The 142,534-nt window shown below is 47.4% G+C and overlaps 7 protein-coding genes and 1 long non-coding RNA gene across 16 annotated transcripts in view; 2 read left to right on the forward strand and 6 right to left on the reverse strand.

The window, feature by feature from the left end:
- The first annotated feature begins 19,278 nt into the window (after positions 1–19,278).
- Positions 19,279–37,581, forward strand: SHE (Src homology 2 domain containing E). Its single transcript, XM_040332109.1, has 6 exons — positions 19,279–20,524; positions 23,330–23,456; positions 31,809–32,108; positions 34,787–34,937; positions 36,183–36,302; positions 36,647–37,581. Exons 1-6 carry the CDS (start codon positions 20,111–20,113, stop codon positions 36,828–36,830), a joined length of 1,296 nt encoding a protein of 431 aa, XP_040188043.1. The 5' UTR covers positions 19,279–20,110; the 3' UTR covers positions 36,831–37,581.
- LOC120920179 lies at positions 37,470–40,152 on the forward strand. Of its 3 annotated transcripts, none has more exons than XM_040332111.1 (2): positions 37,470–37,950; positions 38,822–40,152. In XM_040332111.1, exons 1-2 carry the CDS (start codon positions 37,493–37,495, stop codon positions 39,042–39,044), a joined length of 681 nt encoding a protein of 226 aa, XP_040188045.1. In that variant the 5' UTR covers positions 37,470–37,492; the 3' UTR covers positions 39,045–40,152. The 3 variants fall into 3 exon arrangements, with proteins under 3 accessions (XP_040188045.1, XP_040188044.1, XP_040188046.1); XM_040332110.1 differs by having other exon boundaries at positions 37,470–37,663; positions 38,024–40,152; XM_040332112.1 differs by having other exon boundaries at positions 37,688–38,023; positions 38,149–40,152.
- An 8,507-nt stretch (positions 40,153–48,659) lies between these two features.
- Positions 48,660–51,421, reverse strand: LOC120921189. Its single transcript, XR_005744839.1, has 4 exons — positions 50,870–51,421; positions 49,643–49,661; positions 49,149–49,604; positions 48,660–48,825 (listed from the first exon to the last, which is right to left on the reverse strand). It is a non-coding gene; the product is annotated as an uncharacterized LOC120921189 (long non-coding RNA).
- Positions 51,422–51,992: 571 nt separating this feature from the next.
- IL6R (interleukin 6 receptor) lies at positions 51,993–71,768 on the reverse strand. Its single transcript, XM_040331943.1, has 10 exons — positions 71,522–71,768; positions 63,879–64,097; positions 63,638–63,758; positions 63,361–63,536; positions 63,006–63,166; positions 57,308–57,446; positions 57,057–57,088; positions 56,929–56,977; positions 56,401–56,506; positions 51,993–53,198 (listed from the first exon to the last, which is right to left on the reverse strand). Exons 1-10 carry the CDS (start codon positions 71,601–71,603, stop codon positions 53,030–53,032), a joined length of 1,254 nt encoding a protein of 417 aa, XP_040187877.1. The 5' UTR covers positions 71,604–71,768; the 3' UTR covers positions 51,993–53,029.
- LOC120920141 (splicing factor U2af large subunit A-like) lies at positions 71,712–77,410 on the reverse strand. The gene is made up of 2 exons (XM_040332055.1): positions 77,158–77,410; positions 71,712–72,262 (listed from the first exon to the last, which is right to left on the reverse strand). Exons 1-2 carry the CDS (start codon positions 77,408–77,410, stop codon positions 71,712–71,714), a joined length of 804 nt encoding a protein of 267 aa, XP_040187989.1.
- On the reverse strand, positions 76,086–94,563 carry AQP10 (aquaporin 10). 3 transcript variants are annotated; one of them, XR_005744718.1, is made up of 7 exons: positions 87,630–87,939; positions 82,734–82,860; positions 80,850–80,987; positions 80,651–80,769; positions 80,179–80,396; positions 76,932–77,967; positions 76,086–76,469 (listed from the first exon to the last, which is right to left on the reverse strand). XR_005744718.1 is itself a non-coding variant. In XM_040332567.1 (7 exons), exons 2-7 carry the CDS (start codon positions 87,732–87,734, stop codon positions 77,754–77,756), a joined length of 921 nt encoding a protein of 306 aa, XP_040188501.1. In that variant the 5' UTR covers positions 87,735–87,801; positions 92,628–94,563; the 3' UTR covers positions 76,801–77,753. The 3 variants fall into 3 exon arrangements, 2 of the variants coding, with proteins under 2 accessions (XP_040188501.1, XP_040188500.1); XM_040332567.1 differs by lacking the exon at positions 76,086–76,469 and adding an exon at positions 92,628–94,563 and having other exon boundaries at positions 76,801–77,967; positions 87,630–87,801; XM_040332566.1 differs by lacking the exon at positions 76,086–76,469 and having other exon boundaries at positions 76,801–77,967.
- Positions 94,564–102,447: 7,884 nt separating this feature from the next.
- Positions 102,448–111,114, reverse strand: HAX1 (HCLS1 associated protein X-1). 2 transcript variants are annotated; one of them, XM_040332559.1, is made up of 7 exons: positions 110,963–111,114; positions 107,647–107,855; positions 107,303–107,487; positions 106,363–106,402; positions 105,119–105,234; positions 104,912–105,035; positions 102,448–102,789 (listed from the first exon to the last, which is right to left on the reverse strand). In XM_040332559.1, exons 1-7 carry the CDS (start codon positions 111,010–111,012, stop codon positions 102,683–102,685), a joined length of 831 nt encoding a protein of 276 aa, XP_040188493.1. In that variant the 5' UTR covers positions 111,013–111,114; the 3' UTR covers positions 102,448–102,682. The 2 variants fall into 2 exon arrangements, with proteins under 2 accessions (XP_040188493.1, XP_040188494.1); XM_040332560.1 differs by lacking the exon at positions 110,963–111,114 and adding an exon at positions 110,894–110,961.
- Positions 111,115–117,335: 6,221 nt separating this feature from the next.
- The window catches only part of UBAP2L (ubiquitin associated protein 2 like), a gene marked incomplete at its 5' end in the record, with an annotated part of 31,784 nt that continues 6,585 nt past the window's right edge, over positions 117,336–142,534 (reverse strand). Inside the window, 10 exon segments of one of the 4 annotated variants that reach the window (XM_040332898.1) lie at positions 117,336–117,947; positions 120,579–120,626; positions 123,275–123,478; positions 123,698–123,765; positions 127,953–128,048; positions 128,508–128,613; positions 135,425–135,639; positions 138,013–138,094; positions 138,188–138,241; positions 138,330–138,418. In XM_040332898.1, coding sequence (XP_040188832.1) covers positions 117,852–117,947; positions 120,579–120,626; positions 123,275–123,478; positions 123,698–123,765; positions 127,953–128,048; positions 128,508–128,613; positions 135,425–135,639; positions 138,013–138,094; positions 138,188–138,241; positions 138,330–138,418 — 1,058 coding nt within the window. 4 annotated transcript variants of the gene reach the window in all.

Below are 142,534 nucleotides of genomic sequence, written 5' to 3' on the forward strand. Positions count from 1 at the left end.
GTCGGGTGTAATTCTCGGTATCTCCTCTTATTCTGTATGTACGCACTCTGCACAGTACTACTTCTCCTGTCCTGTATGTCGGGTGTAATTCTCGGTATCTGTCCTTATTCTGTATGTATGGACTCTGCACAGTACTACTTCTCTTGTCCTGTATGTCGGGTGTAATTCTCGGTATCTGTCCTTGCTCTGTATGTATGGACTCTGCACAGTACTACTTCTCCTGTCCTGTATGTCGGGTGTAATTCTCGGTATCTGTCCTTGCTCTGTATGTATGGACTCTGCACAGTACTACTTCTCCTGTCCTGTATGTCGGGTGTAATTCTCGGTATCTCTTATTCTGTATGTATGGACTCTGCACAGTACTACTTCCCCTGTCCTGTATGTCGGGTGTAATTCTCGGTATCTCCTCTTATTCTGTATGTATGGACTCTGCACAGTACTACTTCTCCTGTCCTGTATGTCGGGTGTAATTCTCGGTATCTCCTCTTATTCTGTATGTATGGACTCTGCACAGTACTACTTCTCTTGTCCTGTATGTCGGGTTTAATTCTCGGTATCTGTCCTTATTCTGTATGTATGGACTCTGCACAGTACTACTTCTCCTGTCCTGTATGTCGGGTGTAATTCTCGGTATCTCCTCTTATTCTGTATGTATGGACTCTGCACAGTACCACTTCTCCTGTCCTGTATGTCGGGTGTAATTCTCGGTATCTCCTCTTATTCTGTATGTATGGACTCTGCTCAGTACTACTTCTCCTGTCCTGTATGTCGGGTGTAATTCTCGGTATCTGTCCTTATTCTGTATGTATGGACTCTGCACAGTACTACTTCTCCTGTCCTGTATGTCGGGTGTAATTCTCGGTATCTGTCCTTATTCTGTATTTATGGACTCTGCACAGTACTACTTCTCCTGTCCTGTATGTCGGGTGTAATTCTCGGTATCTCCTCTTATTCTGTATGTATGGACTCTGCACAGTACTACTTCTCTTGTCCTGTATGTCGGGTGTAATTCTCGGTATCTCCTCTTATTCTGTATGTACGGACTCTGCACAGTACTACTTCTCCTGTCCTGTATGTCGGGTGTAATTCTCGGTATCTCCTCTTATTCTGTATGTATGGACTCTGCTCAGTACTACTTCTCCTGTCCTGTATGTCGGGTGTAATTCTCGGTATCTGTCCTTATTCTGTATGTATGGACTCTGCACAGTACTACTTCTCCTGTCCTGTATGTCGGGTGTAATTCTCGGTATCTGTCCTTATTCTGTATTTATGGACTCTGCACAGTACTACTTCTCCTGTCCTGTATGTCGGGTGTAATTCTCGGTATCTCCTCTTATTCTGTATGTATGGACTCTGCACAGTACTACTTCTCCTGTCCTGTATGTCGGGTGTAATTCTCGGTATCTCTCCTTATTCTGTATGTATGGACTCTGCTCAGTACTACTTCTCCTGTCCTGTATGTCGGGTGTAATTCTCGGTATCTCCTCTTATTCTGTATGTATGGACTCTGCACAGTACTACTTCTCCTGTCCTGTATGTCGGGTGTAATTCTCGGTATCTGTCCTTATTCTGTATTTATGGACTCTGCACAGTACTACTTCTCCTGTATATCGGGTGTAATTCTCGGTATCTGTCCTTATTCTGTATGTATGGACTCTGCACAGTACTACTTCTCCTGTCCTGTATGTCGGGTGTAATTCTCGGTATCTCCTCTTATTCTGTATGTATGGACTCTGCACAGTACTACTTCTCCTGTCCTGTATGTCGGGTGTAATTCTCGGTATCTCCTCTTATTCTGTATGTATGGACTCTGCACAGTACTACTTCTCCTGTCCTGTATGTCGGGTGTAATTCTCGGTATCTCCTCTTATTCTGTATGTATGGACTCTGCACAGTACTACTTCTCCTGTATGTCGGGTGTAATTCTCGGTATCTGTCCTTATTCTGTATGTATGGACTCTGCACAGTACCACTTCTCTTGTGTAATTCTCGGTATCTCCTCTTATTCTTGCTCTTTCACCTTCACTGACATGTTTCAGGTCCCGGGGGACGCCTCTGATTGGCGGCTCCTTTGATTGTGTCAGACTGACCTGATTCCTCGCTGCGTCGTCGCCACTCAGAAGCCCCGCCCCCTCTCTAGTCACCTTGATGGAGGCTGGAGGTCAGGGAACGGCTCGCTGCGGATTCGCTGACCCTGGCTGCCGTCTCTCTCGGGGAATGTTCCTCCATCGATGGTGTGAATAATACATGGGGGGGGGGGGGGCATTCACTGAACTGCGAGGGATCCGAATTCCCCAACACCCACCCCCCCCCCTCCTCCATAAAAAAAAATTCTCCTTATTCTGATTGGTTGAGAATCGGACAAATATAAAGTGCGCCGCGACTTCTGAAGAGCAACTGAGAGGAAACCAACCGATAGAGAAATAGAAGACGATACATTTTATTATTACAGATTGAAGTCCTGGTGGGAACCCCTCATAATGGGGCACAGCGGGTGTACAGACCCGGGAACTCAGCACAGGGATGGTGGGAACCCCTCATAATGGGGCACAGCGGGTGTACAGACCCGGGAACTCAGCACAGGGATGGTGGGAACCCCTCATAATGGGGCACAGCGGGTGTACAGACCCGGGAACTCAGCACAGAGATGGTGGGAACCCCTCATAATGGGGCACAGCGGGTGTACAGACCCGGGAACTCAGCACAGAGATGGTGGGAACCCCTCATAATGGGGCACAGCGGGTGTACAGACCCAGGAACTCAGCACAGGGATGGTGGGAACCCCTCATAATGGGCACAGCGGGTGTACAGACCCGAGACCTCAGCACAGGGATGGTGGGAACCCCTCATAATGGGCACAGCGGGTGTACAGACCCGGGAACTCAGCACAGGGATGGTGGGAACTCCTCATAATGGGCACAGCGGGTGTACAGACCCGGGAACTCAGCACAGGGATGGTGGGAACCCCTCATAATGGGCACAGCGGGTGTACAGACCTGGGAACTCAGCACAGGGATGGTGGGAACCCCTCATAATGGGCACAGCGGGGTGTACAGACCCGGGAACTCCGCACAGGGATGGTGGGAACCCCTCATAATGGGCACAGCGGGTGTACAGACCCGGGAACTCAGCACAGGGATGGTGGGAACCCCTCATAATGGGGCACAGCGGGTGTACAGACCCGGGAACTCGGCACAGGGATGGTGGGAACCCCTCATAATGGGCACAGCGGGTGTACAGACCCGGGAACTCAGCACAGGGATGGTGGGAACCCCTCATAATGGGCACAGCGGGTGTACAGACCCGGGAACTCAGTACAGGGATGGTGGGAACCCCTCATAATGGGCACAGCGGGTGTACAGACCCGGGAACTCAGCACAGGGATGGTGGGAGTTGAAAGTCATGGGACAGAGGATGGAGATGATGAGGACAGAGGATGGAGATGATGGGGACAGAGGATGGAGATGATGGGGACAGAGGATGGAGATGATGAGGACAGAGGATGGAGATGATGAGGACAGAGGATGGAGATGATGAGGACAGAGGATGGAGATGATGAGGACAGAGGATGGAGATGATGGGGACAGAGGATGGAGATGATGAGGACAGAGGATGGAGATGATGGGGACAGAGGATGGAGATGATGGAATACAGAGGATGGAGATGATGATGGAATACAGAGGATGGAGATGATGAGGACAGAGGATGGAGATGATGGGGACAGAGGATGGAGATGATGAGGACTGAGGATGGAGGTGATGGGGACAGAGGATGGAGATGATGAGGACAGAGGATGGAGATGATGAGGACAGAGGATGGAGATGATGGGGACAGAGGATGGAGATGATGAGGACAGAGGATGGAGATGATGGGGACAGAGGATGGAGATGATGGGGACAGAGGATGGAGATGATGATGGAATACAGAGGATGGAGATGATGAGGACAGAGGATGGAGATGATGAGGACAGAGGATGGAGATGATGGGGACAGAGGATGGAGATGATGGGGACAGAGGATGGAGATGATGAGGACAGAGGATGGAGATGATGAGGACAGAGGATGGAGATGATGAGGACAGAGGATGGAGATGATGGGGACAGAGGATGGAGATGATGGGGACAGAGGATGGAGATGATGGGGACAGAGGTGACGTCACATCTGGTGTGTTTGTGGAAGTATTTCTTGTCTCGTGACCTTCATTAATAAGTGAATTCTCTGTAATGATCTCTGGGTAGAGCTCCTCTGGGGAGGATCCTCCATCCTGACACCTCCGAGGACTGAAATCCAGAAGTTCTATATTCCCGATCGATTGGACGTGTGACTTAGAGATCCTCAACCGATCAATCATTAATATGGATCAATAAACAACAGGAAACACACAACCAATTGATGTTTTCCAATCAATACTGAAAACAATCATTGCAACATTCATTCTGTCCGTCTATCCTTCCTTCATTCCTTCCATCTTTTCTGCTTTCCTTCCTCCCATCCATAATTTATCTATCTATCCATCATTTCATCCTTCCTTCTATCCAAAATGTAGCCTTCCTTCCTTCATTTCATCCATCCATCCATCTATATATCCATTCTTTCTTTTTTTCTTTCCCTCCTTCCTTCCATTTATTTATCCTTCTATCCTTCTTTTCTTCCACCCATCTTTCCCTCTTTCCTTTTTCCATCATTACATCCATCCTTCATTTCATCCTTCCTTCTATCCACCACTCCATCCAAAATGTATCCATCCATCCATCCTTCATTATTATCTTCCATTCATCCATCCCTCATCATTTTCTTCCATCCATTCATCCATCCTTCATCATTTTCTTCCATCCATTCATCCATCCTTCATCATTTTCTTCCATCCATTCATCCATCCTTCATCATTTTCTTCCATCCATTTATCCATCCCTCATCATTTTCTTCCATCCATTCATCCATCCTTCATCATTTTCTTCCATCCATTTATCCATCCTTCATCATTTTCTTCCTTCCATCCATTCATCCATCCTTCATCATTTTCTTCCTTCCATCCATTCATCCATCCTTCATCATTTTCTTCCTTCCATCCATTCATCCATCCTTCATCATTTTCTTCCTTCCATCCATTCATCCATCCTTCATCATTTTCTTCCTTCCATCCATTCATCCATCCTTCATTATTTTCTTCTATCCTTCATTATTATCTTCCATTCATCCATCCTTCATCATTTTCTTCCTTCCATCCATTCATCCATCCTTCATCATTTTCTTCCTTCCATCCATTCATCTATCCTTCATCATTTTCTTCCTTCCATCCATTCATCCATCCTTCATTATTTTCTTCCATCCATTCATCCATCCTTCATTATTTTCTTCCATCCATTCATCCATCCTTCATTATTTTCTTCCATCCATTCATCTATCCTTCATTATTTTCTTCCATCCATTCATCTATCCTTCATTATTTTCTTCCATCCATTCATCCATCCTTCATTATTTTCTTCCATCCATTCATCTATCCTTCATTATTTTCTTCCATCCATTCATCTATCCTTCATTATTTTCTTCCATCCATTCATCCATCCTTCATTATTTTCTTCCATCCATTCATCCATCCTTCATTATTATCTTCCATTTATCTATCCTTCATTATTATCTTCCATTTATCCATCCCTCATCATTTTCTTCCATCCATTCATCCATCCCTCATTATTTTCTTCCATCCATTCATCCATCCTTCATTATTTTCTTCCATCCATCCATCCATCCTTCATTATTATCTTCCATTTATCTATCCTTCATTATTTTCTTCCATCCATTCATCCATCCTTCATTATTATCTTCCATTTATCCATCCCTCATCATTTTCTTCCATCCATTCATCCATCCTTCATCATTTTCTTCCTTCCATCCATTCATCCATCCTTCATCATTTTCTTCCTTCCATCCATTCATCCATCCTTCATCATTTTCTTCCTTCCATCCATTCATCCATCCTTCATTATTTTCTTCCATTTATCCATCCCTCATCATTTTCTTCCATCCATTCATCCATCCTTCATCATTTTCTTCCTTCCATCCATTCATCCATCCTTCATCATTTTCTTCCTTCCATCCATTCATCCATCCTTCATCATTTTCTTCCTTCCATCCATTCATCCATCCTTCATTATTTTCTTCCTTCCATCCATTCATCCATCCCTCATCATTTTCTTCCATCCATCCATCCTTCATTATTTTCTTCCATCCATTCATCTATCCTTCATTATTTTCTTCCATCCATTCATCTATCCTTCATTATTTTCTTCCATCCATTTATCTATCCTTCATTATTTTCTTCCATCCATTCATCTATCCTTCATTATTTTCTTCCATCCTTCATTATTTTCTTCCATCCTTCATTATTTTCTTCCATCCTTCATTATTTTCTTCCATCCATTCATCCATCCTTCATTATTTTCTTCCATCCTTCATTATTTTCCTCCATTCATCTATCCTTCATTATTTTCTTCCATCCATCCTTCCTTATTTTCTCTAGCTTATCCATCCACCCCTATATGGAAGTCACAGAGTACCTGTGTATTGCGGCTGCCCACATGCGCCCCCTTGTGGTTGCTAGGGAGACTTGCCTAATAAAGTGCACCATGAAGGTGCAGAGAATCCTGACCTCACCCCCACACATTACAATCTGATTGTCCAATCTCCTTTAAATCTCTCAACAAGTATGCAGTGGGAGGGCCGGCCTGAGCGATGGTCACTGTAAAGCGCAGCCCAGTCCTCACATCTAACGTTGGTTGTACAGAGATTGTATGGTCAGATTGCATCGTGTATGGTGACTCTGAAACCAACAAGACATCCAGACCAGTCACGCACTCTAAATAGTTCAGGAAGATTTCTGCCCATCGTTACCTGCTTCTGTTGTGTAGATACTGGCCAATCCCTCTGGCAGAACTTCAGGGGATGGGGGGGGGGGGGGGGTATACCTTTCCTCTGATCCCATGTCCAGCCTCAGTACTGTGATAAGGAACTCTGCCTTCTCAGCACCTCTAGTGGTAGATTTGGGTCATAGCAATGAACCCAGCAATATTACCAGGGACGCCGTTTCCCGTTCACTGCTGTGGGAGGGGCTCTCCCTCACTTCCTGTCTCAGTGACCCCACCCCCCCTTGGTCACGCCCAGAAATGGAAGGTGTCACCAGGACAGGAAGCTCTAAAATTTTAGAATTTAAACATCTCTGTAAGATTATTAAAAAAAATAGAATAAAATGACAACAAATTCCCCTTTTCTCCGCGTTTCGTAGCTGGAAGCCCCTCTATGGAGACGGATCACATCTCCCCTCCTCCGATCACTTGAACCCAAACACCTAGAGATACAAAAAGTTCTGGAGTTGTTTTTTTTTTTGTAGCTCGATTCGGGCGGATTGGTGCGTTTTTGAAGCGTCTTTTATTCCCATAGAAATGAATGGAAAAGCTTGATTGGTGCGTTTTTGAGCATTTTTCTGCTAAACGCAATATTTAAAAAAAAAAACCTGATATTAACCCGAAGCCCTAATATTGACCTCTAACCCTAATCCCTAATCCTAATATTGACCCCTAACATTAACCCCTATCCCTAATCCTAACCCTAATATTGACCTCTAACCCTAATCCTAATAGTAACGCCTAATTCTAACCCCTAACAATAACCCCTATCCCTAATCCTAACCCTAATATTGACCTCTAATCCTAACCCCTACCCCTAATAATAGCCCATAATCCTAACCCTAATATTGGTCCCTAACCCTAACATTAACCCCTATCACTAATCCTAAACCCTAAACCAAATATTGACCCCCTAGCCCTAATATTAGCCCCTAATCCTAACCCTAATATTGACCCCCTCACCCTAACCCCTAATTCCAACCCCTAACATTAAACCCTATCCCTAACCCTAATATTGACCTCTAACCCTAATCCTAACCCTTAACCCCAATAATAACCCCTAATTTTAACCCCTAACATTAACCCCTATCCCTAATCCTAACCCCTAACCCAAATATTGAACCCAACCCTATCCTTAATCCTAACCCTAATATTGACCTCTAACCCTAACATTAACCCCTATCCCTAATCAAAACCCCTAACCCTAATATTGACCCCTAACATTAACCCCTATCCCTAACTCCAACCCTAATATTGACCTCTAATCCTAATCCTAACCCCTAACCCTAATAAAAAAAAAACAATCCTGTGACGATATTGGTATGATATCCCCGTCAAACAGTCCCTTCTTCCCATAAAAGAAATCACAGCAGCATCCATACATGAGCCAAGGCTTAATGCTGGTATAACACAGAGTTTTAATGGTAAGAAACCAGAGCTTATATGTGGTTACAACTGTTACAATGACAAATCTCCGCCCCCCTCACACAGTGGGGGGTCTTCAATACAGCTCCTTTGAAATAAAGATATTTCTTTGAACTAGTCAGTATCTAGCCGGTTCGGCACCGCATATAGAGAGATAATTATCACAAGGAAGCAATCAGCATAATTAACATGACCCACTTATCTAATCACAGTAACCAGTAAACACAGGGCTAGAACAATTAACATTTGAAACAGGGCTAGCTGCAGAAGAGTAAATACAATTAACAGCCTTAAACAAGCAGGGAGGATTAAACTGAAGCATATAGGTAAAAAGTCCATCACAATGGCCCCCCTTCTTCTCCCTGCTCCGGAAAAGCCGGTTGGACCTTTCCTGGTCCAGTAGGGTTGACGGGTTCAGAGCTTTTAGTCCGAGGTTAACTCCGTTTGGCGTGACAATCCATCAGCATTCCCGTTTTGCTTGCCTGGGCGGTAATGAATCGTAAAGTCATAGGGCTGTAAGGTCAAGCTCCAGCGTAGCAAACGTGTGTTGTCCCCTGAAACCCGGTTAAGCCACACCAAGGGGTTGTGATCGGTGATGAGAGTGAAAGCCCGGCCATAAAGGTAAGGTGTGAGCTTTTTGAGTGCCCATACCAAGGCCAAACACTCTTTTTCAATGGTGGCGTAACTGACCTCCCTTGGCAACAGCTTCCGACTCAGGTATGCCACCGGGTGCTCTCCTCCATCCTCCCCGATCTGGCTTAGTACTGCCCCCAGTCCAAACATTGAAGCATCTGTGTGGACAATAAATCTTTTGTTAGGATCTGGGGTAACCAACACCGGAGCATTAACCAGAGCAGTCTTTAGGGTTTGGAAAGCCACCTCGCATTCCGGGGACCACAGGACTTGTCGGGGTAGCTTCTTTTTGGTCAAGTCGGTCAGGGGTTTGGCCAGGGCGCTATAGTCGGGTACAAAGCGTCTGTAATAGCCGGCTGTGCCCAAGAAAGCCATGACTTGTGTCTTGGTGTGGGGAGTGGGCCAATTGGCAACGGCCTCGATCTTGGCCGGCTCCGGCCGTTGCTTACCACATCCTACTCGGTGGCCCAAATATTGTACCTCTGCCATACCCAAATGACATTTGTCGGGTTTCAGGGTCAGCCCGGCCCCCTTGATCCTATCCAATACTACCCCTACCTGCTCTAGGTGCGCTTCCCATGTATCGCTGTAGATGGCGATGTCATCCAGATAAGCGCATGCAAAGCTCTGGAGACCCCCAAGTAACTGATCCACCATCCGTTGGAAGGTGGCCGGGGCGTTCTTCATCCCGAACGGCATAACCCGGAATTGGTATAGGCCGAACGGGGTGATGAATGCCGACTTGAGTCTGGCATCTTCTGCTAGAGGAATCTGCCAATATCCCTTGCATAGGTCTATTGTGGTCAGATACTTCCCTGCAGAGATACGGTCAAGCAGCTCGTCCATCCGTGGCATCGGATAGGCGTCCGTAACTGTCTTGTCGTTGAGGCGCCGGTAATCTACACAGAAGCGGGTTGTCCCATCCTTCTTTGGCACTAAGACTACCGGCGAGGCCCAAGGACTTTCTGAGGGTTCGATTACGCCTAGCCGAAGCATCTCATCTATCTCCTTCCGCATTCCTTCCCGGACTGCTTCGGGGATACGGTAAGGAGGCTGTCTCAGGGGTGTCTGTCCTGGAGTCTCCACCTTGTGTACGGCTAGGCGTGTGTATCCAGGCTCCTGAGAGAATGTGGCCTGTTTTTCTTCTAGTAAGCGGCCAGCTTGAGGCCGCTCTTGCGGCTCCAGCTGTTCACCTAGCTGGACTTTCTCTATCTGGGTCATCCCTTTGCTACTGCCCAATAGGTCGGGAAGGGGTAGGGTCTCTGTGTCTTCTCCTGCTGGTGCACAGATAGCGGCTACCTCCTCTGCCCGTTCCTGATAGGCCTTGAGCATGTTGATGTGAAAGGTTCGTTTCACATCTTCATCCTCGCAACTGGCTATCGTGTAGGTAGTGTCGCATATCTGTCCTATAACTTTATAGGGGCCCTGCCAGGCAGCCTGGAGCTTGTCTGTTCGGACTGGCCTTAATACCATGACCTTTTGGCCTATCTGAAAGCTCCGGTGCCTAGCCCGTCGGTCATACCATACCTTCTGGCGCTGTTGGGCCGCCTGGAGGTTCTCTCGCACTGTCTGGGCTAATTCCTCCATGCGATCCCTCAGCTCCAGGACATAAGGTACAACCGGGGTCCCCTCAATTTCTGTTTGCCCCTCCCAGTGATCCTTGATGAGATCTAAGGGCCCCCTCACCCGCCTCCCATAGAGAAGTTCGAAGGGTGAGAATCTGGTCGATTCCTGCGGTACCTCTCGGTAGGCAAAGAGAAGGTGCGGCAGGAATCGCTCCCAATCCTTGTACGCCCCTGTGAACGATTTTAACATTTGCTTTAGCGTTCCATTGAAGCGCTCGCACAGGCCGTTAGTCTGGGGGTGGTATGGGGAGCTAGTCAGGGATTTAACTCCACAGGTTTTCCATATCTGCTCAGTTACCTCGGCCGTGAATTGGGTACCTTGGTCGGACAGAACCTCCTTGGGAAAGCCTACTCGGGAAAATACTTTAACTAGGGCCTCTGCTACAGTCTCAGCCTGTATGTTAGAGAGAGCTACCGCTTCGGGGTAACGGGTGGCGTAGTCTACTACGGTGAGTATATACCGCTTGCCGGAACGGCTAGGTTGGGCCAGGGGCCCTATAATGTCCACGGCTACCCTTATGAACGGTTCTTCAATAATGGGCATGGAAACTAGTTTAGCCTTTGGGTGGTCTCCCTTTTTACCTATACGTTGGCATACCTCGCACGTTTGACAATACGCCCTGACGTCGTCGGATACCCCAGGCCAGAAAAAGTTCTGGGTTATCCGATACCCTGTCTTGCGTATTCCCAAATGGCCTGCCAAGGGTACGTCGTGCCCAATCCTCAATAACTCCTGCCGGTACTTCCGGGGAACTACCAGCTGGCGTTTTTGCTTAGGCCCTGGGGCATTACCCCGGGTCTCGGTGAGCCTGTACAAGCGGCCTTCCTCCCAGATAAATTGCTCCTTCTCTAACCCCCCTTGGCCCCTCCTGGCTTTCTCTCGATACTTTCTGAGGGAAGGGTCTCCGGTCACCTCCCGCCCAAAGTCCTCTGGGGTGTCCCAGGGTAGGGGTTCCACAGTCAAGGGTAGGTTGGGTTGGCTTACCTGGGTCTCAGTAGGAAGCGGATGGCTCTCGGCAGCGCGACTTTGTGCTCTGGTGGTTACTGCGTGGGCCTCCTGAGCGGTGGTAGAGGCGAACGCCGAAGTCAGGGGCCCAATGTCGTTGCCCAAGATGACTTCAGAAGGTAAGTCTTTCATGACGCCAACATGAACATCGCCAGCTCCCGCACCCCAGTCCAGGTGTACCTGTGCAGTAGGAATACGGTATACTGCCCCCCCTGCCACTTTCACAGCAATTGATTTCCCCGGTTTCTCTGATGCAGTAATAAGGTGTCTTTGTACCAACGTGATGGTCGCCCCACTGTCTCTTAATCCTCGGGCGGTTTTTCCGTTAACCATGACCAGCTGACAATGGTGTTTCCGGTTGTCCGTAATAACAGATTGTACCGTGAGGGCTTCGTAAAGGGGGCCCAATGGTTCTTCCTGACCCAGCTCCTGGGGATCCCAAGCCGAGTCTACACAATGGGCTGCTGCTGGTGGGCGGTACCCAGGTTGAGACCAATTTGACCTGGTGTTGTCGTTCATGGGGCAATTTTGCTTGAAGTGACCGAGCTGTTTGCACCGGAAGCAGCGTTGTTCGTTGTCCTCCTGGCGTGGATAGCGAGGGCTAGATGTCATCGGTCTGTTAGGAGGTTGGTATCTAGCGGCTGGTGGGTGTGAGGGCTCAGTTGGTCGTGGAGGTTGTACCCGTAGTGTGACCTGGTTTGTCTTGCGAGTATCCGCATATTCATCCGCCAACTTCGCGGCCTCTGGTAGAGTCATGGGCCTGCGATCTCTCACCCAATCTTTGACATCCGTCTGGATGTGATTGTAAAATTGCTCCAGGAGCATTAGTTGCAAAATGTCCTCTGCGGTGGTGGCCTGGCTGCTGTTAACCCAGTTAGAGGCCGACAGGGACAGCTGGCATGCCCATTCTGCGTAAGAGTCTTTCGTGGTTTTGCGTGAGTCCATGAACTTCTGTCGGTGGGACTCTGGGGTTACTGCATAACGGGCCAGGAGCGCTTCTTTAACCCTGGCGTAGCTATGGATATCCTGATCTGGCACGGTCCGGAAAGCATCAGAAGCTTTGCCTGACAGTTTGCCTGACAATATTGAAACCCACTCTCCTCTAGCTATTTGGTGCAGGTTACATTGTCGCTCAAAATCCGCCAGGTAGTTATCAATCTCACAGTCCTTTTCATCAAAAGCTTTAAAAGCGCTAAACGGAATCTTCCTTGCGTCTGCTGTGCTGTACTCATTGTTCGTAGAAGGTGCGGCTGCTTGTTGGACTGCTGCCAGTTTTAACTGTAGCTCTGCGTCTCTTATTTGTTTATCCTTCTGTAGTTCTGCGTCTCTTATTTGTTTATCCTTCTGTAGTTCTGCGTCTCTTATTTCTTTAGCCTTCTGTAGCTCTGCGTCTCGTATTTGTTTATCCTTCTGTAGTTCTGCGTCTCTTATTTCTTTAGCCTTCTGTAGTTCTGCGTTTACTAACATGTCCATCACTTTCAGCACCACATCCGGCGTTGGGTTCGGGCCGAACCACGCTAGCTTCTCTCTCATTAGCTTGTTGGTTGGTGACTCCTCCTGAATCACTGGTGTCTCCATCTCTTGTACTGCTGGCGTTGCTGCAATCACGTTCTCCTGGTCTAGCTCCATTAATTCTGCTATGATGACCCGCTTGGTTTTGTTGCTAGCAATCCTTCCACGAACTTCCAGTAGTTCTTTCAGTGTATTTCTTTTAAGCAGGGTGTAGCAGCCTTCCATTCACTGTTCCCAGTGTCTGCTTGGAATCCGGGTGTAAAGGAGAGTAGAAGGGAAGATCCCGCCGCTGCCAACCAATTTGTGACGATATTGGTATGATATCCCCGTCAAACAGTCCCTTCTTCCCATAAAAGAAATCACAGCAGCATCCATACATGAGCCAAGGCTTAATGCTGGTATAACACAGAGTTTTAATGGTAAGAAACCAGAGCTTATATGTGGTTACAACTGTTACAATGACAAATCTCCGCCCCCCCTCACACAGTGGGGGGTCTTCAATACAGCTCCTTTGAAATAAAGATATTTCTTTGAACTAGTCAGTATCTAGCCGGTTCGGCACCGCATATAGAGAGATAATTATCACAAGGAAGCAATCAGCATAATTAACATGAGCCACTTATCTAATCACAGTAACCAGTAAACACAGGGCTAGAACAATTAACATTTGAAACAGGGCTAGCTGCAGAAGAGTAAATACAATTAACAGCCTTAAACAAGCAGGGAGGATTAAACTGAAGCATATAGGTAAAAAGTCCATCACAAATCCTAACCCTAATATTGACCCCTAACCCTAACATTAAAACCTATCACTAATCCTAACCCTTAAACCTAATATTGACAACTACCCCTAATATTAGTCCCTAATCCTAACCCTAATATTGACCCCCTCACCCTATCCCCTAATTCTAACCCCTAACATTAATCCCTATCCCTAACCCTAATATTGACCTCTAACCCTAATTCCAACCCCTAACCCCAATAATAACCAGTAATTCTAACCCCTAACATTAACCCCTATCCCTAATCCTAATATTGACCTCTAACCTTTATCATAACTCATGACCCTAATATTGACCCCTAACATTAACCCCTAATGCTAATCCTAACCCCTAACCCTAATATTGACACCTAACCCTAATATTAGCTCCTAATCCTAACCCCTAACCTTGAAATTGATCCCTACCCCTAATATTAGCCTCTAATCCTAACCTTAATATTGACCTTTAACTTTAACCCCTATCCCTAACTCCAACCCTAATATTGACCTCTAACCCTAATCCTAACCGCTACCCCTAATATTAACTCCTAATTCTAACCCCTAACAATAACCCCTATCCCTAATCCTAACCCTAATATTGACCTCTAATCCTAACCCCTACCCCTAATAATAACCCCTAACCCTAACCTAATATTGGTCCCTAACCCTAACATTAACCCCTATCACTAATCCTAAACCCTAAACCTAATATTGACCCCCTACCCCTAATATTAGCCCCTAATCCTAACCCTAATATTGACCCCCTCACCCTAACCCCTAATTTCAATCCCTAACAATAACCTCTATCCCTAACCCTAATATTGACCTCTAACCCTAGTCCTAACCCCTAATCCCAATAGTAAACCCTAATTCTAACCCCTAACATTAACCCCTATCCCTAATCCTAACCCTAATATTGACCCCTAACCCTAATCCTAACCCCTAACCCCAATAATAACCCCTAATTCTAACCCCTAACATTAACCCCTATCCCTAATCCTAACCCTAATATTGACCGCTAACCCTAATCATAACCCATAACCCTAATATTGACCCCCCTACCCTTAATCCTAACCCCTGAACCCTAACATTAACCCCTAACCCTAATCCTAACCCCTAACCTTGAAATTGACCCCTACCCCTAATATTAAGCTCTAATCCTAACCTTAATATTGACCTTTAACTTTAACCCCTATCCCTAACTCCAGCCCTAATATTGACCTCTAACCCTAACCCTGATATTGACCACTGGCTCTAATATTGACTCCTAATGCCGCGTACAGACGGTCGTTTTATGCGATGTTAAAAAACGGCGTTTTTAAAAACGTCAATTTAATTGACCGTGTGTGGGAGAAAACGTCGTTTTATGTCTTCTGAAAAACGACCAAAAAAAATTGAAGCATGCTTCAATTTTATGTGTCGTTTTTCAAAACGTCGTTTTTTACTTCACAGAAATTGACCGTGTGTAGCAAAAAACGTCGTTTTAAACGACGTTTTTACACCCGCGCATGCCCAGAAGCTAGTTATGAAGCGAGCTTCAATGGAAAAAAGTGGTGAACGTAACCTCGCTTTGCTAGAGCACTGTGAAAAAAACGATGGTGTGTAGGCAACTTCGTTTTTGAAAATTGAAGTTTCAAAAACGTCGTTTTTTACTTCACAGAAAATGTCGTTTTTTTACATCGCAGAAAACGACCGTCTGTACGCGGCATCACACTAATAATAACCCTAAATATTTACCATATATAACAGCTAACACTAATATTAACCCCTACATCTAATACTGGCCCTTAATCCTAACCCCAACCCCTAATATTAACCCCTAACCATAACCCTTAACCCCCTAACCCTTAGCCCCTTAAAAAAAGTAAAATAATAAATAAATAATAAATAAAAGTGGATGAAAAAGCTGAAATTCTGAGCAATAACAACACAGGCAAGCGCACCAAAAAGCGCGATTAAAAAAAAAAAAAAAAGCGCCACGCCAAGAGCTTCTTTGGGGGCGTTGGGGCCGCCCTTTGCGCGTTGCGTGCTAACGTGTGAAAAATGCACAAAGGAGCCACGTGTGAATGGGGCACAAAAGCCACCCTGGGCGCTCCGTCTCACCGCTCGCTCGCTAGCGCCCGCGCTCGATCACCCCACCCGCGACAGCCCTTTGACCACCAATCAGCCTCTAACTGGCAGCTGACACGCCGTCCTCCTCCCGGGGGGGATGAAGTACCGCCAGCCATCAAGATTAATAACCCGCCGATTGCCCCCCCCCCCCCCCGTTACCCCGCAGCTGACAATCCAATCTAAAGAGCGCCACGGCCTGATTGATGCCGCGGACAGCGGCGCTCGTCTCTCATGTCAACTTAACGAGGTCCCCGCTGCCTTAACGCTTTCCATCCGGGTCGGATCCGGGAGAGCGGCCCGACTCCAATGACAAATGTGCACTTTCAGAGCTCGCAGTTAATTAGGCTAATTGTGTCTCCTGCCTAATGAGGGCAGCGGCTGCCCAGGCGTGACGGCGGCAAAAGTTTTTTTTTCCATCAAAGTGATCGCTTTATCTGACGCCTCCGTCTGAATGGGCCAAAAACCGGATACAGCAAGCGGGGAAAAGGATCAGTTGATGAGAATCGGGTGAATCTGTCTGCTGAATGTTTTTCAGTTTTGGGGGTAAAGGGTTAAAACTGAACTCCGGGCAGAGATAAAAGATCCGTAATCATTAATCGATTTCATATACAAACCCTCCTGCAGTCTCTGTACAGCAGAGCTCAGACTGGGGGAGGGAGAAGCAGCACAAAGGAACCAATCGGTTTGTGTGCTCACACAAAGCATGATGATAGGAGGAGAGAGCAAAGAGGTGAGTTCTTCAGTCTGCCACTTCTCCTTTCACTGCTCACATCAGACTGAGGACACCTAGTGGCAGAGAATAAGTACTGCGGAGGGGATCTCTAGATTGAAGAAGAGGGAGGGAGAGAAAGAAGAGAGGAAAGAAGAGAATAGAGGGAGGGAGAGAAAGAAGAGAATAGAGGGAGGGAGAGAAAGAAGAGAGAATAAAGAAGAGAGAAGAAAGAAGAGAATAGAGGGAGGGAGAGAAAGAAGAGAGAAGGAAGAAAGAAGAGAATAGAGGGAGGGTGAGAAAGAAGAGAGCAGCAAGAAGAGAATAGAGGGAGGGAGAGAAAGAAGAGAGAAGAAACAAGAGAATAGAGGGAGGGAGAGAAAGAAGAAAGAAGAGAAAAGAAAAAAGAGAATAGAGGGAGGGAGAGAAAGAAGAGAGAAGAAAGAAGAGAATAGAGGGAGGGTGAGAAAGAAGAGAGAAGAAAATAGAGAATAGAGGGAGGGAGAGAAAGAAGAGAGAAGAAAGAAGAAAGAAGAGAATAGAGGGAGGGAGAGAAAGAAGAGAGAAGAAAGAAGAAAGAAGAGAATAGAGGGAGGGAGAGAAAGAAGAGAGAAGAAAGAAGAAAGAAGAGAATAGAGGGAGGGAGAGAAAGAAGAGAATAGAGGGAGGGAGAGAAAGAAGAAAATAGAGGGAGGGAGAGAAAGAAGAGAATAGAGGGAGGGAGAGAAAGAAGAGAATAGAGGGAGGGAGAGAAAGAAGAAAATAGAGGGAGGGAGAGAAAGAAGAGAGAAGAAAGAAAAGAATAGAGTGAGGGAGAGAAAGAAGAGAGGAGAGAAGGAAGAAAGAAGAAAGAAGAGAGAAGAAAGAAGAGAGAAGAAAGAAGAGAATAGAGGGAGGGAGAAAAAGAAGAGAGAAGGAAGGAAGAAGAAAGAAGAGAGAAGAAAGAAGAAAGAAGAGAGAAGAAAGAAGAGAGAAGAAAGAAGAGAATAGAGGGAGGGAGAGAAAGAAGAGAGAAGGAAGAAAGAAGAAAGAAGAGAGAAGAAAGAAGAAAGAAGAGAGAAGAAAGAAGAGAAGCTCGACCTGTGGCTCTCCAGCTGTTGCAGAACTACAATTCCCATGAGGCATTGCAAGCTACTGACTGTTACAAGCATGACTCCCAAAGGCAGAGGCATGATGGGACTTGAAGTTCTGCAACAGCTGGAGAGCCACAGGTTGAGCACCCATGGAATAGAGGGAGGGTGAGAAAGAAGAGAGAAGAAAGAAGAGAATAGAGGGAGGGAGAGAAAGAAGAGAGAAGAAAGGAGAAAGGAGAATGAAAGGAGAAGAAAGGAGAAAGGAGAATGAAAGGAGAAGAAAGGAGAGAAAGAGAAAGAAAGAAAGAAAGAGAAAGAAAGAAGTAGAGAGACAAATAATAGAGAGGGAAAAAAAGAAATAGAGAATTAGAAAGAAAGAAAGAGAAAGAAGGAAAGACACGGAGGGGGGGGGAATAAGGGGTCTATTGCTGCTAGCTGTTCCGAGTCTATTGTTGCTGGGGGTGCTCCATTGTTGCTGGGGGTGCTCCATTGTTGCTGGGGGTGCTCCATTGTTGCTGGCTACAGGGGATCTATTTTACTTCCTATCATTAACAAATTACTTAACACCATACATTGATAATTGGTTCTGTATTCATTACTGAGAGGTGGGTAGGGAGTGGAACCAAAGAATGGTGCTCGGAGGTAGGTATGGAGTGGAACCAAAGAATGGTGCTCGGAGGTAGGTATGGAGTGGAACCAAAGAATGGTGCTCGGAGGTGGGTAGGGGGTGGAGTCAAGGAATGGTGCTCAGAGGTGGGAAGAGAGTAGAACCAAAGAATGGTGCTCAGAGGTGAGTAGGGAGTGGAACCAAAGAATGGTGCTCAGAGGTGGGTATGGAGTGGAACCAAAGAATGGTGCTCGGAGGTAGGTATGGAGTGGAACCAAAGAATGGTGCTCGGAGGTGGGTATGGAGTGGAACCAAAGAATGGTGCTCGGAGGTGGGTAGGGGGTGGAGTCAAGGAATGGTGCTCAGAGGTGGGAAGAGAGTAGAACCAAAGAATGGTGCTCAGAGGTGGGTAGGGAGTGGAACCAAAGAATGGTGCTCAGAGGTGGGTTTGGAGTGGAACCAAGGAATGGTGCTCTGAGGTGGGTATGGAGTGGAACCAAAGAATGGTGCTCAGAGGTGGGTAGGGAGTGGAACCAAAGAATGGTGCTCGGAGGTGGGTAGGGAGTGGAACCAAAGAATGGTGCTCAGAGGGGGTGGAACCAAAGAATGGTGCTCGGAGGTGGGTAGGGAGTGGAACCAAAGAATGGTGCTCAGAGGGGGTGGAACCAAAGAATGGTGCTCGGAGGTGGGTAGGGAGTGGAACCAAAGAATGGTGCTCAGAGGGGGTGGAACCAAAGAATGGTGCTCGGAGGTGGGTAGAGGGTTGACACAAGAGGTGACTCGGAAGGAGGTAGTTCCTGCACCTATTCTCTGAGAAAAAAGCCCTGTATATATATTGTATATATATTGTATATATATTTATCACACACACTTTGGGACGCACACCTATGATTAGGACCTTTTCCCTCCTGAAGACAATAGAGAGACCTCTCTTTCTGGTAATGAGAGGGTCCAGCACTCTTCCAGAAGATACAGTCCCTGTCCTCTCGCAGACGTGACACCCCCCTCATAGGGCAGAGCTCCCGTGGAATTCTCAGAAATGGAGACGGGGCAGTCTAAACAGATTTCATGAGATGCACTTTTTTCCAGAGAGAGACAAACAAGCGTCCGCCTTCCATTGAACGATGAAGGAAATGGACTTCCTTCCCCTGGGAGAGCCTGTTTTGTACTGAGCCCTGGCTGAGTGTGAATTGTAATCACACAAATATCTGTTTTTCTGAGCTGCCAGTCCGGCTATTGTTCGCCTCTCTCAAAGCTGACAGCCTGGAGACCCGTTCCTCACTCTCCAATCTTCGGAGACTGCCGGAGTACGGCTTACCAAGGGAGTCCTCTGACCTCCAGGCAGGAGCACCTCATGAGCGGCTGAAGACCATCACCAGGAAAAGCCATTGACACTGGGTCACCGTTGGCTGGGTCTCCTTGGTCAAGAGCCAACGGAGAGCCCGCAAGTCTTGCCACACCCTTCCAAACCCTCCAAAGACCCACAAAGAACTCAAAATACGCCCCGTGTGGGAAATCCTGGGTTTACCCCTCGTTTGGACGACCAGGCTGGGACAGCCGCCTTCTTCGAGAGCTCCTGACCCCACCTCAAAAATAAACCAAGAGACGCTGGCAGCGGTGGGGCCCTCCGAGGCGGAGATCGGTCACTGGATCCTGGGGACCCCCGGATAGTGCCGACCAGTGACTTGGGGGCCCTGGCGGCCCTTGGCCTTGTGGAACATTCATTTTTCGTCTGGCAGCCGCGGTCATGGCCAAGTGGTTTAAGGAGCTCCCATTGTCACTGAAGAATGTCTCAGACAGAGCCAAGCCTGGGCTCCCAGGGGCCAAAACCCTCCCTAAACTCGGAGGCTCTCATAAGAACTCCAGCCCCGATTCCTCTGGTTCCTCGGTGAAGAACCGCAAGAACTCGTCATCGGATGGACAGGGCAAAAGCGTCAAGGAGAGCCGCCTGTCCAGGGAAAGTCTCCAGAGCCTTCTGGCGGGCAAGAGCCGGAAAAACTCCAGGGACGAGACCGGGGCTTTTCGGCCCGCCAAGGGCCACAACACCTATATCAACCGCCTTATCAAGGTGGACCCCAGCCTGCAGGAGAAGAATGGGGGGAATTTCCAAGAGGTCAACGAGCAGGGCCAAGAGCCGGAGAAGGGGATCAAAGAGGAAAAAGTAAGTATATGCTTTGAGGAGCAAGAGGACCTGTTGAGGTCGTCTTCACGGTCTGCCTTTAATGGGAGGGGTTTTCCCAGCTTAGAAATACAGTTTACTTCTTTGTGTTGTATATAGCGTTGGGGCAGCAGCCATGTATAGAACCACGCCCCTAGTGGTCAGATTGAGGGAGGGGCCTAATATTTATATTTTTCTAGCTTTAAAGGGGTTGTAAAGGTTCGTTTTTTATTTTCTAAATAGGTTACTTTAAGCTTGTGCATTGTTGGTTCACTTTCCTTTTCCATCCATTTCCCTTCTAATTTTTTATTTTTTTTGTCTGAATTTCTCACTTCCTGTTCCTCCTCAGTAAGCTGTTCTGGCTGACTAACCACCATGGATGATGAGGGGCAAGCTTACTGAGGAGGAACAGGAAGTGAGAAATTCAGACAAAGAAAAAAAAAACATTTAGAAGGGAAATGGAAGGAAAAGGTAAGGGAACCAACAATGCACGAGCTTAGAGGAACCTATTTAGAAAATAAAAAACAAACCTTTACAACCCCTTTAATTGTGGGGGGAGAGAGAGGAGAGAGAAGAGAGAGAGGGGGGAGAGAGAGGAGAGAGAGGGGATGGGAAAAGAGAGAAGAGAGGGAGGAGAGAGAGAAGAGAGGGAGGAGAGAGATAAGAGAGAGATGGAGGAGAGAGAAGAGAGGGGGAGAGAGATAAGAGAGGGAGGAGAGAGATAAGAGAGAGATGGAGGAGAGAGGGAGAGAGAGAATAGAGAGGGAGGAGAGAGAAGAGAGAGAGGGGGGAGAGAGAGGAGAGAGAGGGGATGGGAAAAGAGAGAAGAGAGGGAGGAGAGAGAGAAGAGAGGGAGGAGAGAGATAAGAGAGAGAGGGGGGAGAGAGAGGAGAGAGAGGGGATGGGAAAAGAGAGAAGAGAGGGAGGAGAGAGGGAGGAGAGAGAAGAGAGGGGGCAGAGAGAAGAGAGAGGGGAGATGGAGGAGAGAGGGGGAGAGAGAAGAGAGGGGGAGGAGAGAGAGGAGAGGGAGAGAGAGAATAGAGAGGGAGGAGAGAGAGAATAGAATGGGAGGGAAGAGAGAGGGAGGAGAGAGAGGAGAGGGAGAGAGAGAATAGAGAGGGAGGAGAGAGAAGAGAGGGGGAGAGAGAAGAAGAGAAATCGGAGAGAGAGGGGTGGGAGAGAGAGAACAGAGGGAGGAGAGAGAAGTGAGAGAAGAGAGGGAGGGGAGAAGAGAGAAGGAGGATAGAGGGGGATTTAGAGAAGAGAGAGGGGGGAGATAGAGAAGAAAGAGGGAGGATAGAGGGAGGAGAGAGGTGGGATAGAGAGAAGAGAGAGGGAAGAGATAGAGAAGAGAGAAAGAGGAAAGAGGGGGATAGGGAGAAAAGAGAGAGGGGGATAGAGAGAAGAGAGTGGAGAGATAGAGAAGAGAGAGGGAGGAGAGAGGGGGATAGAGCAAAGAGAGAGAGGGGGAGAGATAGAGAAGAAAGGGAGGAGAGGGGGGGGATAGAGAGAAGAAACGGGGGAGAGATAGAGAAGAGAGAGGGGGATAGAGAGAAGAGAGAGGGGGGAGATAGAGAAGAGAGAGGGAGGAGAGAGGGGGATAGAGAGAAGAGAAAGAGGGGGGCGAGAGAGGGGAAGGAGAGAGAGGAGGAGAGAGAGGGGGAGGAGAGAGAGAAGAGAGAGAGAGAAGAGAGAGAGAGAGGGGGATGAGAGAGAGAAGAGAGAGAGAGAAGAGAGAGAGAGAGAGGGGACAGAGGGAGGAGAGAGGGGGAGAAATAGAGAAGAGGGAGGGAGGGGAGGAGAGAGAGAAGAGAGAGAGGGGGGAGAGAGAGAGGGGACAGAGGGAGGATAGAGGGGGAGAGAAAGAGAAGAGGGAGGAGAGAGAGGAGGGAGGAGAGAGAGAGAGAGGGGACAGAGGGAGGAGAGAGGGGGAGAGATAGAGAAGAGAAAGAGAGGAGAGAGGGGGGATAGAGAGGAGGAGAGAGAGGGGGGAGAAGAGGAGAGAGAGGGGGAGGAGAGAGAGAAGAGAGAGAGGGGGGGATGAGAGAGAAGAGGACAGAGGGAGGAGAGAGGGGAGAGATAGAGAAGAGGGAGGGGAGGAGTAAGAGAAGAGAGAGAGAGAGGGGGGAGAGAGAGGGGACAGAGGGAGGAGAGAGGGGGAGAGATAGAGAAGAGAGAGGAGGGAGGAGAGAGAGAGAGGACAGAGGGAGGAGGGAGAGGGAGGAGAGAGGGGGAGAGATAGAGAAGAGAGAGTGAGGAGAGAGGGGTATGGAGAGAAGAGAAAGAGGGGGGAGAGAGAGGGGAAGGAGAGAGAGAGGAGAGAGAGAAGAGAGAGAGAGAGAGGGGGATGAGAGAGAGAAGAGAGAGAGGGGACAGAGGGAGGAGAGAGGGGGAGAGATAGAGAAGAGGGAGGGGAGGAGAAAGAGAAGAGAGAGAGGGGGGAGAGAGAGAGAGGGGGGATGAGAGAGGGGGAGAGATAGAGAAGAGGGAGAAGAGAAAGGAGGGAGGAGAGAGAGAAGAGAGAAGGAATAGAAAGAGAGAAAGAATTGATAGAGAATAAAAAGAAAGAAAAAGAGACAGAGAAAGAAAGAGAGCATAGAGGGAGAAAGGACAGAAAGAGATTTCAAATTCTGGTCCAGAGGCCCCCCAGAATTAAAGGGGACCCATCATGTACCCTTTGAACCGCCATCTTGTGTTTTTAGTCGGTTCACGGGACAATAGACAACGCATTTCCCCATTTTGCGTCGCTGCACCATTTCCGCGACCGTATCATTTGCCTCTTGTGACCTCTTTTCTGTTCCCCACCAGATCATCATCATAGAGGACTATGTCGACCCTTACGACGCCAAGCGCACCAAAGTCCAGCGTGACGCGGAGAGGGTCGGAGAAAACGACGGCTACATGGAACCGTACGACGCACAGCAGATGATAACTGGTGAGTGTGGACCACCTGCGTTCCCGTTCCTCCATTTTTGTGTCTCTCTCTTCTTTTGCGTTGCTGCCTATGTGGCGGCCGCCAACCGATCGTCTCCCCCCTTTCCCGGGACGCCAAGTTCCATCAGCAGAGGAAAATAATCAGGATTTCAGGAAGGAAACCGTATTAACCCCTTGGTGGACGGGCCCCCAGGACTATTGTCAATGGGCTGTACCAATACAATGCTGATTCCCGTGTCGTACTGGGGGTGGGGGTGGGGGGGGGGGGCAAGGTTGAGGTTGAAGTTCGTGACCTTCCAGTTGGAGCTGTGACTATGTGCGCTGTTCCCAAACCGCGTTCCTTATCTCACGCTGCAGCAGGAAACGCGAGTTCCTGTCTCCCCCCCCCCCTCCATTTTGTCCCTGGGAGTGGGCTGACAAGGCTTAGGGACATTTAGTTGAGGTTTCATTTCTCAGCGCCGCAGTCCCTGACGCAGGACGACATAAAGGCAGCCAAGTCCTTTCAGATTTTTTGGGCTATGGCGCCATGCTGGGTCTTCCAGTCGCCTTGAAAATTGGTTTAGCGTTGTTAGGGATAGACTGAGGTCCATCAAGTCCTACCTGTCCCTCCATCGAGTCCTACCTGCCCGTCCATCGAGTCCTACCTGTCCGTCCATCGAGTCCTACCTGTGCCTCCATCGAGTCCTACCTGTCCGTCCATCGAGTCCTACCTGTCCCTCCATCGAGTCCTACCTGTCCGTCCATCGAGTCCTACCTGTCCCTCCATCGAGTCCTACCTGTCCGTCCATCGAGTCCTACCTTTCCCTCCATCGAGTCCTACCTGTCCTTCCATCGAGTCCTACCTGTCCGTCCATCGAGTCCTACCTGTCCCTCCATCGAGTCCTACCTGCCCGTCCATCGAGTCCTACCTGTCCGTCCATCGAGTCCTACCTGTCCCTCCATCGAGTCCTACCTGTCCCTCCATCGAGTCCTACCTGTCCATCCATCGAGTCCTACCTGTCCCTCCATCGAGTCCTACCTGTCCGTCCATCGAGTCCTACCTGTCCGTCCATCAAATCCTACCTGTCCGTCCATCGAGTCCTTCCTGTCCCTCCATCGAGTCCTACCTGTCCGTCCATCGAGTCCTACCTGTCCCTCCATCGAGTCCTACGCGTCCATCCATCGAGTCCTACCTGTCCCTCCATCGAGTCCTACCTGTCCCTCCATCGAGTCCTACCTGTCCGTCCATCGAGTCCTACCTGTCCGTCCATCGAGTCCTACCTGTCCGTCCATCGAGTCCTACCTGTCCGTCCATCGAGTCCTACCTGTCCCTCCATCGAGTCCTACCTGTCCGTCCATCAAATCCTACCTGTCCGTCCATCGAGTCCTACCTGTCCCTCCATCGAGTCCTACCTGTCCGTCCATCGAGTCCTACCTGTCCGTCCATCGAGTCCTACCTGTCCGTCCATCGAGTCCTACCTGTCCGTCCATCGAGTCCTACCTGTCCCTCCATCGAGTCCTACCTGTCCGTCCATCGAGTCCTACCTGTCCGTCCATCGAGTCCTACCTGTCCGTCCATCGAGTCCTACCTGTCCGTCCATCGAGTCCTACCTGTCCCTCCATCGAGTCCTACCTGTCCATCCATCGAGTCCTACCTGTCCCTCCATCGAGTCCTACCTGTCCCTCCATCGAGTCCTTCCTGTCTGTCCATCGAGTTCTACCTGTCCCTCCATCGAGTCCTACCTGTCCCTCCATCGAGTCCTTCCTGTCTGTCCATCGAGTCCTACCTGTCCGTCCATCGAGTTCTACCTGTCCCTCCATCGAGTCCTTCCTGTCTGTCCATCGAGTCCTACCTGTCCGTCCATCGAGTCCTTCCTGTCCCTCCTTTGAGTCCTTCCTGTCCGTCCATCGAGTCCTACCTGTCCGTCCATCGAGTCCTACCTGTCCGTCCATCGAGTCCTACCTGTCCGTCCATCGAGTCCTTCCTGTCCGTTCATCGAGTCCTACCTGTCCGTCCATCGAGTCCTTCCTGTCCCTCCATCGAATCCTACCTGTCCCTCCATCGAGTCCTACCTGTCCCTCCATCGAGTCCTACCTGTCCCTCCATCGAGTCCTACCTGTCCATCCATCGAGTTTTACCTGTCCCTCCATCGAGACCTACCTGTCCCTCCATCGAGACCTACCTGTCCGTCCATCGAGTCCTACCTGTCCCTCCATCGAGTCCTACCTGTCCGTCCATCGAGTCCTACCTGTCCGTCCATCGAGTCCTACCTGTCCCTCCATCGAGTCCTACCTGTCCGTCCATCGAGTCCTACCTGTCCCTCCATCGAGTCCTACCTGTCCCTCCATCGAGTCCTACCTGTCCATCCATCGAGTCCTACCTGTCCCTCCATCGAGACCTACCTGTCCCTCCATCGAGTTCTACCTGTCCCTCCATCGAGTCCTACCTGTCCCTCCATCGAGTCCTACCTGTCCATCCATCGAGTCCTACCTGTCCCTCCATCGAGACCTACCTGTCCCTCCATCGAGACCTACCTGTCCGTCCATCGAGTCCTACCTGTCCGTCTTGGCTCATTAAGGCCTATGGGGACCAAAAAAATGGGCACTTCTGCCCCCTGCTGGTGCACTTTTCCAGCTCCAAACGACCAATGCTCGGGTGTGCGTGAGCCTATTGAGTGGCTGTCATGCTGATCCCTTGGCTTCCTTTTTGGCTCATGAAAGCCTATGGGGACCAAAAAATGGGCACTTCTACCCCCTGCTGGTGCACTTTTCCAGCTCCAAGCGACCAACGCTCGGGTGTGCGTGGGCCTATTGAGTGGCTGTCATGCTGATCCCTTGGCTTCCTTTTTGGCTCATTCAAGCCTATGGGGACCAAAAAATTTGCACTTCTGCCCCCTGCTGGTGTCATTTTTCCAGCTCCAAGTGACCAATGCTTGGGTGAGCGCGAGCTTATTGAGGGGCTGTCATGCTGATCCCTTGGCTTCCTTCCGAAAAATGACAGTTTTATGACTCTGATGATGATCTCTGGACTTCCTTCTGACAATTACCATTTTATGGCTTTCATGCCGATCCCTTGGCTTCCTTCTTGGCTATAGGGACCAAAAAATGGGCACTTCTGCCCCCTGCTGGTGCACTTTTTCCAGCTCCAAGCCACCAACGCTTGGGTGTGCCTATTGAGTACAATAGAATTCCTCATTTTCGGGTGTTGACGTTCTTCGGGGATTGATCGACCAAACGCTCGTTTGTGAATGGAGATGATAAAATGGGGGTCCGGAGCTACGTTGGTGCTTTTTTTGTCATGCGTAGGGCAGCCTATTCAAGTTATTGGGCATCTCCAAAGCACGACTCGCATTAAAAACGCACATCGTTTCTACTACGCTCAGGCGTGAATGGGGCCTAGATAGTCCGGGACGCTCTGCGGTCCGAAGGAAACGATTGTATGAATAATTTGTAGCGGGAGAATCCGTTGGATGAAGATCTGATAACCGGGAGATACATTGTGGCAATTGTTGGATATTCATTATTCGTTCTTTTCCAACTGCTACACAGTGGCCTAGATTCAGGTAGATTTGCGCCCTCTTACGGAGGCGCAGCGTACCGTTTTTACGCTACGCCTCCGTAAATCACGTGCGCTACGCTTTATTCACGAAGCAGTAGCTCCGTACTTTGCGGGGGCGCTCCGTAAAAATGGCTGGCGTAAGCGCGCGTAATTTAAATGATCCCGTAGGGGGGCGTGGATCATTTAAATTAGGCGCGTTCCCGCGCCGAACGTAGTGCGCATGCTCCGTCGGGAAACTTTCCCGACGTGCATTGCGGTAAATGACGTCGCAAGGACGTCATTTGCTTCAACGTGAACGTAAATGGCGTCCAGCGCCATTCACGATTCACTTACGCAAACGACGTAATTTTTTAAAATCGCGACGCGGGAACGACGGGTATACTTAGCATTGGCTGCCCCTGCTAATAGCAGGAGCAGCCTTACGCAGAAACAGACGAACGCAAACGGCGTAAAATGCGTACGCAGGGCGCGCGTAGGGTTGTGAATCGGCGTGAGTATGCAATTTGCGTACTCTACGCTGACCGCTACGGGAACGCCACCTAGCGGCCATCGTAAGAATGCAGCCTACGATACGACGGCATAAGAGCCTTATGCCACGCATATCTTAGGCTGCAGTCGGCGTAACGAGCTTTCTGAATACAGAAAAGTCGTTACGCCGGTGCAACTAAGCAATTGCGCTGCGTAACTATGGATACGCAGACGCAATTGCTTACTGAATCCGCCCCACTGATACAATCCAATCTTCTACGATCGGTAATGGAGTTCTATAGGGACTCGCCAATCGTTCTTTTCCAACTGCTACACATTGATACAATCCGATCTTCTACGATCGGTGATGGAGTTCTATAGGGACTCGCCAATCGTTCTTTTCCAACTGCTACACATTGATACAATCCGATCTTCTACGATCGGTGATGGAGTTCTATAGGGACTCGCCAATCGTTCTTTTCCAACTGCTACACATTGATACAATCCAATCTTCTACGATCGGTGATGGAGTTCTATAGGGACTCGTAAATCGTTCTTTTCCAACTGCTACACATTGATACAATCCGATCTTCTACGATCGGTGATGGAGTTCTATCGGGACTCGGAGCTGTTCGGCGGTGGTCACATCCCCCCCCCTCCTCCTCCCATATGGGGTCCTGTCCAGGCCCCCCCGTCCCCCTTCTTTCTCCAGCTCCTGGGTGTGACTTCCCGTGGCGGCTTCCTGGCTCTCAGCGCGGCTTCCTCTGCTGGACGGCTCGTTCCACCAACAGGAAGGACGCCTTGGCAGCCAGCAGGATAGGCCCAGTTGCCATGGCGCCCGGGGAGAATGGGACAGCCAGGTGTCTGAGCAATGGGCCAGGGGTAGAGGAGGAGGGGGGGGGACATCCCCGTCCTCTGATGATCCATCTCCGTTATGTACCCCCTTTCCCACCAGACTCCCCACAAATGAGGAACGGGATGAGGAACTCTATGGAAGGTCACATCTTCAGGAGGTCTCCAATGGCGCCCTTCATACTTCCACCAGCAGGTGGCATCACACTGAAGGATGAACCCGACTGTGGGAGGGGGGGCATTACTAGCTACCTTCTTGTGGCTGTCATGATCATCCCTTGGCTTCCTTCTGAAGATGACCATTTTGTGGCTTTCATGATCATCCCTTGGCTTCCTTCTATAGAGGTTTGTTTTGTGGCTTTCATGCTGATCCCTACTGAATCTGCCCGTTTTATCTCTGAAATTGTTTATTTTTATGGCTTTCGTGCTGATCCCTTGGCTTCCCTCTGAAAATGCCTGTTGTGTGGTTGTCATGCTGATCCCCTGGCTTCCCTCTGAAAATGCCTGTTTTGTGGCTGTCGTGCTAATCTCTTGGATTCCTTCTGAATATGACAGTTTTGTAGCTGTGGTGCTGATCCCTTGGCTTCTTTCTAAAAATACATTTTTATGGCTGTCATGTTGATCCCTTGGCTTCCTTCTGAACATTTCCATTTTATTGCTTTCATGCCGATCCCTTGGCTTCCTTCTGTAAAGGTTTGTTTTGCGGCTGTCATGCTGATTCCTTGGCTTTCCTCAGAAAATGCCTATTTTGTGGCTGTGGTGCTGAACCCCTGGCTTCCTACTGAAGATTAAAATGTTATGGCTTTCATGCCAATCCCTTGGCTTCCTTCTGAAGATAACTATTTTATGGCTTTCATGCTGATCCCTTGGCTTCCTTCTGAAGATAACTATTTTATGGCTTTCATGCTGATCCCTTGGCTTCCTTCTGAAAATGCCTGTTTTGTGGTTGTCATGCTGATCCCTTGGCTTCCCTCTGAAAATGCCGGTTTTGTGGTTGTCATGCGGATCCCTTGGCTTCCTTCTTAAAATTACCATTATATGGCTGTCATGCTGATCCACTGGCTTCTTTCTGACAATAACCATTTCATGGCTTTCATGCCGATCCCTTGGCTTCCTTCTGTAAAGGTTTGTTTTGCGGCTGTCATGCTGATTCCTTGGCTTTCCTCAGAAAATGTCTGTTTTGTGGCTGTCATGCTGATTCCTTGAATTCCTTCTGAAAATACATTTTATGGCTGTCATGTTGATCCCTTGGCTTCCTTCTGAAGATGACCATTTTATGGCTTTCATGCCGATCCCTTCCCTTCCTTCTGTAAAGGTTTGTTTTGTGGCTTTCATGCCGATCCCTACTGGATCTGCCTGTTTTATCTCTGGAGATTACTGTTTTGTGGTTGTCATGCTGATCCCTTGGCTGCCTTCTGAAGATTACCATGTTATGGCTGTCATGCCGATCCCTTGGCTTCTTTCTGTAGAGGTTTCTTTTGAGACTGTCATGCTGATCCCTTGGCTTTGCTTCTGAAAATGCCTGTTTTGTGGTTGTCATGCTGATCCCTTGGCTTTCCTTTTGTAAATTACAGTTTCATAGCTGTCATGCTGATCCCCTGACTTCCTTCTGAAGATTACCATTTTATGGCTGTGGTGCTGATCCCTTGGCTTCCTTCTGTTAAGGTTTGTTTTGCGGCTGTCATGCTGATCCCTTGGCTTTCCTCAGAAAATGTCTGTGTTATGGCTTTCATGCTGATCCCTTGGCTTCCTTCTGAAAATTACCATTATATGGCTGTCCTGCTGATCCACTGGCTTATTTCTGACAATAACCATTTTATGGCTGTCATGCTGATCCCTTGGCTCCTTTCTGTAGACGTTTGTTTTGTGACTGTCCTGCTGATTCCTTGGCTTTCTTTAGAAAATGTCTGTTTTATGGCCTTCATGCTGATCCCCTGACTTCCCTCCTGAAAATTACCATTTTACCACGGTGATGGTGATCCCTTTGCTTCCTTCTGAACAATACCCTTTATTAGCTATCATGCCAAACCCTTGTCTTCCTTCTGAAAATACAAGTTTTCATTGTCATGTTAATCCATTGGCTTCCTTTTGAAAATGCCTGTTTTATGGCTGCCACGCCAGTCCCTTGGCTTCCTTCTGAAAATGATGCCCTTCATACTTCCACCAGCAGGTGGGTCAAACTGAAGGGTGAACCTGACTGTGGGACAAATATGGGAGGGGGGGGCATTTCTAGCTACCTTCTTGTGGCTGTCATGATGATCCCTTGGCTTCCTTCTGAAGATGACCATTTTATGGCTTTCATGCCGATCCCTTGGCTTCCTTCTATAGAGGTTTGTTTTGTGGCTTTCATGCCGATCCCTACTGAAACTGCCCGTTTTATCTCTGAAATGTTTTATTTGTATGGCTGTCATGCTGATCCCTTGGCTTCCCTCTGAAAATGCCAGTTTTGTGGTTGTCATGCTGATCCCTTGGCTTCCTTCTGAAAATGCCTGTTTTACGGCTGTCATGCCAATCCCTTGGCTTCCTTCTGAAAACGCTCATTTTATGGCAGGTATGACAACCCCTTGGCTTCCTTCTGAAAATGGCTGTTTTACGGCTGTCATGCCAACTCCTTGGCTTCCTTCTGAAAATGACCATTTTTTGGCTGTCAAGTCAACCCCTTAGCTTCCTTCTGAAAATGACTGTCTTATGGCTGTCACGTCAGTCCCTTGGCTTCCTTCTGAAAATGACTGTCTTATGGCTGTCATATCGATCCTTTGACTCAGTAGGGAAAGTAGCCAGGAAGATGAAAGAAAAATCAGAAGTCCTTACCTGCATCCTTATCCTTATCGTATTCGTTGTAGACGGAGTGTGGAAGGGCACAAACATTCATCAGGTTATTTTTTATTTATTTTTTGGTTAGTGTGTCCCCATTCTGGAGATTTTCCCCTCACTTCCTGTGTGGTCACTGGAACAGGAAGTGAAAACGTATTTCTCTAAGGACAATAAAATAGTCACAGGGGATGGTAGAACCCCTTTTTTTTGTGTTATTAACCTATTATAAACGTATTATCAACCTGGTACTTTTATGTAGCTACATGGTAGTGTTGGTTTTTTTATTCTTTACGAGGACCAGAGCTAGGCCCGCCCAGGAGGAACCCCATCCAGCCCCCCCCCCCCTGGAGATTTTCCCCTCACTTCCTGTGTGGTCACTGGAACAGGAAGTGAAAACGTATTTCTCTAAGGACAATAAAATAGTCACAGCGGATGGTAGAACCCCTTTTTTTTGTGTTAATAACCTATTATAAACGTATTATTAACCTGGCACTTTTATGTAGCTACATGGTAGTGTTGGTTTTTTTATTCTTTACGAGGACCAGAGCTAGGCCCGCCCAGGAGGAACTCCATCCAGGCCCCTCCCCCCTGATGTGCGCCTAGGTTCCTTTCTGCATTGGGGGCACCATGGATCGTATGCGGCCCGTGACGACCTGTCATCTCATCCACGCTGTCTTTCAGAGATTCGGCGTAGAGGGTCCAAAGACCAGCTGATCACCGAGCTGCTCCTCATGGAACTGACGTCCCCGAACGAGAGCAAGGCGGAGGCCAAGCGGCAGGGGTCCCAGGAGCTCCTCGTCAAACCCCCTCAGCTGTACGACACCCCCTATGAGCCCCCCGACAACGAGCAAGATCACGGAGAGGAGAAGAAGGCCCAGCGGGTGGCCGATGGGACACGACCGGAGAACGACGAGAGGCCGGCCGGGGAGTACGAGCAGCCCTGGGAGTGGAAGAAGGAGCACATAGTGAGGGCGCTTTCAGGTAAGCAAAGAGGTGTAAAATGCATAAGGGCAGTGGTGGCTGGTGCTCAATTTTTTTTTGGGGGGGGGGGGCAAAAAAGACTGAAAAAAAACCCATCAATTGACACCATTGCCCATCAAATGCAGCTACTGTACCCATCAATTGCTGCCAGTGTGCCCATCAATTGCTGCCACTGTGCCCATCAATTGCTGCCAGTGTGCCCATCAATTGCTGCCACTGTGTCCATCAATTGCAGCCACTGTGCCCATCAATTGCAGCCACTGTGCCCATCAATTGCTGCCAGAGTACCCATCAATTGCTGCCAGTGTGCCCATCAATTGCTGCCACTGTGCCCATCAATTGCTGCCAGTGTGCCCATCAATTGCTGCCACTGTGCCCATCAATTGCTGCCAGTGTGCCCATCAATTGCTGCCAGTGTGCCCATCAATTGCTGCCAGTGTACCCATCAATTGCTGCCACTGTGCCCATCAATTGCTGCCAGTGTGCCCATCAATTGCTGCCACTGTGTCTATCAATTGCTGCATCTGTGCCCACTTACTGCTGCCAGTGTGCCCATCAATTGCTGCCCCTGTGCCCATCAATTGCTGCCAGTGTGCCCATCAATTGCTGCCACTGTGCCCATCAATTGCTGCCACGGTGCCCACTTACTGCTGCCACTGTGCATCCCCAACCCGGCACTTACCTGTCTCGCGGGGGCTCCCGGTCACGGTCCTCCACGCTCCTCGCGGTCTTCTTTTATCCTCTCTTCCCGTCTCTGCTATGATTGGATGCCTGATAGGCGGCGTCCAATCACAGCGCCTGTCATTTAAGCCAATCATGTGGCTGGTAACAGACCCAGCAACCTGATTGGCTGAGAGGCGGGTAAGTGTTATGGAAGTTTCGTTGCGCCCGCTGCTTACCCTTTTGGAAGCCTTTTAGAGCCCACGGCTCTAATCAGGAAGCCTAAAAGCCACCGCTGTAATTCATATGCCCGGCGCCCGACAAAGGGTCGGGCACATGAATAGGGGGCGGCAGCTGCAACCATAGACAGATTCATGCAATGCAATGCATGAATCTATCTATGTGAGATAGCAGGAGAGGGGGGGGGCGGCGCCCTTTATTTATTGTATCACAACACTACAATCTGTACAGTGAGCCTTTGTGCACCTACGCGTTTCGCCGTTAGGCTTCTTCAGGACCCGATCGAGGTTCAAAGAGGTAACAAGAAAAAAAGAGAACGAGTCTCACGGTCTGAAATGAGATATATTCGAATTATTATTATTACTACATATATTAGATTATTAATAATTCGAATATATCTCATTTCAGACAGTGAGACTTGTTACCTCTTTGAACCTTGATCGGGTCCTGAAGAAGCCTAACGGCGAAACGCGTACAAATTGTATCATTTTACATGATTTTTAACCTTTGAACACTGTTATTATACTGTGTACTTTTTTCAATATATATTGGGGTGGATTCAAGAAGCAAATTGCGCCTGTGTAACCATAGTTACACAGCGCAATTGCTTACCTGCCCCGGCGTAACGAATGCTCCTGATTCAGGAACCTCGTTACGCCGACTGCAGCCTAAGATATGCGCGGCATAAGGCTCTTATGCCCGCATATCTTAGGCTGCATTCTTGCGATGGCCGCTAGGTGGCGTTCCCGTTGTGCTCAGCGTATAGTATGCAAATTGCATACTAACGCCGATTCACAACGTTACCCAAGCCCTGCGTATGCAGTTTACGTCGTTTCCGTACGGCGGTTTTCGCGTAAGGCTGCCCCTGCTATAAGCAGGGGCAGCCAATGTTACGTATACCCGTCGTTCCCGCGTCGCGAAATTTCAAATTTACGTAGTTTGCGTAAGTGATTCGTGAATGGCGCTGGACGCCATTCACGTTCACTTAGAAGCAAATGACGTCCTTGCGACGTCATTTGCCGCAATGCACGTCGGGAAAGTTTCCCGACGGAGCATGCGCTGTACGCTCGGCGCGGGAGCGCGCCTAATTTAAATGATTCCCGCCCCCGGCGGGATCATTTAACTTGCGCGCGCTTACGCCGGGCAAATTTGCCGGCACGCCCTCGCAATTCACGGAGCTACTGCTCCGTGAATCGAGGGCATCGCAAAATATTTGCGGGGGCGCAGGGCAAAATCGTTGCCCTGCTCCCCCGCAAATATCGCGCAATTCTACTTGAATCTGGGCCACTGTTATTATACTGTGTACTTTTTTCAATAAATATTGTTTATTTTTGATACTTCTCCATTGTTTCCATGCCTCTAAAGCAGAGCTCTCCAAACTGCGGCCCGAGGGCCAGATGTGGCCCTTTGCTAGCCTATGGCTACTATTTAGTACCATTTTTGTGACAACATAGTTAACAACTGAAAAGTAGATAAAATATACAATGTAACAACTGTATAATGATGTATAGAATGTATCATCTTCATATCTCCAAGGAGGCCCTCAGTAGAGAAGTCCCGGGGCGTGCGCCCCCTGGTGGCCCTTGGTATAGTTGTATAAATACGCCCCAATGCTGGTAATTCCCGCGGATTAGAGTCGCGTCAAATTTCCATCAGTTCTCGGGGCCAAATGTAGGGAAGGTTTCTTCACTGGTCGGTGACGGGACCTTTGTGGCCTCGGGTCTTCCAGTAAGATCTTTGTATCTCACCATCTTCTTTCCCTTTTCTTGTCTCCGCAGTGCAATTTGAGAACAGCGAGCGCTCGCAGGCCAAGGAGGAAGGAGGCCGCCTGCACCAGCGGCAGAAAAGTTGGACGGCCAAGGTCTTGAAGCAGCCTCAGGCGGAGCCGATGGACAAGGTGGACCCGAGCGTCCCGCTGGAGAAGCAGAGGTGTGCTTGCGTCATCTCAGTGCACCTGTTGCAGCATATGTCAGACTAGATCACAGGGTTTTAGTCATAGGCAAATTAGGCGGTTGCCTAAGGCCTCGCACTCACAGGGGCCTCACGGCCGCCTTTACTTGCCCAATGCATTACCCCAATTTTGAGGGACAGGGGAACCTTAACTGTGTTCAGGCAGCGGTAAGAGCCCTGACTCTGGAGAGGGGCCCTTAGCGTCCCTAACAACCAGTGAATATCAGTGACACCACCCCTTATGACGTCAGTGACCCAGCATGCCCTCAGTCAATGACTTCACAAGGGGGCGGGTTCACCAGGTGACGTCACCCCGCCCCTTAGTTATTAAAAAGCAGGATCTGGGGGGCCGCCTTGGGGATTCCAGATTCGAATAAGCCCCCCCTGCCCGCAGACCCCCACAACCACCGGCCAGGGTTGTGGGGAAGAGGCTCTTGTCCTTAAATTATTTTTCCCATCATGGGTGTGAGTGGGGTCCCATGTCAAGTTTTGCCTAAGGCCTCACAAAGCCTAGAGCCGCCTCTGGCAAGGGGTGTGCCTGGACCCACCCTAATCCTGGGGTTGGCAAGGTGTACGTGACAGGTAGGTGGGTCAGTGTATGTGACAGGTAGGTGGGTGATCGGCAAGGTGTTAATGGGCCACTTGACTGGACTTGCCCCCCAGGCCTAAGGCTGCCAGCCCTCCCCTCAGACACCTATATGCTCCTCCCCTGAGGAAGGGTCATTGTACCTCGGCTTGGTCACATGGTTTCAGTATTAGGAGTTACACCTTAGACATCTTCCAGCATCTACTATACATGGAATAATACTGCTGGGCATAGCATTAAAAATAAAAAATAAAGCATTGTAACAAAAATATGAATAAAAAGAATAATTAAAAATAATAATAATAATAATACATTAAAAATAAAAAAGCATCGTAACGAAAATATGAAAATAAATAAATAATTAATGACCTAATTAAATAAATATTATGATAATGAAGGGGATTTCCTTTGTGTTGAAACGCGTTGGCCAACAAATTCTGCTACCAGATCTTTGATTGAGAACCATCAGTCTACCTTATCGCCCCGTTGGTGGTTGGCTCCTCTTGGGCGGAGTGGAGCGTGAGCGCCACCTGCTGTTATATCAGGTTTCTCCACCCACAGCTTGGTGGACATTGGTTGACACTTCGGTGTTGCATTTCACAGCCTGTGTAACTCTTGCATCTGTTTCCTGATCACAGCTGGTATCACGGTTCGGTGACCCGCGCGGAGGCGGAGACCAGGCTGCAGGCCTGTCGCGAGGCCAGCTACCTACTGCGGAACAGCGAATCAGGGAACAGCAAGTACTCCATCGCTCTGAAGTAAGTAGCAATACAAATTGGTGTTCTCCAAGTAAAAGCTAAGTTGTTTATGGACTGATTTAAAGGGTGAAAGGTTGATTTGTAAATTAATGCACTTGGGGGCCCCTGGGCAGTGCCCAGGGGTAACCATGCATTAAATTGGCCCTGCTCCTGCCCGTAGAATACTACTGAAGACCGCTGATGCCTCCCTAACCTCTCTTCATCCTATAGGCCCACCTAAGTCTCTTCCACCCCTATAAGCCCCGCCTAAGTCCCTCCCACTTAGCGTTTGACCCACCAACAGCATCCCTCTACTCTTCTGACAGGTCCTCTTATTTCCTAACTGTAAACCTTTCTCCTTGCAGGACCAGCCAGGGCTGCGTTCACATCATCGTGGCGCAAACCAAGGACAACAAGTTCACCCTGAACCAGACCAGCGGCGTTTTCTGCAGCATCCCAGAGGTTGTCCACTACTACTCCAGCCAAAAGTTACCCTTCAAGGGGGCCGAGCATATGAGCTTGTTATACCCGGTTCCCAGAGTACACTAAGCTCTTCAGGTCCCAACGACCTAAAGGCGCTGCCCCCCCCCCCCTCTGCTGTCACCCCTTACGCCAACTCCTGCCAACTCTTTGCCAATCATTGGCACTCCTCTTTCAAGTTTGATTTACGCATCTTGGAGACCTGCACGGCAAATTTCAACCCCCTACTGTCAGCTAAGCTAAGGCTCACCAATAGACCTACCCTGCTCTTTAGGCCTTGGTTGTCTACCGGCAATGGTGGACCGAAGGAAGTCAAAGACCTGACGTTAATAAGAACCCCAACTTTTCCTGCAAAGAACAATATGGTGGCCCTCTGGACAAGGCCTACTTCGCTCTTCAGGCCTTGGTTGTCTACCGGCAATGGTGGACCGAAGGAAGTCAAAGACCTGACATAATAAGAACCCCAACTTTTCCTGCAAAGACCAATATGGTGGCCCTCTGGACAAGACCTACCCCGCTCTTTAGGCCTTGGTTGTCTACCGGCAATGGTGGAACAAAGACCTGACGTTAATAAGGACCCCAACTTTTCCTGTAAAAGAACAATATGGTGGCCCTCTGGACAAGGCCTACCCCGCTCTTCAGGCCTTGGTTGTCTACTGGCAATGGTGGACCAAAGGAAGTCAAAGACCCAACGTTAATTAGGACCCCAACTTTTCCTGTAAAATAACAATATGGTGGCCCTCTGGACAAGGCCTACCTTGCTCTTCAGGCCTTGGTTGTCTACTGGCAATGGTGGACCGAAGGAAGTCAAAGACCTGACGTTAATTAGGACCCCAACTTTTCCTGTAAAGGAACAATATGGTGGCCCTCTGGACAAGACCTACCCCGCTCTTCAGGCCTTGGTTGTCTACCGGCAATGGTGGAACAAAGACCTGACGTTAATAAGGACCCCAACTTTTCCTGTAAAAGAACAATATGGTGGCCCTCTGGACAAGACCTACCCCGCTCTTCAAGCCTTGGTTGTCTTCCGGCAATGGTGGAACAAAGGCCTGACGTTAATTAGGACCCCAACTTTTCCTGCAAAGAACAATATGGTGGCCCTCTGGACAAGGCCTACTTCGCTCTTCAGGCCTTGGTTGTCTACCGGCAATGGTGGACCGAAGGAAGTCAAAGACCCGACGTTAATTAGGACCCCAACTTTTCCTGTAAAATAACAATATGGTGGCCCTCTGGACAAGACCTACCCCGCTCTTTAGGCCTTGGTTGTCTACTGGCAATGGTGGACCGAAGGAAGTCAAAGACCTGACATAATAATAACCCCAACTTTTCCTGCAAAGAACCATATGGTGGCCCTCTGGACAAGGCCTACTTCGTTCTTCAGGCCTTGGTTGTCTACTGGCAATGGTGGACCGAAGGAAGTCAAAGACCCGACGTTAATTAGGACCCCAACTTTTCCTGTAAAAGAACAATATGGTGGCCCTCTGGACAAGACCTACCCCGCTCTTCAGGCCTTGGTTGTCTACCGGCAATGGTGGACCAAAGGAAGTCAAAGACCTGATGTTAATAAGGACCCCAACTTTTCCTGCAAAGAACAATATGGTGGCCCTCTGGACAAGGCCTACCTCGCTCTTCAGGCCTTGGTTGTCTACTGGCAATGGTGGACCGAAGGAAGTCAAAGACCTGACATAATAATAATCCCAACTTTTCCTGCAAAGAACCATATGGTGGCCCTCTGGACAAGACCTAACCCGCTCTTCAGGCCTTGGTTGTCTACCGGCAATGGTGGACCAAAGGAAGTCAAAGACCTAACGTTAATAAGAACCCCAACTTTTCCTGCAAAGAACAATATGGTGGCCCTCTGGACAAGGCCTACCTCGCTCTTCAGGCCTTGGTTGTCTACTGGCAATGGTGCACCAAAGGAAGTCAAAGACCTGACATAATAAGAACCCCAACTTTTCCTGCAAAGAACAATATGGTGGCCCTCTGGACAAGGCCTACCTCGCTCTTCAGGCCTTGGTTGTCTACCGGCAATGGTGGAACAAAGACCTGACGTTAATAAGGACCCCAACTTTTCCTGTAAAAGAACAATATGGTGGCCCTCTGGACAAGACCTACCCCGCTCTTCAGGCCTTGGTTGTCTTCCGGCAATGGTGGAACAAAGGCCTGACATTAATTAGGACCCCAACTTTTCCTGCAAAGAACAATATGGTGGCCCTCTGGACAAGGCCTACCTCGCTCTTCAGGCCTTGGTTGTCTACCGGCAATGGTGAAACAAAGGCCTGACGTTAATAAGGACCCAGAAATGTTACGAAAGGTTCAGGAGGTGGAGATGGCTCGGAATTGTGTTACGATGTATCGGCATGTTCTCATCGAGGAACCTCGGTCTGTGTTAGTATGTGATGTAGAAGACTTGGAAGACTTGGAAGATTTGGAAGATTTGGAAAGAAATTCAAATTTTTGTTTGGGAAATTGAAGAGATTGTTACTGTAGCTGGAAAAAGAAATGGGTACAAGGACTGAATAATTCTTGTACGGAAGAAACAGAGACGAAGGTTTTTGTTTCATACATTTGCAAATAGATGTGTAGCCACCCAGCTCTGAGCACTTTCCTGAGACAAGTGGCGACAAGTGAAATGCTGAGGGATGGGATGCTGACACGCCCCTTTCTCTCTTTGCATTCCTCTTGCCACTGCTTCTCTTGGGAAATTTCTGTTATGAAGCACCATCTGCTACGAAGGAGATGGCCACTTCGTAACGGCACTTGCCTGAGACAACTCATGGCAAAAGAAATGCAAGGAGAGGGGATGTACGTTGGCCCCCCTTCCCTCTGCATTACTCTTGCCACTGCTTGTCTCAGGAAAGTGCCATAGGTGCCATTATGAAGGGCCTTCTGCTAGGAAGGAGATGGCCACTTCATTACAGCACTTATAGCACTTTCCGGAGACAAGCCGAGGCTAGAGGAATACAGGGGGGAAGAAAGTGTGTTGGTCTTCCTTTCCTCTGCATTCCTCTTGCCACTGCTTGGCTCCAGTAAGTGCCATAGGTGCAGTTATAAAGCACCTTCCTATAGGAAGGAGATGGTCACTTCATAACAGCACTTATGGCACCTTCCATAGACAAGCCGTGGCAAGAGCAATGTAGGGGGAGTGGAAGTGTGTTGGTCTCCCTTCACTCTGCATTCCTCTTGCCACGGCTTGTCTCGGGAAAGTGCCATAGGTGCTATTATGAAACACCTTCCGGTAGGAAGGAGATGGCCACTTTATAAAAGCACTTATGGCACCTTCTGTAGACAAGCCGTGGCAAGAGGAATGTAGAGGGAGTGGAATATTGCCCCATCATTGGAGTCAGTGGGAGGAATAGTGTCCCATCATTGGTGTCAGTGGAAGGAATAGTGTCCCATCATTGGTGTCAGTGGGAGGAATAGTGCCCCATCATTGGTGTCAGTGGAAGGAATAGTGTCCCATCATTGGTGTCAGTGGGAGGAATAGTGTCCCATCATTGGTGTCAGTGGAAGGAATAGTGTCCCATCATTGGTGTCAGCGGGAGGAATAGTGCCCCATCATTGGAGTCAGTGGGAGGAATAGTGTCCCATCATTGGTGTCAGTGGAAGGAATAGTGTCCCATCATTGGTGTCAGTGGGAGGAATAGTGTCCCATCATTGGTGTCAGTGGGAGGAATAGTGCCCCGTCATTGGTGTCAGTGGGAGGAATAGTGCCCCATCATTAGTGTATGTGGGAGGAATAGTGCCCCATCATTGGTGCCAGTGGGAGGAATAGTGTCCCATCATTGGTGTCAGTGGGAGGAATAGTGTCCTATCATTGGTGTCAGTGGGATGAATAGTGCCCCATCATTGGTGTCACTGGGAGGAATAGTGTCCCATCATTGGTGTCAGTGGGAGAAATAGTACCCCATCATTGGTATCAGTGGGAGAAATAGTGTCCCATCATTGGTGTCAGTGGGAGGAATAGTGACCCATCATTGGTGTCAGTGGGAGGAATAGTGTCCCATCATTGGTGTCAGTGGGAGGAATAGTGTCCCGTCATTGGTGTCAGTGGGAGGAATAGTGTCCCATGGTTGGTGTCAGTGGGAGGAATAGTGCCCTTCAGTTCCACATAAAGCCAGCCCACGGGGTGGCAGTTTGGAGAACACTGCTCCTTTGTCTGTTGGCTACAGTGGGGGAAGATGCCAAGCTTACGTTTACCTAAAATACTCAAAATAATGATATAAAAAAAGTCAAAATTCTATAATTAAAGTTGCCCAAACAGTTGCTTTGGCTTGAATAAAATGTTCCACCAAGAAGGTTGTAATTCACCCAAATGGCCACAAGGTAGCGCAAGCACACAAAGTCTTTCTCCCTGATCCACAATTCCAGTGCAGGTCTTCCCAAAGAATATATTTGCTTGTATTATACATTGTACACTAGCTAATAAATGATTGTACTTTTAACTGATTTGCCTCCCTCTGATTATTACTCTACATACAGAGTAGGGCTGTCATGTAGCCACCAAAGGACTACAAGTCCCAGCATGCCTTGCCGACCAGAAGCATCCGGGAAGCAAGTCGGCTAGGAGTTCTTTTGCGCACCTACCTTGAAGTGTGAAAATGAAACAATAAAGTTGCAATAAAAAAAAAAAAACACGCCCGGTGACAGGTCCACTTTAGACCGACTGTCTAGGTTGCTCCATAGACTTGCCACCAGCATTTTAGGAAGGAGGGGTCAGCAATGCCGCACTATTCCCTCACTGCTGGTTTAGGGGTCAGCAATGCCGCACTATTCCCTCACTGCTGGTTTAGGGGTCAGCAATGCCTCACTATTCTCTCGCTGCTGGTTTAGGGGTCAGCAATGCCGCACTATTCCCTCACTGCTGGTTTAGGGGTCAGCAATGCCGCACTATTCCCTCACTGCTGGTTTAGGGGTCAGCAATGCCGCACTATTCCCTCACTGCTGGTTTAGGGGTCAGCAATGCCTCACTATTCTCTCGCTGCTGGTTTAGGGGTCAGCAATGCCGCACTATTCTCTCGCCGCTGGTTTAGGGGTCAGCAATGCCTCACTATTCTCTCGCTGCTGGTTTAGGGGTCAGCAATGCCACACTATTCTCTCGCTGCTGGTTTAGGGGTCAGCAATGCCGCACTATTCTCTCGCTGCTGGTTTAGGGGGTCAGCAATGCCGCACTATTCTCTCGCTGCTGGTTTAGGGGTCAGCAATGCCGCACTATTCTCTCACTGCTGGTTTAGGGGTCAGCAATGCCGCACTGATCCCTCTCTGCTGGTTTAGGGGTCAGCAATGCCGCACTATTCTCTCGCTGCTGGTTTAGGGGTCAGCAATGCCGCACTATTCTCTCACTGCTGGTTTAGGGGTCAGCAATGCCGCACTATTCCCTCACTGCTGGTTTAGGGGTCAGCAATGCCGCACTATTCCCTCACTGCTGGTTTAGGGGTCAGCAATGCCTCACTATTCTCTCGCTGCTGGTTTAGGGGTCAGCAATGCCGCACTATTCCCTCACTGCTGGTTTAGGGGTCAGCAATGCCGCACTATTCCCTCACTGCTGGTTTAGGGGTCAGCAATGCCGCACTATTCCCTCACTGCTGGTTTAGGGGTCAGCAATGCCTCACTATTCTCTCGCTGCTGGTTTAGGGGTCAGCAATGCCTCACTATTCTCTCGCCGCTGGTTTAGGGGTCAGCAATGCCTCACTATTCTCTCGCTGCTGGTTTAGGGGTCAGCAATGCCACACTATTCTCTCGCTGCTGGTTTAGGGGTCAGCAATGCCGCACTATTCTCTCGCTGCTGGTTTAGGGGGTCAGCAATGCCGCACTATTCTCTCGCTGCTGGTTTAGGGGTCAGCAATGCCGCACTATTCTCTCACTGCTGGTTTAGGGGTCAGCAATGCCGCACTGATCCCTCTCTGCTGGTTTAGGGGTCAGCAATGCCGCACTATTCTCTCGCTGCTGGTTTAGGGGTCAGCAATGCCGCACTATTCTCTCACTGCTGGTTTAGGGGTCAGCAATGCCGCACTGATCCCTCGCTGCTGGTTTAGGGGTCAGCAATGCAGCACTATTCTCTCGCTGCTGGTTTAGGGGTCAGCAATGCCGCACTATTCCCTCACTGCTGGTTTAGGGGTCAGCAATGCCTCACTATTCTCTCGCTGCTGGTTTAGGGGTCAGCAATGCCGCACTATTCCCTCCCTGCTGGTTTAGGGGTCAGCAATGCCGCACTATTCTCTCACTGCTGGTTTAGGGGTCAGCAATGCCGCACTGATCCCTCGCTGCTGGATTAGGGGTCAGCAATGCCGCACTATTCTCTCACTGCTGGTTTAGGGGTCAGCAATGCCTCACTATTCTCTCGCTGCTGGTTTAGGGGTCAGCAATGCCGCACTGATCCCTCGCTGCTGGATTAGGGGTCAGCAATGCCGCACTATTCTCTCACTGCTGGTTTAGGGGTCAGCAATGCCTCACTATTCTCTCGCTGCTGGTTTAGGGGTCAGCAATGCCGCACTATTCTCTCACTGCTGGTTTAGGGGGTCAGCAATGCCGCACTGATCCCTCACTGCTGGTTTAGGGGTCAGCAATGCCGCACTATTCTCTCACTGCTGGTTTAGGGGGTCAGCAATGCCGCACTGATCCCTCACTGCTGGTTTAGGGGGTCAGCAATGCCGCACTGATCCCTCGCTGCTGGTTTAGGGGTCAGCAATGCCGCACTGATCCCTCGCTGCTGGATTAGGGGTCAGCAATGCCGCACTATTCTCTCACTGCTGGTTTAGGGGTCAGCAATGCCTCACTATTCTCTCGCTGCTGGTTTAGGGGTCAGCAATGCCGCACTATTCTCTCGCTGCTGGTTTAGGGGTCAGCAATGCCGCACTGATCCCTCACTGCTGGTTTAGGGGTCAGCAATGCCGCACTATTCTCTCACTGCTGGTTTAGGGGGTCAGCAATGCCGCACTGATCCCTCTCTGCTGGTTTAGGGGTCAGCAATGCCGCACTATTCTCTCGCTGCTGGTTTAGGGGTCAGCAATGCCACACTATTCTCTCGCTGCTGGTTTAGGGGGTCAGCAATGCCGCACTGATCCCTCACTGCTGGTTTAGGGGGTCAGCAATGCCGCACTGATCCCTCGCTGCTGGTTTAGGGGTCAGCAATGCCGCACTATTCTCTCACTGCTGGTTTATTTCAGAGAATAAACATCGAAATGACAATCAACTATGTGACAAAACACGAGGACAGTCACTGCGGGTCCCTGGGAAATTTTAGGGAGGTTCTTTTTTCGGGTGGAAAGGTCAATCGCTCGCCGCCTGTCACGTATTCTGTTGACTCGAAGTGCAGAGGAAGTTTGAACAGAACACAAATTTCTTAGAAACAGAGGAAAAAAATAAAGTAGTATTGTGAAATATACAGAATATACACAAGTCATTGGTAAAGCTCCAAAACAATTGTGTTACTACTGAGATCGCCTTCCCCCCCCCCCCCCCCCCCGTGATTAGAGAAATTAGGATATTATAAAGAACTGACCTTAATACTTTTAGTACCCAGGGGTGAACACTATGTCACCTAGGTGCTTTATCAAAGTTAGTGACCCAGCTGAATTATTAGAGCCTAAGAAATTAAGACATTATGAATAACTGACTAATACTTTTAGTACACATGGGTGTGTCCATTGTCCCTGGTGAACCCTATGCACTCCTGTGTCTCCATTGACCCTGGTGGCCCCTGTGCACTCCTGTGTCTCCATTGGTCCTGGTGGCCCCTGTGCACTCCTGTGTCTCCATTGGTCCTGGTGGCCCCTGTGCACTCCTGTGTCTACATTGACCTTGATGAACCCTATACACTCCTGTGTCTCCATTGATCCTGGTGGCCCCTGTGTCTCCATTGACCTTGGTGAACCCTGTGCACTCCTGTGTCTCCATTGGTCCTGGTGGCCCCTGTGTCTCCATTGACCTTGGTGAACCCTCTGCACTCCTGTGTCTCCATTGACCTTGGTGAACCCTCTGCACTCCTGTGTCTCCATTGGTCCTGGTGGCCCCTGTGCACTCCTGTGTCTCCATTGATCCTGGTGAACCCTCTGAACTCCTGTGTCTCCATTGACCTTGGTGGCCCCTATGCACTCCTGTGTCTCCATTGACCTTGGTGGCCCCTATGCACTCCTGTGTCTCCATTGGTCCTGGTGGCCCCTGTGTCTCCATTGACCTTGGTGAACCCTGTGCACTCCTGTGTCTCCATTGACCCTTGTGGCCCCTGTGCACTCCTTTGTCTCCATTGACCTTGGTGAACCCTCTGCACTCCTGTGTCTCCATTGACCCTGGTGAACCCTGTGCACTCCTGTGTCTCCATTGACCTTGGTGAACCCTCTGCACTCCTGTGTCTCCATTGACCCTGGTGAACCCTGTGCACTCCTGTGTCTCCATTGACCCTGGTGAACCCTGTGCACTCCTGTGTCTCCATTGACCTTGGTGAACCCTGTGCACTCCTGTGTCTCCATTGACCCTGGTGGCCCCTGTGCACTCCTGTGTCTCCATTGACCTTGGTGAACCCTCTGCACTCCTGTGTCTCCTTTGACTCCTGGGACTTCCACAGTGTCATGTGTCTACCTGTGACTCCGGAGTGCGCTAAGTGCCTCTGTGACACCCTTATCTCCAGGCAGCCTACGGCGCCTGTATTTCTTGGACCATTCCTCTCCCTGTGTCCCCTTCCCGTGGCACCCCTTCCCGTGCCTTAGGCCAGTAACGCTAAACGGGGAGCGTTTCTTTTCCCACCCAAGTCTTCCCAAATTGTGATTACAGATTATTCTGATCATTGTGAGAATAGATGTAGTGTCCGAATAAATAAAAACAATCATCTTCCTGATTGGCTTTATTTATGGGGGGGGGGGGGGGGGGGGGGTTGGGTTGCAACGCACTTTCGCCCGGTCAGCAATTTCTCTGGCTGATGATTCGGGAATTTCAGAAGAGATTTTCGGCTCCAAAATAGAAAACCGAAGACTTTTCTTCCTCTTTGTGACTTCTGCTTGTGGCCGATAGAAAGCAGAACCGTCTGTTATTCAATCTCATCCATTTCTGCCGAATCAGCGATTCCAAAGAACAACGGCGGCAAAACGTTGAATTCGCCATTCGCCTCTCTGTAGAACCGCGACTGTTATTTGCAGCCGTTATCTATATTTTGGACGACATCGCCTAACGCCGATACACGTCGGCAAAATGGCACGGCTGGGCACAGGCATGTACATGTACGTCGCCTTTAAGAGCCCAGACGTCCGAAGCTCCGCGACCGCAGGACCCGTTCGCCGCCGGTGTCCCGCGATCGGTCACAGGAGCTGAAGAACGGGGAGAGCTGTGTGTAAACACACCTTCCCCGTTCTTCACAGTGGCGCCATCATCGATCGTGTGTTCCCTGATATAGAGAACGACGATCAATGACGTCACACGTCCAGCCCCGCCCCCCTACAGTTAGAAACACATATGAGGTCACACTTAACCCCTACAGCGCCCCCTAGTGGTTAACTCCTAAACTGCAATTGTCATTTTCACAGTAAACAGTGCATTTTTATAGCAGAGTTTTACATACTGTCCCTGATTTTATTATGCCTGGCAACCCTGATGGGGCCCCCTAGTGGCATGGGGCCCTCGGGCAGGGTGGCACTGGGTGGCACTGAGAGGTGACACTGAGAGGTGGCACTGATGGGTGGCACTGAAGGGCATTGATAGGTGGCACTGGTGGGCACTGAGAAGTGGCACTAATAGGTGGCACTGATAGCTGACAGTGATGGGCACTGATGGGTGGCACTGATCGGCACTGGTAGATGACACTGATAGGCAACACTGCTAGGTGGCACTGATGAGGCACTGATAGGCACCACTGGTGGGGATTGATAGGTGGCACTCGTGGGCATTGATGGGGGGCACTGTTTTGCACTGGTGGGAACTGATTTGTGGCACTGTGGGCACTGGCAGGCAGCCGTAGCACTGGTGGGCACAGATGAGGCGGATGTACCTCTTCCTCTTCGGGACCGATGTCCCTTTGCACAAGAGTCGGCGATCGGCTTTTTTTGAGGAGAAAAAATAAAGATTACCAAGCTTTAGTTTACATCACGTGATCGGCTGTCATTGGCTGACAGCTGATCACGTGGTAAGAGGCCGGGAGTCTCAGTGACTCGGGGCACATGCAAAGGGGAGGACGTCTATTGACGGCCCCCCCGGCAAAGCAAGTCCGTGCTGTAGCCGTCATTCGCTATACCGTGGATCTGAAGGAGTTAAAGGGGTTGGAAACCCTCCCGCAGTCAGTCCCCTTCCCCCCCACAGTTAGAATCACTAGTAGGGAACACATTTAACCCCTTCCTCGCCCCCTAGTGTTAACCCCTTCCCTGCCAGTCACATTTATACAGTAATCAGTGCATATTTATAGCACTGTTCGCTGTATAAATGTAAATGGTCCTAAAAATGTGTCAAAAGCATCCGAGGTGTCCGCCGTAATGTCGCAGTGCCAATAAAAATCGTCATTACTGCTTATACTTATACTTTTAGTGCATAGGGGTTGGATACTATCTGATCTGGGTGCTTATCAAGCCTAATGTATAACTTAATACAGAATATCTTCTTAGAAATGTTCCAGCATCTGCTGTGTCTCTGGGACTCTCCCAGCTAAAGTAGAAGAAATAAAAAAATAGTGGTTTATGAATATATGAAATTAATACTTTAAGTACACAGGGGTGAAAACTATCTAGCCATGGTGCGTTATCAAACACATTTTTGTTCTTTTTAAATAATGTTGGGCCATTTACTGTACATCTGGAACTGAATCAGCTAAAAGAGTCTGATAGGTAGATTCAGAGAGATTGGCCCAACTTTGCGGTGGCGTAGCTTAGCGTGTTTAGGCTACGCCGCCGAAAGTTAGCGAGGCAAGTACTCGATTCTCAAAGTACTTGCCTGCTAAGTTACGGCGGCGTAGCCCAAAGCGGGCGGGCATAAGGGCGCCTAATTCAAATTTGTCTAAGGGGGCGTGTTTTAGGTTAATGGGGCTTGACCTGACGTTTTTGACGTTTTTTTTTAAACTGCGCATTCGCGCCGGGCGCCTACATTTCCCAGTGTGCACTGCGGCTAAGTACGCCGCACGGGCCTATTGATTTCGACGTGGACGTAAACGACGTAAATCCCTATTCGCGGACGACTTACGCAAACGACGTAAAAATTTTCGGCGCGGGAACGGCGGCCATACTTTAACATTACTATTCCATCGATTTGATGGAATAACTTTAGGCGGCCTATCTCTTATACGTAAACGGCGTAAATGTACTGCGGCGGCCGGGCGTACGTTCGTGAATCGGCGTATCTAGTCATTTACATATTCTACGCCGACCGCAATGGAAGCGCCACCTAGCGGCCATCCGAAATATTGCAATGTAAGATAGGAAGGCGCAAGCCGTCGTATCTTAGATATGTTTAAGCGTATCTCTGTTTGAGAATACACTTAAACATAAGTCGGCGCAGATTCTGAGTTAGGTCGGCGTATCTACTGATACGCAGGCCTAACTCTCTCTGAATCTACCTATGAATAGATATAGTGGTTTATGAATATATGAACCTAATACTTTAAGTACACAGGGGTGAATACTATCTAGCCATGGTGCTTTATCAAATCTAATTTTGCTCTTAAGTGAATATCTTTTTAAATCACGTTAGAACATTTATTGTATGTATGTCTGGGACTCTCCCAGCTGAAATAGAGCACGAGGAATTGAGAAATTGTGGTTTCTGATTATATGAACCTAATACCTCAAGAACACAGGGGTGGAGCCGTTTTTATATCCTGTAACACACAGGGATAGGAAGAAGATTTCAAAGTTTACCTATAAAGTGAGACCACCACCGTCCAACTGGAGATCCATCGACCAGCTCTCGGGTACAGAAATCACACCATTCCAAGATATTTCATGTTTTATTGCCATTAGAATCACTTCCTGTTTTTCCAACAATATGTACATCATGATTTCCAATTTACAATATAAACATTCATTTCCCAAGGGGTTAAAAAATTATACATCAGCAAATTTTGTACACAACCTCTTTTATAAGACAGTCCGACCTCACTTCCAGGTGACCACCTCACGTCCAGGTGACCACCTCATGTCCATGTGACCACCTCACGTCCAGGTGACCACCTCACATCCATGTGACCACCTCACATCCATGTGACCACCCCACATCCAGGTGTCCACCTCACGTCCAGGTGTCCACCTCATGTCCATGTGATCACCTCACGTCCATGTGATCACCTCACATCCAGGTGACCACCTCACGTCCAGGTGACCACCTCACGTCCAGGTGTCCACCTCATGTCCATGTGACCACCCCACATCCAGGTGTCCACCTCACGTCCAGGTGTCCACCTCATGTCCATGTGATCACCTCACTTCCAGGTGACCACCTCACGTCCAGGTGACCACCTCATGTCCATGTGACCACCTCACGTCCAGATGACCACCTCACGTCCAGGTGACCACCTCACATCCATGTGACCACCCCACATCCAGGTGTCCACCTCACGTCCAGGTGTCCACCTCATGTCCATGTGATCACCTCACGTCCATGTGATCACCTCACATCCAGGTGACCACCTCACGTCCAGGTGACCACCTCACGTCCAGGTGTCCACCTCATGTCCATGTGACCACCCCACATCCAGGTGTCCACCTCACGTCCAGGTGTCCACCTCATGTCCATGTGATCACCTCACATCCAGGTGACCACCTCACGTCCAGGTGACCACCTCACTTCCAGGTGACCACCTCACGTCCAGGTGTCCACCTCATGTCCATGTGACCACCCCACATCCAGGTGTCCACCTCACGTCCAGGTGTCCACCTCATGTCCATGTGATCACCTCACATCCAGGTGACCACCTCACGTCCAGGTGACCACCTCACGTCCAGGTGATCACCTCACTTCCAGGTGACCACCTCACTTCCAGGTGTCCAACTCATGTCCACGTGACCACCTCATGTCCATGTGACCACCTGACTTCCAGATGACCACCTCACTTCCAGGTGTCCACCTCACATTCAGGTGACCACCTCATGTCCATGTGACCACCTCACTTCCAGGTGTCAACGAATTTCCTCCCTAAATTACGCCGGCTCAATGCTTAGTCGACGTGAACGTAACCTACGCCCATCCCCATTCACGTACGACTTACGCAAACGACGTAAAATACGACGCTGTTCCGACATTTCCGACGTCCATACCTTAACATGACTTACCCCTGCTTTATGAGGGGTAAAGTTACGCCGGTCGTACGCCTTACGTAAACAGCGTATTTTAATACGCCGGGCGCAAGTACGTTCGTGAATCGGCGTATTTAGCTCATTTGTATATTCGACGTGGAAATATACGGAAGCGCCCCTAGCGGCCAGCGTAAATATGCACCCCAAGATACGACGGCGTAGGAGACTTGCGTTGCTCGTATCTTGGCAACAGTGAGGCGTATCTGATTCTATGAATCAGTCACAAAGATACGACGGCGCACATTCGGACTTACGACGGCGTACGTGGAGATACGCCGTCGTAAGTCCTTTGTGAATCTGGGCCCAGGTGTCCACCTAACTCCAGATGACCTCTTTAGTTAGGCAAATTAGGTGGTCGCCTAAGGCCTCACACTTACAGGGGTCTCGCGGCCTCCTAACTTACCCAATGCATTACCCCAGTTTTGAGGGACAGGGGACCTTAACGTTGCTGTGCTCAGGCAGCGTTAAGAGCCCTGACTCAGGAGCGGGGCCGCGAATGTCCCTAACAATCAGTGAATATCGGTGACACCACCCCTTGTGACGTCAATGACCCAGCAATGACCCAGCATGCCCTCATGTCACAAGGGTGCAGGTTCAGCAGGTGACATCACCCGGTGGCCCCTGCCCCTTAGGTGTTAAAGAGCAGGATCTGGAAAGGCCACCTTGTTAAAGGGGGCTTCCAGTTTGAGATAAGCCCCCTGCCTGCAAACCCCTACAACCACCGGCCAGGGTTGTGGGGAAGAGGCTCTTGTCCTTGAATTATTTTTTCCATCATGGGTGTGAGGGGGGCCCCATGTCAAGTTTTGCCTCAGGCCTCACAAAGCCTGGAACCGCCTCTGTGACCACCTCACATCCAGGTGACCACCTCACTTCCAGGTGACCACCTCACATCCAGGTGACCACCTCACTTCCAGGTGACCACCTCATGTCCAGGTGACCACCTCACGTCCAGGTGACCACCTCACATCCAGGTGACCACCTCACGTCCAGGTGACCCCACAGGGAGTGATGGGAAATCTACCATAATAGGTACAGCATTAAAGCTGAATTTCGATATAAAATACTCTGTATTTATTAATATATCTTTACATGTATTTATTTTCAGTGCAAGCAGTGTAAGTACCTGTATCTGACTTGGAACACATCCTTTCGCAGTCCCTGTACAGCAGTGCTCAGACTGGGAGAAAAAGACAAGTCAGATGTGCTGCGGGGTGAGGAGACACACTAATAGGGCAGAGTAACCTGAGAGATAGGCTCATCGGTCTGCTCCTTCTCCTTTCACCGGCCAATCAAAGAGTAAGCATGGGCAAGTGGACTTGTACGTGAAAGTCATAGGCGTGCGCACAGGGTATGCCCAGTGTGCCTGGGGACACCCTAATCACCCTGTGTGGTGCAGATTGCACTGAAATATACTGCGTTAAACGTGCGCTAACGCACGGAAAAATACAGCATTAAACGGCATATAACACACTGAAATATACTGCATTAAATGTGCACTAATGCACAGAAATATACTGCATTAAATGTGCACTAATGCACAGAAATATGCTGCATTAACTGTGCAGTAACGCACTGGAATATACTGCATTAAACATTTACCATAGTGCTCCCCTTCTTGTCCTAGTCCCCTTCCTTTACCATGGAGCTCCGCCTCTTGTACTAGTGCTCCTCCTTCTTTACCATGGTGCTCTGCCTCTTGTCCTAGTGCTCCTCCTCTTGTCCTAGTGCTCCTCCTTCTTTACCATAGTGCTCCTCCTCTTGTCCTAGTGCTCCTCCTTCTTTACCATGGTGCTCTGCCTCTTGTCCTAGTGCTCCTCCTCTTGTCCTAGTGCTCCTACTTCTTTACCATGGTGCTCTGCCTCTTGTCCTAGTGCTCCTCCTCTTGTCCTAGTGCTCCTACTTCTTTACCATGGTGCTCCGCCTCTTGTCCTAGTGCTCCTCCTCTTGTCCTAGTGCTCCTACTTCTTTACCATGGTGCTCCGCCTCTTGTCCTAGTGCTCCTCCTCTTGTCCTAGTGCTCCTCCTTCTTTACCATAGTGCTCCCCTTCTTGTCCTAGTCCCCTTCCTTTACCATGGAGCTCCGCCTCTTGTCCTAGTGCTCCTCCTCTTGTCCTAGTGCTCCTCCTTCTTTACCATAGTGCTCCCCTTCTTGTCCTAGTCCCCTTCCTTTACCATGGAGCTCCGCCTCTTGTCCTAGTGCTCCTCCTCTTGTCCTAGTGCTCCTCCTTCTTTACCATAGTGCTCCCCTTCTTGTCCTAGTCCCCTTCCTTTACCATGGAGCTCCGCCTCTTGTCCTAGTGCTCCTCCTTCTTTACCATGGTGCTCCGCCTCTTGTCCTAGTGCTCCTCCTCTTGTCCTAGTGCTCCTCCTCCTTTACCATGGTGCTCCGCCTCTTGTCCTAGTGCTCCTCCTCTTGTCCTAGTGCTCCTCCTTCTTTACCATAGTGCTCCCCCTCTTACCCTAGTGCCCCTCCTTCTTTGCCCAGGTGCTCCCCCTGACTAAGGCAATACAAGCAGATGGGGATGTAGGACTTTTTTCGTAGGACAGATCTTCCAGGACTCCCATCATGATTGGATTGGCCACCATCGGATCCATATGCAGGTTACTATATATCAGCGTGTAGTAATAGAGCTCTCTGCATTGCAACTGTTATGGGGGGAATCATTTTTTAGCCGCTCTCTTCACTTCCTGTAACAATGTGGGTGGGAACTCAGTGCCGCGGTCGTAGATACCGGCGCACCATAACAGCACCAACATGTATAAAGTCCTATAGACCTAAAAGATCTCGCTGTCCAATAAAATAAAACTTTTTTTTTGGGGACCAGAAAATCCTCATAAAATTTTATCTTTGTGAAATAAAAGTTTGTGTCCGTCCGTCGATGACGCCGTCGTTGTTTCAAACTCCGCCGTCTTCCGATTGGCCAGCACGGGGGGCCCCTAGGTTGGCCCCTGCCCGAGGGTTAAGTCCGAACTTCGTACCTCCGGGCCACAGTCTAGTCTTCTGCGTCACAACGGCTTGGGCACGGTGACGGTCACCGATTCGGGAAAGGGGCGCAGCGCCGTCAGGAGGGGCTCGCCGGGACGGGGCTGCGGCACTGCGGGGATTCTCCGCGCCGGCTGGAAAAGGACCCTCAGCAGGCCGCCTTTCAGCTTCAGCAGATTCATCTCTCCATTTCTGGAACGAGAGAGAGAAAACGGGTTTAGAGTGCAAGCTTTTGGGCCAACATATTTTACTGCAACACAAACTTCACATGTACAATGATAAGAAGGTTGACATGGCTGGCCATAGAGATGAACAGAGACCAGGTCGTCTCTGATCCCCTCTATGATCTGGGAGGACCGGAGTAATGTCATGACATCACTTCCAGTCTAGAGAGGAAGTAAACTATTTTTTTTATTTTTTTTAAAGCAGATCATTTTTTTTTACTTTTGCTTTCAAAGTTGGGAAGAGATTTGATGTCTTTTCAACCCCCAAATCTCTCCATAAAGAGGACCTGTCATCTCTTATTTCTATTACATGAGATCTCTCCATAAAGAGGACCTGTCATCTCTTATTTCTATTACATGAGATCTCCATAAAGAGGACCTGTCATCTCTTATTTCTATTACATGAGATCTCCATAAAGAGGACCTGTCATCTCTTATTTCTATTACATGAGATCTCCATAAAGAGGACCTGTCACCTCTTATTTCTATTACATGAGATCTCTCCATAAAGAGGACCTGTCATCAGTGGCAAAACCAGAGTTATGGGCGCCCGGGGCGAAAAAAAAAATTCGCCCCCCCCCTTATATATAAACATCCACGTTTATATGTGCATAAACGTGGGAGACTTAAATATTTTGGAGCTTTTTTTTAAAACACCTACACTGACACTGACCTGACACCTACACTGACACTGACCCCTACACTGACACTGACACTGACCCCTACACTGACACTGACACTGACCCCTACACTGACACTGACCCCTACACTGACCCCTGCACTGACACTGACCCCTGCACTGACACTGACCCCTGCACTGACCCCTACACTGACACTGACCCCTACACTGACACTGACCCCTACACTGACCCCTGCACTGACACTGACCCCTGCACTGACACTGACCCCTGCACTGACCCCTACACTGACACTGACCCCTACACTGACACTGACCCCTGCACTGACCCCTACACTGACACTGACCCCTACACTGACACTGACCCCTACACTGACCTGACCCCTACACTGACACTGACCCCTGCACTGACACTGACCCCTGCACTGACACTGACCCCTGCACTGACACTGACCCCTGCACTGACACTGACCCCTGCACTGACACTGACCCACCTAACTCCTACAGTAGAAGTCCATCCTCTGAGTCCTCCTTACCTGTGTCTCCAGAGACTCCTCCAGGACCCCAGCACTGGATGTGCAGAACTGCTTCCGACGGAGTTCCGACTCTCTTCCCCGCCGGCCGCCAGCACTATCCACCCGCAGCCCGCTCCATGCTGCAACTGCCCTCCACACAGTGGCAGCGCCGTACCACAGAGCACTAGAGCGGAGGGGAAGACGGCGCCGGCGGCTTTCCGTGCCTGACGTCTCCCGCCGGCCGCCGCCATTTTAATGATTTTCCCGGCGCTCTGCGATTGGACGTATGGCGGTCATGTGCGGAGGTGGGACTTCCAGCCCCACTCCTCACATGACCCCCATATGCCCAATCACAGGGCGCTGGACATTACACATTGCACGCTGGCCGCTCGGAACATCCGGTGACACGGGAAATTAAAATTAGGAGGAGGCACGGAAAGTCGCCCCCCTAAATGGTTCGCCCGGGGCAACAGCACCCCCTGCCCCCCCCCCTTCCTACGCCAGTGCCTGTCATCTCTTATTTCTATTACATGAGATCTCCATAAAGAGGACCTGTCATCTCTTATTTCTATTGCATGAGATCTCCATAAAGAGGACCTGTCATCTCGTATTTCTATTACATGAGATCTCCATAAAGAGGACCTGTCATCTCTTATTTCTATTACATGAGATCTCCATAAAGAGGACCTGTCACCTCTTATTTCTATTACATGAGATCTCCATAAAGAGGACCTGTCATCTCTTATTTCTATTACATGAGATCTCCATAAAGAGGACCTGTCACCTCTTAATTCTATTACATGAGATCTCCATAAAGAGGACCTGTCATCTCTTATTTCTATTACATGAGATCTCCATAAAGAGGACCTGTCACCTCTTATTTCTATTACATGAGATCTCCATAAAGAGGACCTGTCATCTCTTATTTCTATTACATGAGATCTCCATAAAGAGGACCTGTCACCTCTTATTTCTATTACATGAGATCTCCATAAAGAGGACCTGTCACCTCTTATTTCTATTACATGAGATCTCCATAAAGAGGACCTGTCATCTCTTATTTCTATTACATGAGATCTCCATAAAGAGGACCTGTCATCTCTTATTTCTATTACATGAGATCTCCATAAAGAGGACCTGTCATCTCTTATTTCTATTACATGATCTCTCCATAAAGAGGACCTGTCATCTCTTATTTCTATTACATGAGATCTCCATAAAGAGGACCTGTCACCTCTTATTTCTATTACATGATCTCTCCATAAAGAGGACCTGTCATCTCTTATTTCTATTACATGAGATCTCTCCATAAAGAGGACCTGTCATCTCTTATTTCTATTACATGAGATCTCCATAAAGAGGACCTGTCATCTCTTATTTCTATTACATGAGATCTCCATAAAGAGGACCTGTCACCTCTTATTTCTATTACATGAGATCTCCATAAAGAGGACCTGTCATCTCTTATTTCTATTACATGAGATCTCCATAAAGAGGACCTGTCACCTCTTATTTCTATTACATGAGATCTCTCCATAAAGAGGACCTGTCACCTCTTATTTCTATTACATGAGATCTCTCCATAAAGAGAACCTGTCATCTCTAATTTCTATTACATGAGATCCCCATAAAGAGGACCTGTCATCTCTTATTTCTATTACATGAGATCTCTCCATAAAGAGAACCTGTCATCTCTTATTTCTATTACAAGGGAAGATTATATTTCTTGTAATAGGAATAAAAGTGAGAAAAATTTAATTAAAAAAATATATAGACAGTGTCAAAAAATAAAATAAAAAAGAGTAATAATTAGGAAAAAAATATGGATAATAAATAAAAGGAAAAAATAAATGGATAATAAATAAAAACCAGCAAAGCTCCCATTGGCTGGCAGACATTTGCACTGGGATAAGCCAACATTGCCACATTGCAAGTCTCAGCCTGCAGGTCTCAATAGCAGAGATGAAGGAGAGAGACCCCCCCCCCCAAAGGGGTGAGAGGGGTTGTCACCTACTTACCTCATTAGTATACCCAGGAATAGGACAAGGACGATGACAAAACTGACCCCCGCCACAAGCAACACATAGCGGGGGACGGGGGCAGGGGGCTTCTCCACTGTTATTGCTGTAAGACATTATAGGGAGAGTTATAGAGGAAGGAGCAGAGTCCTCCAGCAGAGCAGAGTATTTCAGGAGAGGAGAGTTCTGGAGGAAGGAGCAGAGTCCTCCAGCAGAGCAGAGTATTTCAGGAGAGGAGAGTTCTGGAGGAAGGAGCAGAGTCCTCCAGCAGTGCAGAGTATTTCAGGAGAGGAGAGTTCTGGAGGAAGGAGCAGAGTCCTCCAGCAGTGCAGAGTATTTCAGGAGAGGAGAGTTCTGGAGGAAGGAGCAGAGTCCTCCAGCAGAGTATATCAGGGGAGGAGAGTTCTGAAGGAAAGAGCAGAGTCTTCCAGCAGAGCAGAGTATTTCAGGAGAGGAGAGTTCTGGAGGAAGGAGCAGAGTCCTCCAGCAGAGTATTTCAGGAGAGGAGAGTTATAGAGGTTCTCGCACCTTCTGGTTCCTCTTCTTCCGATGATGTCATAATGAAGCCCTCAAAGTCCTGAGTGAAGTAAAGTTCACAATCAGTACACAATTCTTCTAATATGGGGTCACCCTCCTCACCCGACTCCCACACTTACCGTCGTTGTGGGCGGCTCGCTTTCCTCTTTTGCTGAAAAAAAAACATTGAGGGAATCATTATCACTGACCTCCTCCTCTGCATCCCATAATAATCAGAATAATTCGGGAATTCTTAGTGCAACGGGAGCTAAAATTTGACTTTCCACGCATGCGCAGGGCAGCTAGATTGCATGGAAAGTATGTTGGGTTTTCAGGTTGGGGTAGATGATGTTGGGATGATATGAGATGCCCATTTTATACAGCGCTGTACCTGACCAGGGGGTGCCAACCGCCTCTTCACTCCACGCGCTCCAGGTCAGCCCAAACTCCTCTTTCGCCCTCACGCGCACCACGTGCCGTTTCCTCTCCAGCGCGTCATTGATCATGAAGTGCTTGTCGATGGTCGTCCCCTGGGGGGAAGCAGAATTTCACATTTGTAAAATTTTAGAACGGTCACCTAGTTCTTGCTTTGGGTGGACCCACCATTAACTTTACAATTCTTCATGAACAGTAGTACAGCAGTCTACTTATGGGTTTTCTTGATTAGGGCAGGTGTGAACTGTCCCTTTCTCATTGAACCCCATGACCTCAACGCAGGATATAATAATCAGTCTCAAGTTTTCTCCATCTGCTGGTCATAACTTAGAACTGCAGCTAAGACCAGTGCAGTGCACACCTGCCCTAATCAAGAGAGTGTTTAAATAGACTGCTGGACATTCAGCTATTGGCATTACTTTCATGATTAGGACAGGTGTGAACTTTTCAATTCTCATTGAAACACATGACCTTCCATGAAGGAGCTGCTGTATTTTATCCAGACCAGAAGCAGAGACTATTAGGTCTACAGCATCTGCCCCCCCAACCTGCTGACTGCTACTCTGTTCTGTTTCCTTGAACCATCTTCTGAGGGCTTACACTGCATCTACCTTCCTTGGTAGTTTAGGACAGGCGTGAACTGTTCTATTCTCATTGAACCACATGACCTGAAAGAGCCTATGGGCTAGATTCAGGTAGGGGCGCGCAATGTTACGGCGGCGTAGCGTATCGTATTTACGCTACGCCGCCGTCCGTGTACATATCCCAGTGTGCATTGCTCCAAAGTACGCCGCAAGGACGTATTGGATTCGACGTGAACGTAAATTACGTCCAGCCCTATTCGCAAACGACTTACGCAAACAACGTAAAAAATTCAAATTTCGACGCGGGAAGGACGGCCATACTTAAAATTGCGTGCGCCTCCTAAAAGCAGGAGTAACCTTACGCCGAAAAAGCCTAACGTAAACGACGTAAAAAAATAGCACCGGGCATACGTAAATTTGTGAATCGGCGTATCTAGGTCATTTGCATATTCTACGCCGAAAACAACGGAAGCGCCACCTAGCGGCCAGCGTAAAATTGCACACAATTATACGCCGGCGTATTCAAGTTACGTCGGCGGAGGAAGCCTATTTTTTAAACGTATCTGCCTTTGAGAATCGGCGTAAAGATACGACGGCAGGTTTGAAATTACGGCGGCGTATCTGGAGATACGCCACCGTATCTTGTTGCTGAATCTAGCCCTCTGTATTTTATCCGGACCAGTAGCAGAGACTATTAGGTATGCACCAACTTCTTAGGACTAATGCCGCGTACAGACGGTCGTTTTATGCAATGTAAAAAAATGACGTTTTCTGTGAAGTAAAAAACAACGTTTTTGAAACTTCAATTTTCAAAAACGACGTTGCCTACACACCATCGTTTTTTCACAATGCTCTATCAAAGCAAGGTTACGTTCACCACGTTTTTTTTCCATTGAAGCTCGCTTCATAACTAGCTTCTGGGCATGCGCGGGTTCCAAAACGTCGTTTTAAACGTTGTTTTTTGCTACACACAGTCAATTTCTGTGACACAAAAAACGACGTTTTGAAAAACGACACATAAAATTGAAGCATGCTTCAATTTTTTTTTTTGTCGTTTTTTACAAGACATAAAGCAACGTTTTCCCCCACACACGGTCAATGAAATTGACGTTTTTAAAAACGTCGTTTTTTTATGTACCGTACACCGCATCTGTCTTGCTTGGTAGTTAGCTGTCGACCTTGGTGACAGTCCATGTCTACTGAACTCCACAACGCAGGATATAATAATCAGTCTCACGTTTTCTCTATCTGCTGGTCATAACTTAGAACTGCAGCTAAGATCAGTGCAGTGCACACCTGCCCTAATCAAGAGAATGTTTAAATAGACTGCTGGACATTCAGCTATTGGCATTGCTTTCATGATTAGGACAGGTGTGAACTGTTCTATTCTCATTGAACCACATGACCTTCCATGAAGGAGCTGCTGTATTTTATCCAGACCAGAAGCGGAGACTATTAGGTCTACAGCATCTGCCCCCCCAACCTGCTGACTGCTACTCTGTTCTGTTTCCTTGAACCATCTTCTGAGGGCTTACACTGCATCTACCTTCCTTGGTAGTTTAGGACAGGCATGAACTGTTCTATTCTCATTGAACCACATGACCTGAAAGAGCCTCTGTATTTTATCCGGACCAGTAGCAGAGACTATTAGGTATGCACCAACTTCTGAGGACTTACACCGCATCTGTCTTGCTTGGTAGTAAGCTGTCGGCCTTGGTGACAGTGCATATCTACTGAACTCCACAACGCAGGATGTAATAATCAGTCTCAAGTTTTTCACCATCTGCTGTTCATTACTTAGAACTGCAGCTCAGATCAGTGCAGCGCACACCTGCCCTAATCAAGAAAATATTTAAGTAGACTGCTAGACATTTAGCCATTGCCATTGCTTTCTTGCGTAGGACAGGTGTGAACTGTTCTATTCTCATTGAACCACATGACCTGAAGGAGCCGCTGTATTTTATCCGGACCAGTAGCAGAGACTATTAGGTATGCACCATCTTCTGAGGACTTGCACCGCACCTGCCTTGTTTGGTGGTTGGCTGTCAGCCCTGGTGACAGTGCACGTTCACTGAACTCCTCAACACAGAATGCAGTAGTCAGTCTCAAGTTTTCGCCTTCTTTTGGTCATTACTTAGAACTGCAGCTCAGATCCATGCAGTGCACACCTGCCCTAATCAAGAAAGTGTTTAAGTAGACTGCTGGATTTTTAGCTATTGGTATTGCTTTCATGATTAGGACAGGTGTGAACTATTTTATTCTCATTGAAACACATGACATTCCATGAAGGAGCTGCTGTATTTTATCCAGACCTAAAGCAGAAACTATTAGGTTTACAGTTCCTGGTCACCAGCCTGCTGACTGCTACTCTCTTCTGTTTCCTTGAACCAACTTTTAAAGGCTTATACTGCATTTGTCTTCTTTGGTAGTTGGCTGTCAACCCTGGGGACAGTGCACATCCACTGAACTCCAGAACACAGGATGTAATAATCAGTCTCAAGTTTTTTCCATCTGCTGGTCATTACTTAGAACTGCAGCTCAGATCCATGCAGTGCACACCTGCCCTAATCAAGAATGCATTTAAATAGACTGCTGAACATTCAGCTACTGGCATTGCTTTCATAATTAGGACAGGTGTAAACTCTTTTATTCTCATTGAAACACATGACCTTCCATGAAGGAGCCGCTGTATTTTATCCAGACCTAAAGCAGAAACTATTAGGTCTACAGAATCTGGCCCCCAACCTGAACCATAGCAGTGCACACCTGCCCTAATCACAAAATCGTATAAGTAGACTGTTGGACATTCAGCTTTTTCCCGACTTTAGATCTTATATCATTCTGTTTTACACATTTTGTTTATGGACTTTTAAGCACAGAGGACCCGCGTGATTTAAAGGGGGCCGCAAACTTTTATATATTTTGATTGGCAGCGTGTACATTTGAGGATTTGCATGATGTAAAGGAGACTGTGAACTCACTTTGCGCCCGTTTTGTGTTAGCGAGTTCTTATCCAGGGGAGGGGGGGGGGACTGATTTTAGCTGCACAGGGATATCTGTACTTTAGTTGCACCGGTTGCAGATGGCAGCGATAAGGAACGGTGTGTGCGGAGTACATCTTTCTTTCCAGTTTCCACCCCCACAAGGTTTCAGTTTCGCAAGAGATGTTTTTGTCAAGGTGCAAAAAAAAGTTGAATCCTTATATCATTTTTTTTTTTTTTATCTGTACTTAATTTCTCTGGTAGCAACTGTCAGTCTGCAGCAGCTGGAAAATGTAGGGGAGGTTGGGGGTGAAGTGATGATTTTTTACAGTTATTGTAATATTAGATAAAAATTATATATATATATATATATATATATATATATGGACGTGAACGGAAATATGTCTTCTCCGGAAGCAAATGGCAAAGGACTTTGTATTAAAGCTGGCCATACATGGATTGACATTTGACTAATTCAGCAGGGAAAAAACTGCCCCCCCCCCCCCCACCCCGTATGACCAGCTGTAGACTCTAATTTGACTGCAACAATCGCAGGTGTAGAACAGATATTGTAACATTATTATTTTTTTTAATTGGTCACGTTTAAACATCATTAACATTGACAAAGCACCTAGGTGAGATATATTCCACCCCTGTGTACTAAAAGTATTAAGTTCATTAATTCATTATATCCTCATTTCCTAGACTCTAATTCAGTTGGGCCAATCACAGGTGTAAAACAAAAATTCTAACACTATTTAAAAGAGATTTGGTCACATTTAAACATCATAAACTTTGATAAAGCACCTAAGTGAAAGGGAGGGGGTACGGGAGGGAGAGAGCTCAGGGAGGGTGTATGGGGGGGAGAGAGCTCAGAGAGGATGTACAGGAGGGAGAGAGCTCAGGGAGGGTGTACAGGAGGAAGAGAGCTCAGGAAGGGTGTACGGGGGGGGAGAGACTTCAGGGAGGGTGTACGGAAGGGAGAGAGCTCAGGGAGGGTGTATGGGGGAGAGAGCTCAGGGAGGGTGTACAGGAGGGGAGTGCTCAGGAAGGGTGTACAGGAGGGGAGTGCTCAGGGAGGGTGTACAGGAGGGGAGTGCTCAGGGAGGGTGTACAGGACGGGAGTGCTCAGGGAGGGTGTACAGGAAGGAGAGAGCTCAGGGAGGGTGTACAGGAAGGAGAGAGCTCAGGGAGGGGGAGTGCTCAGGGAGGGTGTACGGGAGGGGGAGTGCTTAGGGAGGGTGTACAGGAAGGAGAGAGCTCAGGGAGGGTGTACAGGAGGGGAGTGCTCAGGGAGGGTGTACAGGAGTGCTCAGGGAGGGTGTACAGGAATGAGAGAGCTCAGGGAGGGTGTACGGGGGGGGGGGGGGAGTGCTCAGGAAGGGTGTACGGGAGGGGGAGTGCTCAGGGAGGGTGTACAGGAAGGAGAGAGCTCAGGGAGGGTGTATGGGAGGGGGAGTGCTCAGGGAGGGTGTACAGGAGTGCTCATGGAGGGTGTACAGGAAGGAGAGAGCTCAGGGAGGGTGTACGGGAAGGAGAGAGCTCAGGGAGGGTGTACAGGAGGGGCAGTGCTCAGGGAGGGTGTACAGGAAGGAGAGAGCTCAGGGAGGGTGTACGGGAGGGAGAGTGCTGGGGGGGTATACGGGGGGGAGAGCTCAGGGAGGGTGTACGGGGAGAAGAGAGCTCAGGGAGGGTGTACAGGAGGGGCAGTGCTTAGGGAGGGTGTACGGGAGGGAGAGTGCTGGGGGTGTATACGGGGGGAGAGCTCAGGGAGGGTGTACAGGAAGGAGAGAGCTCAGGGAGGGTGTACAGGAGGGCAGTGCTCAGGGAGGGTGTACAGGAAGAAGAGTGCTCAGGGAGGGTGATACAGGAGGGGCAGTGCTTAGGGAGGGTGTATGGGAGGGAGAGTGCTGGGGGGGGGTATACGGGGGGAGAGCTCAGGGAGGGTGATACAGGAGAAATAGAGCAGCGGGGGTTTTCCCTCCTGTTAGCTCTGCAGGGGTGGAGCACTACACAGTACTTCACAAGCTGATTGGCCAGTATAGCAGTACCTCTATTGGATCTGTGTATTTTATGGTAGCAGACTTACATTGGAGACATGCAGGGTGCCCTCCACACGGTACTGCACTTGGTACTGCAGCTGATAGAAGTTGTTCGGCCATGTCCTGGGGGGCGACCAGGAGACCCGGAGCTTGCGGGGTTGATGCTCCAACGAGGTGACCGTCACGTTGATTGGGGGGTCGGGCTGCACTGGGGGGGGAGGAAATGACAGAACACCGGAAATTATTAATGGACAATTCTAGAGTCACATTGCTTTCAATCCTGAGAGGAACTAATACAAAAAAAAAGGTCTACAGGGCTTTGGGTGGTATCCTCCTCTGAGCACCGTAGGGGTGGGGCATTACTACTTATGCCCCGCCTACGCAGAGTTCCTGCCTATGTACCTAGCATCTCCGAGGTGCTGTCCACTGTGTTGCTGGTCTGGCTGTCGGTCCGACCGATGACGCAGAGGGACAAGACGTGCCGCCCAATGTCTCCTTCTTTGTACAGCGTGGAGCAGGTGAATTTACCGGCCAATGGGATGTAAGAGCAGCGGTTCTTTTTGTGGTTCCCTTTCAGCCTGTATTGGGGGGAGGGGGGGGGGCAGAGAGAACAACCAACTCAGCATGCGTACAATCGATAATTTGAGCCCAAACTTTTACAAAACGCCACGGCACTTACATCCAAGCGATGAGCGTGACCTTGGCGTGTGGGCGGAGCTCCCTCGTGGTCTGCCAGTCGCAGGTGATGTTGTGGGTGGGGTGGCGGATGTAACACGAAATCTGCGGCTTCTCAATGTCATCTGAAAAAAAAAAAAAGTTTGGCCTAAAAAAAAAAAAAAAAAGACCCGCTCCCCCCATTTGTGACCCCTGTGTGGGTGCATTGGTTTACCCCGGGCAATTAGAAAGCCATTATCACTTACCTTTCACCAGCAGCTGCACGGTACAGACGGGGGCGCCGCCCTGGTGACAGGTGTAGGTATCCTCATCCTCATAGCCGATAGACGTCAGGGACAGGTGGGAGCCGTCCTGCAGCTTCCTCGTCCGGTTGTGGCGACTCCACCATGTCTGACCGCGGCAGCCGGGACAGGTGAGGTTCACGTCCGAGCGGAGTGGGACCACCTGGGTGTTCTCCGAGGGCGCTGGGGAAGAGAAAAGGGCGGGGGTAACGCATAAATGTATTTCTAACTCAAAAGGTCCCTTCTATTGCTTGCAGCTCCAAATCTCCAAATTCCTATTTGTTTCCTTTACTGCTGTGATCCTGTTAGAGGGTGACTACATTCCCCACAGTCCACTAAAAGTCCGAAACAAAGCCCCCTTCTCCTCCTTCTTCCTGAAATGGACTATAGACTATGGATTATACACTATGGATTATACACTATGGACTATAGATTATAGACTATGGATTATACACTATGGACTATGGATTATACACTATGGACTATGGATTATACACTATAGACTATGGATTATACACTATGGACTATGGATTATACACTATGGACTATGGATTATACACTATAGACTATGGATTATACACTATAGACTATAGATTATACACTATAGATTATACACTATGGATTATACACTATAGACTATAGATTATACACTATGGATTATACACTATGGACTATGGATTATACACTATAGACTATAGATTATACACTATAGACTATGGATTATACACTATAGACTATAGATTATACACTATGGATTATGGATTATACACTATAGACTATAGATTATACACTATGGATTATACACTATGGATTATAGATTATACACTATAGACTATAGATTATACACTATGGATTATACACTATGGATTATAGATTATACACTATGGACTATAGATTATACATCATGGACTATAGATTATAGACTATGGATTATACACTATGGACTATAGATTGTAGACTATGGATTATACACTATTGACTATGGATTATACACTATGGACTATAGATTATAGACTATGGATTATACACTATGGATTATACACTATGGACTATAGATTATAGACTATGGATTATACACTATGGATTATACACTATGGACTATAGATTATAGACTATGGATTATACACTATGGATTATACACTATGGACTATGGATTATACACTATGGACTATGGATTATACACTATGGACTACAGATTTTAGACTATGAATTATAGACTATGGATTATGGACTATGGATTATGAACTATGGATTATAGACTATGGATTATAGACTATGGATTATAGACTATGGACTATGGATTATAGACTATGGATTATAGACTATAGACTATGGACTATAGATTATAGACTATGGATTATAGACTATGGATTATAGACTATGGACTATGGATTATAGACTATGGATTATAGACTATGGACTATGGATTATAGACTATGGATTATAGACTATGGATTATAGACTATGGACTATGGATTATGGACTATGGATTATAGACTATGGATTATAGACTGTGGGCCAGATTCTCAAAGGCGTTACGACGGCGCAACACCATTAGCGCCGTCGTAACACCTCATCTGGCCCCGGGTATCTATGCGACTGATTCTCAGAATCAGTTGCGCATAGGTACCCATTAGATCTGACAAGCGTAAGGCTGTTACGCTGTCAGATCTTAAAAGTAATTTTTTTTCCCGCCGCTAGGTGTCGCATCGTCGCTTTTCCCCGTCGTCTATGCAAATGAGGTAAGTACGGCGATTCCCGAACATACGTGAGGTCGACGCAGCGAATTAACGTCGTTTGCGTAGCGTACCCGACGCGTAAGGTTGCCCCTGCTAATTAGCAGGCGCAACCAATGTTAACTATGGCCGTCGTTCCCGCGTCGAATTGAATCAAAATTACGTCGTTTGCGTAAGACGTCCGTGAATGGCGCTGGACGCCATTTACGTATACATCTAGGCAAATGACGTCGGGGCGACGTCATTTAGCGCAATGCACGTCGGGTAATTTACCCGACGGAGCATGTGCAGTACGCTCGGCGCGGGAGCGCGCCTAATTTAAATGGTGCCCGCCCCATTTGAATTGGGCAGGCTTGCGCCGAGCAATCTAACGCTACACCGCCGCAAGTTTACAGGTAAGTGTTCTGAGAATCAGGATTTAAACCTGTAGACCTGCGGCAGTGTAACGTAGAGCTCATACATTACGCTGCCCAGGAGCAGCGCGGATGTATGAGAATCTGGGCCTATGGATTATAGACTATGGGTTATAGACTATGGACTATACACTATGGATTATAGACTACTATGTGCTAGGTACTATGGATTTTCAACTACTATGGATTATAAACTGTGGGTTATAGGTTATGTATTATAAACTATGGTGTATGGGCTAAGAGTTATAGAATATGGACTACAGAGTACAGATTATAGATTATACGGACTATGGGCCCGGGACTATGGATATTGGACTAAGGATTATGGACTATAGATTATGGACTAGGGATGCATTATGTGGATAGGGCAGTGTACAAAAGTGGCCTCTCAGTGGTACCCTATGTAACGATGACATGAAAGAGGGACTCTCCGTGTTGCAGTCGGGTACGCTGCGATTTATGGCGGTGACCAGCCTGGCGCGATGGTTGAACCGCACAGCCGGATTGGCCCCCCTTCTGCTGTGAATCTTCTTTCAGTTGGGAAACCACAACAAACCGAGTTCAGTGAAGGAAAAGGAAGACGAGCGCCCGGCATCCGCCCAGACACCGAGAACAAAGCGCCAAGTCTCAGGATGTCACCCCGGCTCAGCCGCTGCCTATGCAAATCACCCCGATTTACATACTGGAAACCGTAACATCTGCAGAAGGGCGCAAACCACCAGAGGAGAAAGAAGAGCCAAAACCCGGGCCTGAACCTCGACACCATGAAACCCCTTCCCCCAAATAAAACTGGTTCTCGGGTCTGTACACCCGCTGTGCCCCATTATAAGGAGTTCCCACCATCCCTGTGCCGAGTTCCTAGGTCTGTACACCCGCTGTGCCCATTATGAGGGGTTCCCACCATCCCTGTGCCGAGTTCCTAGGTCTGTACACCCGCTGTGCCCATTATGAGGGGTTCCCACCATCCCTGTGCCGAGTTCCTAGTCTGTACACCCCGCTGTGCCCATTATGAGGGGTTCCCACCATCCCTGTGCTGAGTTCCTGGTCTGTACACCCGCTGTGCCCATTATGAGGGGTTCCCACCATCCCTGTGCCGAGTTCCTAGGTCTGTACCACCCGCTGTGCCCATTATGAGGGGTTCCCACCATCCCTGTGCTGAGTTCCCGGGTCTGTACACCCGCTGTGCCCATTATGAGGGGTTCCCACCATCCCTGTGCTGAGTTCCCGGGTCTCTACCCCCGCTGTGCCCATTATGAGGGGTTCCCACCATCCCTGTGCTGAGTTCCCGGGTCTCTACACCCGCTGTGCCCCATTATGAGGGGTTCCCACCATCCCTGTGCTGAGTTCCCGGGTCTGTACACCCGCTGTGCCCATTATGAGGGGTTCCCACCATCCCTGTGCTGAGTTTCCCGGTCTGTACACCCGCTGTGCCCCATTATGAGGGGTTCCCACCATCCCTGTGCTGAGTTCCCGGGTCTCTACCCCCGCTGTGCCCATTATGAGGGGTTCCCACCATCCCTGTGCTGAGTTCTCGGGTCTGTACATATTATCATCGCCTGACACTTTTAATAGGCAAATGAGTTCCTGTGTTGTGACGGTTTCTTCCTCTTCTACATGTAGGACCTTCAGAACACACGATGTATAGAACACACAATAATACATTATATAAGAATGACTCACCCAACCCCCGCTATCCGAGGGGAACTCAGAACCTGTGCTGACTCAGACATCGAATAATGATAATAAACAGGATAGAGGGAAATGTGTCTGTACAGGGCACAGAGGGTACTGGAAGATCAGGACTTTTACTTCTTTGCTGTTCCCTATTTTCAGGCACGGCCGGCGCTACCACCAGGCAAACTAGGCAGCTGCCTAGGGAGCATTGCTGTCTGGGGCACAGCCGCAGCCGCTGGTTTCCATACTCCGCTGCGGCTCCCTAACACTCCGCTGCCTCCCCAACACAGGGCTCCATTCACAAAGCGGTATCTTACTGCATCCGAATAACTGTCATGGTTGCTAAGGAGCAGGCGGCCGCCGCGCCCTTGACAACGGATGAGTCATCAGCTGTCAATGGGGTTCAACGCTGACAGAGGAATGTCAATAAAAGAATTGCTAGTATTAAGAAAATCACAGAAAAAAAAATGCCATGGCCCCCTCCCCCACCTCCAATCCATACCAGGCCTGACATCCTTCAGGAGGGGTGCCCACTATGTCTTTCTTCTTGTCACTCTTTCCATTTTCCTGAATTTCAAGGGGTATGAATACTTTTTCAGGGCCCTGTATTAATTCTGTGTGGGGTTTACAATAGAGGGTACCAGTTTGCACCTAAGCTAGTGTCGTCTAGTCCTTGGGTGCGATATTCAGCTATAATACCTGATTCCTGGGTCCAGACTGGAGGTAACATGAGAAAATGTGGGGGATTTCAAGGGGTATGAATACTTTTTCAGGGCCCTGTATAAATCCCGTGTGGGGTTTACAATAGAGGGTACCAGTTTGCACCTAAGCTAGTGTTGTCTAGTCCTTGGGCGCGATATTCAGCTATAATACCTGATTCCTGGGTCCAGACTGGAGGAACATGAGAAAATGTGGGGAATTTCAAGGGGTATGAATACTTTTTCAGGGCCCTGTATTAATCCCGTGTGGGGTTTACAATAGAGGGTACCAGTTTGCACCTAAGCTAGTGTCGTCTAGTCCTTGGGTGCGATATTCAGCTATAATACCTGATTCCAGACTGGAGGAACATGAGAAAATGTGGGGGATTTCAAGGGGTATGAATACTTTTTCAGGGCACTGTATAAATCCTGTGTGGGGTTTACAATAGAGGGTACCAGTTTGCACCTAAGCTAGTGTCGTCTAGTCCTTGGGCGCGATATTCAGCTATAATACCTGATTCCAGACTGGAGGAACATGAGAAAATGTGGGGGATTTCAAGGGGTATGAATACTTTTTCAGGGCCCTGTATTAATCCCGTGTGGGGTTTACAATAGAGGGTACCAGTTTGCACCTAAGCTAGTGTCGTCTAGTCCTTGGGTGCGATATTCAGCTATAATACCTGATTCCAGACTGGAGGAACATGAGAAAATGTGGGGGATTTCAAGGGGTGCGAATACTTTTTCTTGGCACTGTATCGAGGCAACGGGAACATCTGGCGAGTTACCAGAACGCGGCGATTGCGTACGTAGTTCAGTCCCCGCCATCTGCTTGTATGATTATTTATTCCAGAGAATGATTATGTAGTTCAGTCCCCTGTGTATTGTGTATGTAGTTCAGTCCCCTGTGTATTGTGTATGTAGTTCAGTCCTGTGTATTGTGTATGTAGTTCAGTCCCCTGTGTATTGTGTATGTAGTTCAGTCCTGTGTATTGTGTATGTAGTTCAGTCCCCTGTGTATTGTGTATGTAGTTCAGTCCTGTGTATTGTGTATGTAGTTCAGTCCCCTGTGTATTGTGTATGTAGTTCAGTCCCCTGTGTATTGTGTATGTAGTCCGGCGTGTTGTGACATTGTTTGCCGGAGTTTTTGCGACCTTTGTACCGCGGTCGGGGACACGAAGTCCACTCTCTGCCTGGAGACACGGCGGTGGCGTCACTTCAGAAATATGTTCCTGAGGATCGGGACCTCCTATTATACGGTTTTAGTAAATCTAAAGGAAAAAAGATTGTACAACGTATGGCCAGCCTTACATGGTATAGGACCCCTCCCACATCCCACAATGCATTGCATGCAGGAGCGTTTTTAAGGCAGGGCAAAAGGGGAAGCTGCCCCGGGCCCTTATCGATCGTGTGGGGCCCAAAGCAGCCGCCTCGTACTTGCCAACCAATCCCGGGTTTAAATTCCCTTGTCCCTTAAAGTTTTAGTCCCGTGCCGTGTCCCAATATCTCAGCGTGAAGTTCTGTTGCTGCTGCCCAGCTCTGCCCTATTGTTGTGTACAGATGACTCACCTGCAGTCCCTTCATTCACACTAATGGTCAGTGTGAAGGTCCCCCTTACATTGGTGGTCAGTGTAAATCCCCATTACATTGTTAATCATCCCCCCCAGCATTGCCACTGATCCCATCAACCCCCCCCCCCAGCATTGCCACTGATCCCATCAACACCCCCCCCAGCATTGCCACTGATCCCATCAACAACCCCCCCCCCAGCATTGCCACTGATCCCATCAACCCCCCCCCCCCAGCATTGCCACTGATCCCACCACCCCCCCCCCCCCAGCATTGCCACTGATCCCATCAACAACCCCCCCCCCAGCATTGCCACTGATCCCATCACCCCCCCCCCCCCAGCATTGCCACTGATCCCATCAACCCCCCCCCAGCATTGCCACTGATCCCATCAACCCCCCCCCCCAGCATTGCCACTGATCCCATCAACCCCCCCCCCAGCATTGCCACTGATCCCATCAACACCCCCCCCCCAGCATTGCCACTGATCCCATCAACACCCCCCCAGCATTGCCACTGATCCCATCAACCCCCCCCCCAGCATTGCCACTGATCCCATCAACCCCCCCCCCCCCCCAGCATTGCCACTGATCCCATCACCCCCCCCCCCCCAGCATTGCCACTGATCCCATCAACACCCCCCCCAGCATTGCCACTGATCCCATAAGCCCCCCCCAGCATTGCCACTGATCCCATCAACCCCCCCCAGCATTGCCACTGATCCCATCAACCCCCCCCCCCAGCATTGCCACTGATCCCATCAACCCCCCCCCCCAGGATTGCCACTGATCCCATCAACCCCCCCCCCCCAGCATTGCCACTGATCCCATCAACCCCCCCCCCCCAGCATTGCCACTGATCCCAGCACCCCCCCCCCCCCCAGCATTGCCACTGATCCCAGCACCCCCCCCCCAGCATTGCCACTGATCCCATCAACCCCCCCCCCCAGCATTGCCACTGATCCCATCAACCTCCCCTCCCCAATCATTGAGCAGTAAGGATATGCAGTAACCTCTAGCAACCAATCAGTGAGCAGGAATAATGTGCAGTAACCTCTAGCAACCAATCCCTGCTGCACGGTGACTGCACTGTCTCCCCCCCCCCCCCCAATGCACATGAATGAGTCTGCAGCAGCAATAAACTAGCTGTTCTGCAATAACCTGAAATATGGAACAGCAAAAAAAACATTATAAAAAAAGGACTTACAAGGAAAGGAAACAATAAAGTGAATGGGACTCACTAAGAGCCTATAAACGTCCGTCATGCAAAGATCTCCTTTCATAAAAAACGCTTTTTTGCCTTTTACATGAGAGCAGCAGAGCCGAGAAAATGACGCCATTCTCAGTGCCTGAAATACGAGACTGTCAGAGGCTGTCAGCCTGATCTGAAATTTCAGCTGGTGTGCGGGGAATGAAAGAATCGACTAAGGACCAATGGAAGACCTGAGTCTCCTCTGTCTGGTGGTGGTGGGGGGGGGGGGGCAGTTTGTGGGGGTCACAGGGTGAGGAGAGGTCACCTACCTGGCGTTGGGCAGTGGATGTTGGCGAAGGTCGGGAGAAGTCCGGAGTACATGAGGATGAGAAAGGAGTGCCAGCGTTTCATGCTACCCACCCAACGGCTGAGCCCTCCCCGATCTGCCTCTGGTTTGCACCATCGGTGGTGAGGTTGGCTCTGCCCGGGCGCTTTGGGTGCGTTGAGGATCTCTCGGTGTCAGCCGTCTCTTTCCATGCACTGCGCTCTCTGGAGTCTCTCTGGAGTCTCTCTGTGTCTCTGAAGAGTCTCAGAAGTGTCTTTTGAAGTGTCTCTGAAGTCTCTGCGCTCTCTGGAGTCTCTCTGTCTCTGCGCTCTCTGGAGTCTCTCTGCGCTCTCTGGAGTCTCTCTGATGTCTCTCTGTCTCTGGTGTCTCTGCGCTCTCTGGAGTCTCTCTGATGTCTCTCTGTCTCTGGTGTCTCTGCGCTCTCTGGAGTCTCTCTGATGTCTCTCTGTCTCTGGTATCTCTGCGCTCTCTGGAGTCTCTCTGTGTCTCTGCGCTCTCTGGAGTCTCTCTGATGTCTCTCTGTCTCTGGTGTCTCTGCGCTCTCTGGAGTCTCTCTGATGTCTCTCTGTCTCTGGTATCTCTGCGCTCTCTGGAGTCTCTCTGTGTCTCTGCGCACTCTGGTGTCTCTCTGTCTCTCTGTGTCTCTGCGCTCTCTGGTGTCTCTCTGTCTCTCTGGTGTCTCTGCGCTCTCTGTGCCTGGTTCTGGTCTCTCCTGCGCTGCTCTCTATAGAAGACTCTATAAGTGCTCAGTCAGCAAATTTCTCTTCCCCTCCTCTCCACTACTGACTGCTCATCACCACCTCTCTGTTCCTGTCTGTTCCCCTTCAGTCTCACTTCTCTCCTCTCCTCTTCTCCTCACTCCGCCCCCCAACTCTCCTCTCCTCTACCTTCCTCACTAGTCTGTTCATTCTCTTCTCTCTCCTTTTTTCCTCCCCCCGTTCTTCTGTCCTCTAGCCCAGTGTTTCTCAACTCCAGTCCTCGGGGCGCACCAACAGGTCTTGTTTTCAGGCTTTCCATTATTGTGCACAGGTGATTTTATCAGTTTCACTGCCTTAGTAATTACCACAGCAGTTTGATCTGAGGGAAATCCTGAAAACATGACCTGTTGGTGCGCCCTGAGGACTGGAGTTGAGAAACACTGCTCTAGCCGTCTTTTCCTCTCCTCTCCTTTCCTTAATTCTCCTCTCTTTTCCTTATCCCTCCTCTCCTCTCCTTTTCTTATCCCTCCTCTCCTCTCCTTTCCTTATCCCTCCTCTCCTCTCCTTTCCTTATCCCTCCTCTCCTCTCCTTTCCTTATCCCTCCTCTCCTTTCCTTATCCCTCCGCTCTTTTCCTTATCCCTCCTCTCCTCTCCTTTCCTTATCCCTCCTCTCCTCTCCTTTCCTTATCCCTCCTCTCCTCTCCTTTCCTTATCCCTCCTCTCCTTTCCTTATCCCTCCGCTCTTTTCCTTATCCCTCCTCTCCTCTCCTTTCCTTATCCCTCCTCTCCTCTCCTTTCCTTATCCCTCCTCTCCTCTCCTTTCCTTATCCCTCCTCTCCTCTCCTTTCCTTATCCCTCCTCTCCTTTGCTTATCTCTCCTTTCCTTTCCTTATCTCTCATCTCCTTTCCTTATCTCTCCTCTCCTCTCCTCTCCTTATCTCTCCTCTCCTTTCCTTATCTCTCCTCTCCTCTCCTTTCCGTATCCCTCCTCTCCTTATCTCTCCTCTCCTTTCCTTATCTCTCCTCTCCTCTCCTTTCCGTATCCCTCCTCTCCTTATCTCTCCTCTCCTCTCCTTTCCGTATCCCTCCTCTCCTTATCTCTCCTCTCCTTTCCTTATCTCTCCTCTCCTTATCTCTCCTCTCCTTTCCTTATCCCTTCTCTCCTCTCCTTTCCTTCTATCTCCTCTCCTTTCCTTATCACTTCTCTCCTCTCCTTTCCTTCTATCTCCTCTCCTTTCCTTATCCCTCTTCTCCTTTTCCCTCTTTTTTCCTCTCCTCTCCTTTCCTCCCCCTCCTATTCTCTCCTCCCCTCTCTTCTCCCCCTCTCTCCTCCTCTTCATCTCCCCTCTCTTCTCCCCCTCTCTCCTCCTCTTCATCTCCCCTCTCCTTTCCTATTCGCTCCCGTTCTTCTCTCATCTCCCTTTCTCCTTTCCCCTTCCCTCCTTTTTTCCTCTCCTGATCCCCCCCCCCCATCCTTTCCTCTCCTCCCATCTATTCTCTCTTCCCCTCTCTTCCTCTCCTCCCCTCTCTTCTCCCATTCTCTCCTCTCCTGTTTTCCTCTCTTCTCTTGCTGTCTTCTCATGGCCCATTGCTTGTCTCTCTCTGCCCCCCCCCCCCTCTCCTCTGAATAAATATCAGGCTGACAGGAAAACATTTGAGGAACCGAGGCCAGATTGAGCCGAAGGTCCCCACAGGTTGTGCAATCCGGGGCCACTGTTTACTGCTGAGGGGCCAGGATTGGTGACCACAGCACCTGGCCCCTGAGAGCCGCACCAAGCTCCTCTCCAGGACCCCCCCCGACCTCTTCCCCCCCCCCAACCTCTTCCTCTTTCACTCTTCACTCTTCTATTTTTTACTTAACGGTGTAACCGCTCCATAGAGTGTCACCCGCTGTGCCCATTATGAGGGGTTCCCACCATCCCTGTGCTGAGTTCCCGGGTCTGTACACCCGCTGTGCCCATTATGAGGGGTTCCCACCATCCCTGTGCTGAGTTCCCGGGTCTGTACACCCGCTGTGCCCATTATGAGGGGGTTCCCACCATCCCTGTGCTGAGTTCCCGGGTCTGTACACCCGCTGTGCCCATTATGAGGGGTTTCTACCATGTCTGTACACCCGCTGTGCCCATTATGAGGGGTTCCCACCATCCCTGTGCTGAGTTCCCGGGTCTGTACACCCGCTGTGCCCATTATGAGGGGTTCCCACCATCCCTGTGCTGAGTTCCCGGGTCTGTACACCCGCTGTGCCCATTATGAGGGGTTCCCACCATCCCTGTGCTGAGTTCCCGGGTCTGTACACCCGCTGTGCCCCATTATGAGGGGTTCCCACCATCCCTGTGCTGAGTTCCCGGGTCTGTACACCCGATGTGCCCATTATGAGGGGTTCCCACCATCCCTGTGCTGAGTTCCCGGGTCTGTACACCCGCTGTGCCCATTATGAGGGGTTTCTACCATGTCTGTACACCCGCTGTGCCCATTATGAGGGGTTCCCACCATCCCTGTGCTGAGTTCCCGGGTCTGTACACCCGCTGTGCCCCATTATGAGGGGTTCCCACCATCCCTGTGCTGAGTTCCCGGGTCTGTACCCCCGCTGTGCCCATTATAAGGGGTTCCCACCATCCCTGTGCTGAGTTCCCGTGTCTGTACACCCGCTGTGCCCATTATGAGGATTTCCCACCATCCCTGTGCTGAGTTCCCGTGTCTGTACACCCGCTGTGCCCATTATGAGGGGTTCCCACCATCCCTGTGCTGAGTTCCCGGGGGCTGTGCCCCATTATGAGGATTTCCCACCATCCCTGTGCTGAGTTCCCGGGTCTGTACACCCGCTGTGCCCATTATGAGGGGTTCCCACCATCCCTGTGCTGAGTTCCCGGGTCTGTACACCCGCTGTGCCCATTATGAGGGGTTCCCACCATCCCTGTGCTGAGTTCCCGGGTCTCAGACATTGAATACAGTGAAATATTTTTTTTTATCATTTTTATTACACTCAACAAAGAAAACAATAAACATTTATTTACATAAAATCTCATTTTATAAGTCAGAAAGAGGAATTGTAGACAGAATGGTGCTTTGTTGCCCTCTTGTGGCCATTTAAAGTCACTGCAGGTGACTTTCCTCGATTCTTCACAACGGAAGGATTACAGCCTAACTGCGGATTCTCACCTGCTTCTGTCCTGTAGATACCAATGTGGGCTTTTCCCTAAAGCAGTACCGTGATGGGCTCTGCCCCAATATTCTAATAAGGAACACCGCGCCACCAGCACCCGTCCATGCTCGTATCTTTCTCATCGAAGGTGAAACTCCCGGGACGCTAAACCTGAGGATATTGCTGAGGATGCCACATTCAAAGAACCAGGCTGTCTGTGATTTGACCTGAAGCTCTGTGCAGGGGGGGGGGGGTTGGGCAATTACAGGAGCAGGGGGTAGAGGAAACAGGGTACTACTGCTATGGATGCAGGAAGAGGCAGCCAGAACGATAGCATTTTTAAAACAAAAGAAAGTCTCCATATTTCTACCACTACAGGTTCTTTTTAAAGTATATCTGAACCCGAATCTGTGGATAGATTCGAGAATTTTTATTTTTTTTGCCATTGGGGTGATTTCCTTTCACTTCCTGTCCTGTAGACACAACAGGAAGTGGTTGGAAATGTCTCCAGAGTGAGGGAAATCAGGACAGGCTCCACCCAATTTAAGGGCCGATCCAGCCACCCTACCAGGGCGTTCTGGATTCCCTCAAGTACGCAGATCAGGACCTCCTGGTTTCCGCCCACTAACTTCTAGAAGCTTCTTCAAGCTTCTAGAACCAGGGGGAACGACCAGAGACTTGCCCCTCCCCCAGGTGATAACCCAAAGTTTTGATTTTTTTTTTCCATCATTTTTGCATTAAGTCTTTAAGTTCTGTAGCACCTTCTAGTGTGCAACTAGTGTAGGTAAATTTATCTTGTTGACTCATGATAGTTGAGTGAGTCTGAAATTGGGTCGGGTTACTCCAGGTCAGCCTGGAGGACTCCAGAGGGCAGGTCTCTGGTAGTTTCCCCTCGTTATGGAAGCTTGGAGAAGCTCCTAGAAGTTAGTGGGTGGAGGCCAGGAGATCCTGATCTGCATACTTGAGGGTAATTCATTCCCCAGGCAGAAGGCCCTGGAAGGGTGGCTGGATCGGCCCTTAAATTTGGTGTCACCCATTGGGGTGAGACTTAAAGTGAGTCTGAAATTGGGTCGGGTTACTCCAGGTCAGGCTGGAGGACTCCAGAGGGCAGGTCCCTGGGGTTATGGAAGCTTGGAGAAGCTTCTAGAAGTTAGTGGGTGGAGGCCAGGAGATCCTGATCTACATACTTGAGGGTAATCCATTCCCCAGGCAGAAGGCCCTGGAAGGGTGGCAGGATCGCCCCTTAAATTTGGTGTCACCCATTGGGGTGAGACTTAAAGTGAGTCTGAAATTGGGTCGGGTTACTCCAGGTCAGCCTGGAGGACTCCAGAGGGCAGGTCTCTGGTAGTTCCCCCTGGTTATGGAAGCTTGGAGTAGCTCCTAGAAGTTAGTGGGTGGAGGCCTGAAATCCTGATCTGCATACTTGAGGGTAATCCATTCCCCAGGCAGAAGGCCCTGAAAGGGTGGCTGGATAAGCCCTTAAATTTGGTGTCACCCATTGGGGTGAGACTTAAAGCGAGTCTGAAATTGGGTCGGGTTACTCCAGGTCAACCTGGAGGACTCCAGAGGGCAGGTCTCTGGTAGTTCCCCCTGGTTATGGAAGCTTGGAGAAGCTTCTAGAAGTTAGTGGGTGGAGGCCAGGAGATCCTGATCTGCATACTTGAGGGTAATCCATTCCCCAGGCAGAAGGCCCTGAAAGGGTGGCTAGATCGGCCCTTAAATAAGGTGTCACCCATTGGGGTGAGACTTAAAGTGAGTCTGAAATTGGGTCGGGTTACTCCAGGTCAGGCTGGAGGACTCCACAGGGCAGGTCTCTGGTAGTTCCACCTGGTTATGGAAGCTTGGAGAAGCTTCTAGAAGATAGTGGGTGGAGGGCAGGTCTCTGGTAGTTCCCCCTGGTTCTGGAAGCTTGTAACATTGACTTTCACTTGCTACATGCTTTTTTCCAGGTCCTACACTCCGAACCTTTGAAACCCAACACAGCCAGGCATCTAGCATTCTCACTAGCAGGCCAAGAATGGTACCCCTCATGTTCCTCTCCTGATAGGTGGATGAGAACAAGGCCCTGAATGGAACCCAAGGAGAGGTGACATGAACTGTTCCTCAAAGATATGGCCCTCAGCAGGTCATGGAGCCTCAGGAGATGCCCCGGCTTCTCTGGGTACCAGACAAGCAGCCATTGCCGTCAATGCAGCTCTATCCAGAGGTGACCCCCCTGCTGCAGCTCTCACCTGTACAACTAAAAAGGTTTAATAACTTGAGTCGTGTCGTGAATACAGACACTTCCATAAGAGGACACAACAGTAGCCCGTGAGTCCGTGTGCCGTGGGAAAGCACCATCGGGCCAAACTAGGACCACGCAATGGAAGGCCAGTCAAAGCCGATGGCACAAAGAGTTGTCCAAATTGATCGTGAAGACCGGAATCTCCTTCGTTTTTTCTGCCGGGGTCTCCACGTTGGTAGACACTTCCGCTTTGGTTTCCTGTGCCGGGTGGTGGATCTCCACCAAAATCTGGTACAGCAAGGTGCCAAAAACCGCACCCACGCACGGTGCCACGATGGGCACCCACCACCAGTTTTTTCCGGCTCTGTAAAGGAGAAATAAAGCTTGGTTATTATTGCAGGGCTGTTCCCTGGACAGGTTCATGGTGGTTGATGCGGCTATGAAGACTCCACCAATGGGTCAGTGACACCATTGTGGAAGAATCATCATGGTGGAGTTATCACCCACTTTAGGCCTTGTTTACACTTCAAAATCTGACATTGGACACGTTTTATTCAAGCGCTCTGAGCTCCTGTCACTAAATATAATGGTGACCTTACAGTCCTGATCATACGTTGTGTTTGCTTCGCTTCAAAAATGGGGTGAGTGGGGGGGACTGGAGAGAGAGGACTGAGCGGCAGAGGTTGACCGGAGCAGGAGAAACTAGTAATGTCACATGTGGTGCACAATATTGGAGAAATATAGCGGGAGGTGAGAGGGGGACCGGGGGGGAGTCAGATCAGCAAAGCCAGAGGGTTACTACTGAGCAGGGGATCAGCAGAGCTGGGGGTTACTACTGAGTGGCGGATCAGCAGAGCTGAGTGTTACTACTGAATAGGAGATCAGCAGAGCTGGGGGTTACTGCTGAGTGGGGCATCAGAAGAGCTGTGGGTTACTACTGAGTGGTGGATCAGCAGAGCTGAGGGTTACTACTGAGCAGGGGATCAGCAGAGCTGGGGGTTACTGCTGAGTGGGGCATCAGAAGAGCTGTGGGTTACTACTGAACGGGGGATCAGCAGAGCTGGAGGTTACTGCTGAGCGGGGGATCAGCAGAGCTGGAGGTTACTGCTGAGCGGGGGATCAGCAGAGCTGGAGGTTACTGCTGAGTGGGGGATCAGCAGAGCTGGGGGTTACTACTGAATGGGGGATCAGCAGAGCTGTTGGTTAGTACTGAGCGGGGGATAAGCAGAGCTGATGGTTACTATTGAGCGGAGGATCAGCAGAGTTGGGGGATACTACTGAGCAGAAGATCAGCAGAGCTGGGGGTTACTACTGAGTGGGAGATCAGCAGAGCTAGGGGTTGCTACTGAGCAGGGGATCATCAGAGCTGGGGGCTACTGAGGGGAGGATCAACAGAGCTGGGGGTTACTACTGAGAGGGGGATCCGCAAAGCTGGGGATACTACTGAGCAGAAGACCAGCAGAGCTAGGGGTTACTACTTAGTGGGAGATCAGCAGAGCTAGGGGTTGCTACTGAGCGGGGGATCGTCAGAGCTGGGGGCTACTACTGAGGGGAGGATCAACAGAGCTGGGGGTTACTACTGAGAGGGGGATTCGCAAAGCTGGGGATACTACTGAGCAGAAGATCAGCAGAGCTGGGGGTTACTACTGAGTGGGAGATCAGCAGAGCTAGGGGTTGCTACTGAGCTTAGGATCAGTAGAGCTGGGGGTTACTACTGAGCAGGGAATCAGCAGAGCTGGGGGTTACTACTGAGCACTAAGACTGTAAGAAGATAGAGGTCCACGGGAACAAAGAGGTTTGATTAAGAGCAGAGCCCAGGTTTTTACAGAAGGACCAGAAGTAGGGGGAGATGTCTCCAGTGTGATCCAATAAGGATAAAGTGGTCACACCCTCTCTTAATGAACCCATTTATTGTTTTGGACAGAGCAGGTAAGGGTTAGAACCTCCATGATGGATACATGATGAGCGTTCTGCCCGACAAGGACCAAAACAAAAAGCTTCTGGAAGTTCTAACCATTCTCCTGCGCCTCAAAATTTTTGCAAATGTTGACCGAAAGACGATCAAGCTAAACTGAAGGACACCCTTCCACCCAAACTGCTGAAGGATTGGCCACCAACCTGAAGACATCTAAGCCCCATCCCACCACGTAGGTCTCGGGTTGATCGGATAACCACAATTCGATCCCATGAAAAGGCCAATGGAGAACACCAACATCCCAACCACGACTGGCTCCAGACCCTTCGGGACCGGCTTGTTCTTGGAGTCAATGATGGCCAAGATGCCGACCATCAACATTGCTGTCCCCACCACCTGCATCACCTAATGAACCCATTTATTGTTTTGGATAGAGCAGGTAAGGGTTAGAACATCCATGATGGATACATGATGAGCGTTTTGCCCGATGAGGACCAAAAAGAGCTGCTGGAAGTTCTAACCATTCTCCTGCGCCTCTAAATTTTAACAAATGTTCTTGAGCGGCAACCATGTTGACCGAAAGACAGTCAAGCTAAACTGAAGGCCACCCTTCCACCCGCTCTTTACAACCAACAAACTGCCGAAGGATTGGCCACCAACCTGAAGACATCTGAGCCCCATCCCGCCACGTAGGTGAAGAGCCGCGGTCCCAGGTCTCGACTCGGGTTGATCGGATAACCACAATTCGCTCCCATGGAAAGGCCAATGGAGAACACCAACATCCCAACCACGACTGGCTCCAGACCCTTCGGGACCGGCTTGTTCTTGGAGTCAATGATGGCCAAGATGCCGACCATCAACATTGCTGTCCCCATCACCTGCATGGACATAATTTTTGAGAAATTAGACCCTTTAACTATCTTAAGATGTACTGTGTTTTTTGCATTTGAATTTTAAAGTGGTCACCTAAACAGGAGGTGAGGGGAACATTGTCGGTTTCGGGGATAACCAAAACACATACTTGAGAGTTTGACAGGTCCACTTTAAAATGTCCTTTTAAAAGACAACTTATCTATCAGCTCATAAAGAGCACAAGAAATCATCGATGGATGGAATTGCGCTATGGTGTCACCTGATCGAGAAAACCGTTGGCGATGCTCAGGTAGGGGGCGGGGTATGAGGAAAATATGGAGGCCGTCTCTCGTGGTCCGTACACAGTCAGGTTGCCACCGGTGTAACTCTGGATGGCATCTTAAAGAAAACAAAAAAATAAGAGTGCAATAGTACCGGAGACGACACGGGAGGTGAGAGAAGGTGGGACTTTGTCTTACCGTAGTACAGCGCGAATGCAGCTGCCGCTCCGGCAAAAGAGCCCACCATCTGGATGATGACATAGATGGGCAGTTTCCACCAGGGGAACCGGCCCAGGACGCACAGGCTGAGCGAGAATGCCGGATTTAGATGTCCACCTGTGGGAGAGAAGGGCACACGTGAAAACAACAGATATAAATAGGCTTGAGATTAGCTGGAAGGTTTTGAGAAATTGAGGAAATTTGGTCAAAATTTTGACATTCACAATTTTAATCGAAAGGAGGGCTTTTGGTGGTTTTAATGGCTGCATTGGGCTTTCAGTGGGTCGTGAGGGTTATGAAAGCCAATTTCAACTATACTGGACCTTATGTTGACCTAAAAAAAAAATGTCCCTCATTCAGGAACACAAATGATCCCCAACACTAATGCTAGACCTACATTTAACCCTAAAAGTAACCCAACCATTAAAGCCAACGGTAATATTAAGCCAACCATCAACGGCAACCCAAACACTAACCGTAATTGAACCCTAATAGTAACCCAACTATTAACACTAACCCTAATGCTAATCCTAAAGCCAACCCTAATATAAACCCAACCATCAATGGTAACCCAAATACTAACCCTAATTGAACCCTAACAGTAACCCAACCATTAACACTAACCCTAATGCTAATCCTAAAGCCAACCCTAATATTAACCCAACCATCAACGGCAACCCAAACACTAACCCTAATTAAACCCTAACAGTAACCCAACCATTAACACTAACCCTAATCCTAAAGCCAACCCTAATATTAACCCAACCATCAACGGCAACCGAAATACTAACCCTACTTGAACCCTAACAGAAACCCAACCATTAACACTGACCCTAATGCTAATCCTAACGCCAACCCAAATATTAACCCAACCATCAATGGCAACCGAAATACTAACCCTAATTGAACCCCAACAGTAACCCAACCATTAACACTAACCCTAATATTAACCCAACCATCAACGGCAACCCAAATACTAACCCTACTTGAACCCTAACAGAAACCCAACCATTAACACTGACCCTAATGCTAATCCTAACGCCAACCCTAATATTAACCCAACCATCAATGGTAACCCAAATACTAACCCTAATTGAACCCTAACAGTAACCCAACCATTAACACTAACCCTAATCCTAAAGCCAACCCTAATATTAACCCAACCATCAACGGCAACCGAAATACTAACCCTACTTGAACCCTAACAGTATCCCAATCATTAACACTATCCCTAATGCTAATCCTAATGCCATCCGTAACAGTAACCCAACCATTAACACTAACCCTAATGCCAATCCTAAAGCCAACCCTAATATTAACCCAACCATCAATGGTAACCCAAATACTAACCCTAATTGAACCCCAACAGTAACCCAACCATTAACACTAACCCTAATCCTAAAGCCAACCCTAATATTAACCTAACCATCAACGGCAACCGAAATACTAACCCTACTTGAACCCTAACAGTAACCCAACCATTAACACTATCCCTAATGCTAATCCTAAAGCCAACCCTAATATTAAGCCAACCATCAACGGCAACCCAAATACTAACCCTAATTGAACCCTAATAGTAACTCAACCATTACCGGAATTTGCGCTGTATGGAAGTGGTTAATTTGATATCACCTAGAAGTGCCACGTGGTTGAAATTAGCTTCTAATTTAGAAAAGTTCCAACGAAGGCCATTTTGTTTTTTCCTGGTTCAGACCGTTTCAGCACCTGAGAAGGGGGAGCTGTGGCCACACCCAGGAGATAAAATTTTGCAGCCAGATGGGTAAGGATGAGTCAAGAGTTGAGGGCATTTGATTGGTTTAAGAAATGTGTCCTAAACGACATATAACGGAGTAATGAACGTACCTGACACACCCCCCGACACATAAATCGCCATAACGACAGCGATGGCTCCAGCCAGGTACATGCAGAAGAAGTTCCCTTTGGTGTTCTGGCTGGTGACTCCCTGCGCCGTGGCCGCAACAGTGATCAGCTGCAAAAAAAAAATGGTGGATGCTTTAGCTGGATTGTGTACATATGACATTTTATATACATTGTCTGTCTTCATTTCCTCTCAAGACTTCTTCAGGAGCCATCAATCCATAATGAATTGATGGCTCCTGAAGAAGTCTTGAGAGGAAAAGGAAGTCTTGAGAGGAAACACCCCTTGTGGGCAGCGAAGGTCCTCACCAGATCCGAGGTGGGTTTTGTTTACCCTCTCCACACTCATCTGATCCTTGCCACACCCATGAGGAAGGCTAGAGCCTACCCACTAGGATTTCAGATTGGCCACTCCCATAATATATCATGTACATGTGGCATTTTGTATGCATCGTTTGTCTTCATTTCCTCTCAAGACTTATTAAGGAGAGATCAGTCCATTATAATGGATTGATCGCTCCTGAAGAAGTCTATAGAGGAAATGAAGACAAACAATGTATATAAAATGCCATATGTACACAATATATTATAGAAGTGGCCAATCTGAAATCCTAGTGGGCGGGTTCTAGCTCTTCCTCATGGGTGTGGCAAGGGTTAGAAGAGTGCAGAGCCGGAGAGGGTAAAAACCCAACCCAGATCTGTTGACGACCACTAGGATTTCAGATTGGTCACTATAATATATCATGTACATATGGCATTTTATGTACATTGTTTGTCTTCATTTCCTCTATAGACTTCTTCAGGAGCGATCAATCCATTATAATGGACTGATCTCTCCTGAAGAAGTCTTGAGAGGAAATGAAGACAGACAATGTATACAAAATGCCACATGTACACGATATATTATGGGAGTGGCCAATCTGAAATCCTAGTGGGTAGGCTCTAGCCTTCCTCATGGGTGTGGCAAGGGTCAGATGAGTGCGAAGAGAGTAAACAAAACCCACCTCGGATCTGGTGATGACCTTCGCTGCCCACAAGGGGCGTTTCCTCTCCAGACTTCCTTTTCCTCTCAAGACTTCTTCAGGAGCAATCAATCCATTATAATGGATTGATCGCTCCTGAAGAAGTCTTGAGAGGCAAAGGTCGTCACCAGATCTGGGGTGGGTTTTGTTTACCCTCTCCACAGTCCTCTGACCCTTGCCACACCCATGAGGAAGGCTAGAGCCCACCCATTGGATTCATCGCTCCTGAAGAAGTCTTGAGAGGAAATGAAGACAAACAATGTATACAAAATGCCATATATACACGATATATTATGGGAGTGGCCAATCTGAAATCAACCCCAGATCTGGTGAAGACCTTCACTGCGCACAAGGGGCATTGGTGGCCTCTAGCTCGCTCACTACATTGGGCAATCGTTCTGGGGGTTAAAGGTCACTAGATAAATCGACAATTGCGCCATTGTTTACGAAAAAACAGGATTTGAAAGCGCAAAACGGGGAACTTTCATGTCAGACTGAAGAACATTTATTTTTGGAGATGGCCAGATTTCGAAATCGAACGTCCACGGCTCTTTACAGGAAAAGCGAAGGTGGATATGAAAGAAAAAAAACCACACATTTGATTGTAAAAAAAAAAAAGATGAAGGATGAGAGATGACCAGATGATCCTCAGCAGATCAATAGGTGGATTTTAAAAAAAAAAATTTCCAGTCTTGGATTCTCGGATCTCGGGCTCTCTGCCAGGATGGGTTAATAATCTTGGCGGAGGTGGGTTGGCGAGGACTGCGGGTAATACGGGTCGTACTCTGCCCTCTACTGATACCTTCCATAATCAGGAATGTTTATGGGGATGAAGTAGCTGAAAAATGATAAACAATTCCCGATAACTAATAAACGGCTGTAATTACTAATGTGAGGGATGGTGGCACATCGTCAGCTGATTGGCCGGCTTCCCGGGAAGCCTCACAGACGCGCTGTCACTCACCATGACGGGCCACCGCCAAGCCAGAGAGAGAGATGAGACCCGGGCACCCGATGTGATGGGGGAGAAATATACTGATCGGGGTTATAAAGAAACAACTGCTGGGGCAGAAGGCCAAATTACAGGTATTGCTTAACATTATGCTAAACCTAACACCAACCCTACTGCTAACCCTAACACCAACCCTAATCCTAACCCTAGATCTTACCCTAATGCTAACCCTAACACCAACCCTACTGCTAACCCTAGATCTTACCCTATTGCTAACACCAACCCTACTGCTAACCCTAACACCAACCCTAATCCTAACCCTAGATCTTACCCTAATGCTAACCCTAACACCAACCCTACTGCTAACCCTAGATCTTACCCTAATGCTAACACCAACCCTACTGCTTACCCTAACACCAACCCTAATCCTAACCCTAGATTTTACCCTAATGCTAACACAAACCCTACTGCTAACCCTAACACCAACCCTAATCCTAACCCTAGATCTTACCCTAATGCTAACACCAACCCTACTGCTAACCCTAGACCTTACCCTAATGCTAACCCTAGACCTTACCCTACTGCTAACCCTAGACCTTACCCTACTGCTAACCCTAGACCTTACCCTAATGCTAACCCTAGACCTTACCCTAATGCTAACCCTAGACCTTACCCTAATATTAACCCAAGACCTTACCCTAATGCTAACCCTAGACCTTACCCTAATACTAACCCTAATCCATACCCTAATGCTAACCCTAGACCTTACCCTAATGCTAACCCTAGACCTTACCCTAATGCTAACCCTAGACCTTACCCTAATATTAACCCAAGACCTTACCCTAATGCTAACCCTAGACCTTACCCTAATCCATACCCTAATGATAACCCTAGACCTTATCCTAATGCTAACCCTAACACCAACCCTAATGTTAACCCTAGACCTTACCCTAATGCTAACCCTTGACCTTACCATAACCCTAGACCTTTCCATAATGCTAACCCTAGACCTTACCCTAATGCTAAACATAGACCTTACCCTAATGCTAAACATAGACCTTACCCTAATACTAACCCTAGACCTTACCCTAATACTAACCCTAATCCATACCCTAATGATAACCCTAGACCTTATCCTAATGCTAACGCTAACACCAACCCTAATGCTAACCCTAGACCTTACCCTAATGCTAACTTTAAACCTTACCCTAATGCTAACCCTAGACCTTATCCTAATGCTAACCCTAGACCTTATCCCAATGCTAACCCTAAACCTTACCCTAATGCTAACCCTAATGCTAACCCTAGATCTTATCCTAATGCTAACCCTAATGCTAACCCTAGACCTTACCCTAATGCTAACCCTAACTCTATCCCTATTACTCCCTAACTCTAACCTTAATACTAACCCTAACTCCAATGCTATCCCTAACACCAACTCAGATACTAGCCCTAACTCTAACCCTATCAATACCCCTTATGCAAAATCTAACTGTAATCCTAACACTAGCCCTCCCTAACTCTAACCCTAATGCGAACTCTAATGTTATCCCTAACCCCAACCCTAATGCTGATCCTACTATTACCCCTAACTCTAACCCTAACCCTCCCTAAACCCTAACTCTAACCCTAATGCTAAACCTAACTCTAACCCTAATGACAAGCCTAACTCTAATGCTATCCCAGTGCCTACCCTAACTATAACCCTAACACTATCCTTACCTAACTCTAATGCTAACCTTAGCTCTAACTCTAATGCTATGCTTAACATTACCTTAATGCTAAACCTAACTCTAACCCTAACGCTATCCCTCCCTAAATCTATCCCTAACACTATATCTCCCTAACTCTAACTCTAACCATAACCCAAAATCTATCCATATCACTACACCTAACTCTAACCTTAATGCCAAGCCTAACTCTAACACTATCCCTAACACTAACCTCAATGCTAACTCTAACCAAAATACAAGCCCTAAATCAAACCCTTATGCTAAACATAACTCTAACCCTAATGCCAAGCTTAACTTGAAAACTTTCTCCGACACTAATGTGAATTAAGAGGAACAACACCATAATCACAGGACTACCCGTGCCCGGCCTTGGGAAGAGACCGAAACATTGCACAGCCATCTAATACTTTCCTGACCTCCTATGGTGCTTGGCTCTCACACAGCCTGGTGTGCCTTATCCATTACGGCCCTTCAATTAGGAAATCTCCCATGAAACAGATCTGATTCTACCATGGCGGCACATCTGTGGTCCTCACAGTTTTCACCAGTAGGGATGAGGTTGGGGTTCAGCACTACCACCATTAACACCACTACCACCATTACCATCACTACCACCATTACCACCATTACCACCACTACAACCATTACCATCATTATCACCACTACCACCATTACCACCACTACCACCATTACCACCATTACCATCACTACCACCATTACCACCACTACCACCATTACCATCACTACCACCATTACCACCACTACCACCATTACCATCATTACCACCATTACCATCATTACCACCATTACCACCACTACCACCATTACCGTGGCTTGCAAGTTCCAGATTCACCGTCCCGGACAATTTATGTGTAGATTCGCCCCAGAGAATTTCCTTCCAAACCTCAATGCACTGCATGGCCTTCACCGGGATTGGCCTCTAGGTTCGGGTTTGCCGAATTTGGAAGAAGATTTGCCAAACCTTTTGTGAACAGAACCCGGGCAGATATTTGGTCACCTTAACAGGCGTCCCCCTCTGTTCCCGTTATGGTGACAACTCGAACATTTTTGGATTTGGATAGTTGTCACCATTTATGACCCGGTGATAATGGTCACCAGGACGAAAAGGTCACCAGGATAAAAATAAATAAAAAAAATGTTTTGGATTACTCACGAGCAGAACAAAGACTCCAAGAAATTCGGCGAGGCATTCCCGGGCGAGGGCGTTCCTGAGTCTCAGCCGGTTCTGCAGCCTCTCCCGTGCAGGCCGGCATGCCATGTCACACCAGGTACCAGCAGAGGACGAGAGGGTGAAGAGGAAGGGTGATGTCTTCTTATACGGAGCCCTATCACAAGGAGATAAGAGGGTCACCCAACCGCACATCGCCAACTTATCTGCTCCATTATACCCACCTACCTGTCCAAAGATCTGCAGTCACTGCAGGTCAGGGTGTATAAAAAAATTGCAATGTAAAGATCTCAGAGTTTTTAATTTATTTTAATTTTTTTTAGAGTTTAGATTATTTTATTCTTTTTTTTGTTGTTTTTACGCTTCTTTTAAAGGTGTTTTTATACCTCAGGGTATATAACCTCATAAACAGCATTTCATTTAATTTTTTTTTACATTTCTTCAGTTGGAATAAATCTTTTTTTATTTTGTATTATTTTATTTAGAGTTTAGATTATTTTATTCTTTTTACGCTTCTTTTAAAGGTGTTTTTATACCTCAGGGTATATAACCCCATGATCAGCATTTTGGTGAATGTTTTTTTTTTTTTTTTTTACATTTCTCCAGTTGGAATAAATCTTTTATTATTTTTTATTTTGCATAATTATTATTTTTTTTATTGAAAACTGTGAATCATTGGGGCCCCTCTTGTACCTAAATGGTTTACAATATTTTGCAATGTAAAGATCTCAGAGTTTTATTTATTTTTTATTTATTATTATTTTATTTAGAGTTTAAGTGAAGTGAACTCCTGCGCTGTCTAGAGTGAGGGGACAAGTGAAAAGTGGGGATACTGCTGCAAATAAAAAAGAGGTCTACCTCGATAGACAAAAAGTGATAATTGTAACAAGTGAAATATTTGCGCTGTAAAGTGTTATACAAATTAATGTGTGTGTGCATATAACCACATACATATACAAGTACAAAAAATGGGTGGGGAAAGTCCAAAAAAGGGGGAGTGACACTAATATACCAGTAAACAATATTGTTGAATAGTCATTAATCGAGGGCACAGTGCTGAAGAGGTCCAGGTACAACAAAATCCAACCATGTAGGGGTGCAGTTCATCAATACTTTATCCAATCAATAACGTTGTGAAGTGAAAAATGTTGAAAAACACAACAATAAAAATAAAATATAAAAATAGAAATAAAAATAAATATAAAAATAAAAATAAAAATAAGAATAAGGGTCAAAGTATTTCAGAGGAAGGAGGCCTTGTATCCAAAAAGGGTGAAAGATAGAGAGTGAGCCGTAACCAAGATCTCATATATGCACCTCTAGTGATCCCAGCAGCTCACCTCTAATCTGGCAAGCTGGATTAAATCAGCCTGATCCTGATGGGTGTGGTCCGTTGTTGAATATCACATACGGGTCTCCATAAAGTGTATTACATGAAAAAGTAAAAGGAGTAGAAACCAAATGGTGTGATAACGTCACAGAGAGGGATAGCAATGTCTTCTGATTTAAACCAGTGGAGATGCACTCACATGTGGGTGAAAAAACTGGGGCTCTTATCCACGAACGCCGAGCTCGTCAGTCCCTCCTTCCTCTCCCTTACTGATTCTCCAGGGTTAGGAGTCCCGTGTCCCCAATGGTTCACGAATCGGCTCTTGTTATGTATGAGGATCTCGGTGGTGTATATGGGGTGAGAGAGAAGGACAAGCCTGATCGTGTGATATCATCAACAATAAACAAAAACCCCCCAGGAATGCCCAGGTAGTAATGCACTCACATGAACAATATAACATAAAAGACCTTCCTCCACGAGTGCGGACTCGCAATGAATCTATGCCTCCAACACTTCCCCTCTATCTGTGGCTCAGTCCGGACACTCAGATGTGGCAGTCATACATGGGGGGAAGTGGAATAAACAACCACAGCGTAGCCCAGTCAGACGTGAAAAGTTTATTTTAAAAGCATTTAAAAACTCACATTTAAAATCGAAATTGCTGCATCAATCCGACGAGTGGCGAACTCGTATATCCAGTGGTCGGATGCTGGAGTGTGCCAAGCCCTCCAATCCCGACGCGTATCGTCAACATGTGACTTCATCAGGGGATCCCCTTTATGGAGACCCGTATGTGATATTCAACAACGGACCACACCCATCAGGATCGGGCTGATTAAATCCAGCTTGCCAGATTAGAGGTGAGCTGCTGGGATCACTAGAGGTGCATATATGAGATCTTGGTTACGGCTCACTCTCTATCTTTCACCCTTTTTGGATACAAGGCCTCCTTCTTCTGAAATACTTTGACCCTTATTCTTATTTTTATTTTTATTTTTATATTTATTTTTATTTCTATTTTTATATTTTATTTTTATTGTTGTGTTTTTCAACATTTTTCACTTCACAACGTTATTGATTGGATAAAGTATTGATGAACTGCACCCCTACATGGTTGGATTTTGTTGTACCTGGACCTCTTCAGCACTGTGCCCTCGATTAATGACTATTCAACAATATTGTTTACTGGTATATTAGTGTCACTCCCCCTTTTTTGGACTTTCCCCACCCATTTTTTATTTAGAGTTTAGATTACTTTATTCTTTTTTTGTTTGTTTTTACATTTCTTTTAAACGGTTTTCAAATTGTGCAGATCCCAGGTGATTTATTCAGGGATTGTTCCTGTTGGTACTGCTTTATGCTGCAGGAAACATTTTTTTTTAAACAGCAAAAAAATAAATAAAGAAACCTATAAAAAAATATATATATTTTTAGTGTATTACAAGGGGAACCAAAAAAATAAATAAAACTTTTATACATTTTTCATTTCCTGGTTTGCCTTTTCAACCTCATCAAAGATAATAAAATAAAATAAAAATAAAAATAAATTATTTTTTACACCCGGTGATGTCAGGGAAGGTTCTAGATTAAGGAATAGATTACATCAGATTTTGTTGTGTGACCTCTAATTTTTATTTTATTTTTTAAGAAAAGCTGGAAAATATTTGATTTACGGATTTCTAAGCAATGGTTTCCCTCCTGCGCAGATCAACATTCCGCTTGTAGGATTTCTGTTTAATAAACAGAAACAAAAATCGATGCGGGTTTATTATCTTCGATACGCTTCGGCTTTTATCTCCAGCGAGAAGTAAATAAGAAATCATCAGTAATGAACTCTGATCTCTAATGAACTCACCGGAGGGAAAAAAACATCAGATTGAAAATAAATTTCATGAGTTTGGAAATTTAAAGTGACCGGACAATCAGAATCGGTTACTGATCACTGCTGTCATGGTGGAGGGCCATTGATGGCTTTATCTTTCAGTATGATGACACCACAGTGGAAGCCAACGAGTAAACAGGTGGGGCTGTCATGGTGGAGGACCATTGTTGGATTGGTCTTCCAGTATGAAGAAACCACAATGGAAGCTAGCAATTTAAAAAGTGGTGATGTCATAGCGGAGAACCGTTATTGGATTGGTCTTCCAGTATGAAGACACCACAGTGGAAGCCAACGAGTCAATAGATGGTGCTGTCATGGTGGAGGACCATTGTTGGACTGATCTTCCATTATGAAGACACCACAGTGGAAGATCAGTCCAACAATGGTCCTCCACCATGACAGCACCACCTGTTGACTTTTTGGCTTCCACTGTAATGTGTTAATTTTGGAAGACCAATCCAACAATGGTTCTCCACCATGACAGCACCACCTGTTGACTGTTGACCAATCAAATAATGGTTCTCCACCATGACATCACCACTTTTTGACTTGCTGGCATTGTGGTTTCTTAATACTGGAAGACCAAGCCAACAATTGTCCTCCCCCATGACAGCACCACCTGTTGATTCAGTTGCTTCCACTCTGTTGTCTTCATACTGGAAGACCAAACCAACAAAGATCCTCCACCATGACAGCCCCACCTGCTGACTTCCACTGTGATGTCATCATACTGAAAGACCAATCCAACAAAGATCCTCCACCATGACAGCCTCACCTGCTGACTTGCTGGCTTCCACTGTGGTGTCATCATACTGAAAGACCAAGCCAACAATGGTCCCCCATCATGACAGCACCACCTGTTTTGATTCCACTGTGGTGTCTTCATACTGAAAAAAAAATCCAACAATGGTCCTCCACCATGACAGCACCACCTGTTGACTCGTTGGCTTGCACTGTTGTGTCATCATACTGGAAGACCAACCCAACAAAGATACTCCACCATGACAGCCCCACCTGCTGACTTGCTGGCTTCCACTGTGGTGTCATCATACTGAAAGACCAAGCCAACAATGGTCCCCCATCAAGACAGTACCACCCGTTGACTTCCACTGTGGTGTTTTCATAATGGAAGACCAATCCAACAATGGTCCTTCACCATGACAGCACCACCTGTTGACTTTTTGGTTTCCACTGTAGTGTGGTCATCTTGGAAGACCAACCCAATGGTCCTCCAACATGACAGCACCACTTGTTGACTTGCTGGCTTCCACTGTGGTGTATTCATAACGGAAGAGCAAGCCAACAATGATCCCCCACCATGACAGCACCACCTGTTGATTCAGTGGCTTCCACTGTGTTGTCTTCATACTGGAAGACCAATCTAACAATGGTCCTCCACCATGACAGCACCACCTGTTGACTCTGCTTCCACTGTGGTATCCTCATAATGGAAGACCAAGCCAACAATGTCCCCCACCATGACGGCACCACTTGTTCATACTAGAAGACCTGTCTAACCATGGTCCTCCACCATGACAGCACTGCCCATTAACCACTCATGGACCTGTTGGCTTCACTCTATTAATGTTGGCATTGAAGGAGGACACATGGTTGGGTCAGAACTGCCAATTACCGTTATTAAACACCCATCCAAAGCTTTACAGAAGAAACCTTTCATCCAACACGGGAATAGAGAAAGATTCAATGGAATGTCCCAGGAAGCCAAAGAACCCTCTTATGGTCACCACAAGGAACATTGCCGATAACCCACCTGCCAGCCGGTGAAAAGAAGTGCAGACTTTCCAAGATAGAATTCGGATGAATAATAGTTCTATCCCAATCCCTGTGGGGAGAATGCTGGGAGTAGTAGTCCTTCAGGATGTGGAGGTTGTCAGGGCCGTCCTTGGCTCCGGGTGGATAATTGTCTACATTTCACACACAAGAAGAGATTCCTCCAAACCTAATGTATGTCCTCTCCGGGCTCCATCGTCTGTCACTGGATATTCCTCACCGTCCTCCTACGTTGTGTGTCCTCCAATGACCCCTTTCATCTTCACGCCTCCTTGCACCCTCCCTTCAGATCAATCATTCATCTCTTATTTCCCAACTACTGGATATCATGTCCAAGAAAGCTGTCCTGAGTGCGGACCGTGATACCAAGGAATCGGCCTCCCCGCCATCCATTGTGGTTCAGTCTAGATTCGGCAAGGGTTCTTCGTGTCCCAAACCCCCACATGTAGTGCAGTCAGGATGAATAAATAACATCCCACCCCTCCAACACCTCATATGGTTTACTCCAGTCTTATGAAGGCCACTTACCTCCCCCAAAACTTTAAATGGCATGGCCCTGGTACAGCTTTCATTACATCGGCTCTAAGTAATCACATGACACCATTACATTGGATCTAAGTGGTCATTAGACACCATTACACTGATGGCTTTCATTAGATTGGCTCTAAGTGGTCACATGACACCATTTCACTGATGACTTTCATTACATTGGTTATAATCGATCACATGACACCATTACACTGATGGCTTTCTCTACATTGGCTCTAATCGATCACATGACACCCTTAGATTGACTCTAAGTGATCACATGACACCATTACACTGATGGCTTTCTCTACATTGGCTCTAATCGATCACATGACACCCTTAGATTGGCTCTAAGTGATCACATGACACCATTACACTGATGGCTTTCTCTACATTGGCTCTAATCGATCACATGACATCCTTAGATTGGCTCTAATCGATCACATGACACCATTACACTGATGGCTTTCTCTACATTGGCTCTAATCGATCACATGACACCATTACGCTGATGGCTTTCTCTACATTGGCTCTAAGTGGTCACATGACACCATTACGCTGATGGCTTTCATTACATTGGCTCTAATTGATCACATGACACCAGTACATGGCTCTAAGTGGTCACATGACACCATTACATTGATGGCTTTCATTACATTGGCTCTAAGTGGTCACATGACACCATTACATTGGCTGTAAGTGGTCACATGACACCATCATACTGATGGCTTTCATTAGATTGGCTCTAAGGGATCACATGACACCATTATATTGTCTCTAAGTGGTCACATGACACCATTTCATTGGCTCTAAGTGGTCACATGACACCATCATACTGATGGCTTTCATTACATTGGCTCTACGTGGTCACATGACACCATTACACTGATGGCTTTCATTACATTGGCTCTAAGTGGTCACATGACACCATTTTGCTGATGGCTTTCATTACATTGGCTGTAAGTGCTCACATGACACCATCATACTGATAGCTTTCATTAGATTGGCTCTAAGTGGTCACATGACACCATTACACTGATGGCTTTCATTAACATTGGCTCTAATTGATCACGACACCCTTAGATTGGCTCTAAGTGATCACATGACACCATTATATTGATGGCTTTCATTACATTGGCTCTAATTGATCACATGACACCATTACATTGGCTGTAAGGGATGACATGACACCCGTAGATTGGCTGTTAGTGATCACATGACATCATTACACTGACGGCTTTCATTGCACTGAATCGGACATCAGTGGTGCGATATTGTGGGATGTCAAACCATTTTCTAAGGCTCCATTGCCCTGGTGAGGCCGCTCTCGTCAGACGAGGGTCCTCCCAACTGGGGTACCCAGAATACAAATCCAGAGAGAGAGAAAGAGGAAGAACACCAAACCACAAATGTGTTCAAGGAAACCTTAGTCATTCATCAAATAAATGGGGAAAAAAACATCCAATGCGGTTCGGGCATCAAAAAAACTCTTTGCTGACAGAATCCATTTAGAAGCTCTATGTATGTATATATGTGAACTTCTTACAAATTCACATTGATAATTCTAAGTTCTTACAAAAATATACACAACATCCCAGTCCTGACGAAGGAGTCTTCAGACCGCCGAAACCTGTTGGTTCTTTATTCATTTTTTTCCACTTATTTGATGAACAATTAAAGTTTTCTTGGATTAGTGGTTCGGCGCTCTTCATGCCGCCTTTCACCTTCAGCTTTCAATGTTCTGGGCTTTGGAGGAACCACCCAGAGGGGCCAATGTTGGAACCATCACAAGAAAAAGGCACAAGAAGAGTTAAATATATTCCACCCCCCCATGGAAGAGATGGCAGCCGGCCTGGCACGTGGGTCACCTGACTTATAATCTGGCCGAGTTCTGGGATCTCTGGGTAAAAATTGACCCGACCGGAACAACGGGAGCAGCTAAAGTACACGAGACACTCCCGAGAAATCTTCATAAGTTACTGAACAATCTATAGAGAGATCCGGAAGATTCTCCACCCCGAGACTCTCCTTCTTACTATGGAAAGACCTAGCGAGTACATTCCGTTATCTGGACTCCTCCCCATCTCTGATACATGAACATAGAACATACATGAACACAGAACATACATGAACACAGAACATACATGAACATACATGAACACAGAACATACATGAACACAGAACATACATGAACATACATGAACATACATGAACACAGAACATACATGAACACAGAACATACATGAACATACATGAACATACATGAACACAGAACATACATGAACACATAACATACATGAACATACATGAACACAGAACATACATGAACACAGAACATACATGAACATACATGAACACAGAACATGCATGAACACAGAACATGCATGAACACAGAACATGCATGAACACAGAACATACATGAACACAGAACATACATGAACACATAACATACATGAACACAGAACATACATGAACATACATGAACACAGAACATACATGAACACAGAACATACATGAACACAGAACATACATGAACACAGAACATGCATGAACACAGAACATGCATGAACACAGAACATACATGAACACATAACATACATGAACACATAACATACATGAACACAGAACATATATGAACACAGAACATATATGAACACAGAACATATATGAACACAGAACATACATGAACACAGAACATACATGAACACAGAACATACATGAACACAGAACATACATGAACATACATTAACACAGAACATACATGAACACAGAACATACATGAACATAGAACATACATGAACACAGAACATCATGAACATACAAGAACATACAAGAACATACATGAACATACATGAACACAGAACATACATGAACACAGAACATACATGAACACAGAACATGCATGAACACAGAACATGCATGAACACAGAACATACATGAACACAGAACATACATGAACACATAACATACATGAACACAGAACATACATGAACACAGAACATACATGAACACAGAACATACATGAACATACATGAACACAGAACATGCATGAACACAGAACATGCATGAACACAGAACATACATGAACACAGAACATATATGAACACAGAACATATATGAACACAGAACATATATGAACACAGAACATACATGAACACAGAACATACATGAACACAGAACATACATGAACACAGAACATACATGAACATACATTAACACAGAACATACATGAACACAGAACATACATGAACATAGAACATACATGAACACAGAACATCATGAACATACAAGAACATACATGAACATACAAGAACATACATGAACATAGAACATACATGAACATAGAACATACATGAACATACATGACCACAGAACAGACATGACCACAGAACATACATGAACAAAGAACATACATGAACATGCATGAACACAGAACATACATGAACATAGAACATACATGAACACAGAACATACATGTCTATAGAACATACATGAATATATAACATACATGAATATATATGAACATACATGAACACAGAACATACATGTCTATAGAACATACATGAACATACATGTCTAGGTGTCCATAGAACCTCCCTCATCTCTGATACATGAACACAGAACATGCATGAACACAGAACATACATGAACATGCATGAACACAGAACATACATGAACACAGAACATGCATGAACACAGAACATACATGAACACAGAACATACATGAACATAGAACATACATGAACATAGAACATACATGAACATAGAACATACATGAACATAGAACATACATGAACATAGAACATACATGAACACAGAACATACATGTCTATAGAACATACATGAGCATAGAACATACATGAACATAGAACATACATGTCTAGATGTCCATAGAACCTTCCTTATCCCCACTGTGTTGTGCCATACGTCTTCCGTATCATCCACTAGACCCCGCCCTTTTTTGGCACTTTTTGGTTACAAGTAAAAATCTTTTTTTTTAATTAAAAAAAATAAATAAAAGATAATTTTTTTTTAAAATTAAAATAAATAAATAAAAATATATAAAAAATAATCTGTATTTTTTGAAAAAAAAAAAATACTTACAAACATAAATTTTTTTTATTATTTATTTTATTTTTCATTTTTCCATCGTCCCTTTAGTAGTAAGAAGTAGTAAGTGGTTACATTTTTGTATCACTAGACCCCCAAATCTCTCCCCTACCTTTAAAAACAAAAGAGGGATGGGGGGCGCTTTCATTTTTTTCTCTTATTTATTTATTTTACACTGTCTAATTTTTTTATTCACTTTTATTCCTATTACATGTAAACATCCCATGTAATAGAAATAAGAGGTGACAGGTCCTCTTCATGGAGGACCCGTCACAGGGCCCCGCCCTCTCCCCCTCCCCGGGACGAGGAGTCACCCCGACTCGTATCGGCTCTTCTTGGCTTCTAACCTGCTGACTCTGAATGGAGGAGAGATTATCGGTAATCACCGGGCCGCCCCTCCTCATTATACCATCATTACCCGATACCGAGACGCCAACTCACAGTGCCAGCATAAGGGGGAGGGGGAGGGGGGGGGTCCTCCAACTGTCACTTCTCTACTGAATTCGAAAATTTCAAATTGGCATTTAAATTTATTTTATTCAAAATTATATTCTATTCCTTTGTTTTTTTTCAATTTTATTCGAAATTTTATTTATTCTATTCAAATTTCAGAAGAAGGTTATATTATTTCTATTGTTTTATTTGTATTCTATTCAAATTCATTCTATTCTAATTAATTTATTCAAATGTTGGAAAAAGGTTATATTCTATTTTAATCTATTCTTTTGTTGTTTTTCTATTCTGAATTGTATTTATTCTATATGGATATATTCTATTACAATTTTGGAAGACAGTTATACTATTTCTGTTTTGTTTGATTTTCTATTCTTTTCCCTTATTTTCTTTTTTATTCTCTACTCTATTTTCTTATTTTATTACTTCATTTTATATTCTATGCCCTTATTTTTTATTGTATTTTATTTTCTATTTTATTCCCTATTTTATATTCTTTTATTTTCTATCCTAGTGCCTTACTTTCTATTTTATTGTATTATTTTATATTCAATTCCCTTATTTTCTATTCTTAAAATGTTCTATTCTATTCCCTTATTTTCTATCTTATTCTCTTAAATTCTATTTTATTTTCTATTCCCTTATTTTCTAATTTATTATTTTCTATTATTATTTTATGTTCTATTTTATTTTTTAATTTTCTATTCCCTTATTTTTCTATTTTATTTTTTTTTAAATTTCTATTCTAGTCCCTTATTTTCTATTATTTTCTATTTTTTTTTCTATTCCCTTATTTTCAATTTTATTTTTTAATTTTCTATTTTATTTTCTATTCGTTTATTTTCTATTTTAGTCTTTCATTTTATATTCTATTCCCTTATTTTATTATTTTAATTTCTATTCTTTTCCCCATTTTATATTCTATTCCCTTATTTTATTATTTTAATTTCTATTCTTTTCCCCATTTTATTTTCTATTCCCTTATTTTCTAATTTATTATTTTCTATTCTATTGTTATTTTAATTTTTAATTTTCTATTCTAGTCATTTATTTTCTATTTTATTTTTATTTTCTATTCCCTTATTTAATTATTTTTTATTCCCTTCTTTTCAATTTTATTTTCCATTTTATTTTTAAAATTTCTATTCCTTTTTTTTCTGTTTTAGTCTTTCATTTTATATTCTATTCCCTTATTTTATTCTTTTAATTTCTATTCTTTTCCCCATTTTATTTTCTATTCCCTTATTTTCTATTCTATTGTTATTTTATTTTTTAATTTTCTATTCCCTTATTTTTCTATTTTATTTTGTAATTTTCTATTGTAGTCCCTTATTTTCTATTTTATTTTAAAAAAACTTATTCTAGTCATTTATTTTCTATTCTATATTATGTTTTAGTCTTTAATTTTATATTCTATTCCCTTATTTTATTCTTTTAATTTCTATTCTTTTGCCCATTTTATTTTCTATTCCCTTATTTTCTAATTTATTATTTTCTATTCTATTGTTATTTTATTTTTTAATTTTCTATTCTAGTCATTTATTTATTTTTTATTTATTTTTTTCTATTCCCTTATTTAATTATTTTTTATTCCCTTCTTTTCAATTTTATTTTCCATTTTATTTTTAAAATTTCTATTCCTTTTTTTTCTGTTTTAGTCTTTCATTTTATATTCTATTCCCTTATTTTATTCTTTTAATTTCTATTCTTTTCCCCATTTTATTTTCTATTCCCTTATTTTCTATTCTATTGTTATTTTATTTTTTAATTTTCTATTCCCTTATTTTTCTATTTTATTTTGTCATTTTCTATTGTAGTCCCTTATTTTCTATTTTATTTAAAAAAAACTTATTCTAGTCATTTATTTTCTATTCTATATATTATGTTTTAGTCTTTAATTTTATATTCTATTCTTTTAATTTCTATTCTTTTCCCCATTTTATTTTCTATTTATTTATTTTTATTCCCTTCTTTTCTATTTTATTTTTAAATTTTCTATTTTGTTTTTTTATTTTCTATTTTAGTCTTTCATTTTATATTCTATTCCCTTTGGTTTATTATTTTAATTTCTATTCTTTTCCCCATTTTATTTTCTATTCCCTTATTTTCTAATTTATTATTTTCTATTCTATTGTTATTTTATTTTTAAATTTTCTATTCTAGTCATTTATTTTTTTTTATTTATTTTTTCTATTCCCTTATTTAATTATTTTTTATTCCCTTCTTTTCAATTTTATTTTCCATTTTATTTTTAAAATTTCTATTCCTTTTTTTTTCTGTTTTAGTCTTTCATTTTATATTCTATTCCCTTATTTTATTCTTTGAATTTCTATTCTTTTCCCCATTTTATTTTCTATTTATTTATTTTTATTCCCTTCTTTTCTATTTTATTTTTTAATTTTCTATTTTGTTTTTTTATTTTCTATTTTAGTCTTTCATTTTCTATTCTATTCCCTTTGGTTTATTATTTTAATTTCTATTATTTTCCCCATTTTATTTTCTATTCTATTATTACCGCGGTATAACGCGCTCCCGCGTATAGCGCGCACCCCTAAAGTTGCCCCCGAAATTCCTGTAAAAAAAAATGTTATATGATTTTATTACTTACAGTTTTGGTGTCTTCCCAGCGTCCATCGTCCGGTCCGGCGTCCGTCTGCGGCCTCGGTGGTGTCCTCCCGGCTTCTCCAGCGCGCGCCTCACGTGGAGTCCCCGCTTCCCGCGCTCAGTTCGAACGCCTCCGCCGACATATACCGTTGTGCAGTACACTCGGGTACATTCGGCAAGACTCGGCGTCGCTCGCGCTCTGTGACGTTTATGCGTGACCACGAGCGAAGCCGAGACTAGCCGAATGTACTGCGTTTGGTATATGTCGGCGCAGGATTTCAAACTGAGCGCGGGAAGCGGCTATCGGCGTATATATCGCGCACCCACGATTTTCCCCTTATTTTAAGGGGAAAATAGTGCGCGATATACGCCGATAAATACGGTAATTTATGTTCTATTTAATTTTTTTATTTTCTATTCTAGTCCTTTATTTTCTATTTTAATTTTCTATTCCTTTATCTTCTATTTTAGTCTTTATGTAATGCCTGTAGCACCCCGCCACAGACATTACATAAAAGAACACATCTCTAGCATCCCTTTAGATGTGCCTCCTGCTCCCTGCTGGGCTCTGCAGATTTTTAGCTGTGCAATCTGCTGGTCAGTCTAATTGAGTGTAATCAAGCAACAGGCTTGTGTAAATGTCACAGCACCCTGCTACAAGTGTCGCATGAAAGAACACATCTCCGGCATCCTTTTAGACTTGCATTGCTCCTCCCTGCTGGGCACTGGCTGCGGCAGATTTTAGCTGTGCAATCTTCTGATCGATCTAAATAAGGAATCAAGCAATGGGTAGAGTGTAACCAAGCAGCAAGGCTAATGTCAATGTCACAGCACCCTGCTACAGGCATTACATAAAAGAACAGATCTACAGCATCCCATTAGATGTGCATACTGCTCCCTGCTTTAGCTGTGCAATCTGCTGATCAATCTGATTGAATGTAATGAAGCAATAGAGTGCAATCAAGCAACAGGCTTGTGTAAATGTCACAGCACCCTGCTACAAGCGTTGCATGAAAGAACACATCTCTGGCATCCCTTTAGATATGCATCCTGCTCCCTGCTGGCCACCGAGTGCTGCAGATTTTAGCCGTGCAATCTGCTGATCAATCTAGTTGAGTGTAATCAGGCAACAGGCTTGAGTAAATGTCACAGCACCCTGCTAGAAACATTACATGAAAGAACACATCTCTGGCATCCTATTAGACTTGCATTGCTCCTCTGGGCACTGTGTGCTGCAGATTTTAGCTGTGCAATCCACTGATCAGTCTAATTGAGTGTAATGAAGCAATGAAAAGATTGTAACCAAGCAGCAGGCTCGTGTAAATGTCGCAGCACCCTGCTACAAGCTTTACATGAAAGAACACATCTCCGGCATCCCTTTAGATGTGCCTCCTGCTCCCTGCTGGCCACTGAGTGCTGCAGGAGTTTAGCCGTGCAATCTGCTGATCAATCTAATTGAATGTAATGAAGCAATAGAGTGTAATCAAGCAACAGGCATAAGAAAAATGTCACAGCACCCTGCTACAAGTGTTACATAAAAGAACACATCTCTGGCATCCCATTAGACTTGCATTGCTCCCCCCTGCTGGGCACTGCAGATATTAATTAACAGTCTAATAAGAGCGTCACAGCATCCGGCTTCAAGCGTTATATGAAAGAACACATCTCCGGCATCCCTTTAGATGTGCATGCTGCTCCCCGCAGAGTTTAGCTGTGCAATCTACTTATCAGCCTAACAGACTGTAATCAAAGCAACTGATCAAAAGATTACACAGCTAAAGTCTGCAGCACCCAGTGGCCAGCAGGGAGGAGCATGCACATCTAAAGTGATTCCGGGGGGCGTGTTCTTTTATATAATATTGGGGAAACGCAGGAGAGGGACTGAGGTCACCCACACATGATGAATCGATGGCAGTTTTTCTGTGCGGGTGACCTCAGTCCCTCTCCTGCATTTCCCCAACATTATATGAAAGAACACGCCCCCAGGATCCCTTTAGATGTGCATGCTCCTCCCTGCTAATAGCTGTGGGAGGCGATCAGCATTCCTGTCCCGCTCACTCAGAGTGACAGGTCCTCTTTAATAAAAAAACGAATGACACGGAGCGGTGAGTTCAACAACAACTTTATACAAATTCAAAATTTACATTGTGACAAATAAATGAAAGAAGCCCCCCCCCCTGGCTTGTCACATCTCTTGGGGGGGGGGGGGGTTCCAGGCTACGGAAAGGCCACATATTAGGGGAGGGGGGGCCCCCGGCTGTTACGTCCCAAAATAATAATGAGATTATCCGGATCTTCCATAGGAGTCCTGAGACCTCAGAGGGCCAAGGGGGGTGGAGCTTATCGGTCAGAGAACCATCGGTGTAGGAGGCGGCTCAGGATCGTCTGCGAATCGGAGAGATCTGGGAGGGACGGAAGTGGGTGGAGAGGGGCGGAGTCCTGGGGACCTGATGGGAGGGAACAATAGAAGGCGATGAAACAAAACAATAAAAAACGTTATCAATAAAAAGAAGCTTCATCAAGCTTTATTGTAACTTGGATGCATTAACAATAACAAGCCAAAGCACGTAGCTCTGCCCCGACTCCTTCCCCCTGTCCGACGCGTTTCACCTCAAAAGGCTGAAACCCCTGAAAATAAACGTTATAAATAAAAAGCTGCACTTCTACCACATCCTTTTTTTGACTGTTTTTACAAGAATAAAGCCAAAGCGCAAAGCTCTCCCCAAGACCCGGCTCCCCCAACCGACGCGTTTCGCCCCAAAAGGCTGAAACCCCCCAATAAACGTTATAAATAAAAAGAAGTTTCACTTCCACCGCATGTTTTTTTTTTTTTTACAATAACAAGTCAAAGCACAAAGCTCTGCCTTGGACCCAGGTCCTTCACTGACGCGTTTCACCTCAAAAGGCTGAAACCCCCAACAATAAACATTATAAATAAAAAGCTGCACTTCCATCACATCCTTTTTTTTTTCATCTTTTTGCTTCAAAAAGCTTTATTGCAACTTACAAGAACAAGCCAAAGCACAAAGCTTTCCCCCCCTGCCCTGGCTCCTTCACTGACGCGTTTCACCTCAAAAAAGTTAAACAACCCCCCAGTACACAATGAAGCTGCACTTCAACTGCATCCTTTTTACAAGAATAAAGCTAAAAGCATGAAGCTCTGCTCCAGGCCCGATTCCTTCACTGACGCATTTTACCCCAAAGGGTTGGGGGGGGGACTAAAGAATAAACTTTATAATTAAAAAAGAAGCTCTGCATTTCCATCACATCCTTTTTTTTCTTCAAAAAGCTTTTTTTGCAACTTGGATGCATTTAAAAGAACAGGCCGAAGGACAAAGCTCTCCCCCTGACCTGGCTCCTCTTTGGGACGCGTTTCACCCCAAAAGAGTAAGAAAAAAAAAAGAAGCAGCTGCACTTCCATCACATCCTTGTTTTCCCTTTCTGCCTCAAAAAGCTTTAATAAAACTTCAATTCACAAGAACAAGTCAAAGCTCTCCCCCCTGACCCAGCACTTCCTTCACCGACGCGTTTCACCCTCAAAAAATACTTATTCAAGAGGTCATAATATTTGTCATTTAGTTGACTTTATATTGTAAACGGTATCTAATGGCCCAGAGTACGGAATAATTCGAATCCCTGTGTCCAATGCTCTGTGGGGGAGAGTTTCATGGAGTTGCTGTCCCACAGGAACAGGAAGTGAGAGGAAATCTCCTCCTATTTATCAATGAAAACAGGAAGTGAGAGGAAATCTCCTATTTATCAATGAAAACAGGAAGTGAGAGGAAATCTCCTCCTATTTATCAATGAAAACAGGAAGTGAGAGGAAATCCCTTCTTCGTTATCAATAGAACAGGAATCCATGGTAGGAAATGTACCCTCACCTCCTGTACTAGGGACCACCGTGACATTTTCAGCACTTCCTGTCCAACAGGAAGTGAGAGGAAATCTCCTCCCCTTCTTAGACAGTTGTTCAGCATTGGAAGATTTCTCCCTCACCCCTTGTTCTGGTGACCACACCCACATTGAGAGGGTGAACCTCCCTTGTGGGGACATTGAATACTTGATGGGGGGGGGTCTAACCTCAAAGGGGTCTGCCACGTACAAGCAAATCAATCACAAACAACTTTATTGTTCATTTCTGGTCAGAGACGCTCACCGTTGGCTTCAGCAGCCAACCAGCTCTAGCGTTAAAACTTCTCGGAAACGCCCCCCTGGGGGAAGGGGCGGGCACACTGACCACCAATGCATGACTTCTCTTACTGCCCCATTACCACTGGCCACACCCACTTTGATTAGGCCACACCTCATTTCCGTGATCCTTGGTTTATAAAGTAGACCAGCGATAGCCAACAGATCTTCAGCTGGTGAGAGACTACAAGTCCCATGGTGCCTTATTGACTGTCTAGGAACGGGAACGCCCCCGATCTGTCCATCCCTAATCGAACGCCTTCTGAATTCTGGACACTAGAGGGCGCCCTCTAGGCAAAAACATGGTACCCTAGGCCAAGGTCAAGCTGGCAGGTGTGTACCGAAGGATTATGGGAAATGCTGGTCGCCCGTTTCTCTTACCGACAATGGAATCCCGGGGGGCATCGGGGCTCCCGCTGCTGATGACCTCATCGCCTCTAGTCACCGTCACCGTGGTGGTTGTGTTACCCTGACCGTCCCTCACCGTCCGCCGTTCCTCCACCGTCTGCAGAGAGAAAGAGTGAGGGGGTTAAATGAGGAATCCGCTGAGCACATGTTAGAGGAGTTCCTCTTTAATTCTGAACTCACCCCATCGGGTCTCATGACTTTGGAGATGGAGACGCTCCGGAAGAAGGATGAGGACGGCGGCGCTTGTGGTTTGAGGACAGAGTCCAAACCACGGGAGGAGACCTCCGAATCTAGAACTAGAGAGACCTGAGGTCAGACCACAAGACCGAACCCTCCAACCCAACCCCCCAATAGACCGAACCCCTCACCACCCCCCCCCCTAATCACACCACAAGACCAGACCGAACCCCCCACCCCCCAATCACACCACAAGACCAGACCGAACCCCCCACCCCCCAATCACACGACAAGACCAGACCGAACCCCCCAATCACACCACAAGACCAGACTAAACCCCGCCAATCACACCACAAGATCAGACCGAACCCCCCCCCCAATCACACCACAAGACCAGACCGAACCCCCCAATCACACCACAAGACCAGACCGAACCCCCCACCAATCAGACCACAAGAACAGACCGAACCCTCCACCAATCAGACCACAAGATCAGACCGAACCCCCCACCCCCCCAATCACACCACAAGACCAGACCGAACCCCCCCCAATCACACCACAAGACCAGACTGAACCCCCCCAATCACACCACAAGACCAGACCGAACCCCCCACCCCCCCAATCACACCACAAGATCAGACCGAACGCCCCCAATCACACCACAAGAACAGACCGAACCCCCCAAATCACACAACAGACCGAACCCACCACCACCCCCAATCACACCACAAGATCAGACCGAACCCCCCACCCCCCCAATCACACCACAAGACCAGACCGAACCCCCCACCAATCACACCACAAGACCAGACCTAAAACCCCACCCCCACCAATCACACAAGACCAGACCGACGAAACCCCAGCCCCCCCAATCACACCACAAGACCAGACCTAACCCCCCAATCACACCACAAGACCAGAGAAAACCCCCAACCAATCACACAAGACCAGACCGAACCCCCTACCCCCCCAAACACACCACAAGACCAGACCAAACCCCCCACCAATCACACCACAAGACCAGACTGAGCCCCCCCAATCACACAACACCAGACCAAACCCCCACCAATCACACCACAAGAACAGACCGAACCCCCCAACCCCACCAATCACACCACAAGACCAGACCGAACCCCCCACCCCCCCAATAACACCACAAGACCAGAGAAAAAACCCCACCAATCACACAAGAACAGACCGAACCCCCCACCCAATCACACCACATCCACCCAAAATGGGATGCCTACCTTTATCCTGCTTGGAGCCCCCTGAGCCATTATCTTCCAGCTAGAGAGGAAAGAGAGACAGTAATAGGACCCCATCTGAGGGCAACACCCCAAAAACAAAGTGTTCCCACCATCCCTGTGCTGAGTTCCCGGGTCTGTACACCCGCTGTGCCCCATTATGAGGGGTTCCCACCATCCCTGTGCTGAGTTCCCGGGTCTGTACACCCGCTGTGCCCATTATGAGGGGTTCCCACCATCCCTGTGCTGAGTTCCCGGGTCTGTACTCCCGCTGTGCCCATTATGAGGGGTTCCCACCATCCCTGTGCTGAGTTCCCGGGTCTGTACTCCCGCTGTGCCCATTATGAGGGGTTCCCACCATCCCTGTGCTGAGTTCCCGGGTCTGTACACCCGCTGTGCCCATTATGAGGGGTTCCCACCATCTCTGTGCTGAGTTCCCGGGTCTGTACACCCGCTGTGCCCATTATGAGGGGTTCCCACCATCCCTGTGCTGAGTTCCCGGGTCTGTACACCCGCTGTGCCCATTATGAGGTGTTCCCATCATCCCTGTGCCGAGTTCCCGGGTCTGTACACCCGCTGTGCCCCATTATGAGGGGTTCCCACCATCCCTGTGCTGAGTTCCCGGGTCTGTACACCCGCTGTGCCCATTATGAGGGCTTCCCACCATCCCTGTGCTGAGTTCCCGGGTCTGTACACCCGCTGTGCCCATTATGAGGTGTTCCCATCATCCCTGTGCCGAGTTCCCGGGTCTGTACACCCGCTGTGCCCATTATGAGGGCTTCCCACCATCCCTGTGCTGAGTTCCCAGGTCTGTACACCCACTGTGCCCATTATGAGGGGTTCCTCTGGGTATAGGAAGCCAGGATTGGCTCCACCCACCTATAACTGGATTATCCCTTTAACCAATGGAGTTTTCTTCTGACCAAACATGGAGGCAACGTACCCATCCTCTCCTGTCTCGGGGGGCCGCGCTTGGCAGTGGAGGCCCCTCCTCTGTAGGGGAGTTCTGGGAAGGTGGCGTCTGCTCTTTGGGTAGGAAGGAGTCCGGGTATTTCAACATGAAGTCTCGCAGAGAACCGCCTCGGGGCCCCTCTGGACTCGGTCTTGGTGGTTGGATCTCCGGCAACCCTACACAGAAGGGAGAAGAGAAGTCACCAGAGAGCAGAGAGCTGGACGCACCCGGAACCAACACAGCAAGCGTTGTACTATGTAGGACCCGGTGGAAGGTCTATATGGAGTCAATGGTTCTCTATGGCGGCCGCATCCGGAGGACATTATTAGACTCACGGGGAACATCGCCCATCACCGCGCCAAAACCGGAGAAGAGTTCATTGAAGTCCCGGAATATTTCCTCGAAGCCGAACGGGTCCTGGAAAGGGGGGCGGCCGCCCCAGAAGGGGGAGTGGAAACCGGAGGGGCCGTGGAAGGAGGAGTCTTCATCCTCATCATCGTCATCCTCCTCGTCTCCCGGAGTCATCCCTCCAAAGAACGGATCCCTGGGGGGGAGGGGGGGTAAAAAGAATCCATGATGGCGACGACGGCATCAACACCGAGTCATTTCCAGCAAAATTATCCGAAATTCCCAAACAGTACAAAGGGCAAAAAATAATAATAAATATAATAAATAAAAACAACAGCATTAAAGATTATTATTACTATTATTTTACTGGTATTATTTTTATTTTTAACAATAATAATAAAATTATAATATAATAATATATAGATAATATAAATAATAAATAAATATAATAAATTATAATTGTTATAATAAATAAATATATATTGTTGACAAAGATAATAATATTTAAAAAAATCATTACAATAACTAATTGTGATGATAATAATAATAATAATAATAACAACAATAAATAAAAATAACAGCATTAAAGATTAATACTATTATTTTATTCTTAACAATAATTGTTATAATAAATTATAATTGTTATAATAAATAAATAACAAAAAAAATAACAGCATTAAAGATTATGATGATGGTAATAATAATAATAATAATGATAAATACAAATAACAGCATTAAAGATTATTATTAATATTATTTTACTGGAATTATTTTTATTCTTAACAATAATTGTTATATTAACAATATATATTTTTAAGTTGATAGTAGATCCCAGGATCCAAAAATGCAGGAAAAAAAATCAAATAAAGGCGAAAAATCGCAAAAAATCTCCAGAGCACATGGGCTCCAGAAGGGCCATGTCTTCTCCTATCGCTAGGCAGAAAAAAAAAAACTGAGGCTGGATGTTTCCAGAGAGTGGGATGTACCCCGGGGACACGCCCCCTGGGAGGTGCTGTACTGAGAGAAGTTTTTTTAACACTAAGCCTGCATTCACACCTTGGCGTACCAAATCGCGGCGTTTTGTCCCGCGAATTGCGGCGACAAATTGCGGCGTTTTGTACCGCGATTTGCGCCGACAAAACGCTGCGAATGTGAATGCAGCCTTACTCCCTCATTGGAGATGGTTCACATCTCCTATGCCGAACGCCGAAAGCCGCCTGAAAAAAAGGTCCGGGACTTGTTTTCAGGCGGCAGGCGTACGGCGTGGAGGTGTGAACCATCTCCATAGAGGGCAATGTGAAATCATCCATCCAGCGTCTCGGGGGCTGCTGCGGCGTCGCACTACAGGCGTATATACGCCTAGGTGTGAACAGAGCATTTCTCTGCCTAGTCTCTCCTGAAAGGAAAGGTATATAACCCTAAGGTCAATGCTGCTGTGTCCGTCCATGAACTGAAGAGAAATATATTTTTATATAACAATAATTGTATATAAAAATATATATTGTTGACAATGATAATATTTAAAAAAATCATTACAATAACTAATTGTGATGATGATAATAATAATAAAAATAATTATAATAAATAAAAATAACAGCATTAAAGATTATTAATACTATTATCTTACTGGTATTATTTTTATTCTTAACAATAATTGTTATAATAAATAAATAACAATATATATTTTTTATATAACAATAAATGTATATAAAAATATATATTGTTGACAATGATGAAAATATATATATAAAAAAAAAAAATGACTACAATAACTAATTGTGATGATGATTATAATAAAAATAAATAACAATAACAGCATTAAAGGTTATTATTACTATTATTTTACTGGTATTTTTTTTTCATTCTTAACAATATTTTTTATAATAAATTATAATTGTTATAATAAATGTTATATTATATATATATATATATACACACACACATATATATATATATACACACACACATATATATATATATATATATATATATATATATATATATATATATATATATATATATATATATATATATATAACATTATAACAAATTATAATTTATTATAAAAATTATTTAACAATTAATATATTATTATAATAATGTTATTATAACAATTATTTATTATAACAATTATTATTAAATATATATTTATGGATAAAGGTAAGTACCCACAAATATATATTTTACCCATAAGTGTCCATAAATATATATTTTATTTGACAATAAATGTATATAAAAATATATATTGTTGACAATGATAATAATATTTAAAAAAAATCATTACAATAACTGATTGTGATGATGATAATAATAATAATAATAATAATAATAATAATAATAATAATAACAGCATTAAAGATTATTATTACTATTATTTTACTGGTATTACTTTTATTCTTAACAAAATTTGTTATAATAAATTATAATTGTTTTAATAAATTGATATTTTGTATATAAAAATAAATGTATATACAAACATATATTGTTGACAACAATAATAATATTTAAAAAAAAAAATCATTACAATAACTGATTGTGATGATGATAATAATGATAAATATAATAAATAACAGCATTAAAGATTGTTAACACTATTATTTTACTGGTATTATTTTTAGTCTTTAAAATAATACTAATAAAACATTAGAATAATAATGGTAATATTTTATTTTTATTAGTGGTAGTAGTATTGCTTGAAAATTATTATTTTTTTTGCAATTATTAATTGTAATAATTATGTTCTGATTATTAATTTTGAATATAATTCCTGTACAACAATTTTTTAGTAGAAGTTTTTTTAATCACAATTTTTATAAATGATCAATAATTATCGGTTGAACTACCGTATATATATATATAGATAGAGGTGTATATGTATATATATGACGTGTTGTGAGGTCGCAGTGGGTGGCGTCATCTGTTGGCGTTCTCGCGGCTCGTTCGGCGTTTCGTCACATTTTATTCCCCCGGATTTATAATCGCGGCGGGGGCGCGATGACCCGCGGAGCTCACCTATAATATCACAGGTTGGTTTTTCGGGGTTGGGGGAGGGGGAAGGACGGAATTCTGCGCCGATAACGCGTTCCCGGCGGGGATTGAACCCGGGACTCGGACTCTGGAGACGAATGTAAAAACGTCTCCATCCGAATCACACAGAGATTCATTTATAGATTTATTCCCCACCCCCCCCCCTCCTCCAGAGACCCTCATTGGACCCCCAGGAACGACCCCTACCCCAGACATGATCCTGCCAGAACGCAGGAGGGCTTCACCCCCCTTCATAATGACGTCACTTCCTCTCACCTCATCCCAGGGGGCCCAAAGAATCTCCTAAAAAGGTCAAAGGCGCTCATCTCCCCCCAAATGTCACCAACAACAGCTGGAAAGTTCTCAGCACACTGCCACTTCCGGTCAGCAAATGCTGCGAAGGTGCCAACCAGCTCCCACTTCCGCCAACCAGACAGCCATTCAGCTTTCACCTCTGCTAACCCAAGACCAATCAGCTCCCACTTCCGCCAACCAAACGTCAGACAGCCATTCAGCTTTCACTTCTGCTAACCACCGACCAATCAGCTCCCACTTCAGTCAAAACGAACCACCAATCAGCTCCCACTTCCGCCAACCAGTCGCCGAACGATGACTGAACTTCCGCCAGCCCCACGTAAGGCATCCAGCAAACGCGCGCGTCGCGACGTTCCTACTGCGGAATGTGATTGGCCAAGCAAGCAGAACGTCAGCCAGTGTGCGCCGGAAGCGGCTTTATGTACAGGAAGTGGAGCGAAAAAAAGGTGTGAAAGCGACTAGAATGTGTTTGATGTTTATTTTTTATGAATTTATTGTGAATTATTATGGAATTTATATAAATGACTGGCTGTGAGGATTTCAATATAAACCTACCTTGGGAGGGAGCCCAGAGGCTGGCATTGCTGGAAATGCCGGTTTGCCCGGCTGGCATTGCTGGAAATGCCGGTTTGCCCGGCTGGCAGACTGTCTCCAAACAAATGCAGGCCGGGCTTTTCCGCTTTCTAAGTGGTCAGCTGACTTGTTCCAGACCAATGAGTCAAAAGATGGAAGCCGGAGGAGGAGGAGCAATGAAGTGTTTATCCCTTTCCCCGCCCAGCCCCAATGTCCCTTTAACACCCCCGGCGGGGGAAGGCATGGCCCATCACATAGCCATGGTGATTGGCTGTCACAGTGGTCACATGATCAGGGGGTCGGCCCTGGTGGCTTCCCGCCACCCATATATGCGGCGTGTGGGCAATACAGCCCACCCCCGTTTGCCACCATGCATATGTGTTACATAGGGGTTAAGAGGACCTGTCACTTTACCCATCAAAGGGGGAAATGCTGAGTTCTTGTTAAACCCACAGCCCCGGATTCCCACCATGGCCCCAGTTCTACCCTCCTCGTCAGGGTCCTTGGAAATCCACAGTACTTGTAGGTATGGGGGGGGGGGGCCATGTGACCTCCCTCCTGGGATACAGTGCAGCCAATCACTAGGCTTGAATACAGTCACATGGAGGAGGGGAGAAGTTTATTAACTTCTACGTCAACTCAGGGATTCGATTTTAGACCAGGGAGAGGTGCCCCAGCAAGAGGGGGGGTGGAATCCGGCTCCCATGTGTCAGTAGCAGCTGCAGGGGAGAGGAGGGAGCATCAACAACGGCTGGTCACATCTTACGTATTGATATTTCTGGGTGTGTAGGGACAGCTGACCAATTCTCAGGTTTTGTGCTCTAAAATTGGACCAATACGGGCAGGTGGCCGAGACCACAAGGTGCCCTACTTCTCACTACTACCGTGCTGATCGCTGTTCTCCTTGCTGGAGAGGAAGCCGCACCTGAAGTGCAAGGATCTCCCTGCTTCATCTTCATTCATTCTGTGGATCCGTGCTTCCTCCACCTCTATCATTACCGCACTAGTCACCGGGGGGGGGGGGGGGGGGGTGAAGCTCTGACATAAGGAAGCAATGACCTGCCACTACCAAAATGGCCACCTCCACACAGTTCAGGACCACGGCACAGTAATTCAGTCATGCCCGTTGGGATCAATCAACCCTGGTCACATCTTGCATTTAGATATCTCTGGGTGTGTAGGGACAGCTGACCAATTCTCAGGTTTTGTGCTCTAAAATTGGACCAATACGGGCAGGTGGCCGGGACCACAAGGTGTCCTACTTCTCACTGATCGCTGTTCTCCTTGCTGGAGAGGAAGCTGCACCTGAGGACCTGCAGCGGCAAGGATCTCCCTGCTTCATCTTCATTCATTCTGTGGATCCGTGCCTCCTCCACCTCTATCATTACCGCACTAGTCACCGGGGACATGAGGAAGCAATGACCTGCCACTACCAAGATGGCCGCCTCCACACAGCGCACAGTAACTCAGTAATGCCCGTTGGGATGAAATAGCACTCCAGAATGATCGCACCCACCGCTTGGTTGTATTCTGCTTCCAAGTCCTGCAGAGGACACCCAAGTGGGTGGAGCAGACACTATTTCTTAACGGCACTGCCGAAATCACCATCAGGCAGCCAGAGAGCTCATTAAGGTGTTACTTAACCCACAACAGTATAATCAGTCTGTATATGTAGTAAAGCATGCTTGTTATACTCACTGTGCAACCTAAGGGGTTAATCCTCCGCATTGTGTTAAAAAAAAGGCTGTTTGATCCTGTCTTCTCTGATCCTCCACTGTCCCCAATCCATCTCCTGATAGAACAGAGCCTTGGGGGTCACTCTGCACATGCTCAGTTTGGTGTGTATTGCTAGATTTTTTTCTTGGGAGAGTGCGCATGATCAACACAGGGCCAATCAGCACTGTCCAGACAGAGGGTCAGGGGTCCTGCAGCCTCATAGGAAAGTCAGACGAGAATGAAAACTCCTCCCAGACACTGATGGAAGTCACAAGACTGCTAAATACTGCTGATGAGAAAAGGTATTTAGCAGTTTATATTTACTAAAATAATTGCATTTCCATGTTCTGTGTACGAGCAGATATAGTGACTGCGGGGTCCTGGGGAGAGCAGATATAGTGTATGCAGGCTCCTGGGGAGAGCAGATATAGTGACTGCAGGCTCCTGGGGAGAGCAGATATAGTGAATGCAGAGTCCTGGGGAGAGCAGATATAGTGACTGCAGGCTCCTGGGGAGAGCAGATATAGTGACTGCAGGCTCCTGGGGGGAGCAGATATAGTGACTGCAGGCTCCTGGGGAGAGCAGATATAGTGACTGCAGAGTCCTGGGGAGAGCAGATATAGTGACTGCAGAGTCCTGGGGAGAGCAGATATAGTGAATGCAGAGTCCTGGGGAGAGCAGATATAGTGACTGCAGGCTCCTGGGGAGAGCAGATATAGTGACTGCAGGCTCCTGGGGGGAGCAGATATAGTGACTGCAGAGTCCTGGGGAGAGCAGATATAGTGAATGCAGAGTCCTGGGGAGAGCAGATATAGTGACTGCAGGCTCCTGGGGAGAGCAGATATAGTGACTGCAGGCTCCTGGGGGGAGCAGATATAGTGACTGCAGGCTCCTGGGGAGAGCAGATATAGTGACTGCAGGCTCCTGGGGGGAGCAGATATAGTGACTGCAGGCTCCTGGGGGGAGCAGATATAGTGAATGCAGAGTCCTGGGGAGAGCAGATATAGTGACTGCAGGCTCCTGGGGGGAGCAGATAGCTAGATTCAGGTAGAGTTAGGCCGGCGAATCAGTAGATACTGTGTAAGTGTATTCTCAAACAGAGATATGCTTAAACATATCTAAGATACGACGGCTTGCGCCGTCCTATCTTAGGTTGCAATATTGAGGCTGGCCACTAGGTGGCGCTTCCATTGCAGTCGGCGTAGAATATGTAAATTAGTAGATACGCCTATTCACGAACGTACGCCCGGCCGACGCAGTACATTTACGCCGTTTACGTAAGAGATAGGCCACCTAAAGTTAAAGCTGCCCCCTAGCTGGCGTAGCCAAAGTATGGCCACCGTTCCCGCTTCGAAATTCGAAAATTTTAAGTCGTTTGCGCAAGTCGTCCGTGAATAGGGATTTACGTCGTTAACGTCCACGTCGAAATCAATAGGCCCGTGTGGCGGACTTAGCCGCAATGCGCACTGGGAAATGTAGGCGCCCGACGCAGAGCAGAGACTCTAGGGAATAAAATGGCGAGCATTGCAAATTTTGACGTCACACGGTATTTGCGCAGGAATTTTGTAATATATTGTCCCCCTGAAAAGGCGTTATATTGTATCTAGAAATGTAAAATTTATTAGAACATTTTAAAGCAATAATAAAAAAAATAAAACGGTTTCCCAAATTTTTTTCCCCAGAATTTTTTTTTATTCTTTGGGAAAAATATAAGAAAAAAAAAATAATTCAGCGTGACAGTTTTACAAATTGAAAGTCATTTTGTTACACTGGAAAAGGGAAATGCAGTGTATGCCATTAAAGTTCATGTGCGTGGAAAGGCCTGGAATACAATTCAAGTAACACTCTACTTCTCAATGCGATATAATGTGCATTTCTGCCACTAGGGGGGGCACTGTAGAGGCAAAGGCTCCAATTTAGTTTGTGGGCTTCATCTTCTATCTCCTACAGTTGGATGATTGTTGGGATCCAGTAGATCAGGGATCTGCAATTAGCAGACCTCCAGCTGTTGCAGAACTACAAGTCCCATCATATGCTTGAGTCTTGCTATGCCTCATGGGACTTGTAAGTTCTGCAACAGCTGGAGGTCCGCTAATTGCACAACAATCATCCAACTGTAGGAGATAGAAGATGAAGCCCACAAACTGCACTGTAGGGCAAAAGCCTTTGCCCTACAGTGCCCCCCCCCCCCCCCAGTGGCAGAAATACATATTACACCGCATTGAGAAGTAGAGTGTTACTTGAATTGTATTCCAGGATTTTCTTGTCTTTGCCTCTACAGTGCCCCCCCCCCCCTAGTGGCAGAAATGCGTATTATACCGAATTGAGAAGTAGAGTGTTACTTGAATTGTATTCCAGGATTTGCTTGTCTTCAGCAGAGAACATTCAGTCATTTAAGACTTATGATAGATTTCTGAGGCTTTATCATAAAATCTCCATGTCGTATACACAACATTGCCAAAAGTATTGGGACACCGGCCTTTACACACATGAACTTTCATGGCATCCCAGTCTTAGTCCCATAGGGTTCAATATTGAGTTGGCCCCGCCCCTTTGCAGCTATAACACCTTCACCTCTTCTGGGAAGGCCGTCCACAAGGTTTAGGAGTGTGTCTATGGGAATGTTTGGCCATTCTTCCAGAAGAGCATTTGTGAGGTCAGGCACTGATGTTGGATGAGAAGGCCTGGCTCACAGTCTCCACTCTAATTCATCCCAAAGGAGTTCCATCAAGTTGACGTCAGGACTCTGTGCAGGCCACCCCAAACTCGCTCAACCGTGTCTTTATGGACCTTGATTTGTGCACTGGTCCAAATCATTTGGTAGAAGGGGGGGTCATGGTGTGGGGGTTGTTTTTTCAGGGGTTGGGCTTAACTGTTACCGTTTAACCCAACTTATCTGGATTTTTTTTCCCGGGACAAATTCTGCCCCTGAAACACGTTGGCTACATTTATATTGCCCCCCCCCCCCAACATGGACGGTGTCTCTTCAATTTTTATTACATTGGGCAGAAACCAAAGAGTGACAACCTTCCAAACTGTGGCCAGATTAAAAAAGGTACCCGACGCGTTTCGTCAGCCAACAAATCTGGTCTTATTTTGGCCTTGATTGGGGGAGGGGTTTGTTGGCCCCCAAAAATGCACCAACTATCATTTATCTTCTATTTTTAACAGCAATAAACGATTATGGACCCTGGTGCATCGTACTGGGGCCCCCCCTCCCCCATTGAAGAGACTTAATGCTTCCTGTCCAGACAGGAAGTGAGGAAGATCTCCCCCCCAAAAGGGCATCAGGAACAAACCAGCGCCGCCTTTGTGCTTAAATCCTCCTGTATGTGGCAGTATGACCCCCATGTGTATTGAACATCGATGGAGTTGACCTTTTATTGTTTTTTCCTTCTCTCTTTTTTTATTGTTTTTTCCTTCTCTCTTTTTTTATTGTTTTTTCCTTCTCTCTTTTTTTATTGTTTTTTCCTTCTCTCTTTTTTTATTGTTTTTTCCTTCTCTCTTTTTTTATTGTTTTTTCCTTCTCTCTTTTTTTATTGTTTTTTCCTTCTCTCTTTTTTTATTGTTTTTTTCCCCTCCTTTTTTTATTGTTTTTTTCCCCTCCTTTTTTTATTGTTTTTTTCCCCTCCTTTTTTTATTGTTTTTTTTCCCCTCCTTTTTTTATTGTTTTTTTCCCCTCCTTTTTTTATTGTTTTTTTCCCCTCCTTTTTTTATTGTTTTTTTCCCCTCCTTTTTTTATTGTTTTTTTTATTGTTTTTTTTCTTTTTTATTGTTTTTCCTCTTTTTTTGTTTCTTCTTTATTTCTCCTTTTTATTGTTTTTTTCTCCTTTTTTATTGTTTTTTTTTCTCTTTTTTTATTGTTTTTTCTCCTTTTTTGTTTCTTCTTTTTTATTGTTTTTTCCTCCTTTTTTTGTTTTTTTTATTGTTTTTTGTTTCTCTCCACCAGACGGTTTTCATTCCTAGCAGGGCTTGCTCTTTTATTTTTAATGTACGAGCGCCGCCGCTGCCGGTCGCTGTGAATAACCGAAATGATGACAGAACATGCAGCCGTGTTTTTGTTTTATATATACAAGACACATTTATCCATTAAATTCAAAACACAGTACAAAAAAAAAAAAAAAAGAAAGAAAAAAAAAAAAATAAGTAACCACGTCAAGTGAGATATTTCATACAACGCAGAATTCATAACCATCCTTCCTACGGTAGACGTGGGCGGTGACACGCCTTCTCTGCCCCACCCCCCTCCTCCCTCTCTCACCTCTACAAAAAGAGGCGAAAAAAAAGGAGGGGAGGGAAAAAAAAAAATACAAAAAAAAAAAAAAAAAAGGTAAGACCAGCCCTCCCCTAAAATAGCAAACATTTCATAATTGCAGAAAAAAAAAGGGGGGAGAATACAAATTCTATATTACATACAATAAAGGGGGGATTGGGGGGGAGGGGAGAGCTGGGTGGTGGAGGAGGAGGAGGTCTCAGAACGGAGGGGGCCGGTCCTGCGATTTGCGTTGATCTTTTTTTCGCAATGTCCTCTTTGCGGTGGAGGCGGGGTTTATTTTTTCTGTCAGTTGGACCCCCAGCTGTAGCTGCTGTACGCCGACTTGCTTGCCTGAGATTTTTGCGGCATGGAGGCTCCTTGGGCGCGCTGTCCCGAGGCGGTCTGCGGAGAGAGAGGAAAAAAAAAGGCGATGTAATAAAGTTGCGTCACGGGCCGAAGACCGTGTCGGGGGAGGGGGGTGGGTTGACAAGTGCAAGCAGAACCCGCTATATACTGTATATAAAAGAGAACCTGTCATTTACTTATTCATGTGCAGCATGCCAAGTAATACCCCTCCCCCCACTCAAGATCACAGTACAGTGGAACCTTGGATTACAAGCAGAAAGCACTCGCATATCAAAGCGAGTTTCCCCATAGAAGTCAATGGAAAGGAAGATAATTTGTTCCGCATTGACTTCTATGGCATGCAATACCGCGGGTGGCCGGAGGTGAGGGAGAGGGCGCCAGAGAGCCTCGGAAATAGGACACAGCTTGGCTGGTCTTGGAATGGCATGCAATGCCACATGTGGCCAAAGGTGGGTGGGGGGCACCGGAGAGCTTCGGAAATAGACAGCTTGGTTGATCTTGGACTGTCATGCAATACCACATGTGGCCAGAGGTGAGGGAGGGGGTGCCGGATAGCCTCGGAAATAGGACACAGTTTGGCTGATCTTGGAATGGCATGCAATACCACATGTGGCCAGAGGTGGGTGGGGGGCGCCAGAGAGCCTCAGAAATAGGAGACAGCCCGGCTTAACTTGGAATGGCCTGCAATACCACATGTGGCCAGAGTTGAGGGAGGGGGCGCCAGAGAGCCTCGGAAATAGGAGACAGCTTGGCTAATCTTGGAATGGCATGCAGTCGGACGTGGGTTTGAGGCGCCAAAGAGACTCGGAAATACTGAGACAGTTTGGCTTATCTCGGCATGGCCTGTAATACCACATGTGGCCGGAGTTGAGGGAGGGGGCGCCGGAGAGCCTCGGAAATAGGAGACAGCCCGGCTTAACTTGGAATGGCCTGCAATACCACATGTGGCCAGAGTTGAGGGAGGGGGCGCCAGAGAGCCTCGGAAATAGGAGACAGCCCGGCTTAACTTGGAATGGCCTGCAATACCACATGTGGCCAGAGTTGAGGGAGGGGGCGCCAGAGAGCCTCGGAAATAGGAGACAGCCCGGCTTAACTTGGAATGGCCTGCAATACCACGTGGCCAGAGTTGAGGGAGGGGGCGCCGGAGAACCTTGGAAATAGGAGACAGCTTGGCTAATCTTGGAATGGCATGCAGTCGGACGTGGGTTTGAGGCGCCAAAGAGACTCGGAACAGTTTGGCTTATCTCGGCATGGCCTGTAATACCACATGTGGCCAGAGTTGAGGGAGGGGGCGCCGGAGAGCCTCGGAAATAGGAGACACCCCGGCTTAACTTGGAATGGCCTGCAATACCACGTGTGGCAAGAGTTGAGGGAGGGGGCGCCGGAGAGCCTCGGAAATAGGAGACAACCTGGCTGTTCTTGGAATGGCATGCAGTCGGACGTGGGTTTGGCTTATCTCGGCATGGCATGCAATACCACGTGTGGCCAAAGGTGGGTGGGGGGCACCGGAGAGCCTCGGAAATAGGAGACAGCTTGGCTTATCTCGGCATGGCATGCAATACCACGTGTGGCCAAAGGTGGGTGGGGGGCACCGGAGAGCCTCGGAAATAGGAGACAGCTTGGCTTATCTCGGCATGGCATGCAATACCACATGTTGCCTGAGGTGGGTTTGGGGCGCCAGAGAGACTCGGAAATACCGAGACAGCTTGGCTGATCTCGGAATGGCATGCAATACCACATGTGGCCAGAGGTGGGTGGGGGGCGCTAGAGAGCCTCAGAAAAATACTCTGAGACAACTTGGCTGATCTCTGAAACCCTCAGGAACGGAGTATTTCCGGACAACTCCAAACCATTCTGAGTGTCACTGGCGCCCCACCGCACCTCAGGCCAAATGCGGTACTGCACACCCCATTAGCTTCAATCCTTCTCGTTTTGTGAGACAACACTCGCTAACCGAGTCAGGATTATTTTTTTTTAAAGTTACCCGTCTTACAAAACGCTTGTTAACCGCGTTACTCGTTAACCGAGGTTCCTCAGGAATGGAGTATTTCCAAACGACTCCAAACCGTTCCGAGTGTCACCTGCGCCCCCCCCCACACCTCTGGCCACATACGGTACTGCACACCCCATTATCTTGAATTCTTCTCGTTTTGCGAACCGAGTCCGATTTTTTTTTTTTTTAAGTTGCTCGTCTTTCAGAACGCGCGTTACTCGTAAACCAAGGTTCCACCGTACCGTACCTCCCCCTTTGACAACGCACCATCTTTATTCAGGCATCATCCACTCTTCCTGCATTCTTTATTAGCTTGTCCTGCATGCACTTGCCAGCACCCCCCCTCCCCCCACCACCATAATCCCCCCGCAAAATGTGCAAAAAACCACAACCAAAAACGAGAAACCCCCAAATCTGTGTTTATTTTGGGGACGGTGGGCAAAGGATTTCCATAAGAAGCCAGGCACCAATCAAACTTGGCGGCATCATGCACCAGACTCCGCCCCCCCCATCCGATGGCAGTGAGTGTGAATGGATGGGGGGGGGGCGGGGTGCACGGTGGGAGTGTCTGTATGTGCACAGGAGCTCGTCACCAGGTGAGAGGAAGAGAGGGGAGGGGGTGGGGGGGGGGGGGAGGGGATGTGAAGGAGTGCAGAGTCCAAAGACAAATTTACCTGATCATCGTTCAGCAGCTGGCAACACAAAATCTGCAAATATGGCAGCTGGTGCAAAGGTGGGCGGGATATGCAAAATAAAGGGACAGACTTTTAGCATGAGAAGGTGCGGGAGGACAGTCAGCGCCAAAACCCAACCCCTCCCCTCCCCCCTAAAGATAGTGGAGGGGACAAGGGCAGCCGCGACCAGCGACCAACTTCAACACCCTGCGGTGGTCCAACCACCTTCATCACTTTGCAGTGGTCCAACCACCCTCAACACCCTGCGGTGGTCCGACCACCTTCATCACCCTGCGGTGGTCCAATCACCCTGCAGTGGTCCGACCACCTTCATCACATTGTGTCTTTCACAAGGGCCAGAGTATAAAACCGATCATTTCATCTCAACTACAGATTACAACTTGGATCTACAGGGCCAAGAAAAAAGTATTCACACCCCTCTATATATACACAGTGCCAAGAAAAAAAGTATTCACACCCCTTGAAATTCCCCACATCTTATGTTACAACCAAAAAAACGTAAATGTATTTTAATGGGATTTTATGTGAGAGACACAAAGTGTCACATAATTGTGAAGTGAACGGAAAATGATACAAATAAATATGTGAAAAGTGTGGGGGGGAGGAGGGGCATTTGTATGGCGCCCACCGGAGTCACTCCCCTTTCTCTACAAGTCTTTTTGGGGGTGTCTCTACCAGCTTTGCACATCTAGAGAGGAACATTTCTGCCCATTCTTCTTCTTTGTAAAATATCTCAAGCTCTGTCAGATTGGATGGAGAGCGTCTGTGATCAGCAATTTTCATGTCTTGCCACAGATTCTCAATGGGATTTAGGTCTGGACTGTGACTGGGCCATTCTAACACATGGATAGGCTTTGATCTAAACCATTCCATTGTAGCTCTGGCTGTACTTTAGGGTCGTTGTCCTGCTGGAAGGTGAACCCCCCCCCCCCCCCCCCGTCTAAAGTCTTTTGCAGGTTTTCTTCTAAGATTTTCCTGTATTTGGCTCCATCCATCTTCCCATCAACTCTAACCAGCTTCCCTGTCCCTGCTGAAGAAAAGCATGCCCACCACATGATGCTGCCACCACCATGTTTCACAGTTGGGATGGTGTGTTCAGGGTGATGTGCAGTGTTAATTTTCCCCACATATGGCGGTTTTTGTTGAATTTTGGTGTCATGTGACCAGAGCACCTTCTCCCACATGTTTGCTGTGTCCCCTCCCCCACATGTTTGCTGTGTCCCCTCCCCCACATGGCTTTTCACAAACTGCAAACAGGACTTCTTATGTCTTTCTTTCTCCAATGTCTTTCTTCTTGTCACTCTTCCATAAAGGGCAGATTTGTGGAGAGACCACTAATAGTTGTCCTGTGGACAGATTCTCCCCCCTGAGCTGTGCACCTCCTCCAGAGTCACCATGGGCCTCTTGGCTGCTCCTCTGATGAATGCTCTCCTTGCCCGGCCCGGTCAGTTTAGGTGGACGGCCGTGTCTTGGTAGGTTTGCGGTTGTGCCGTACTCTTTCCATTTTCCGATGATGGATTGAACAGAAGCTCTGTGAGATCTTCAAAGCTTGGGAGTTTTTTTTTATAACCTAACCCTGCTTTATACTTCTCCACAACTTCATCCCTGACCTGTCTGGTGTGTTCCTCGGCCTTCATGATGCTGTTTCTTCACTAAGGTTCTCTAACAAACCTCTGAGGGCTTCACAGAACAGCTGCATTTATACTGAGATTAAATGACACACAGATGGACTCTATTTACTAATTAGGTGACTTCTGAAGACAATTGAACTCACTAGATTTTAGTTATCAGAGTAAAGGGGGCTGAATACACTTTTCACATATTTGTATCATTATATTATTTTCCTTCCACTTCACAATTATGTGACACTTTGTGTTGGTCTCTCACATAAAATACATTTACCTTTTTGGTTGTAACATGACAACACGTGGGGGAATTTCAAGGGGTATGAATACTTTTTCTTGGCACTGTATGTGGCAGCACAGAGGTGGGCCTTATGCCTTGCTACCTGTGACAGTGATCACATGATCAGGGAAGCCCAGGTGTTTACAACCCTTATATGGTCGATGAAAAAAAATGAACGCACTAATGGCGCACTGATTAAGTGCTGCTGTGCGTGAAACACGTCAGTCAACCTTCCTGTGTTGTGCCCTCGTGCCGTGTTGAGCTCGCCACAATCCTGGGAAAAGGCCGCGGCTTCGGCCTAGTCCGCAGCGTCCAGCCTCGTGGCCTTTTCCCAGGATCGCCAGCGGGCAGATTTTTTTAGACGAGGCCTCGGCTTAGTCCGCGGAGCGCCGGTCCAATGAAAATAAAAAATCGATTTGGTCAAAATCTGAATCGATTTGACCTTCCAACTCGATTCAAATCGATCTTTTCCTCAGCCGTAAAAGTGACCCCCCCCAAAAATGTGTCAACCCATGTGTCCCCCCCCTGGGGGCTCCACTTTACAGACCTGAAGAGCGACCATACCAGGCCCGGAACAGTGAAGTATGCTTCAGTCTTCAGTGATGGAGAACCTCCTTGGCACCACCAGATGTTTTTTTGGGACTACATGTCCCACGGTCCTCCTGCACTCTGCAGTGTAGTGGAGCATCATGGGAAATGTAGTTCTGAAATCATCTGGGGTGCCGAGGTTTGAAATCGATGAACCAGCCAGGTTTTCTCGACGTGCTTACCTGAGCGTCTTGCTGGAGGTGGTGGTGGAGGATCTGGGAGTGAGCTTGTTGATGTGGCGGCGCCAGGATGTGCATGAATGGAGCCGGGGGGTAGGCAGCGGCCGTGGCCGGGTTGATGGGGCCTCCGGTTCCCAGCGCCGAGGGCAGGTTGAAGGACGTGGCCGGGGCGGCGGTGTGGAAAGCCTGCTTCTCAAACGATTGTTGCTAAAAGAAAAAAAAAAAAAAACGTAACGGGTCACCATCAGTACATAGGATCCACTATGGAGGGGGCGGGGCTAACGGACTACAAAATCTTAGGTCGTCAATGATGTCCTAAGCACAGGCTGGGGGGGGGGGGGGGGGGGAGACAATCCTGCCCTCTAGTGGTGACTGGTAGAAGCTTCCCATATACTTTGTATGAACAGACAGCACATGACCACCTACCTGTGTCTTGGAATAGACGGAGCCGGAGATATCGGGGACACCGGTGTTACTGGAGGTGACAGACACACCTGAAAAGAAACCACAACCAACGATTGTATGGATTGTAAAAATTAGAATGACAGTACTACAGGACGGGGTCTCCAAACGGCGGACCAGGGGCCAGATGGGGCCCTGTGCTTGTCTTCATCTGCCCCTTGGGACACTATTCCTCCCACTGACACCAATGATGGGACACTATTCCTCCCACTGACACCAATGGTGGGACACTATTCCTCCCACTGACACCAATGATGGGACACTATTCCTCCCACTGACACCAATGATGTGACACTATTCCTCCCACTGACACCAATGGTGGGTCACTATTCCTCCCACTGATACCAATGATGGGACACTATTCCTCCTACTGACACCAATGATGGGACACTATTCCTCCCACTGACACCAATGATAGGACACTATTCCTCCCACTGACACCAATGGTGGGACACTATTCCTCCCACTGACACCAATGGTGGGACACTATTCCTCCCACTGACACCAATGGTGGGACACTATTCCTCCCACTGACACCAATGATGGGACACTATTCCTCCCACTGACACCAATGGTGGGACACTATTCCTCCCACTGACACCAATGGTGGGACACTATTCCTCCCACTGACACCAATGGTGGGACACTATTCCTCCCACTGACACCAATGGTGGGACACTATTCCTGCCACTGACACCAATGATGGGACACTATTCCTCCCACTGATACCAATGATGGGACACTATTCCCCCCACTGACACCAAGGATGGGACACTATTCCTCCCACTGACACCAAGGATGGGACACTATTCCTCCCACTGACACCAAGGATGGGACACTATTCCTCCCACTGACACCAAGGATGGGACACTATTCCTCCCACTGATACCAATGATGGGGCACTATTCCTCCCACTGACACCAATGATGGGACACTATTCCTCCCACTGACACCAATGATGTGACACTATTCCTCCCACTGACACCAATGGTGGGTCACTATTCCTCCCACTGATACCAATGATGGGACACTATTCCTCCCACTGACACCAATGATAGGACACTATTCCTCCCACTGACACCAATGGTGGGACACTATTCCTCCCACTGACACCAATGGTGGGACACTATTCCTCCCACTGACACCAATGGTGGGACACTATTCCTCCCACTGACACCAATGGTGGGACACTATTCCTCCCACTGACACCAATGGTGGGACACTATTCCTCCCACTGACACCAATGGTGGGACACTATTCCTCCCACTGACACCAATGGTGGGACACTATTCCTCCCACTGACACCAATGATGGGTCACTATTCCTGCCACTGACACCAATGATGGGACACTATTCCTCCCACTGATACCAATGATGGGACACTATTCCCCCCACTGACACCAAGGATGGGACACTATTCCTCCCACTGACACCAAGGATGGGACACTATTCCTCCCACTGACACCAAGGATGGGACACTATTCCTCCCACTGACACCAAGGATGGGACACTATTCCTCCCACTGATACCAATGATGGGGCACTATTCCTCCCACTGACACCAATGATGGGACACTATTCCTCCCACTGACACCAATGATGGGACACTATTCCTCCCACTGACACCAATGATGGGACACTATTCCTCCCACTGACACCAAAAACAGGGAAGCCTTCCTACTTTGAATACCAACAAGGAGGCACTATTCCTCCAACTAAAACCAATGATGGGGCACAGTTTACTCTTACTCACACCAATGATGGGACACTATTCCTCCCACTGACACCAATGATGGGGCACAGTTTACTCTCACTCACACCAATGATGGGGCACAGTTTACTCTTACTCACACCAGGGCGTTTTATAATCCCACTGGGCACAGCCCGGCCCCTTTAAAGCTTCCAGGAAAGTAAAAGTTTGGAGACCCCTACTATATTATAATAAAGGTTAAAGCGTTTTCGCACATTGGGATGTGAGGTACACAGGTTGTCAGTGCTGTCCTGCCAACTCATACTGCAGCGCTCCCGACTACACTACAGTCACACAATGATAACGGATTTCCTCTGGTCTCGGGAATCATGCCTGTTGGTTTGTCAAGTCTTGCAATGCCTCATGGGAGTTTCGGAACAGCCGAAGTACTGAAGTTGCAGAAAGCAAAATTATTCTGATCCAATTGATAGAAAATTATTCAAATGGCGCACAAGACCGTACTAAGCCGTTATCCTAAAATGTGACGGTGATGGAGGAGAGTTGTAATATATTGTTCTACATTCTACTCAATTCTGATGTGAGTGAGTGAGAGAGAGAGAGAGAGAGAGAGAGAGAGAGAGAGAGAGAGAGAGAGAGAGAGAGAGAGAGAGAGAGAGAGAGAGAGAGAGAGACTGCTTCACAGCCGACCCTCCAGACGCACCAAGTAGAGGATTTGTAAATATGGACAACATGGAGTAGTAGAGGTGTGGGTGGGAGGCAAGCTGGACAAAAGGTAGCAGGGCAGACTGGGGAAAGGGGAGAATGATAAGTTGAGGGAGGAAAGAGGGCAGGCAGCCGGGCCCGAGAGAGGGAGGAAAGAGGGCGGGCAGTCGGGCTCCAGAGAGGGAGGAAAGAGGGCGGGCAGTCGGGCTCGAGAGAGAGGGAGGAAAGAGGGCAGGCAGTCGGGCCCGAGAGAGGGAGGAAAGAGGGCAGGCAGTCGGGCTCGAGAGAGAGGGAGGAAAGAGGGCAGGCAGTCGGGCCCGAGAGAGGGAGGAAAGAGGGCAGGCAGTCGGGCTCGAGAGAGAGGGAGGAAAGAGGGCAGGCAGTCGGGCCCGAGAGAGGGAGGAAAGAGGGCAGGCAGTCAGGCTCCAGAGAGGGAGGAAAGAGGGCGGGCAGTCGGGCTCGAGAGAGAGGGAGGAAAGAGGGCAGGCAGTCAGGCTCCAGAGAGGGAGGAAAGAGGGCAGGCAGTCGGGCTCGAGAGAGAGGGAGGAAAGAGGGCAGGCAGTCAGGCTCCAGAGAGGGAGGAAAGAGGGCAGGCAGTCGGGCTCGAGAGAGAGGGAGGAAAGAGGGCAGGCAGTCAGGCTCCAGAGAGGGAGGAAAGAGGGCAGGCAGTCGGGCTCCAGGGAGAGAAGAAAGAGGGCAGGCAGTCGGGCTCCAGAGAGAGAGGAAAGAAAGAGGGCAGGCAGTCGGGCTCCAGAGAGAGAGGAAAGAGGGCAGGCAGTCGGGCTCCAGAGAGAGAGGAAAGAAAGAGGGCAGGCAGTCGGGCTCCAGAGAGGGAGGAAAGAAAGAAAGAGGGCAGGCAGTCGGGCTCCAGAGAGGGAGGAAAGAAAGAAAGAGGGCAGGCAGTCGGGCTCCAGAGAGGGAGGAAAGAGGGCAGGCAGTCGGGCTCCAGAGAGAGAGGAAAGAAAGAAAGAGGGCAGGCAGTCGGGCTCCAGAGAGGGAGGAAAGAAAGAGGGCAGGCAGTCGGGCTCCAGAGAGGGAGGAAAGAGGGCAGTCGGGCTCGAGAGAGGGAGGAAAGAGGGCAGCAGGCAGTCGGGCTCCAGAGAGGGAGGAAAGAAAGAGGGCAGGCAGTCGGGCTCCAGAGAGGGAGGAAAGAGGGCAGGCAGTCGGGCTCGAGAGAGGGAGGAAAGAGGGCAGGCAGTCGGGCTCGAGAGAGGGAGGAAAGAGGGCAGGCAGTCGGGCTCGAGAGAGGGAGGAAAGAGGGCAGGCAGTCGGGCTCCAGAGAGGGAGGAAAGAGGGCAGGCAGTCGGGCTCCAGAGAGGGAGGAAAGAGGGCAGGCAGTCGGGCTCCAGAGAGGGAGGAAAGAGGGCAGGCAGTCGGGCTCCAGAGAGGGAGGAAAGAGGGCAGGCAGTCGGGCTCGAGAGAGGGAGGAAAGAGGGCAGGCAGTCGGGCTCGAGAGAGGGAGGAAAGAGGGCAGGCAGTCGGGCTCGAGAGAGGGAGGAAAGAGGGCAGGCAGTCGGGCTCGAGAGAGGGAGGAAAGAGGGCAGGCAGTCGGGCTCGAGATGGCAGGCAGTCAGGCTCGAGAGGGGGAGGAGAGAGGGCAAGCAGTCGGGCTCGAGAGAGGGAGGAAAGAGGGCAGTCGAGCTCGAGAGGGCATGCAGTCAGGCTCGGGGGAGGGGGTGGAGAGATGCAAGGCAGGCAGGCTTGGGAGGGAAAAGGGCAGAGGGGGGCTCTGAACAATCCAGGGACAGGAGGAGAGGCTACAGGATAAGACAAAGGAAAAACAAAGCAGGAAGCAGAGAGCACTTACCAGCGCCTGGTCCATTGGTGCAAGCAGCAGAAGCCCCACTAAATGTACCCTTACAGAAATCCCCCACGCTGGACACCTGGCCCAAGTCCTCAAAGCCTGTAAACAGACAGAGCCCTCAGCAAGGAACGGAGCCCCCCCCCCCCACCCGACACACATAGACCCAACATCGGCCACCAGAGGACACACGCCGGCAAGACAGACAGACCTCACAAGGTTCCCCCCCCCCTTTGACAAGCAGGCACTCAACGCGCGCGAGATCGAGATCCTCCCTCTCACCGCTTCCAACACAACGAACGACTCAAGCAGCACACAACTCACTCGAAGCACAATTCCTCAATCATCTCTCAGGCGGCCCCCTCAACTTAGGACCCCCGCACAGCTAGTCACCTTCTGCTGCTCGGACCATCAGCGGGGGCAGACGCTCTGCTGCAGGGCAGAGTTAGGAGGGGGGTCAGGGGGGTAGGTAAGATGGCATTTACAGCTACGGGGGGAGGGTGAAAAGGAGTCAATCGGGAACCGACAAAAAGTGATAGGGTCTTGGTAATCTTGTCTTACCGGTGTTGTAAGCATGAGAGCCGTAGCTGGCCGCTTGCTGGAAGGCGGCAGCCGAAGTATTGACCCCAACATTCACCGCGTGCTGCTTCGACGTGGTAGGCGCCACCTGCAGGGAGAGAAGAAAAAGGGACAAGAGGACTCGTGAGGCCAGGGCTCTCTCTCTAGCTCCGCCCTTAGCGGCAGGTCACAAAACAAGGGCAGTGCAAGTGTCTTAATTTTTGCAGCCAGGCGAGACAGGCTCTATCCTGCCCTAAAAATAAAAAAAAACACAGTGCCCCCCCCCCCCCCTCATAATACCCGGCAAGGAGGAGACCAAGTTTTTTTTTTTTAGTCAGCTGCCATTTAATAAACAAGGGCCGATGTCGCGTTATTCTTTGAAGCCAAAACGAGAGCAGACGTCAATTCGGCAAGCCCCGGTTGGTGATTAGATTTTTTTTTCGGGCCCCGGGTTGGTGAATAGATTTTTTTTCGGGCCCCCGGTTGGTGATTCGTTTTTTTTTTTTTTTTTTTCAGGCCCCGGTTGGCGATTCGATTTTTTTTCTCCGGTAAAGCCACAGCCACGTTGAGTCACCGGGCAAGCTTAATAATGGCGCTGCTGCTGCAAGGTAGAGGGTAAAGCACAGGATGGACCAACAGCAAGGGGAGGGGGACGGGTAGAGGGTGACAACCCCAAAAAATGAAAGCCTCGTGCCCCAGGAAACGGGTGCCAGACACACAGAAGGCAGGCTTTAAATTTTTTTCTCACCTCGGAAAAAAGCAAAGAGGATTCTGGGACATACCTGGGATGGATCGCCAACATACTGAAACGTCTCAGTTGCCAGCACGCCCGCGGGGTACCTCTAAGTGGTATATACAGGGAGGTTAGAGGTAAATCTCGGGGAGGGGGCCCCACTTGCAAAAAATTTTTTTTTTTTATAAGGACCCCTCTCATTTACAATTGTTACCCAAAAAATGGCATAAGGGAAGAGCAAGAACCCAAAATAATGCTTTCGATAAAACATAAAAACAATAATAAATTTCCTAAAGTTTAACTTTTTTTTATTCCCGTTCAAGAGTAACAAACTACAGAAATCCCCCCCCCCCCCCCCCCAGTTCCCCAAAAGCAATAAGGAGGGCGGCCAATCGGACAGTTTATTGAAAATACTTTTATTAAGTATGGAGATATTTACAAACAGGGAAAAAAAAAAAAAAAGATTTTTTTTTTACCAAAAAGAAAAAAAAAACAGTTACAGCACAAGAGAACACAAGAGATCAATGTCAGAAATTTTCAGGTGCAAAAAAAAGCATTAGCGGCAATAACGTGATTTTTTTTTTAAACAGTCTGCGATGGTCAAGACATGAGTCAACTTTTTTTTTAGGTTTTTAAAGGGAATCTTTCAACTACAGGAAAAAGTCAGTCCGAAGTTCGGATAAAAAAAAAATCAATAAAAAAAATAAATTTGTGGTCATGATGGTCACAGAGGTGGGTGGTTACGCGTTTCAACATTCGGACATTGAAAAGCAGCAGTAAACTAGACAAATTTCAGGAGCCAAAAGTGCGCCTGAAAAGTAAGGCATCCGCATGGGGGGGGGGGGGGGTACTACAACGTAAGCCAGTGCAAGGGCAGTGTTTATCGCGCGGGGATGCAGAGGTGCTGCATGCATTCCTGAGCAGGCAGTCCCCTATTGATGTCAATTGGGGACACAGAAGGCGTGGCTCCCAATTTGACTTGTGCGGGTGCAGACAGACCGGATATAAATAATGTGGGAGCGCCGCACTCACAAGAGCGTGAGCTCAGATGACAGCAAAGAGCACCCACAGCCTTGGTTCCCTACCAGGCCATGCTCCCTCCAACACGTTTCGTCCCATGTCTAAAAGTAAGCTCCAGGGCGAAAGGCATCAGTGGAGTGGCCTGGGAGGTGCCAAGGCTGAGGCCACAGTGTACTCCCCCTGCAAAGGCAGCGTTTACCCGCACAGGGATGTGTAGGTGTTCTGTGCATCCCCCATGCAGTCAATCCCATTGACGTCGTTAGGGACGCAGTGGGCTGCACTGACTCCAAATTTGACATCTAGGTGGGTGCAGGTGTGTTTCCTCGTCTTGAAAAGCCTGGATCGCCACCCTATAAAGTGGGTGCTGGTGTGTCAGGTAGTCACCCAGAAGTAGCGTGTGTAAATAATGTGAAGAGTGGCCTCAGGTCTTGGCTCTTTCCCAGGCCCCTCCCATTGACAGGTTTCGCCCAGCCCCTGGAGCTTAGTCATAGATATACGACTAGGCTCTGGTGGTCAGGCGAAACACGTCCTGATAGGCCGCTTTTCACTTTCGTCTGAGCTTGGGCTGTTGCGGGCTGACGAGTGTGGCGCTCACACTGGGAAGAGCCCGATTTCAAATTTAAGAAAAGAGCGGCCTTAGTCTTGGCTCTCTTTTTCCCAGGCCCCTCTCTGTGACAGGTTTTCGCCCAGCCCCTGGAGCTTAGTCATAGATATAAGACTAGGCTCTAGTGGTCAGGCGAAACCCGTCAGTGCCACGACCTGGGAGGCCGCGCTTTATTTTCGTCTGAGCTTGGGGTGCGCCCAAAATTTACACACGCTACTTCTAAGTGGGAACCTGAGACGCCGGCACCCATTTTAGCGTGGATCACTGGAGGAGCGAGGACATTGGTGCTTCAGGAGCGTGCTCTCCAAGCTTTTTAAATACAGGTCACGGTGTGAGTTCGGGGGACACCTGCACCCACACGGATGTGAAATGTGGGGCCAGTGCAGGGATGCACAGAACACGGGTAATCACAGCCCTCGCACACAGTCTGTAGCACAAGGCCAAAAACACCGGTACCTACGCATGCTCCCTGGCTTGTTAAAGTGACTAGCTAGGCCCTGCATTCACTGAATAAAAAAGACGCTACAATAAGAATATAAAACATCAGAATATAGTAAAAAAAAAAAAAAAATCTCACCCAACACTGAAGCTTCTGGTGCACTCGACTTGACTGGGTCTTTTCCCAGGATCCTGGAAAAACAGTTTCAGGATCCCAAATCTGGTAAAAAAACGTGCGCTTCTACAAAGTAGCGGGACTGGGAACCCATGGCTTTCAACCATGATCCACCACCAGAAGAATCCAAGGACTCACCTAGGCGGGAGCACCAGAAGCTGAAGTGTAGGCTCAGATGATCAGATGCTGCTTTCTCCAGGCATGCAAAGCTTCCAGGGTTAGAGCTGCATCTGCAGGAACGGTGCACTTCAATTCTTTCACATGGTCTATGCCGGTGAGGAAACGTTCGATGAAATGGTTTCTACAGAAAGTCCAGCACCAGGACCCAGTGCTTTCTTGCTGCAGAGTCCTTGAAAGTTCCTCATAACGAATGGCCTAAGGTGTGTGACGTCTGAACAATGTTTTGAGAAGAGCGCTGACGTTCCAAAGTTGGTCCTACAGCCTTTTGATGGCCGCATTAAAAAGGTACGGCCAAACTGCAGCTGGGGGGGTAACAGGCTCTTCCATCCTCCTCTAGTCTATGGGAGGAACACTCATTTGGCAATATTGCTCTCTTGACCTGGTTTACATCCAACTGATTGGCCATCAAGATGACAAGACCATCAACGTTATCCCGAGCAATCCTCATCTGGTGGCCGATTTGTTCTTCTACTCCTCCTCCTCCTCCTCGGGAACCTGACCAAGATGATGGCTCCTCATCTGCAGCAGCAGGACAGTGGTTGTCCTCCGTCACCTCGTCTCCCCCCCAGCACCTCCAAACCTCCGTGTCTCTCCCGGGAGAAGTGGCAAACAAGGAAGCCTGCAGGTCCTAACCTCCTAATGTTAATTCATTTTGACTCAGACGCATAGACTTAGCGGGCTTCAACAGCAATGACCCCCACGGTGTTGTGTTATAACAGTACAGGAATGTCGTGCACCACGGCCATGTGTGCGCCTGACCACTCTAATTATCTCTGTCAGCGATGACATGGGCTCAGTAGGCAGTTACAGGTGTCACTAGGTTGTTTTTATTTTTCTCTCGCAGTTACAGGTATCACTAGGTTGTTTTTTTCTCTCTCTCGTAGTTACAGGTGTCACTAGGTTGTTTTTTTTTCTCTCTTTTTAAACGTAGCATTTTATTTGGGAGACCGGGGGTAGGGGGTAAAAAAATGGCAATGCATGATTAGGTTGCAACATACAACTTTGGGAGCCATTGCATCTGATATTTGTATTGGTCGGTGACAGGTTCGCCTTAGGACCGTTTCACCGAATTTAAAACTGAACTCCATGATCTAGTATAGATTTATCTCCATTTACCCATTAAAATGCCTTTACACTTTATATTTAACAAATACCTTAATTAGTTGATATGTACTTTGCCCGGGGGGGGGGGGGGGGGGGTGCTGGGAGAGGATCTGGGGGTGGGGGGAGCACGGTGCACGTCACAAGGATGTGTGTTCCATACGACCAGGAGCTGTGGGGATGCATTTTCTAAGGGAAATCGGGACTACGTTTCCCATCATACTGTGGAAATTCACAATGTGGTGGACGGAGCTCAGGTGTCCCAGCCAATCAATGGCTGTGGTATGCAGGGTTAAGGTATTCCCACCAATCAATGGCTGTGGTATGCAGGGTTAAGGTATTCCCACCAATCAATGGCTGTGGTGTGCGGGGTTAAGGTATTCCCACCAATCAATGTGTGGGGATGCATTTCCTAAAGGGAAATCGGGACCGATTCCCCATCATACTGTAGAAATTCATGTGATGGGTGGAGCTCAAGCGTCCCAGCCAATCAATAGCCGTGGTGGGCGGATCTGAGGTGTTCCTACCAATCAATGGCTGTGGGAAGGGTCACGACCAGGAGCTGTGGGGATGCATTTCCTGAGGAGAATCGGGACTACGTTTCTCATCATACTGTGGAAACTCAATGTGGTTGGTGGAGCTCAGGGGTCCCAGCCAATCAATGGCTGTGGTGGGCGATGCATTTCCTAAGGGGACTCGGGACTACGTTTCCCATCATACTGTGGAAATTCATAATGTGGTGGGTGGAGCTGAAGCGTCCCAGCCAATCAATGGCCGTGGTGGGCAGAGCTGAGGTGTTCCTACCAATCAATGGCTGTGGGAAGGGTCACAACCAGGAGCTGTGGGGATGCAGTTCCTGAGGAGAATGGGGATGCAGTTCCTGAGGAGAATCGGCACGTTTCTCATCATACTGTGAAAACTCAATGTGGTTGGCGTCTCAGCCAATCAATGGCTTTAGTGGGCAGAGCTAAGGTGTTCCTACCAATCAATGGCTGTGGGGATGCATTTTCTAAAGGGGAAACAGGACTAGGTTTCCCATCATACTGTGGAAATTCATATAATGTGGTGGGCGGAGCGCAAGTGTCCCAGCCAATCAATGGCTGTGGTGGGCCTACGTTTCCCATCATACTGTGGAAATTCATAATGTGGTGGGTGGCGCTCAAGTGTCTCAGCCAATCAATGGCTGTGGCGGGGGGAGCCGAGGTATTCCTACCAATCAATGGCTGTGGGGATGCATTTTCTAAGGGGAATCGGGACTACGTTTCCCATCATACTGTGGAAATTTACAATGTGGTGGGCAGAGCTCAGGCGTCCCAGCCAATCAATGGCTGTGGCAGGCGGAGCCGAGGTATTCCTACCAATCAATGGCTGTGGGGATGCATTTCCTAAAGGGAATCAGGACTACGTTTCCCATCATACTGTGGAAATTTACAATGTGGTGGGCGGAGCTCAAGCGTCTCAGCCAATCAATGGCTGTGGGGGCAGGGTCACAACCAGGAGATGTGGGGGGGTGCTTTTTCCTTTGGGGGGGAATCGGAACTACAATTTCCCATCATACCGTGGACATTGTCAATGTGGTGGGCGGTGCTCCTTGCCAAATCAATGGCTGTTGGTAAGGGTCGCGGACCAGAAGCTGCGTTACTTGTACCCAACCCCAACCACCACCACCGTCCTTCCTTCAAGAAACTACCGAGGAAACGCGATTGGGCGCCATTTCTCTTTTTGTGTCTGGTTGCACCAACCAGAAGGAAGAAGAAACTGAGTATAAGGGACCTGTTGAGGGGTACAGAAAAAAAAGACATCAAATCTATGATATCCGGCCTGTCACCCAGCACTGCAGCAATTGATTAAAGACAAATTCAAAAAAAAAAAAATAGAAAAAAAAATCCTAAGACGCTAGGTAACCAACCCACAACTTGGGCGCACTTTTACTTTAATTGCGTTTAATATCCTTCGCCTGTAGATGGCGACATTAAACCCTTCAGTCATGTTTTGCTGTGTTTTTCAATGAACGGAAGAGGGAATTTTGGCACAACTAATAAAAGTTTATTCCTCCTGACTCTAAAATAGATGAGCCTGACCCCCCCACCACCCCTAACCTACATAAGTTATTTCATACTGGGGGGGGGGGGGAGAAAGTCCTCAATGAATAACACTACAAGCGGCACAAACCTTACAGTAAAAGAAAACACGTACAGATTCCCTTTAAAAACCTAGACCGTCTCTGATCCGAACCCGATTGGTAAACTGAACAGTCCGGGGGGGCGTCATTGGTAAACCGGTGATAGGGAAGGGAGACGCCCAGCCCACACTGCCCTGCTGGGGGGGGGGGGGTAAACAAGCCAATCAGAGGCTGGGAGGGCGTCGGGTTTTGAAGTTTTTTCCGAATCTCATGCCGTCTTGTCACGTCACGGTACCCCCTTTAAACATGCAACCTCAAGGCTATCCGACAACGCAAAGGGGGGGTGGGGGGTCAGGAGAAGTCAAACTTTAGGTTGTCGGGGGGTCGTGTGTTTAAGGTGCCATTTAATTTCTGTTTTTTTTTTTTTTCTTGGTTTTGTCCATTTCCTGCCCACCTCCCCCCAGAGCAAAACGTTTTATAGGGGTTTTTTTTTTTTTTTTGATTTTTTTTTTTTTTTTTAAGGGTGTCAACGATAGTGCGCACTCACTGGGAACACGGGGCCGTACTGGAAAGTGCTGGGTAGACCCGGTACCCCGGTGTAGTAGGGAAGACTGGTGTAGCTGTATCCCGGAGGCAGGGCGGGGTTTAGGAATGTTTGCTGTGTGGTGTGGTGGCCTTGAGTCTGGCTCTGCTGAGGCTGCGCCAGCGTCGTCGCCGGCGCGGGGGAGGAGGCGTCTGCTCGGCCGAATTTTGAGAGGTCACCTGTATGGAAAAAAAACAAAAGAGGTCATTTTTAGATTAGTGAGTTTAATCATTCATTATTGCTGAATATAAAATTTCTACAAAGTAATTAAAAACCTTTACGCCGGGTTCCTACCTCTCTGGGGCACCACTGGTGCAACTTTTACGCCGGGTTCCTACCTCTCTGGGGCACCACTGGTGCAACTTTTACGCCGGGTTCCTACCTCTCTGGGGCACCACTGGTGCAACTTCTACGCCGGGTTCCTACCTCTCTGGGGCACCACTGGTGCAACTTCTACGCCAGGTTCCTACCTCTCTGGGGCACCACTGGTGCAACTTCTACGCCGGGTTCCTACCTCTCTGGGGCACCACTGGTGCAACTTCTACGCCGGGTTCCTACCTCTCTGGGGCATCACTGGAGCAACTTCTACGCCGGGTTCCTACCTCTCTGGGGCACCACTGGTGCAACTTCTATGCCGGGTATCTACCTCTCTGGGGCATCACTGGAGCAACTTCTACGCCGGGTTCCTACCTCTCTGGGGCTCCACTGGTGTAACCTCTACGCTGGGTTCCCTATCTCACTGGGGCTCCACTGGTGCAATTTCTACACCAAGTTCCTATCCCTCTGGGACTTCACTGGCACAAATCTCTACACTGGGTTTCCTACCACTCGGGGGCTCCACTGGTGCAATGTCTACGCCGAGTTCTTATCTCTCTGGTGCAACCTCTACACTGGCTTTCTACTTCTCTGGGGCACCACTGGTGCAAGCCCTATGCTGGGTTCCTACCTCTGTACGGCACCACTGGTGCAACCTCTATGCAGAGTTCCCATCTCTCTGGGGCACCACTGGTGCAACCTCTACACTGGGTTCCCGAGGGGGGTCCACTAGTGCAACGTCTACGCCGAGTTCCTATCTTTCTGGTGCAACCTCTATGCTAGGTTCCCATCTCTCTGGGGCACCACTGGCTCAACCTCTACACCAAGTACCTACGTCTTGGTGTAGAGGTTGCACCAGTGGAGCCCCCAAGACGTAGGTACTTGGTGTAGAGGTTGCACCAGTGGAGCCCCGAAGTACCTACGTCTTGGGGGCTCCACTGGTGCAACCTCTACACCAAGTTCCTATCTCTCTGGTGCAACCTCTACACTGGCTTTCTATCTTTTTGGGGCACCACTGGTGAAAGCCCTATGCTAGGTTCCTACATCTCGGGAGCACCACTAGTGCAACCTCTACACCAAGTTTCTACCTCTCTGAGGCACCACTGGTGCAAGCCCTATGCTGGGTTCCTACCTCTGTGCGGCATCTCTGGGGCACCACTTTTGCAACCTCTGTGCTGAGTTCCCCATCTCACTGGGTCTCCACTGGTGCAATCTCTATACCAAGTTTCTATCCCCCTGGGACTTCACTGGCGCAAACCTCTATTCCGAGTTCCCATCTCTCTGGGGCACCACTAGCGCAACCTCTACTCTGGGTTCCCTACCTCTCAGGGGAGCCACTGGTGCAACTTCTACACCGAGTATCTGTCTCTCTTGGGCACTCTACTGGAGCAACCTCTACATTGGGTTTTTATCTTTCTGGGGCACCACTGGTGAAACCTCTACACCAAGTTCCCATCCCTCTAGGGCTCCACTGGCGTAACCTCTATGCTGGGTTCCTATCTCTCTGGGGCTCCGCTGGTGCAACTTGTTCACAGAGTTCCTATCACATCCTTTGATGTTAACCTCTACCCTGGGTTGCCCGGTATGCACAGCATACCGCCCCCACCATCCCTTCAGGCGCAAGATAGTACTAGTCACAGTGGGAACACCCCATGACGGCTGGGTAAAGATCCAGTGACCATCATTGTGCATTTTTTTTTGGCACCACCAAGAGTTAAAAGTGGTTGTAAAGGTAGACGGTGCATTCTGTGCAATAAGATAAAAATCCTGTGTGCAGCAGCCCCCCCCAATACTTACCCGAGGTCCATCTAGCTCCAGCGATGTCCATGAATGTCTCGGCCGTCCAAGATTCTCCTTCCTGATTGGCTGAGACACAGCAGCAACGCCACTGGCTCCCGCTGTCAATCAAAATCAGCTAGCCAATCAGGTGAGAGAGAGGGTTGGGGGGCTCCGAGTCTGAATGGACAGAGGGAGCCGAGACTTGGCTCAGGTGCTGCTTGCTGTGGGGGGCACAGAAGAGGGATCCCAAAAAGAGGAGGATCTGCACTGCTCTGTGCAAATCCATTAAGGCAAGTACAAGAGGTTTGCAATTTTTATAGGAAAAAAACAAGCCTTTAACCTCTGGGGACTGAGTGACCAGAATTACATTTTCTCTAGGGCTTTAAACTGATCTCTTTTCACCAATTTACCCCCCCCCCCCCCCGGGGGTCATTAATTCAGTGCGCCGTCACACCTACCGGAGTACGGGTTATTGGTCAGGCTGGCATCTCTTCCAGTAAGAGAAGGGCTGGGCGTAGGGAACGGGATGCTGTAATAATCCTGTAATAGAGAAAACAAGACATTGTCAGGTTTACAGGCCGAACATTCCAAAGTTTGCCGGGACGAGGAGCGAACCAATGAGCTGCCACTCACCAGGGGGAATCTTGTCTGTAACATCTGAAGATCATCGTAACCATAGACCTGCGGCTGGGGGAAAAAAAAAAGCCTGATTACTTGACTGGACAGAGGAAACGGATACGCTTCTGCTAATCTTAGTTTCTGATTGGACACTTACAGGATAGGCGTGTAACAGACCGGGAGCCATGATATATGGGTTCGGTAACAGCGGGGCGACACCAGGGGGGAGGTTTGGAGGTGCTTTACCTGGAGAAAAAATAAATAAAAACACGTTTACTGGACAGTTCTCAAAAGATCAAAATGGATTCACATCTGCAACTTCTCCAGAGATGCGCCCCATTCACAAAGATACTCCTCGGAGGCTTTTCATGATATCTGCCCCCTAAGGCTCCCCTATCTGAACTGGGCTTGTACCATTTTTAGTAAAGACTATTACAATTTGTACTAAAGTTGATACATAGGGAAGAAAAAAGTAAGGAAGGAAGGAAGGAAGGAAGGAAGGAAAGAAGGAAGGAAGGAAGAGGATGGAAGAAGGAACAAGGAAGAAGATGGAATAAGAAGATGGAAGAAGAAGATGGAAGAAGGAACAAGGAAGAAGAAGATGGAAGAAGAAGATGGAAGAAGGAAGAAGAAGATGGAAGAAGGAAGAAGAAGATGGAAGAAGGAAGAAGGAAGAAGAAGATGGAAGAAGGAAGAAGAAGATGGAAGAAGGAAGAAGAAGATGGAAGAAGGAAGAAGAAGATGGAAGAAGGAAGAAGAAGATGGAAGAAGGAAGAAGAAGATGGAAGAAGGAAGAAGAAGATGGAAGAAGGAAGAAGGAGGAAGAAGAAGATGGAACAAGGAAGAAGAAGATGGAACAAGGAAGAAGAAGATGGAACAAGGAAGAAGAAGATGGAACAAGGAAGAAGAAGATGGAAGAAGAAGATGATGGAAGAAGAAGAAGATGATGGAAGATGGAAGAAGAAGATGATGGAAGAAGAAGATGGAAGAAGGAAGAAGAAGATGGAAGAAGGAAGAAGAAGATGGAAGAAGGAAGAAGAAGATGGAAGAAGGAAGAAGAAGATGGAAGAAGGAAGAAGAAGATGGAAGAAGGAAGAAGAAGATGGAAGAAGGAAGAAGAAGATGGAAGAAGGAAGAAGAAGATGGAAGAAGGAAGAAGAAGATGGAAGATGGAAGAAGGAAGAAGGAAGAAGAAGATGGAAGAAGGAAGAAGAAGATGGAACAAGGAAGAAGAAGATGGAAGAAGAAGAAGAAGATGGAAGAAGAAGATGGAAGAAGAAGATGATGGAAGAAGAAGATGATGGAAGAAGAAGAAGATGGAAGAAGAAGAAGATGGAAGAAGAAGATGATGGAAGAAGAAGATGATGGAAGAAGAAGAAGATGGAAGAAGAAGATGGAAGAAGATGGAAGAAGAAGATGATGGAAGATGGAAGATGGAAGAAGAAGATGATGGAAGATGGAAGAAGAAGATGGAAGAAGGAACAAGGAAGAAGATGGAAGAAGAAGATGATGGAAGAAGGAAGAAGATGATGGAAGAAGGAAGAAGATTGAATAAGAAGATGGAAGAAGAGGATGGAAGAAGGAAGAAGATGGAAGAAGAAGATGATGGAAGAAGGAAGAAGATGATGGAAGAAGGAAGAAGATTGAATAAGAAGATGGAAGAAGAGGATGGAAGAAGGAAGAAGAAGATAGAAGAAGATGGAAGAAGAAGATAGAAGAAGATGGAAGAAGGAAGAAGAAGATGGAAGATGGAAGAAGAAGATGGAAGAAGGAAGAAGAAGATGGAAGAAGGAAGAAGAAGATGGAAGAAGGAAGAAGAAGATGGAAGAAGGAAGAAGAAGATGGAAGAAGGAAGAAGAAGATGGAAGATGGAAGAAGAAGATGGAAGAAGGAAGAAGAAGATGGAAGATGGAAGAAGGAAGAAGAAGATGGAACAAGGAAGAAGAAGATGGAACAAGGAAGAAGAAGATGGAACAAGGAAGAAGAAGATGGAACAAGGAAGAAGAAGATGGAAGAAGAAGAAGAAGATGGAAGAAGAAGATGATGGAAGGTGGAAGAAGAAGATGATGGAAGATGGAAGAAGGAACAAGGAAGAAGATGGAAGAAGAAGATGATGGAAGAAGGAGATGATGGAAGAAGAAGATGATGGAAGAAGGAAGAAGATGATGGAAGAAGGAAGAAGATTGAATAAGAAGATGGAAGAAGAGGATGGAAGAAGGAAGAAGATGGAAGAAGAAGAGGATGGAAGATGGAAGAAGAAGATGGAAGAAGGAACAAGGAAGAAGATGGAAGAAGAAGATGATGGAAGATGGAAGAAGAAGATGGATGGAAGAAGAAGATGGAAGGAAGAAGAAGATGGAAGGAAGAAGAAGATGGAAGGAAGAAGATGATGGAAGAAGAAGATGATGGAAGAAGAAGATGATGGAAGAAGAAGATGATGGAAGAAGAAGATGATGGAAGATGGAAGAAGATGATGGAAGAAGAAGATGATGGAAGATGGAAGAAGATGGAAGAATATGATGGAAGAAGGAAGAAGATGGAATAAGAAGATGGAAGAAGAGGATGGAAGAAGGAAGAAGATGGAAGAAGAAGAGGATGGAAGATGGAAGAAGAAGATGGAAGAAGGAACAAGGAAGAAGATGGAAGAAGAAGATGATGGAAGATGGAAGAAGAAGATGGATGGAAGAAGAAGATGGAAGAAGAAGATGGAAGGAAGAAGAAGATGATGGAAGAAGAAGAAGATGATGGAAGAAGATGATGGAAGAAGATGATGGAAGAAGATGGAAGAAGAAGATGATGGAAGATGGAAGAAGATGGAAGAATATGATGGAAGAAGGAAGAAGATGGAATAAGAAGATGGAAGAAGGAAGAAGATGGAAGAAGAAGAGGATGGAAGATGGAAGAAGAAGATGGAAGAAGGAACAAGGAAGAAGATGGAAGAAGAAGATGATGGAAGATGGAAGAAGAAGATGGATGGAAGAAGAAGATGGATGGAAGAAGGAAGAAGAAGATGGAAGAAGAAGATGATGGAAGAAGAAGATGATGGAAGAAGAAGATGATGGAAGATGGAAGAAGATGGAAGAAGAAGATGATGGAAGATGGAAGAAGAAGATGGAATAAGAAGATGGAAGAAGGAAGAAGATGGAAGAAGAAGAGGATGGAAGATGGAAGAAGAAGATGGAAGAAGGAACAAGGAAGAAGATGGAAGAAGAAGATGATGGAAGATGGAAGAAGAAGATGGATGGAAGAAGAAGATGGATGGAAGAAGGAAGAAGAAGATGGAAGAAGAAGATGATGGAAGAAGAAGATGATGGAAGAAGAAGATGATGGAAGAAGAAGATGATGGAAGATGGAAGAAGATGGAAGAAGAAGATGATGGAAGATGGAAGAAGAAGATGGATGGAAGAAGAAGATGGATGGAAGAAGGAAGAAGAAGATGGAAGAAGAAGATGATGGAAGAAGAAGATGATGGAAGAAGAAGATGATGGAAGAAGAAGATGATGGAAGATGGAAGAAGATGGAAGAAGAAGATGATGGAAGATGGAAGATGGAAGATGGAAGAAGGAACAAGGAAGAAGATAGAATAAGAAGATGGAAGGAGGAGAAGAAGGAAGACCGATTTAAAAAACTGTGTTTTTTTTTTGCTAGAAAATTACTTAAAACCCCCAAACACTTATATATATTTTTTCTGACACAAATTGCGGCCCGAGGGCCAGATGTGGCCCTTTGCTAGCCTTTATCTGGCCCTTGGGGCACTGCACCCAACAAGGGGGCACTATATCTTCCACCAATACCAATGATGGGATACTATGCTTCTACTAATAGGGCGAATATTCCTCCTCCTATTGACCACCAAACCTGAGGCCATATTTGCTTTTACTGATGCTGGGCCCATCACATTTTCTGCCCCTGCTGGCCACAATCCGGCCCCTCCTAAAATTTGAAGGACAATAAAGTGGTCCTTTGATTGAAAAGTTTGGAGACCCCTGCCCTAGAGCATAGGTGTTAAACACAAAGCCCGCAGGCCGAATCCAGCCCTCCGGGACATTTCATGTGGCCCTCACACCTCTCCTGCAGCTGCAGGAGAGTTCCAGCCCTCCTCTGGTCCTACTCCAGAATAAGGAAAGGGGGATGGGTGCATTGTGATATAAGGGTGGGTGGGGGACTCAACTTCTGATGATGGGGGGGGGGGGGGATGCGCTGGACATCTAATCTTACAGATATAACCGTCCCGTTTGAGGGCAATCATAATGCTGATGCGGCCCACAATGAAAATGAGTTTGACACCCCTGCCCTAGAGAATAAAATGGTGGTCCCCTTGCAATACTTTATGTCACACCGGATTTGCGCAGCGGTCTTACA

Source organism: Rana temporaria, chromosome 13 (genome assembly GCF_905171775.1).
Source record: "Rana temporaria chromosome 13, aRanTem1.1, whole genome shotgun sequence".
NCBI lineage: Eukaryota > Metazoa > Chordata > Amphibia > Anura > Ranidae > Rana > Rana temporaria.

What these genes read in the sequence shown, in the direction of transcription:
- AQP10 (XM_040332566.1), bottom strand. Translation starts at nt 87,839, where the DNA reads ATGTGCGGTTGGGTGACCCTCTTATCTCCTTGTGATAGGGCTCCGTAT. An exon ending in TTGGAGTCTTTGTTCTGCTC is followed by an intron (nt 82,861 to 87,629) that starts GTGAGTAATCCA and finishes TTTTTTTTGCAG; the next exon opens with CTGATCACTGTTGCGGCCAC. An exon ending in TGGGGCTCAGATGTCTTCAG is followed by an intron (nt 77,968 to 80,178) that starts GTTGGTGGCCAA and finishes TCTCCTTTACAG; the next exon opens with AGCCGGAAAAAACTGGTGGT.
- IL6R (XM_040331943.1), bottom strand. Translation starts at nt 71,603, where the DNA reads ATGAAACGCTGGCACTCCTTTCTCATCCTCATGTACTCCGGACTTCTC. An exon ending in CGTGCAGCTGCTGGTGAAAG is followed by an intron (nt 63,759 to 63,878) that starts GTAAGTGATAAT and finishes TTTTTTTTTCAG; the next exon opens with ATGACATTGAGAAGCCGCAG. An exon ending in GGAAGAAGAGGAACCAGAAG is followed by an intron (nt 56,507 to 56,928) that starts GTGCGAGAACCT and finishes AATGTCTTACAG; the next exon opens with CAATAACAGTGGAGAAGCCC.
- SHE (XM_040332109.1), top strand. Translation starts at nt 20,111, where the DNA reads ATGGCCAAGTGGTTTAAGGAGCTCCCATTGTCACTGAAGAATGTCTCA. An exon ending in CGCACAGCAGATGATAACTG is followed by an intron (nt 23,457 to 31,808) that starts GTGAGTGTGGAC and finishes GCTGTCTTTCAG; the next exon opens with AGATTCGGCGTAGAGGGTCC. An exon ending in GTCCCGCTGGAGAAGCAGAG is followed by an intron (nt 34,938 to 36,182) that starts GTGTGCTTGCGT and finishes TCCTGATCACAG; the next exon opens with CTGGTATCACGGTTCGGTGA.
- LOC120920179 (XM_040332110.1), top strand. Translation starts at nt 37,493, where the DNA reads ATGGTGGCCCTCTGGACAAGGCCTACCTTGCTCTTCAGGCCTTGGTTG. An exon ending in ACCCCGCTCTTCAGGCCTTG is followed by an intron (nt 37,664 to 38,023) that starts GTTGTCTACCGG and finishes CTTTAGGCCTTG; the next exon opens with GTTGTCTACTGGCAATGGTG.
- LOC120920141 (XM_040332055.1), bottom strand. Translation starts at nt 77,410, where the DNA reads ATGAGGGGTACCATTCTTGGCCTGCTAGTGAGAATGCTAGATGCCTGG. An exon ending in GTCCTCCAGCCTGACCTGGA is followed by an intron (nt 72,263 to 77,157) that starts GTAACCCGACCC and finishes AGTCTTCTATAG; the next exon opens with AGAGCAGCGCAGGAGAGACC.
- HAX1 (XM_040332559.1), bottom strand. Translation starts at nt 111,012, where the DNA reads ATGAGCGCCTTTGACCTTTTTAGGAGATTCTTTGGGCCCCCTGGGATG. An exon ending in TTTGGGCCCCCTGGGATGAG is followed by an intron (nt 107,856 to 110,962) that starts GTGAGAGGAAGT and finishes CCTCCCCCCCAG; the next exon opens with GGATCCGTTCTTTGGAGGGA. An exon ending in GGGCTCCAAGCAGGATAAAG is followed by an intron (nt 105,235 to 106,362) that starts GTAGGCATCCCA and finishes AGGTCTCTCTAG; the next exon opens with TTCTAGATTCGGAGGTCTCC.